This window comes from Chiloscyllium plagiosum, unplaced genomic scaffold, assembly GCF_037043375.1.
Source record: "Chiloscyllium plagiosum isolate Xiang-an unplaced genomic scaffold, Cpla_swu_hap1 HiC_scaffold_20, whole genome shotgun sequence".
NCBI lineage: Eukaryota > Metazoa > Chordata > Chondrichthyes > Orectolobiformes > Hemiscylliidae > Chiloscyllium > Chiloscyllium plagiosum.
The window spans coordinates 5185600-5326886 of record NW_028270158.1 but is presented as its reverse complement, the minus strand read 5'-3'; the positions used below and the strand labels follow the sequence as shown (position 1 = coordinate 5326886).

The following is a 141287-nucleotide window of genomic DNA, read 5'->3' as shown; positions in this document are numbered from 1 at the left end:
GGAGAGGAGAGAGGGGATGATGGGGGAGAGGAGAGAGGGGATGATGGGGGAGAGGAGAGAGGGGATGATGGGGGAGAGGAGAGAGGGGATGATGGGGGAGAGGAGAGAGGGGATGATGGGGGAGAGGAGAGAGGGGATGATGGGGGAGAGGAGAGAGGGGGATGATGGGGGAGAGGATAGAGGGAGGATGGGGGAGAGAGAGAGGGAATGATGGGAGGGGGGAGAGAGAGAGGGAATGATGGGAGGGGGGAGAGAGAGAGAGAATGATGGGTGTGAGGGAGAGAGAGAGGGAAGGATGGGTGTGGGAGAGAGAGAGAGGGAATGATGGGTGTGGGGGAGAGAGAGGGAATGATGGGTGTGGGAGAGAGAGGGGGATGATGGGTGTGGGAAGAGAGAGGGAATGATGGGTGTGGGAGAGAGAGGGGGAATGATGGGTGTGGGAGAGAGAGGGGGAATGATGGGAGGGGCGAGAGAGAGGGAATGATGGGAGGGGGGAGAGAGGGAATGATGGGTGTGGGAGAGAGAGAGAGGGAATGATGGGTGTGGGGGAGAGAGAGGGAATGATGGGTGTGGGAGAGAGAGAGGGGATGATGGGTGTGAGAGAGGGGATGACGGGGGGTGAGAGAGGGGATGACGGGGGGTGAGAGAGGGGATGACGGGATGTGAGAGTGAGGGGATGACGGGTGAGAGAGGGGATGACAGGTGAGAGAGGGGATGACGGGTGAGAGAGGGGATGACGGGGGGGAGAGAGAGGGCATGACGGTGGGGAGAGGGGGATGACGGGGGAGAGAGAGGGGATGATGGAGAGAGGGGGATGAGGTGGGGGAGAGAGATAGAAGGGAGGACGGGGGGTAGAGGGAGGATGATGGGGGGAAGAGAGGATGACGGGGGGGGGGAGGGAATGATGGGTGTGGGAGAGAGAGAGGGAATGATGGGAGGGGGAGAGAGAGAGGGAATGATGGGAGGGGGGAGAGAGAGGGGTTGACGGGGGAGAGAGAGGGGATGACGGGGGGGGAGAGAGGGGATGACGGGGGGGGGGAGAGAGGGGATGACGGGGGGTGAGGGGGGATGACGGGGGGGTGAGAGAGGGGATGACGGGGGGGTGAGAGAGGGGATGGGGGAGAGAGAGAGGGGATGACGGGGGAGAGAGAGCGAAGGGTGGACGTGGGGGGGGGGAGGGAGGATGATGGGGGGGAAGAGAGGATGATGGGGGGGGAGAGGGAATGATGGGTGTGGGAGAGAGAGAGCGAATGATGGGAGGGAGGAGAGAGAGGGGATGACGGGTGTGGAGAGAGAGGGGATGATCGATGGGGGGGGAGGGGAGAGAGGGGATGAGGGGGTCGGGAGAGGGGATGATAGGGGGGGAGAGAGGAGATGACGGTGGGGAGAGAGAGGGGATGATGGGAGGGGAAGAGAGAGGGGATGATGGGAGGGGAAGAGAGAGGGGATGATGGGAGGGGAAGAGAGAGGGGATGATGGGAGGGGAAGAGAGATGGGATGATGGGGGGTGAAGAGAGAGGGGAGGATGGGGGGGAGAGAGGGGATGATGGGGGGATGAGAGGGGATGATGGGGTGAGAGGGGATGATGGGGGGGGGAGAGAGGGGATGATGGGGGGAGAGAGAGGGGATGATGGTGGGGGAGAGAGGGGATGATGGTGGGGGAGAGAGGGGATGATGGTGGGGGAGAGAGGGGATGATGGTGGGGGAGAGAGGGGATGATGGGGGAGAGAGGGGATGATGGTGGGGGAGAGAGGGGATGATGGTGGGGGAGAGAGGGGATGATGGGGAGAGAGAGGGGATTATGGGGGGGGAGATAGGGGATGATGGGGGAGAGGAGAGAGGGGATGATGGGGGAGAGGAGAGAGGGGATGATGGGGGAGAGGAGAGAGGGGATGATGGGGGAGAGGAGAGAGGGGATGATGGGGGAGAGGAGAGAGGGGATGATGGGGGAGAGGAGAGAGGGGATGATGGGGGAGAGGAGAGAGGGGATGATGGGGGAGAGGAGAGAAGGGATGATGGAGAGGAGAGAGGGGATGATGGGGGAGAGGAGAGAGGGGATGATGGGGGAGAGGAGAGAGGGGATGATGGGGGAGAGGAGAGAGGGGATGATGGGGGAGAGGAGAGAGGGGATGATGGGGGAGAGGAGAGAGGGGATGATGGGGGAGAGAGAGAGGGAGGATGGGGGGTGAGAGAGGGAGGATGGGGGGGTGAGAGAGGGAGGATGGGGGGAGAGAGACGGAGGATGGGGAGAGAGAAGGAGGATGGGGGGGAGAGAGAAGGAGGATGGGGTGGAGAGAGAGGTAGGATGGGGGGAGAGAGAGGCTAGGGTGGAGGGATAGAGAGAGGATGGGTGGAGGGGGATGGAGGATAGGGGAGAGTGGGAGGGAGGGGAGAGAGAATGGGTGTAGGGGGGAGAGAATGGGTGGGAGGGAGAGAGAGGATTGGGAGAGAGAGATTGGGGGGAGGGAGACGGGGGATGGGGGCAAGAGAGAGGGGAAGGGAGAGAGGGCGGATGGGGGGAGAGAGCGCGGGGATGGGGGGAGAGAGAGAGGGGATGGGGAGAGAGAGAGAGGGGATGGGGATAGGTGGAGGGAGATGGGAGTGAGAGAGGGAGGATGGGAGGAGAGTGGGAGGAGAAAGGGAGGATGGGAGGAGAGAGGGAGGATGGGGGGGAGAGAGAAGGAGGATGGGGAGGAGAGAAAAGAAGGATGGGGTGGAGGGAGAGGTAGGATGGGGGGAGAGAGAGGATGGGTGGAGGGGGATGGAGGATAGGGGGGAGTGGGAGGGAGGGGAGAGAGGAGGGGGAGAAGGGGGAGAGAGCATGGGTGTAGGGGGAGAGAATGGGTGGGAGTGAGAGAGAGGATTGGGAGAGAGAGATTGGGGGGAGGGAGACGGGGGATGGGGGCAAGAGAGAGGATGGAGGGAGAGAGAGAGGGGGGAAGGGAGAGAGAGCGGAAGGGGGAGAGAGTGGGGGGATGGGGGGAGAGAGCGCGGGGATGGGGAGAGAGGGGATGGGGAGGGAGATGGGAGTGGGAGGGGATGGGGAGAGAGAGGGAGGATGGGAGGAGAGAGGGAGGATGGGAGGAGAGAGGGAGGATGGGAGGAGAGAGGGAGGATGGGGGGGAGAGAGAAGGAGGATGGGGGGAGAGAGAAGGAGGATGGGGGGGAGAGAGAAGGAGGATGGGGGGGAGAGAGAAGGAGGATGGGGGTAGAGAGAAGGGGGATGGGGGTGAGAGAGGGGGGATGGGGGAGAGAGAGGGGATGGGGGAGAGAGAGGGGAAGGGGGAGAGAGAGAGGGGATGGGGGAGAGAGAGGGGATGGGGGAGAGAGAGAGGGGATGGGGGAGAGAGAGGGGGGATGGGGGAGAGAGAGGGGATGGGGGAGAGAGAGGGGGGATGGGGGAGAGGGGGGATGGGGGAGAGAGAGGGGGGATGGGGAGAGAGAGAGGGGGAAGGAGAGAGAGAGGGGGAAGGGGGGAGAGAGGGGGAAGGGGGGAGAGAGAGGGGGAAGGGGGGAGAGAGAGGGGGGATGGGGGGAGAGAGAGGGGGGATGGGGGGAGAGAGAGGGGGGATGGGGGGAGAGAGAGGGGGGATGGGGGGTGAAGAGAGAGGGGGGATGGGGGGTGAAGAGAGAGGGGGGATGGGGGGTGAAGAGAGAGGGGAGGATGGGGGGGAGAGAGGGGATGATGGGGTGAGAGGGGATGATGGGGGGGGAGAGAGGGGATGATGGGGGAGAGGAGAGAGGGGATGATGGGGAGAGAGAGAGGGAGGATGGGGGGTGAGAGAGGGAGGATGGGGGGTGAGAGAGGGAGGATGGGGGGGTGAGAGAGGGAGGATGGGGGGTGAGAGAGGGAGGATGGGGGGAGAGAGACGGAGGATGGGGAGAGAGAAGGAGGATGGGGGGGAGAGAGAAGGAGGATGGGGTGGAGAGAGAGGTAGGATGGGGGGAGAGAGAGGCTAGGGTGGAGGGATAGAGAGGATGGGCTGGAGGGAGAGAGAGGATGGGTGGAGGGGGATGGAGGATAGGGGAGAGTGGGAGGGAGGGGAGAGAGAATGGGTGTAGGGGGGAGAGAATGGGTGGGAGGGAGAGAGAGGATTGGGGGGAGGGAGACGGGGGATGGGGGCAAGAGAGAGGATGGAGGGAGAGAGAGAGAGGGGAAGGGAGAGAGGGCGGATGGGGGAGAGAGCGCGGGGATGGGGAGAGAGAGAGAGAGGGTATGGGGATAGGTGGAGGGAGATGGGAGTGAGAGAGGGAGGATGGGAGGAGAGTGGGAGGAGAAAGGGAGGATGGGAGGAGAAAGGGAGGATGGGAGGAGAGAGGGAGGATGGGGGGGAGAGAGAAGGAGGATGGGGAGGAGAGAAAAGAAGGATGGGGTGGAGGGAGAGGTAGGATGGGGGGAGAGAGAGGATGGGTGGAGGGGGATGGAGGATAGGGGGGAGTGGGAGGGAGGGGAGAGAGGTGGGGGAGAAGGGGGAGAGAGGATGGGTGTAGGGGGAGAGAATGGGTGGGAGTGAGAGAGAGGATTGGGAGAGAGAGATTGGGGGGAGGGAGACGGGGGATGGGGGCAAGAGAGAGGATGGAGGGAGAGAGAGAGGGGAAGGGAGAGAGAGCGGAAGGGGGAGAGAGCGGGGGGATGGGGGGAGAGAGCGCGGGGATGGGGAGAGAGGGGATGGGGATAGGGGGAGGGAGATGGGAGTGAGAGGGGATGGGGAGAGAGAGGGAGGATGGGAGGAGAGAGGGAGGATGGGAGGAGAGAGGGAGGATGGGGGGGAGAGAGAGGGAGGATGGGGGGGAGAGAGAAGGAGGATGGGGGGGAGAGAGAAGGAGGATGGGGGGGAGAGAGAAGGAGGATGGGGGGGAGAGAGAAGGAGGATGGGGGTAGAGAGAAGGGGGATGGGGTAGAGAGAAGGGGGATGGGGGTGAGAGAGGGGGGATGGGGGAGAGAGGGGGGATGGGGGAGAGAGAGGGGAAGGGGGAGAGAGAGGGGGGATGGGGGAGAGAGAGTGGGGATGGGGGAGAGAGAGGGGGGATGGGGGAGAGTGGGGATGGGGGAGAGAGAGGGGGGATGGGGGAGAGTGGGGATGGGGGAGAGAGAGGGGGGATGGGGGAGAGAGAGGGGGGATGGGGGAGAGAGAGGGGGGATGGGGGGGAGAGAGGGGGGATGGGGAGAGAGAGAGGGGGATGGGGAGAGAGAGGGGGGAAGGGGGGAGAGAGAGGGGGGATGGGGGGAGAGAGAGGGGGGATGGGGGGAGAGAGAGGGGGGATGGGGGGAGAGAGAGGGGGGATGGGGGGAGAGAGAGGGGGGATGGGGGGAGAGAGAGGGGGGATGGGGGAGAGAGAGGGGATGGGGGGAGAGAGAGGGGATGGGGGGAGAGAGAGGGGGGATGGGGGGAGAGAGAGGGGGGATGGGGGGAGAGAGAGGGGATGGGGGGAGAGAGAGGGGGGATGGGGGAGAGGGGAGAGGGGGGATGGGGGAGAGAGAGGGGGGATGGGGGAGAGGGGAGAGGGGGGATGGGGGAGAGAGAGGGGGGATGGGGGAGAGGGGGGATGGGGGAGAGAGATGGGGGAGAGGGGGGATGGGGGAGAGAGAGGGGGGATGGGGGAAAGGGGGGATGGGGGAGAGAGAGGGGGGATGGGGGAGAGAGAGGGGGGATGGGGGAGAGAGAGGGGGGATGGGGAGAGAGAGGGGGGATGGGGGAGAGAGAGGGGGGATGGGGAGAGAGAGGGGATGGGGGAGAGAGAGGGGGGATGGGGAGAGAGAGGGGGGATGGGGAGAGAGAGGGGGGGATGGGGAGAGAGAGGGGGGGATGGGGAGAGAGAGGGGGGGAAGGGGGGAGAGAGAGAGGGGGACGGGGGGAGAGAGAGGGGGAAGGGGGGAGAGAGAGGGGGAAGGGGGGAGAGAGAGGGGGGATGGGGGGAGAGAGAGGGGGGATGGGGGGGAGAGGGGGGGGGATGGGGGGAGAGAGGGGATGAGGGGAGAGAGGGGGAATGGGGAAAGAGAGAAAGAGGTGATGGGGAGAGAGAGGGGATGAGAGAAGGGATGGGGAGAGAGGGAGGGGATGGGGGGAGGGAGAGGGGAGATGGGAGTGAGAGAGGAGATGGGGGAGTGAGAGAGGAGATGGGGGAGTGAGAGAGGAGATGGGGGAGAGAGAGAGGAGATGGGGGAGAGAGAGTGGGGATGGGGGGAGAGAGAGTGGGGATGGGGGGAGAGAGAGGGGGGATGGGGGAGAGAGAGGGGGGATGGGGGAGAGAGAGGGGGGATGGGGGAGAGAGAGGGGGGATGGGGGAGAGAGAGGGGGGATGGGGGAGAGAGAGGGGGGATGGGGGGAGAGGGGGGATGGGGGAGAGAGATGGGGGAGAGAGAGGGGGGATGGGGAGAGAGAGGGGGGGAAGGGGGGAGAGAGAGAGGGGGACGGGGGGAGAGAGAGGGGGGAAGGGGGAGAGAGAGGGGGGAAGGGGGAGAGAGAGGGGGGAAGGGGGGAGAGAGAGGGGGGAAGGGGGGAGAGAGAGGGGGGAAGGGGGGAGAGAGAGGGGGGATGGGGGGAGAGAGAGGGGGGATGGGGGGAGAGAGAGGGGGGATGGGGGGAGAGAGGGGGGATGGGGGTGGAGAGAGGGGATGAGGGGAGAGAGGGGGAATGGGGAAAGAGAGAAAGGGGTGATGGGGAGAGAGAGGGGATGAGAGAAGGGATGGGGAGAGAGGGAGGGGATGGGGGGAGGGAGAGGGGAGATGGGAGTGAGAGAGGAGATGGGGGAGTGAGAGAGGAGATGGGGGAGTGAGAGAGGAGATGGGGGAGAGAGAGAGGAGATGGGGGAGAGAGAGAGGAGATGGGGGAGAGAGAGAGGGGATGGGGGAGAGAGAGGAGATGGGGGGAGAGAGAGGGGGGATGGGGGGAGAGAGGGGGGATGGGGGGAGAGAGAGGGGGGATGGGGGGAGAGAGAGGGGGGATGGGGGGAGAGAGAGGGGGGATGGGGGGAGAGAGAGGGGGGATGGGGGGAGAGAGAGGGGGGATGGGGGAAGAGAGGGGGGATGGGGGGAGAGAGAGGGGGGATAGGGAGAGGGGATGGGGATAGGGGGAGGGAGATGGGAGTGAGAGGGGATGGGAGAGAGAGGGAGGATGGGGGGAGAGAGAGGGAGGATGGGGGGAGAGAGAAGGAGGATGGGGGGAGAGAGAAGGAGGATGGGGGCGAGAGAGGGGGAATGGGGGCGAGAGAGGGGAAGGGGGAGAGGGGGGATGGGGGAGAGAGAGGGGGGATGGGGGGAGAGAGAGGGGGGATGGGGGGAGAGAGAGGGGGGATGGGGGGGAGAGAGGGGGGATGGGGGGGGGAGAGAGGGGGGATGGGGGGGAGAGAGAGGGGGGATGGGGGGGAGAGAGAGGGGGGATGGGGGGGAGAGAGAGGGGGGATGGGGGGGAGAGAGAGGGGGGATGGGGGGGAGAGAGAGGGGGGATGGAAGAGAGAGGGGAGATGGAGAGAGAGAGGGGGAATGGGGAAAGAGAGAGAGGGGTGATGGGGAGAGAGAGGGGATGAGAGAAGGGATGGGGAGTGAGAGAGGGGATGGGGGACAGAGAGGGTGGGGGGAGAGGGAGGGGGAATGGGGGGAGAGGGAGGGGGAATGGGGGGAGAGGGAGGGGGAATGGGGGGAGAGAGAGGGGGAATGGGGGGAGAGAGAGGGGGAATGGGGGAGAGAGAGAGGGGGAATGGGGAAAGAGAGAGGGGTGATGGGGAGAGATGTGGGAGGGGGAGAGAGGATGGAGAGGAGGGGGAGAGGATGGAGAGGATGGGGGAGGAGGGGGAGAGAGGATGGGGGAGGGAGAGAGGATGGGTGGGAGGGAGAGAGGATTGGGAGAGAGAGAATGGGGGAGGGAGAGAGGATGGGGGAGAGAGAGGATGGGGGAGAGAGAGAGGAGGAGGGAGAGGATGGGGAGAGAGAGAGGAGGGGGGAGAGGATGGGGGGTGAGAGAGAGAGAGGAGGGGGGAGAGGATGGGGGGTGAGAGAGAGAGGAGGGGGGAGAGGATGGGGGGTGAGAGAGAGAGGATGGGGGGTGAGAGAGAGAGGATGGGGGGTGAGAGAGAGAGGATGGGGGGTGAGAGAGAGAGGATGGGGGGTGAGAGAGAGAGGATGGGGGGTGAGAGAGAGAGGATGGGGGGTGAGAGAGAGAGGATGGGGGGTGAGAGAGAGAGAGGATGGGGGGTGAGAGAGAGAGAGGATGGGGGGAGAGAGAGAGAGGATGGGGGAGAGAGAGAGAGGATGGGGGAGAGAGAGAGAGGATGGGGGGAGAGAGAGAGAGGGTGGGGGGAGAGAGAGAGAGAGGATGGGGGAGAGAGAGGATGGGGGGAGAGAGAGCGAGAGGATGGGGGGAGAGAGAGAGGATGGGGGGAGAGAGAGAGGATGGGGGGAGAGAGAGAGGATGGGGGGAGAGAGAGAGGATGGGGGGAGAGAGAGAGGATGGGGGGAGAGAGAGAGGATGGGGGAGGGAGAGAGGTTGGGGGGGAGGAGGGAGAGAGGATGGGGAGGAGGGAGAGAGGATGGGGGGAGAGAGAGAGAGAGAGGATGGGGGGGAGAGAGAGGATGGGGAGGAGAGAGAGGATGGGGAGGAGAGAGGATGGGGAAAGGAGAGAGAGGGAATGGGGAGAGAGAGAGGATGGGGGAAGGGGAGAGAGAGAGGATGGGGGAAGGGGGAGAGAGAGAGGAGGGGGGTGAGAGAGGTTGAGGGGAGAGAGAGGATGGGAAGAGAGAGGATGGGGGAGAGAGGATGGGGGGAGGGGGAGAGAGGATGGGGGGAGGGGGAGAGAGGATGGGGGGGAGGGGGAGAGAGGATGGGGGGGGGGGAGGGGGAGAGAGGATGGGGGGGAGGGGGAGAGAGGATGGGGGGGAGGGGGAGAGAATATGAGGGGGAAAGAGAGGGAGGATGGGGGGAGGGGGAGAGAGAGGGGAATGGGGGAGGGGGGGAGAGTGGGGAATGGAGGAGGGAGGGGAATGGGGGAGGGGGAGAGAGAGAGGGGAATGGGGGAGGGGGAGAGAGAGGGGGGAATGGGGGAGGGGGAGAGAGAGGGGGGAATGGGGGAGGGGGAGAGAGAGGGGGGAATGGGGGAGGGGGAGAGAGGGGGGAATGGGGGAGGGGGAGAGAGAGGGGGGAATGGGGGAGGGGGAGAGAGAGGGGGGAATGGGGGAGGGGGAGAGAGATGGGGGAGGGGGAGAGAGAGGGGTGAATGGGGCAGGGGGAGAGAGAGGGGGGAATGGGGCAGGGGGAGAGAGAGGGGGGAATGGGGCAGGGGGAGAGAGAGGGGGAATGGGGCAGGGGGAGAGAGAGGGGGGAATGGGGCAGGGGGAGAGAGAGGGGGGAATGGGGGAGGGGGAGAGAGAGGGGGGAATGGGGGAGGGGGAGAGAGAGGGGGGAATGGGGGAGGGGGAGAGAGAGGGGGGAATGGGGGAGGGGGAGAGAGAGGGGGGAATGGGGGAGGGGGAGAGAGAGGGGGGAATGGGGGAGGGGGAGAGAGAGGGGGGAATGGGGGAGGGGGAGAGAGAGGGGGGAATGGGGGAGGGGGAGAGAGAGGGGGGAATGGGGGAGGGGGAGAGAGAGGGGGGAATGGGGGAGGGGGAGACGGAGAGAGAATGGTGGGAGAGAGAGGATGGTGGGAGAGAGAGAGGATGGTGGAGAGAGAGAGGATGGTGGGAGAGAGAGAGGATGGGGGTAGAGAGAGAAATGATGGAGAGAGGGGATGGGGAGAGAGAGGGGATGGGGAGAGAGGGGATGGGGATGGAGAGAGAGGATGAGGGGAGGGAGAGGGGTTGGGGGGAGAGAGAGGATGGGGCGTACAGAGAGTGGATGGGGAGAGGGTGAGAAATGATGGAGAGAGAGAAATGGGGAGGGGGAGTGAGAGAGAATGATGGGGAGGGGGAGAGAGGATGGGGGGAGGGGGAAAGAGGATGAGGAGGAGGATGGGGGGAGGGGGCGAGAGTGGGGGAGGGGGAGAGAGAGGGGGAATGGGGGAGGGGGAGAGAGAGGGGAATGGGGGAGGGGAGAAAGAGAGGAATGGGGAGGGAGAGACGGAGAGAGAGGATGGTGGGAGAGAGAGAGGATGGTGGGAGAGAGAGAGGATGGTGGGAGAGGGAGGGGATGGTGGGAGAGAGAGGATGGTGGGAGAGAGAGAGAGGATGGGGGAGGGAGAGAAATGATGGAGAGGGGGATGGGGAGAGAGAGGGGATGGGGAGAGAGGGGATGGGGATGGGAAGAGAGAGGGGATGGGGATGGGGAGAGAGAGGGGATGGGGATGGGGAGAGAGAGGGGATGGGGATGGGGAGAGAGTGGGGATGGGGAGAGAGAGGGGATGGGGAGAGAGGGGATGGGGATGGAGAGAGTGGATGGGGGAGAGAGGGAGGGGATGTGGAGAGAGAGAGGATGGAGAGAGAGGATGAGGGGATGGAGAGAGGGGATTGGGGAAGAGAGAGGGGTTGGGGGGAGAGAGAGGATGGGGGGAGAGAAGATGGGGAGAGGATGAGAAATGATGGAGAGAGAGAAATGGGTAGGGGGAGTGAGAGAGAAATGATGGGGAGGGCGAGAGAAATGATGGGAAGGGCGAGAGAAATGATGGGGAGGGGGAGAGAAATGATGGGGAGGGGGAGAGAGAGAAATGATGGGGAGGGGGAGAGAGAAATGGTGGGGAGGGGGAGAGAGAAATGATGGGGGGGAGAGAGAGAAATGGGGAGGGGGAGAGAGAAATGATGGGGAGGGGGAGAGAGAAATGATGGGGAGGGGAGAGAGAAATGATGGGGAGGGAGAGAGAAATGATGGGGAGGGGGAGAAAGAGAGAAATGGATGGGGGGGGAGAGAGAAATGGATGGGGAGGGGAAGAGAGAGAAATGATGGGGACAGAGAGAGAGAAATGATGGGGAGGGGAGAGAGAGAGAAATGTTGGGGGGGAGAGAGAAATGAGGGGGAGAGAGAGAAATGATGGGGAGGGGGAGAGAGAGAAATGATGGGGAGGGGGAGAGAGAGAAATGATGGGGAGGAAGAGAGCGAGAAATGATGAGGAGGGGGAGAGAAAGAGAGGCTGGGGAGGGGAGGGGGAGAGAGAGAGAGAGTCAGCATTGTTGGGGGATGTGTGTGGGTTGTCATCCTTAGGTCAGCATGGGGTTGGGTGTCCTGGGGTCTGTGTACTGGTTGCAGAGGGGAGTGGTGAGTAGAGGTTCCAGATGTAGCGCATTTGGGGAATCAAGTCCTGAGGTCACTGCTGAGGGAAAAGAGATGTCTGGCTGGTGGATAGGGGAGCCTGGTGCTGGTGGTTTGGAGGAGGGGGGAGTGGTTGTGGTCAGTGGGGATATCTGCAGGTTGGGTAGTTTGGAGTTGTGTGTCGGGCAGTAAGTCTGAAGGTCACTGAGATTGGAGGGACTGGAGGAAAGATCGGCTGGACTGTGGAAGTAATGCTGCACCCAGAATTGCTCGCATCCAATGGTAGTATCCAGGAGGCAGCAGGAGTGGGTCTGGAGTTCAGGGGTGAGTGTAAAGGGAAGATGGAGACCAGGTTCGATGAGTCTGTGAAGAACCAGCCTTGGCATTTGTTTAGTCACTAACTGAGTAGGAGCTGTGTTCAGGGAATTAGTTATTTAGTGAGTGGCTCTGTGCCTTGTGATTAGGACAATGACTGAATTATCCTGATACAATTCCTACTTTCTCCTTTTCAGAGGTTGTTAGTACATGGAAAGATTATTAAATTTGTCATTTTCTTTCATTCCCACCCGCTCTGTAGCTGTTGAGTGGCATCTGTAACTTTGACATTTGCAACTCTGTAAAACTTACACTTAAGCAGTTTATCATTTTGTAATTTTAAGACTTGAACTGATATGAAAAGTAAGATTGTAAACAAATGTGTCATTTCAATCATCCTTAAGCAATATGAGTTGGATTGATATTATCAGAGAATAACTTGCTGTGCCAGAGTAAGTTTGTATGTTTAACTTTTTAAGGAGTAACTTAGGAAGTTATGATATCATTTAAATACAGTACATTTCCTATAACATTTTGCGCTACTGCTTAATTGTAACGCAGAATTTATAGCAAAAATTTACAGTGTGATGTAACTGAAATTATACATTGAAAAATTGATTGCCTGTTAAGCCTTTCATCTGTTAGAATATAGTGATAGTTTCACTTCTTTCATGTGTAAATCACAAAACTTTTTTTTTTAAAGTTGCATTCTTGGGTTAGCTGTTAACAGTTGGTGATAGCTAGACAATATGTTGAAGGTGTTGGCCCCCTGTGTTCTCTGTCTATGCCATGATGCTTAGATTGATTCTAATCTAAAAAGTGAGGTAACGGAGTTTTACATAAATTAATGCAGTTTTTGAGCTCAGCGTTCTACATGAATGTGTGCAGTTTTTGAGCAAAATATAATGTAACCCTGTGTTACGATTGAGCCCTGCACTATCACCTGATGAAGGAGCATCGCTCCGAAAGCTAGTGTGCTTCCGATTAAACCTGTTGGACTATAACCTGGTGTTGTGTGATTTTTAACTTTGTACACCCCAGTCCAACGCCGGAATCTCCAAATCATTACTGATATTTCAAGGCATTGTCCTGAGAAAAGAACCAGAAAACCGACAAACACTGACCGAATACTTAACTACACCAGCAAACATCCTAACACACACAAACGAAGCTGCATTAGAACACTATTCCAACGAGCCACCACACACTACACCACTGACGAACTTCGGAAAACAGAGAACTACCTGTACAACATATTCAAGAAGAACGGATACTCAAAAAATACAGTCCACAGGTTCCTCAAGAACAAACTACGACAAGCAGACCAAACACAGCCAGAAACCCTTTCCACCTTACCATACAACAAAGAAGTTTTAGAAATGACAGCCAGACTACTAAGACCCCTCAGAATCGTAGTAGCACACAAACCCATCAACACTCTCAAACAAAAACTAACAAAAGACCCAGTACAACCAATGGACAAAATCAACGGCATCTACAAAATTCCATGCAAGGACTGCCACAAATACTATGTAGGACAAGCAGGAAGAAAGTTAGCCACCAGGATTCAAGAACACCAGCTAGCCACAAAAAGACACGACCCTCTCTCCCTCGTAGCCCTATACACGGATGAAAAAACCACCATTTCGACTGGGACAACACATCTATCCTGGAACAGGCTAAGCAAAGATATGCCAGAGAATTCCTAGAGGCCTGGAACTCCAACCACAACATCATAAACAAACACATAGATCTGGATACCATCTATAAACCCCTCAGAAAATGAACAGGAAATGACATTACACAAACGCCAGGAACCCCACCCAGGACAAGCATATAAATAGAAAGCAGGAGACAACAGCTTCGCTTCACTTGGAGGTCACCACTGATGATGTTACCTAGCCAGGTAATGAAATGTTTGGATATCAAACCTATAGCTCAGCGAGCAAACCTACACCTTAAACCAGCAAATGCTGTCACTTGTTGTATTGCATTTGAAAAAGGTGCTCTGTACATGTTATTTTTGTCTGAAAACAGTAAGGCTGTGTGAAATAATATATGTAGCCTTCAGGACATGTCAATCTCGTGCTGCAAGCTTGACTAACTATTGAGATTATTGAGAAGATTTGTAGCTCAGGTTGAGGTTCATGAGAGCTCATGCCACTCCATCCACTCCACCCAAGAATTCCTGAACATCATCAAAGGCACCAAGACAGAAAAAGATGAAGTCATTGTCTCCTTCAACGTAATGGCCCTATTCCCATACATTAACATCAGCTTGCCCAAAGAAACACTACCCGCACTACAAGATGAACCAAGGACACAAATACCAGACAGCATCAACTCCATTAGCAAGGACAGCATCCTCTAGCTAGTAGACCTATGTCTCACTGCCCACTTCACCTTCAATGACAAAACCTACAAACAAATCAATGGGACATCTATGGGATCACCAATATCAGGATTCTTAGCAGAAACGGTGATGCAGAGGCTAGAACGAACAGCTCTCCCCAGAATCCAACCCAAACTTTGGGTCCGCTATGTGAATGACGCCCTTGTCATCATGAAATGGAACAAATAAGAGGAAACCTACAATATCATTAACAACATCCTTACTAGAATAAACTTCACCAAAGAGGAAGAGAGCAATAACAGACTCCCCTTCTTAGATGTCACAGTGGAACAAACAGTCAATGGAGAACTGCAGAGCAGCATCTATAGCAAAGCAACACACAGAGACCAGATACTTAACTACAGGAGCAATCATCCCAACACCCACAAATAGAGCTGCATCAGGGCATTACTTATACAGTGCAGCACCCAGGAACTACAAGCAGCAGAAGAAAAATACCTATACAGCATATTCAAGAACAATGGTTGCCTGATAAACATAGTCTGCCAATTCTTAAACAACAAACCCAAACAAGAAGGCACAACACGCCCAGAGACTCTAGCCACACTACCATACATCAGAGACATCTCAGAGATGACTACCAGACCACTCTGACCCCTTGGTATCATGGTAGCCCACAAACCTACCAACACACTGAATCAGCTACTGATGAACCTAAAGGACCCTGTACCAACAACGAGCAAAACGAATGCCATTTACAAAATATCCTGCAAGGACTGTAACAAACGCTACATTAGATGGACAGGCAGGAAACTAGCCAGGATACATAAACACCAACTAGCCACCAAAAGACATGACCCACTATCACTAGTATCCTGACACGCAGGCGAAGAAGGACACCACTTCCACTGAGACAGCACATCCATCCGAGGCTAAACAGACACACAGGAATTCCTAGAGGCCTGGCATTCAAACTGGAACTGCATCAATAAACACGTTGATTTGGACTCCATTTACAACCTCTGAGAAAAAGAACTGGAAATGATATCACTCACCTTAACAGACCACGACACACGAATAGAAAGTGGGATAGAACACCAGTGCTTCAAAAGTGGCTCAGTGATGATGTTAACTAACACGGTGACAAAACATCTGAGAACAAACCTAACAGCTCAGCGAGCAAACTTAGAACTTGACAAACAGTCTTAAATTGGTTCTCAGCATAATTGTTTGCATGGTTAAGAGTATATGGTAAATATTGTCCAGAGGCAATGTTAGACACTTACGAGCTTTGCAAGTGTAAGCATTTTGAACATGGTCTATACATTGCATTTTGTGAACAGCCAAAGGAACGCACTGTTTGAGACAATCTGCCAGTCTTTGGGATGTATGGCATTACATACCTAGCATCACATCAACACTGAAACTTCCATACCACCTACTAATTTCTGCAACAGAGACAAGTCTTTTTGGCTTGTCTGCTCTATTCTGTTAGTGGTGAGCACCATGCACAGACATGATGGGCCAAAGAGCCTGTTTCTGTACTGTTCTATGTTGTTGCTACTTAGTAGCAGTGTGTAACAGCCAGTTTCACCTGCTGCTCAAATGTTTGAGAGAACTTAGTCTTTCAAGGTTATCTGAGGTAGACTAGATGTTTATATAATGAAGATTTTAATTCCACATTGAGGCTCAATTCAGAGCTTTTCCATGTAATACTATTGTCATCAACAAATTCATTATGTTAACTCGTGTTTTGTTTCTCCTGCTGTGAACTGGATTTTTCATTGCAAGAGTGAAATAGATGATGTAGTGACTTTCAAAGAATGGGCTTGATTTATGCAAGATTACTTAAATGGGTCTAGCCATGCTTTGCGTACAACTCTCACATCAAAAACATACACATGACATTGTGTGGTATCTTTCCTCATGGCAACTTATTAATATAAAAGCTTTTCCACCTTTAGCGGAGAATGAATACACATGAGAGATGAAACGCAGTTTAAAGTGCAGCATGTTGTAATGAACTGAAGAAAAATGATGCCGAATCTTTGCTGTTTGTACAGTTGAACTCCAGTTGTACACCTCTCCATTTGTGTTAAATTTATTTTCTAGATCTTTAAAGTTGATAAAAGTGACTCAAATGTTAAACTTTCAAATTTGCTACTAACATGATATCATCTCCTGGTAGAGAATGAGCTTTTATTTACTGATGCATCTTTTCCTAATTTTTTTAACATTGTGCCAAAATGAATATTTTAATATACACTATTCTCTTGCATGGTGAAGGGAACTTAGGATCTGAATTAAATCCCACTAGACTCTATAAAAACAAGGAGATTGGTGTGAACTCCATTTGCATTTGAATTTGTTATTTTTGCTGATCAATTGATTCCTTTGTAAAATGAGCCTATTATAACTGGGTGGTGAGAAAGGAGTTGTTTGCAGAAGACGCTGAAACATTTCTTTGCCTGAATCCAGTAACAATTTCTCACGGACACAGTGGGGCTCTGAGAGAGCTGAGCACACATTAAAGGAAAACTTGCTGTAATTTAAGAAATGTAGACGTTTATGCTGACTAGCTCAAACCAAGAGAAAGAATGTGACTCTTGTGAACCAGTATAATAAAGATTAATTCAGGCTTGCAGAAACTTGAAAGTGAACACTATTTGAATGTTCAAACATTTTTTAATGTAACTCTTCCCTACGATTAATTTAAAAATAACATTCAAATGTTTCACATCTTGGTAAACTTCCAAATTCAAAGTGTATTCAGGGCCCATAGACATATTTAAAAATCTGCTTGTTTATTAATTTTCTTGTTCCAGATTACAGCTAATTGCAAGAACATTGCAATCGGAAATCTTTGTGTATGTAAATCTTTATAATGTGACAGAACTGATTTGATTGGTATATTAGAAATAACAATGAAAGTCGAAATTCCTCTGATAGGAGGGCAATTTTTCAGTTTTGCTTTCTGGACAGTAGTGTGCTAGGTAGATTTGTTGCCCATTACACTTATCCAGTTTTCATCTTTCAGTGGGACAAGTTTGAGAATGAGCAAGCAGTCTATTTCACCACATTACTTCCTCTGTGGCAAAGTAGCAAACCACTCTGATACCTTCTAATGTGACTAGAAATACAATATATTAAAAATGTAAATGAAATAAAATTAATGTATTTATATTGCAGTATAATGTTTTTGATTCGTGTGTTATCCTAACCTGGAGTGGACCTCCTTTGACTCTTTAAATGTTTGCCTCTTTGAACCATATATACTGAGATGATTCCAGGTAGGATTTTTAATTTGGGTTATATGTAAGCCAGTTTCCACAAAATATGCAACACTTCAGTTTCCTTAGTGCAACATTTATGTGACTGATCCATCTGAGGTCTTGCTCAAGGGGACTCGCAAGATGTTGATGTGGAATTTGGGAATACTATTGAATATTAGGGAGTTGGTTTAGCTTTCTCTTCTTGAAGATTGTCAATGATGCCACTTGTATGAATTAAATGTTATTTGCCGATTATTAGCCTAAGTCTAGATGTTGTTGAGGTCTTGCTGCACATAGACATGAACTGCTTCATTGTCTGAGAAATTATGAATACAACGGAACCATCCCACACCTGACCTTTTGCATGAAGGGAGTGTCATTGATAAAATTGCTGAAGATAATTGGTCCAAGACACTTTGACATTTTCACAGTAATGTCCTGGGACTGTTCACAATCTCTATAAATTATTTGGCTCTGGATTGAAGAAAATTGATTTTGCACCAAGTAAGTTAGAGGCCTCCAATCTTTGTAAGCAGAGCATTTTTTAAATTCAAAGTGTAACACAGGATTTTTCCTATCGAGAATATAGAATAAAAATTTTATTGTTAATATTATATAAAATTCTAAAACCAAGTGTATATATTTTTTCATTTAGTTCTTTACTTACCAAGTCTCAGTGTGGCACCTGTGATGAACATGATCTGCACTGAGGTCTGGATTTTAGTTTGAGTCTGTTAGTTGTGTACCATCCAGTGCCTATCTGTGAGGCAGGTATCATACTCTGATTTGATTGTGTTCATTTGGGAAAACGCTGTCTCAGAAGTACATGGAGTTAATGTTAGCTTTCACTTTAAAACCACAGGATGATAGAAGCGGGATTTTTTCTCTGTTTACGGGTCTCCAAAAATCACTCCACCTTGATCTGACGTTCACCTCAATATCACTTTTCATAATTATCTTCATATCAACACTGCTGCTTTGTAAGTTAAACAGCTGATGGATTTGTTTTTGGGTGGAACTGATTTTCTTTGTCATAGAATTATATAGCAAGGTAACAGACCCTTCAGCCTAAAAACATCTGGTCCCATTTGTCAGCATTTTGTAAAGGCCAGATGCCTTTTAAATTTTGTAATTGTACCCATCTTCACCTGTGGCAGCTCTTTCCATACGTGCACTACCCTCTGCATGAAAAGGTTGACCCTCACATCCCTTTTATATGTTTTCCCTCTTAGATTCTTAATGAAGGGCTTATGCTTAAAATGTCAACTCTCCTGCTCCTCAGATGCTACTTTTCAAGCACCACATTTTTTTATTCTAATCCCCAGCATCTTCAGTCCTCACTTTCTCCCTCTCACCCTAAACCTATGCCCTCTAGTTTTGGAATCCCCTCCCCTTTGAAAAGGACCATGGCTATTTACTCTATCCATGTTCCTCACCGTTTTATAAACCTTTATAAAGTAAACCCTCAGCCTCTGACACTGCAGGGGAAAAAAAATTCCTCGTATTTCTTTGAGAAGTGTTGCAGTGTTTTATTGGGAGGATCATAGATCCAGTTTCAATCTAAATGGATTGACAGCACTTATCATATGTCTTTCACTGCAGTTTACAGTTCAGATCATTTAGATTTGACATGAATGTCTGTAAGGAACCAAATATCGAGCAACCGTGTAGTGTTTGATAGCTCACTACACACGTCATTCCTTGATTTTAAAAAAGTGACAATTTCAGGCATCCGACCGAAAAATCATTGCAGGACCTTCCCTCAACGTAACCACTTCACATCAGCATAGATTAGTTCACCATAGGTAGCATGAAGTTCATTGAGTAAGAAAGTAAACAATTGATGCTGATTGGCTTTTGCTGAAGTTGAATTTACCATCTTAACAATGACTTTCACTATATGAGAAAAATCCATAACTTTATTTGCTGGTGGACTTGATAGTGGTAATTAACAAAAGAGGTGACATCAGGATTATTTCAGCAAAAAGCAACTAAACCCATGTTTGTGCTAAGCATGGTTGATGATCCATCACTTGTGGTGAAAATCAGTTTATTGTTTGGAATAATTCTCTCAAGCATGCTCTTTTTGACCTCATAGATATCCTCTCCTTTAGTGTCCAAAGAGTGAGAAGATGCTTTTTTAAGTGTCATGTCCTTAAAAATCATGTGCAAATAAACAGTTGCGCTGTGTTGGTCATGTTGATGGATTCGTTATTTATTTCTTTGCATCGTCACCACAAAATTTAATTTACCCTGCAAAGACAGTACATCTGATCACAATGCAACAAGCTGGCAAAGTGTGTTAAGAGCTTCCACTTTTCTCCAACGGCACCGCTTCCACGTATTGAACAATGGCACGATGATTGGTATGTGCAGTGTGAGATCAATTGTCAGCAACTCTAATGAACCAGTCAATTGTGACGTATGTCCTTGAGACCATGGCACTAGATTATGAAGAAGGACTATTTTTATCTCATAATATTACAAATGTGTGCACATCTGCTCCTGAAATCATACCTTTGCCATCTCCAGACCTATCTATTCCAATACTCTTCCAAATTGTCTCAGATTCCCCACTTAGCTAAAACATCTCTCCATTCTAAACTTTGCAGCCCTTTGCATATCCTCTAACACACCCTGCTTTTCTGTTCCCTCCTGTTCTAATTCACATCCTGGCTCTCCCAGTGGAAAACATTTAAAATGTTAATTCTTATTTAAATCTTTTCATGGTCTCATTCCTCCTTATCCATGTGCTTTCCTCCAGCAATACAGCTCTATGGTTGTCTGCCTGACCTCTTGGGTTTCCTCCTTGTCTTCAACCCAGTTTTGGCAGTTATGCTGTAAAATGTCTGAAGTCCTATGCTCTAGAATTCCATGCCTGACTCCCTCTGTCAGTCCAGCTTGCTCCTCCTTATAGCGTATCTCTTAGAATAAGCTTTTAGTCTCTTTCCAAATATGTCTGTCTTTGGTGCAGTATTTATTTTTGTCTGATTATTGCTGATCTGTTTCATATATTTTAGATTAGATTAGATTCCCTGCAGTGTGGAAACAGGCCCTTCGCCCCAACAAGTCCACACCGACTCTCCGAAGAGCAACACACCCAGACCCATTCCCCTACATTTACCCCTGACTAATACACCTAACACTACGGGCAATTTAGCATGGCCAATTCACCTAACCTGCACATCTTTGGAACGTGGGAGGAAACTGGAGCACCCAGAGGAAACCCACGCAGACACTGGGAGAATGTGCAAATTTCACACAGACAGTTGCCTGAGATGGGAATTGAACCCATGTCCCTCATGCTGTGAAGCATCAGAGCTAACCACTGAGCTACCGTGCTTGTTAAAAATAGACATATGGGAGCGTCCCTGGGTGGGCCCGAACCACCAACCTTTCGGTTAACAGCCAATGATTGGGTAAAGTAGCTAGTGGTGTTTTCCTACATTAAAAATGATAATTGAATGCAATTTTTTATTGTATTCTTCCATATCTATTGTATTAAATTGGTATTTGTAGGCCTCCCCAGTACACTGGTTAATTGCAATTTCTTATCTCTATTAGTGGTTCATATGCAATTCATCTGTGTCTTCAACACAGGATTTTTCATGTACATCTCTGACGTAGAAACTATTTGTGTAAAGAATGTTACATCGTTGTACTTTAACCAAGGAAACTGCATCAATAATAGTAACACACCCATCAATTCACAAATGTGAATGGGAGTCAGCCATGCCAGACATATGCTACAATAACAGCTAAACCCCATGCACATTGTCAAACGATACCCAATTATTTCAAGTGCCCATTGCATTGAGGTGAAAAACCCAAAAATCTCTAATTTTCCTATCATGGTCTTTTGTTATCAGCTCAGAAAAGCAATGGTTCTTCTGAATGTATCATGTTCACCTGCAGAATTAGCACAAATAGCAGAACACAAAACATCAGAATTTTCATGAAATTTTAAAATTTTATTCTGTTATGATGATCTCTTTTGATTATATTGTTAACATGAGCCATTAGTATGGCTTCTTTTGGTCTGGTATTCTTTAATGTAAATTATATAATTTTTTTAAACAAAGTGAACAACAATGAAATAAATACTTGTGCTAATTACTTAAGGTACCAGTGGGAATGATTATTAACTTACAAAGTGTGTTTCCCAGAGGATTGAATGCACTGAGTAATTCAAGTGGAGATAAACTTATTTGCAATATGATATTCAAACTGGGTGGCGATGTACTGAAGGGAAAATTTGAAGCTTGCGTCTAATTTGATCACAACATGGGCCACAGGTTCAAAGTAGTGAAAAGCAAATTTTGGACTAATTTCTGCTTGAAGTAGAACTTTATAATGGCTGAGGAAACAGTTGGATGCTGTGATAGTAGGGTCACAGGGCATTGTGGATGGATGAGTTAAATTGAACTGAATGGCCTTCTTCATCCCTATCTCTCTTGCTACTCACAGAAAGGTATCTTGAGTAGGTGACCTTGAATTGCATGAAAACACTAGGTGGCATTAACTGCATAGTATAGAAATGAATGGAGGAAACACTGAAAGGCTCTGAATGCACTGTATAGAAAATGCATTCAGAACCTTTAAGTAGCATTGCAGTGACTGGAAAAACACTGCCATGCTTTGATCAAATGAGATTGGCAGCAATACACGGAAATCGATTGACATGTTATGATCAAGTGGCACTGTGAAAATAATGTAAGCATTGTGTAGCGAACCATTAAGATACTGTGGATGAGGAGGAGACTTTGTGAATTTATAGCATTAATTGAAATGCTTGCAGGTGCAGCACTCTGAGGTAAGAAAAAGAAACAACTTTTCTTCAGAATAAAGTATTATTAGAAATACATTGCCTCTGAAAATTTTAAAAAGTCAATATTTCAGGATTGTTCATCAAATATTTCACAACACAAATCTCTCTCACTGTTTTTTCCTGAAATAAATTTTATTCATAAAATTTTAAAAGTGTAATATATGTAAGAACATTTGAAGCTCACTTCTGTCTGGAAGGACAACAGCAGCAGATACACGGGAATACTACCCCCTGCACGTTCCCCTCCAAGCCACTGACTATCCTGACTTGGAAATATAGTGCCATTCCTTCAGCATCACTGGGTCAAAATCCTGGAATTCCCTCCCCAAGAGCATCATGGGTCTTCCTACAGCACATGTACTGCAGTGATTCAAGAAGGCAGTTGACTGCCATTTTCTCAAGGGCAACTAGGGATATGCAATAAATGCTGGTCCAGTCAGCCACACCCATATCCAATGAGTAAATCGTTGGTAGTTGACATTACACTAGGTGCAAAACTAAATTAGTATCATCAAATGCAGTACCTTATTCATTATATTCACAAATACAATATTGGGAGTTGAGAAAAACACTTGCTTCAGTTAGAGTCATCCCCTTGCACAAAGGAAGACAGATGTTGAAGGTCAATCATCTTAATTCTAGAACATTTCTGCAGGAGTTCCTCAGGATAGTGCCCACACCCAAGCATCCTCAGCTGCGTCATCAGAGCATTCCCTCTGTCATACGGTCAGAGATGGGGATGTTTGTTGATGACTGCACAATGTTCAGCATAAAATGTAACTCCTCGGTTACTGAAGCAGTCTTTGTCTGTATACATGAAGACCTGGACAACAAGCTTGCACAAATATGTGGCAAGGGATATTTGCACCACACAAGTCCAGCCAATCATTTCAACAACACAGAATCTAAGCCATCACCTTTCCAATGGTAGTACCATCACTCGATCCCCCATTATCAACATCCTGGGGGTTACCATTAAGCAGAATGTAAACTGGACCAGCTATGTAAATACAATGGCTACAAGAACAGGTCAGAGCTATGAATTCTGTGGTGAGTTACTCACTTCCTGACTCCAGATGCCAGTCCACCAGGCACGAGTCAGGAATATGATGGAATATTGTCTACTTTCTTGAAATTGTGCTCTCCTGATTTCCCTCTTAAGAATACTCCTACTTCCTTGATACTCTTCTAAGGATTCACTCGATCTATACCTGACATATGCTTCCTTCTTTTTCTTAACCAAACCCTCAACTTCTTTAGTCATCCAGCATTCCCTATACCTACCAGCCTTCCCTTTCACCCTGACAGGAATATACTTTCTCTGGATTCTCGTTATCTCATTTCTGAAGGCTTCCCATTTCCCAGCTGTCCCATTACCTGCGAACATCTGCCTCCAATCAGCTTTCTAAAGTTCTTGCCTAATATTGTCAAAATTGGCCTTTCTCCAATTTAGAACTCAACTTTTAGATCTGGTCTATCCTTTTCCATCACTATTTTAAAATTAATAGAATTATGGTCGCTAGCCCCAAAGTGCTCCCCCACTGACACCTCAGTCACCTGCCCTGCCTTATTTCCTAAGAGTAGGTCAAGTTTTGCACTTTCTCTAATAGGTACATCCACATACTGAATCAGAAAATTGTCTTGTACACACTAAAGAAACTCCTCTCCATCTAAACCTTTAACACTATGGCAGTCCCAGTCGATGTTTGGAAAGTTAAAATCGCCATCGATCATATACTGTTGCTGTTGCAAATTCCTCATTGCTTCTATCTGTCTCTCCAACCGATCCACAACATCTGATAAGATTCGCATCCACCAGCATTTATGGCAGATATAATCCGCAATAACCCTTAAACTCTCTTTAAACTCCCACATCTGACAAGAAGTATATATCACTGCAAAGGCCATTTTTGCTCCTTCACAATCTACAGACCCAGAAAATATTTGGGTGTACTTTGGGATATTTTTGGTTTTTTTTTTAAGGAGAAATTGAGGATGATAAGGTAGGTAGGGGTGATCAGGAGTATCTCATGGTATATGAGAGGTACTTTTTGGGAGTATGTTTTTGAGGGTTTGGGGTATATTTGGGTTTTTTGAGGAGATAATGTGTGTATTTAAAGGAATACTTGGAGTAGATTGGGGTTATTTAAGGATATAAAGAGTAAATTTATTTCTGGGGATAATCAAAGGTATATTTGCAGGGTGTATATTCATGGGGTATATTCAGGTATTTTCTGTGGGTAAATTTATTTCTGAGGAATATATTTATTTTTGGGAGCATTTAAGGGTAGATTGGAGTATATTTATTTATGGGGATATATAGGTATATGTTTGGGGGTATATTGGAGGTATTTATTTTGAGGGCATTTAAGGGCATAATGGGGAGAATATTATGGATGTATATATTTCTGGGGGTATGTGGATATATATTTTTAAAGGATATATTGGGATATTTTACAAGGTGACCAAATAGGTGGATGATGGTAAAGCTGTTGAGGTGGTGTATATGGATTTCAGTAAAGTTCCCCAAAGTAGGCTATTGCAAAAAATATGGATGTTCCTTCTAGCAGATTTAGCAGTTTGAATCAGGAATTGGCTAGCTGAAAGAAGACAGAGAGTGGTGGTTGATGGGAAATGTTCATCCTGGAGTTCAGTTCCTAGTGATGTGCCACAAGGATCTTTTTTGGGTCCACTGCTGTTTGTCATTTTTATAAATGACCTAGGTAGGGCCTAGAAGGATGGGTTTATAAATCTGTGGATGACACGAAGGTCAGTGGAGTTGTGAATAGTGCCGAAAGATGTTGCAGGTTACAGAGGGACATAGATAAGCTGCAGAGCTGGGCTGAGACATGGCAAATGGAGTTTAATGTGGAAAATTGTGAAGTGATTCACTTTGGAAGGACTAACAGGAATCAAGAGTACTGGGCTAATAGTAAGATTCTTGGTAGTGTGGATGAGCAGAGAGATCTCGGTGTTCATGTACATAGATTCCTGATAGTTGCCACCCAGGTTTAATAGAATTGTTAAGAAGGCATATGGTGTGTTAGGTTTTATTGGTAAAGGGATTGAGTTTTGGAGCCATGAGGCCATGTTGCAGCTGTACAAAACTCTGATGCGGCTGCACTTGGAGTATTGCGTATGGTTCTGGTCACCGCATTATAGGAAGGATGTGGAAGCTTTGGAAAGGGTTCAGAGGAGATTTACCAGGATGTTGCTTGGTATTGAGGGAAGGTCTTATGAGGAAAGGCTGAGAGACTTGAGGTTGTTTTTTGTTAGAAAGAAGAAGATTGAGAAGTTATTTAATAGACATACAAGATGATCAGAGGATTGGATTGGGTGGACAGTGAGAGTCCTTTTCCTTGGATGGTGATGGCTAGCAGGAGGGCTCATAACTTTAAATTGAGGGGTGATAGACATAGGACAGTGGTCAGAGGTAGTTTCTTTACACTGAGAGTCATACGGTGTGGAAGGCCCTGCGAAAATAGTAGACTCGCCAGCTTTAAGGGCATTTAAATGGTCATTGAATAAACACATGGATGATAATGGAATAGTGTAGGATAGATGGGCTTCAGATTGCTTTCACAGGATGGCGCAACATCGAGGGCCGAAGGGCCTGTACTGCACTGTAATGTTCTATTTTTTTTACCAGATATTTATTTATTTTTATGGTATATTAAAGGATAAGTCTTTTCCCAGAGGTTATTTAAGGGTATGTTAAGGGATAATTTATTTCCGGGGGCTATTTATTTATTTTTAGAAGGAACAAAGAACAAAGAAAATTTACAGCCCAGGAACAGGCGCTTTGACCTTCCAAGCCTGAGCCGATCTAAATCCACTGTCTAAACCTGTTGCCCAATTCCTAAGCATCTGTATCCCTCTGCTCCCCATCTATTCATGCAACTGTCCAAACGCATCTTAAATGAATCTAATGTGCCTGCCTCTACTACGTCTGCTGGCAACGCATTCCAGGCACCTACCACCCTCTGTGTAAAGTACTTGCTGTGTGTATCCCTCTTAAACATTTCACCTCTCACCTTGAAAGTTTGACCTCTCATTATTGAATCCTTCACCCTATGAAAAAGCTTGTCTCTATCCACCCTGTCTATACCCTTCATGATTTTGTAAACTACAATCAGGTCCCCCCCCAATCTCCTTTTTTCTAATGAAAACAATCCTAACCTATTCAACCTCTCTTCATAGCTAGCATCTTCCATACCAGGCAACAACCTTGTAAACCTCTCCAAAACATCCACATCCTTTTGGTAATGTGGCGACCAGAACCGTACACAGTATTCTAAATGCGGTGAACCAATGTCTTGTACAATTTTAACATGACCTGCCAGCTCTTATACTCAATACCCCGTCCTATGAAGGCAAGCATACCATATGCCTTCTTGACCACTCTATCCATCTGTGCAGCAACCTTCATGGTACAATGGATCTGCACTCCCAGATCTCTCTGCTCATCAACTTTTCCCAAGGCTCTTCCAATTAGTGTATAATTCACTCTAGAATTAAACTTCCCAAAATACATCTCCTCATATTTGCCTGGATTGAACTCCATCTGCCACTTCTCAACTCTCCAGTCTATCTATATTCTCCTGTATTCTCTGACAGTCCCTTATGCTTTCTGCTACTCCACCAATCTTTGTGTCATCTGCAAACTTGTTGATCATACCCACAGTGGCCTCTTCCAGATCATTTATGTATATCACAAACAACAGTGGCCCCAACACTGACCCCTGTGGAACACTACTGGTCACCTTTCTCCATTTCGAGAAACTCTCTTCAACTACTACTCTCTGTCTCCTGTTGCTCAACCAGTTCTTTACCCACCTAGCTAGAACACCTTGCACACTATGTGACTTCACTTTCTCCAATAGTTTTCTATGGGGAACCTTATCAAACACTTTACTAAAGTCCATGCATATGACATCTACAGCCCTTCCTTCATCTATCAACTTGGTCACTTCCTCAAAGAACTCCATTAAGTTGGTAAGGCACGATCTCTCCCGCACAAAACCATGTTGCCTATCACTGATAAGCCCATTCTTTTCCAAATATAAATAGATTTTATCCCTCAGTACCTTCTCCAGCAACTTTCCCACCACTGACGTCAGGCTCACTGGTCTGTACTTACCCGAAATATCCCTACTACCCTTCTTGTACAGGGGGACAACATGAGTAACTCTCCAGCCCTCCGACACCTCACCTGTATTTAAGTATGCGACAAAGATATCTGTCAGGGCCCCAGCTATTTCCACTCTCACCTCCCTCAGCAACCTGGGATAGATCCCATCCTGGGGATGTGTCCACCTTAATAACCTCTAGCCTACCAACACATCTTCCCTACTTATGTCAACATGATCCAGAGTTATCAAACTTCTATCTCTAATCTCAACATTCATTGTGTCCCTCTCCTCAGTGAACACTGATGCAAAGTAATCATTCAGAATCTCACCCATTCTCTCAGGTTCGACACACAACCTTCCTTCCTTAACCTTTAGTGGACTAATCCTTTCTCTAGTTACCCACTTGCTTCTTATATAAGAATTCTGGATTAGTGGTGCTGGAAAAGCACAGCAGTTCAGGCAGCATCAGAGGAGCAGTAAAATCGACATTTCGGGCAAAAGCCCTTGACCTCTTCATTTCTAACTGCCGCCGGGACATTAACCACCTCAACCTGTCTACCCATCCCCCACTCCAACCTGTCACCCTCACAACGTGCTGCCCTCCCCTCCCTCTGCTCCAATCCCAACCTCACCATCAAACCAGCAGATAAAGGGGGCGCAGTGGTAGTCTGGCACACTGACCTCTACACCGCTGAAGCCAGATGCCAACTCGAGGACACCTCCTCCTACCAACCCCTTGACCATGACCCCACCCCCCATCACCAAACCATCATCTCCCAGACCATACAGAACTTCATCACCTCAGGAGATCTCCCACCCACAGCTTCCAACCTCATAGTCCGGGAACCCCGCACTGCCCGGTTCTACCTCCTTCCCAAGATCCACAAGCCTGATCACCCTGGCCGACCCATTGTCCTGCATGCTCCTGCCCCACTGAACCCATTTCTACCTACCTCGACTCTGTCCTATCCCCCCTAGTCCAGGAACTCCCCACATACGTTAGAGACACCACCCATGCCCTCCACCTCCTCCAAGACTTCCGTTTCCCCGGCCCCCAACGCCTGATCTTCACCATGGATATCCAGTCCCTCTACATTTCCATCCGCCATGACCAGGGCCTCCAAGCCCTCTGTTTTTTTTTAGATTAGATTAGATTACATTCAGTGTGGAAACAGGCCCTTCGGCCCAACAAGTCCACACCGACCCGCCGAAGCGAACCCACCCATACCCCTACCCCTACATTTACCCCTTACCTAACACTACGGGCAATTTAGCATGGCCAATTCACCTGGCCCTGCACATCTTTGGACTGTGGGAGGAAACCGGAGCACCCGGAAGAAACCCACGCAGACACGGGGAGAACGTGCAAACTCCACACAGTCAGTCGCCTGAGGCGGGAATTGAACCCGGGTCTCTGGCGCTGCGAGGCAACAGTGCTAACCACCGTGCCGCCCACTTCCTCTCCCGACATCCCCAACACTACCCTGCCACTGACACTCTCATTCGTTTGGCCGAACTGGTCCTCACCCTTAACAATTTCTCCTTTGAATCCTCCCACTTCCTCCAGACCAAAAGGGTAGCCATGGGCACACGTATGGGCCCCAGCTATGCCTGTCTCTTTGTTGGCTACATAGAACAATCCATCTTCCGTAATTACACCGGCACCACTCCCCACGTCTTCCTCCGCTACGTTGATGACTGCATTGGCGCCACCTCATGCTCCCCCGAGGAGGTTGCGCAATTCATCAATTTCACCAACACATTCCACCCTGACCTTAAATTTATCTGGACCATCTCTGACACCTCCCTCCCCTTCCTGGACCTCTCCATCTCCATTAATGACGACCGACTTGACATCAATATTTTTTACAAACCCACCTCTTCCCACACTACCTCCTGAAAAAATGCCATCCCATATTCCCAATTCCTCCACCTCCGCCATATCTGCTCCCAGGAGGACCAGTTCCACCACAGAACACACCAGATGGCCTCCTTCTTTAGAGACCGCAATTTCCCTTCCCACATGGTTAAAGATGCCCTCCAACATATCTTGTCCACATCCCGCACCTCCGCCCTCAGACCCCACCCCTCCAACCGTAACAAGGACAGAACACCCCTGGTGCTCACCTTCCACCCTACCAACCTTCGCACAAACCAAATCGTCCGCCAACATTTCCGCCACCTCCAAACGGACCCCACCACCAGGGATATATTTCCCTCCCCACCTCTTTCCGCCTTCCGCAAAGACCGTTCCCTCCGTGACTACCTGGTCAGGTCCACACCCCCCTACAACCCACCCTCCCATCCTGGCACCTTCCCCTGCCACTGCAGGAATTGTAAAACCTGTGCCCACACCTCCATGCAAGGCCCTAAAGGAGCCTTCCACATCCATCAAAGATTTACCTGCACATCCACCAATATCATTTATTGTATCTGTTGCTCCCGATGCGGTCTCTACATTGGGAAGACTCCTAGCAGAGCGCTTTAGGGAACATCTCTGGGACACCTGCACCAATCAACCACACCACCCTGTAGCCCAACATTTCAACTCCCCCTCCCATTCTGCCGAGGACATGGAGGTCCTGGGCCTCCTTCACTGCTGCTCCCTCACCACCTGACGCCTGGAGGAAGAACACCTCATCTTCTGCCTCGGAACACTTCAAACCCAGGGCATCAATGTGGACTTTACCAGTTTCCTCATTTCCCCTTCCCCTACCTCACCCCAGTTCCAAACTTCCAGCTCAGCACTGTCGCCATGACCTGTCCTACCTGCCTACCTTCTTTTCCACCTATCCACTCCACCCTCCTCTCTGACCTATCACCTTCATCCCACCCCCATCCACCCATTGTACTCTTTGTTACCTTCTCTCACCCTCCTCCCTGACCTATCACCTTCATCCCCACCCCCACTCACCCATTGTACTCTATGCTACTTTCTCCCCACCCCCACCCTCCTCTCATTTATCTCTCCACCCTTCAGGCTCTCTGCCTGTATTCCTGATGAAGGGATTTTGCCTGAAACGTCGATTTTACTGCTCCTCGTACGCTGCCTTAACTGCTGTGCTTTTCCAGCACCACTAATCCAGAATCTGGTTTCCAGCATCTGCAGTCATTGTTTTTACCTTCTTATATAAGAATAAAAGGCTTTGGGATTCTCCTTAATTCTGCTCGTTAAAGCTATTTCATGACCCCTTCTAGCCCACTTGATTCCTTGTAGGCTGGTCCTACTTTCCCAATATTCCTCCAGGGCCCGTTCTGTTCTTAGCTGCCTGGACCTTATGTACGCTTCCCTTTTCCTCTTGGCTGGTCGTACGATTTCTCCTGTCATCCACGGTTCACAAATCTTGCCTTTCCTATCTTTTGCTTTCAGCTGGACATGCCTATCCTGCACTATCTTTAACCTTTCTTTGAAAGCCTCCTACATATCAAATGTGGACTTCCCTTCAAATAGTGTGTCCAATCCACATTTCCCAGCTCCTGCCTAATTTTGATATAATTGGCTTTGGCTCAGTTTACTACTCTTCCTTTTGTGGGTATATTAGGGGCATATTTATTTCTGGGGTGTATATTGGTGTATATTTATTTATACATTTATGGGGTATTTTGGGGGCAATATGCTCCACAGGAATAATTATATCCCAAATAAATATACTCCCAGAAATAATTATACCTAATAAATATAGCCCCCAAAAATAAATATACCCCAAATAAAAATACCCTCAGGGTAAACATAATCCCCAGGAATAAGTATATATTTATTTCTGATGGTAGATTGAGGCATATGTATTCATGTGGTTATTTATGGCTATATTTCGGCAAATTTATTTATGAGTTTTTTTTACTCATTTGTGGGATGTGGGCATTGCTGGCAGAGCCAGCATTTATTGCTTGTCCCTAGTTGCCCTTGAGAAGGTGGGGGTGAGCTGCCTTTTGGAATTGTTGCAGTCCATGTGCTCAAAGTAGACCCACACTGCCCTTTGGGAATGAATTCTAAGATTTTGACTCACAGACACTGAAGGAATGATGATGTATTTCCAAGTCAGGATGGTGAGTGGCTTTGAGGGGAACTTGTAGAGGGTGGTGTTCCCATGTATCTGCTGCTTTTTTCCTTCTAGATGGAAGTGGTTGTGGGTTTGGAAGGTGCTGTCTAAAGATTTTTGGTGAATTTCTGCAGTGCATCTTGTATATGGTACACATTGCTGCTACTGAATGTCAGTGGTGGAGGGAGTGGATGCTTGTGGATGTGGTGTCAATCAAGCAGGCTTCTTGGTTTTGGATGGTGTCATGTTCTTGAGTGTTGTTGGAACTGCACTCATCCAGGCAAGTATTCCATCACACTCCTCACTTGTGCCTTGTAGATGGTCAAAAAGCTTTAGGGATTTAGGAGGTGAGTTATTCATTGCATATTTCGAATCTCAGACTTGCCTTTGTAGCCATTGTGCTTATGTGGCAAGTTCAGTTGAGTTTCTGGTCAATGGTAACCCCCAGGATGTTGACAGTAGTGAAATTCAGTAACGATATCACCATTGAATGTCAAGGAGTAGTGAAGGATTTTTTTTTATTAGAGATGGCCATTACCTAAAATTTGTGTGGTATAAATGTTACTTGCCACTATTTCTGGGGGCTGTATATATACTGAGGGTATACTTGGGGTATATTTATGTCTGGGGTATATTTATTTGGGTATATTTATTTCTGGGGTATATTTATGTCTGGGGTATATTTATTTGGGTATATATATTTCTGGGTTATATTTATTTCTGGGTTATATTTATTTGTGTATATTTATTTCTGGGGTATATTTATTTCTGGGTTATATTTATTTGGGTATTTTTATTTCTGGGGTATATTTATTTCTGGGTTATATTTATTTGGGTATTTTTATTTCTGGGTTATATTTATTTCTGGGTTATATTTATTTGGGTATTTTTATTTCAGGGGTATATTTATTTGGGTATTTTTATTTCTGGGGTATATTTATTTCTGGGTTATATTTATTTGGGTATTTTTATTTCTGGGGTATATTTATTTCTGGGGTATTTTTATTTGGGTATTTTTATTTCTGGGTTATATTTATTTCGGGGTTATATTTATTTGGGTATTTTTATTTCTGGGTTATATTTATTTCGGGGTTATATTTATTTGGGTATTTTTATTTCTGGGTTATATTTATTTGGGTATTTTTATTTCTGGGGTATATTTATTTCTGGGGTATATTTATTTGGGTATATTTATTTCTGAGTTATATTTATTTGGGTATTTTTATTTCTGGGTTATATTTATTTCTGGGTTATATTTATTTGGGTATTTTTATTTCTGGGGTATATTTATTTCTGGGGTATATTTATTTCTGGGTTATATTTATTTCTGGGGTATATTTATTTGGGTATTTTATTTCTGGGTTATATTTATTTCTGGGTTATATTTATTTGGGTATTTTTATTTCTGGGGTATTTTTATTTCTGGTGTATATTTATTTCTGGGGTATATTTATTTCTGGTGTATATTTATTTGGGTATTTTTATTTCTGGGGTATATTTATTTCTAGTGTATTTTTATTTCTGGGTTATATTTATTTGGGTATTTTTATTTCTGGGGTATATTTATTTCTGGTGTATTTTTATTTCTGGTGTATATTTATTTGGGTATTTTTATTTCTGGGGTATATTTATTTCTAGTGTATTTTTATTTCAGGGTTATATTTATTTGGGTATTTTTATTTCTGGGGTATATTTATTTCTAGTGTATTTTTATTTCTGGGTTATATTTATTTGGGTATTTTTATTTCTGGGGTATATTTATTTCTAGTGTATTTTATTTCTGGGGTATATTTATTTCTGGTGTATTTTTATTTCTCGGGTATATTTATTTGGGTATTTTTATTTCTGGGGTATATTTATTTCTGGGGTATATTTATTTGGGTATTTTTATTTCTGGGGTATATTTATTTCTAGTGTATTTTATTTCTGGGGTATATTTATTTCTGGTGTATTTTTATTTCTGGGTTATATTTATTTGGGTATTTTTATTTCTGGGGTATATTTATTTCTAGTGTATTTTATTTCTGGGGTATATTTATTTCTGGTGTATTTTTATTTCTCGGGTATATTTATTTGGGTATTTTTATTTCTGGGGTATATTTATTTCTGGGGTATATTTATTTCTGGTGTATTTTTATTTCTCGGGTATATTTATTTGGGTATTTTTATTTCTGGGGTATATTTATTTGGGTATTTTTATTTCTGGGGTATATTTATTTGGGCGATTCTCCAACAGCAGCTCGAGTCACTGAGACAAAGCCCGGCGCTCTAAGGCACTGTGATTGGCTGCAGTGTAGCCAATCCGCTGAGCCGCCCGTGAGGCGCTGACCAATAGCAGTATAGAATCTCCAGGTTGTGATGGTTTGGATTTAAAGAGCCGCCCGAGAGCGAGGCTTATTAACATATACCCACCCAGAGAGAGAGCCAGACCCAGGGAGACACACACCCACACCCAGAGAGACACACACTCACACCCAGAGAGAGAGCCAGACCCAGAGAGACACACCCACACCCAGAGAGAGAGCCAGACCCAGAGAGACACACACCCACACCCAGAGAGAGAGCCAGACCCAGGGAGACACACACACACACACACCCAGAGAGAGAGCCAGACCCAGAGAGACACACACCCACACCCAGAGAGAGAGCCAGACCCAGAGAGACACACACCCACACCCAGAGAGAGAGCCAGACCCAGAGAGACACACACCCACACCCAGAGAGAGAGCCAGACCCAGGGAGACACACACCCACACCCAGAGAGACACACACCCACACCCAGAGAGACACACACCCACACCCAGAGAGAGAGCCAGACCCAGAGAGACACACACCCACACCCAGAGAGAGAGAGAGAGCGCCAGCCAGCCAGCTAACCAACCAACCAGACCCAGACCGAGAGACACACATACACACATCCACACCCAGAGAGAGAGCCAGACCCAGAGAGACACACACACACACACACACACACACACAGAGCCAGACCCACACACACCTAGAGAGAGAGACAACACACACACACACACACACCCAGACCCAGAGAAAGAGAGACACATACACACACACACTCAGACCCAGACCCAGGGAAAGTGACATATACACACACACCCTGATCCAGACAGAGAGACACACACATACACATCCAGACTCTGATTGAGACCCAGAAAGAAAGAGTCACACATACACACACATTCAGACGCATACCCAGAGAAAGAGAGAGAGAGACAGACAGACACACACACACACACAGACTCAGAGAGAGACACACACACTCACACCCAGACCCAGAGAGAGAGAGACACACACACACACCCAGACTCAGAGAGAGAGAGAGACAAACATACACACACCCAGACCGAGAGAGAGAGACACGCACAGACCCAGGGAGACAGACACACACACTCACAGACACCGACTGAGACGCACACCCAGAGACAGAGAGACTCAGATTCACTCATTCAGAGAGAAACTCAGACACAGAGACTGACGGTCACACACAGAATAAGAGTGAGACACAGAGTGTGTAAGAAGGTCAGACCGAGGAAAGAAGCTCAGAGAGGGTAGAAAGAGGGATAAGTGATAGAGAGAGAGAGACTGAGGGAGGCTCAGAGAGTAGCAGGGTGTGTACACAGGCAGGGACTGACAGGCACTTGGTACAGGGATAGACAGAGAGAGAGAGAGGGCGGTCTGGGGGAGGAGGGAGTGAGCGGACCGGGAGCAGAGAAACGGCGGTTTCCTGGGACAGACAGAGAGGGGTGTCCCGGAGCAGGGGAACAGAGAGTGGTGTCTCTGTGTGAGGGTGTGTGTACACGGACAGCCCCCTCCCGGAGAGAGGGGCCTGAGGCCTGGGCACCGACTGTCTCCCCACCCCCCGCCGCGGGGACCAGGAGCTGACTGACTGAGCGGAGCGGAGCGGGCCGAGGGCACGGGCCGACGGAAGGTAAGGAGCAGGAGCCGCCGCCTGGAGCCTGGGCCGCGGGGTCGAGAGGGAGCGGGAGTCCCGGGGACAGAGCACACCCGCAAACACCCCCCCCCCCCCCCCCACACACACCCACCCGCAAACACTCCGCCCCCCCCCCACACACACACACACACACACACACACACCCGCAAACACCCCCCACACACACACACACACACACACACACACACACCCGCAAACACCCCCCCCACACACACACACACACACACACCCGCAAACACTCCCCCCCCACACACACACCCGCAAACACCCCCCCCCACACACACCCACCCGCAAACACTCCGCCCCCCCCCCCACACACACACACACACACACACACACCCGCAAACACTCCCCCCCCACACACACACACCCGCAAACACCCCCCCCACACACACACACACACACACCCGCAAACACTCCCCCCCCCACACACACACCCGCAAACACCCCCCCCCACACACACACACCCCCGTAAACACTCCCCCCCCACACACACACCCGCAAACACCCCCCCACACACACACACCCCCGCAAACACTCCCCCCCCACACACACACACCCGCAAACACCCCACCACACACACACACACACCCCCGCAAACACTCCCCCCCCCACACACACACCCGCAAACACTCCCCCCACACACACACACCCGCAAACACTCCCCCCACACACACACACCCGCAAACCCCCCCCCACACACACACACCCGCAAACACCCCCCCACACACACACACCCGCAAACACCCCCCCCACACACACACACACACCCGCAAACACCCCCCCCACACACACACACCCGCAAACACCCCCCCACACACACACACACCCGCAAACACCCCCCCCACACACACACACACACCCGCAAACATCCCCCCCCACACACACACACCCGCAAACACCCCCACCACACACACCCGCAAACACTCCCCCCGCACACGCACACACACCCGCAAACACCCCCCCCACACACACACACACCCGCAAACACCCCCACCACACACACCCGCAAACACTCCCCCCACACACGCACACACACCCGCAAACACCCCCTCCACACACACCCGCAAACCCCCCCCACACAAACACACCCGCAAACACCCCCCCCCCACACACACACACCCGCAAACAGCCCCCCCACTCACACACATCCGCAAACACCCCCCCCGCAAACACCCCCCCCACACCCCCCCCCGCAAACACCCCCCCCACACACACCCCCCCCGCAAACACCCACCCCACAAACACACACGCCCGCAAACACCCCCCCCACTCTCACACATCCGCAAACACCCCCCACACCCCCCCCGCAAACACCCCCCCCCACACACACACCCCCGCAAACACTTCCCCCACACACACACACACACCCGCAAACACCACCCCCCCACACACACATCCGCAAACACCCCCCACACACACACCCGCAAACACCACCCCCCCACACACACCCGCAAACACCACCCCCACACACACACACCTGCAAACACCACCCCCACACACACACATCCGCAAACACCACCCCCCCACACACACCCGCAAACACCCCCCCCACACACACACACCCGCAAACACCCCCCCCACACACACACCCGCAAACACCCCCCCACACACACACCCGCAAACACCCCCCCACACACACCCGCAAACACCACCCCCCCACACACACACCCGCAAACACCACTCCCACGCACACACATCCTCAAATACCACACCCACACACACACATCCGCAAACACCCCCCCACACACACACCCGCAAACACCACCCCCACACACACATCCGCAAACACCCCCCCCCACACACACACATCCGCAAACACCCCCCCCCACACACACCCGCAAGCACCCCCCACACACACACCCGCAAACACCACCCCCACACACACCCGCAAACACCCCCCCCACACACACACACCCGCAAGCACCCCCCCCACACACACCCGCAAGCACCCCCCCACACACACCCGCAAGCACCCCCCCCACACACACCCGCAAGCACCACCCCCCCCGACACACCCGCAAACACCACCCCGCCCACACACACACCGGCCAACACCCCCCCACACACACACCCGCAAACATCCCCCCCCCACACACACACATCCGCAAACACCCCCCCCACACACACACCCCCGCAAACACCCCCCCCCACACACACCCCCGCAAACACCCCCCCCACACACACCCCCGCAAACACTCCCCCCCACACACACACACCCGCAAACACTCCCCCCACACACACACACACCCGCAAACACCCCCCCCCACACACACATCCGCAAACACTCCCCCCACACACACACACCCGCAAACACCCCCACCACACACACACACCCGCAAACACTCCCCCCCCCCCCCACACACACACCCGCAAACCCCCCCCCACACACACACACCCGCAAACCCCCCCCACACACACACATCCGCAAACACCCCCCCCACACCCCCCCCGCAAACACCCCCCCCCCCACACCCCCCTCCCGCAAACACCCCCCCCGCAAACACTCCCCCCACACACACACACCCGCAAACACTCCCCCCACACACACACACCCGCAAACACTCCCCCCACACACACACACCCGCAAACCCCCCCCCACACACACACACCCGCAAACACCCCCCCACACACACACACCCGCAAACACCCCCCCCACACACACACACACACCCGCAAACACCCCCCCACACACACACACACACCCGCAAACATCCCCCCCCACACACACACACCCGCAAACACCCCCACCACACACACCCGCAAACATTCCCCCCGCACACGCACCCACACCCGCAAACACCCCCCCCACACACACACACCCGCAAACACCCCCACCACACACACCCGCAAACACTCCCCCCACACACGCACACACACCCGCAAACCCCCCCCACACAAACACACCCGCAAACACCCCCCCCCACACACACACACCCGCAAACAGCCCCCCCACTCACACACATCCGCAAACACCCCCCCCGCAAACACCCCCCCCACACCCCCCCCCGCAAACACCCCCCCCACACACACCCCCCCCGCAAACACCCACCCCACAAACACACACGCCCGCAAACACCCCCCCCACTCTCACACATCCGCAAACACCCCCCACACCCCCCCCGCAAACACCCCCCCCACACACACACCCCCGCAAACACTTCCCCCACACACACACACACACCCGCAAACACCACCCCCCCACACACACATCCGCAAACACCCCCCACACACACACCCGCAAACACCACCCCCCCACACACACCCGCAAACACCACCCCCACACACACACACCTGCAAACACCACCCCCACACACACACATCCGCAAACACCACCCCCCCACACACACCCGCAAACACCCCCCCCACACACACACACCCGCAAACACCCCCCCCACACACACACCCGCAAACACCCCCCCACACACACACCCGCAAACACCCCCCCACACACACCCGCAAACACCACCCCCCCACACACACACCCGCAAACACCACTCCCACGCACACACATCCTCAAATACCACCCCCACACACACACATCCGCAAACACCCCCCACACACACACCCGCAAACACCACCCCCACACACACATCCGCAAACACCCCCCCCCACACACACACATCCGCAAACACCCCCCCCACACACACACCCGCAAGCACCCCCCACACACACACCCGCAAGCACCCCCCACACACATACCCGCAAACACCACCCCCACACACACCCGCAAACACCCCCCCCACACACACACACGCAAACACCACCCCCACACACACCCGCAAACACCCCCCCCACACACACACACCCGCAAGCACCCCCCCCACACACACCCGCAAGCACCCCCCCACACACACCCGCAAGCACCCCCCCCACACACACCCGCAAGCACCCCCCCCCACACACACACCCGCAAGCACCACCCCCCCCGACACACCCGCAAACACCACCCCGCCCACACACACACACCCGCAAGCACCCCCCACACACACACCCGCAAGCACCCCCCACACACACACCCGCAAACACCACCCCCACACACACCCGCAAACACCCCCCCCACACACACACACCCGCAAGCACCCCCCCCACACACACCCGCAAGCACCCCCCCCCCACACACACACCCGCAAGCACCACCCCCCCCGACACACCCGCAAACACCACCCCCCCCACACACACACACCCGCAAGCACCCCCCACACACACACCCGCAAGCACCCCCCACACACACACCCGCAAACACCACCCCCACACACACCCGCAAACACCCCCCCCACACACACACACCCGCAAGCACCCCCCCCACACACACCCGCAAGCACCCCCCCACACACACCCGCAAGCACCCCCCCCACACACACCCGCAAGCACCCCCCCCCCACACACACACCCGCAAGCACCACCCCCCCCGACACACCCGCAAACACCACCCCGCCCACACACACACCGGCCAACACCCCCCCCACACACACACCCGCAAACATCCCCCCCCCACACACACACATCCGCAAACACCCCCCCCACACACACACCCCCGCAAACACCCCCCCCCACACACACCCCCGCAAACACCCCCCCCCACACACACCCCCGCAAACACTCCCCCCCACACACACACACCCGCAAACACTCCCCCCACACACACACACACCCGCAAACACCCCCCCCCCACACACACATCCGCAAACACTCCCCCCACACACACACACCCGCAAACACCCCCACCACACACACACACCCGCAAACACTCCCCCCCCCACACACACACCCGCAAACCCCCCCCACACACACACACCCGCAAACCCCCCCCACACACACACATCCGCAAACACCCCCCCCACACCCCCCCCGCAAACACCCCCCCCCACACCCCCCTCCCGCAAACACCCCCCCCGCAAACACCCCCCCCACACACACACCCCACCGCAAACACCCCCCCCACACACACACCCCCCCGCAAACACCCACCCCACAAACACACACACCCGCAAACACCCCCCCCACTCTCACACATCCGCAAACAGCCCCCCACACACACCCCCCCACAAACACCCCCCCCCACACACACACCCCCGCAAACACCCCCCCCACACAAACACACACACGCAAACACCCCCCCCACACACACACATCCGCAAACAACCCCTCCACACACACACACCCGCAAACACCCCCCCCACACACACACACATCCGCAAACAATCCCCCCACACCCACACACCCACAAACACCCCCCCCCCACACACACACATCTGCAAACACCCCCCACACACACACACCCGCAAACACCCCACACACCCGCAAACACCCCACACACACCCCCCACACACACATCCGCAAACACCCCCCCCACACACACACATCCGCAAACACCCCCCCCACACACATCTGCAAACACCCCCCCACACACACACACACACACCCGCAAACACCCCCCACACACACGCACCCGCAAACACCCCCACACACAACCCCCACACCCACAAACACACCCCACACCCCCCACACCCACACCCCCCACACCCACACCCCCCACACCCACACCCCCCACACCCACACCCCCCACACACACACCCCCCACACACACACCCCCCACACACACCCCCCCACACACACCCCCCCCACACCCCCCCCCCACACACACCCCCCCCCCCACACACACACCCCCCCCACACACACACCCCCCCCACACACCCCCCCCCACACCCCCCCCCACACCCCCCCCCACACCCCCCCCCACACCCCCCCCCACACCACCCCCCCCACACACCCCCCCCACACACCCCCCCCCCACACCCCCCCCCACACCCCCCCCCCACACACCCCCCCCCACACACCCCCCCCCACACACACCCCCCCCCCCACACACACCCCCCCCACACACACCCCCCCCACACACACCCCCCCCACACACACCCCCCCCACACACACCCCCCCCACACACACCCCCCCCACACACACCCCCCCACACACCCCCCCCCCACACACCCCCCCCCACACACCCCCCCCCCACACACCCCCCCCACACACACCCCCCCACACACCCCCCCCACACACACCCCCCCCACACACACCCCCCCCACACACACACCCCCCCGCAAACACCCACCCCACAAACACACACACCCGCAAACACCCCCCCCACTCTCACACATCCGCAAACAGCCCCCCACACACACCCCCCCACAAACACCCCCCCCCACACACACACCCCCGCAAACACCCCCCCCACACAAACACACACACGCAAACACCCCCCCCACACACACACATCCGCAAACAACCCCTCCACACACACACACCCGCAAACACCCCCCCCACACACACACACATCCGCAAACAATCCCCCCACACCCACACACCCACAAACACCCCCCCCCACACACACACATCTGCAAACACCCCCCACACACACACACCCGCAAACACCCCACACACCCGCAAACACCCCACACACACCCCCCACACACACATCCGCAAACACCCCCCCCACACACACACATCCGCAAACACCCCCCCCACACACATCTGCAAACACCCCCCCACACACACACACACACACCCGCAAACACCCCCCACACACACGCACCCGCAAACACCCCCACACACAACCCCCACACCCACAAACACACCCCACACCCCCCACACCCACACCCCCCACACCCACACCCCCCACACCCACACCCCCCACACCCACACCCCCCACACCCACACCCCCCACACCCACACCCCCCACACCCACACCCCCCACACACACACCCCCCACACACACCCCCCCACACACACCCCCCCCACACCCCCCCCCCACACACACCCCCCCCCACACACACACCCCCCCCACACACACACCCCCCCCACACACCCCCCCCCCCACACCCCCCCCCACACCCCCCCCACACCACCCCCCCCACACACCCCCCCCACACACCCCCCCCACACACCCCCCCCCACACCCCCCCCCACACACCCCCCCCACACACACCCCCCCCCACACACACCCCCCCCCACACACACCCCCCCCCACACACACCCCCCCCACACACACCCCCCCCACACACACCCCCCCCACACACACCCCCCCCACACACACCCCCCCCACACACACCCCCCCCACACACACCCCCCCCACACACCCCCCCCCACACACCCCCCCCCACACACCCCCCCCACACACACCCCCCCACACACACCCCCCCCACACACACCCCCCCCACACACACCCCCCCCACACACACCCCCCCCACACACACCCCCCCCACACACACACCCCCCACACACACACCCCCCACACACACCCCCCCACACACACCCCCCCACACACCCCCCCCACACACACCCCCCCACACACACCCCCCCCACACACCCCCCCCACACACCCCCCCCACACCCCCCCCACACACCCCCCCCACACACCCCCCCCACACACCCCCCCCCACACACCCCCCCCACACACCCCCCCCACACACCCCCCCACACACACCCCCCCACACACCCCCCCCACACACCCCCCCCCCACACACCCCCCCCCACACACCCCCCCCACACACACCCCCCCCACACACCCCCCCCACACCCCCCCCACACCCCCCCCCACACACCCCCCCCACACACACCCCCCCCCACACACACCCCCCCCCACACACACCCCCCCCACACACCCCCCCCCCACACACACCCCCCCCACACACACCCCCCCCACACACACCCCCCCCACACACACCCCCCCCACACACACCCCCCCCACACACACCCCCCCCACACACACCCCCCCCACACACACCCCCCCCACACACACCCCCCCCCACACACACCCCCCCCACACACACCCCCCCCACACACACCCCCCCCACACACACCCCCCCCACACACACCCCCCCCACACACACCCCCCCCACACACCCCCCCCACACACCCCCCCCCACACACCCCCCCCCACACACACCCCCCCACACACACCCCCCCCACACACACCCCCCCCACACACACCCCCCCCACACACCCCCCCCCCCACACACCCCCCCCCACACACCCCCCCCCACACACCCCCCCCCACACACCCCCCCCCACACACCCCCCCCCCCACACACACCCCCCCCCACACACACCCCCCCCACACACACCCCCCCCACACACACCCCCCCCCACACACACCCCCCCCACACACACCCCCCCCACACACACCCCCCCACACACACCCCCCCCACACACACCCCCCCCACACACACCCCCCCCACACACACCCCCCCCACACACACCCCCCCCACACACACCCCCCCCACACACACCCCCCCCACACACACCCCCCCCACACACACCCCCCCCACACACACCCCCCCCACACACACCCCCCCCACACACACCCCCCCCACACACACCCCCCCCACACACACCCCCCCCACACACACCCCCCCCACACACACCCCCCCCACACACACCCCCCCCACACACACCCCCCCCACACACACCCCCCCCACACACACCCCCCCCACACACACCCCCCCCACACACACACCCCCCACACACACCCCCCCCACACACACACCCCCCACACACACACCCCCCACACACACACCCCCCACACACACCCCCCCCACACACACCCCCCCCACACACACCCCCCCCACACACACCCCCCCCACACACACCCCCCCCACACACACCCCCCCACACACACCCCCCCACACACACCCCCCCACACACACCCCCCCACACACACCCCCCCCACACACACCCCCCCCACACACACCCCCCCCACACACACCCCCCCCCACACACCCCCCCCCACACACCCCCCCACACACACCCCCCCCACACACACCCCCCCCACACACACCCCCCCCACACACACCCCCCCCACACACACCCCCACACACACCCCCCCCACACACACCCCCCCACACACACCCCCCCCACACACACCCCCCCCACACACACCCCCCCCACACACACCCCCCCCACACACACCCCCCCACACACACCCCCCCCACACACACCCCCCCCACACACACCCCCCCACACACACCCCCCACACACCCCCCCCCAACACACCCCCCCCCAACACACCCCCCCCCCACACACCCCCCCCCACACACCCCCCCCCACACACCCCCCCCCACACACACCCCCCCCACACACACCCCCCCCCACACACACCCCCCCCCACACACACCCCCCCCCACACACACCCCCCCCACACACACCCCCCCCACACACACCCCCCCCACACACACCCCCCACACACACACCCCCCCCACACACACCCCCCACACACACACCCCCCACACACACACCCCCCACACACACACCCCCCACACACACACCCCCCACACACACACCCCCCACACACACACCCCCCACACACACACCCCCCACACACACACCCCCCACACACACACCCCCCCACACACACACCCCCCACACACACACCCCCCACACACACACCCCCCACACACACACCCCCCACACACACACCCCCCACACACACACCCCCCACACACACACCCCCCACACACACACCCCCCACACACACACCCCCCACACACACACCCCCCACACACACACCCCCCACACACACACCCCCCACACACACACCCCCCACACACACACCCCCCACACACACACCCCCCACACACACACCCCCCACACACACACCCCCCACACACACACCCCCCACACACACACCCCCCACACACACACCCCCCACACACACACCCCCCACACACACACCCCCCACCCCACACCCCCCACCACACGCACACAAACACCCCACCCACAAATGCCCCGGGAATCTCTGTGCCTGTCCTCGTCCTCCCCCCCCCCAGGCTGGGAGTCTGTCTCCCCAGGTTCCTGGATCTCTCAGGAAACACCGTCCGACAATGTGCCACGTGTAAGCTCTGATTTCCAGCCTGTCTCTGTGCTGTGTCCGCACACTACAGCAGCAGCAGCAACAATCTCATAATAGGCAGCTTCCATCTGAAAAATGGACATGGAAATGAATGAATCACTCCAGTCCTTACTGCCAAACACACACACACACTGTCAGGGCTAGAATGCTGATGGGAAAGCCTAGAGCTGGAGGGTGGATAGGAAGCAACTTTACCCCTTGGTTGATGGGTTTAAAGGGGATTTGAGGTAAACCTTCTTCACCCAGAGGTCTGCATGCACGGCCTGGGAGAGTAGTTGAGATGGTAACCTCACAAATTTGAGAAAGCATTTGGATGAGCACTTGAAATGCCATAACATTCAACCCTGTCAGTCTAGAGCTGGAAAATGGCACCAATGTAGATTTAGAGTAGCTTAGTTGATGCTGACTCAATGCGTTATAAGGCCTCTTCTGTACTGTGAGATGTTATGTTTAAGACCCAAGAAAAACATCCCCCTCTTAGCTAGTGGTTAGTGTTTGGAATTCTCTTTTAGAGAGAGCCACCATGGCTGGATCTTCAATGTATTAAAGGCTGGGTTGATAGATATTTGATCGTTGAGGCAGTCAAAGGTTATTGGGGCAAGGGGTAGGGTGAAAAGTGGGGTTGGTCAGCAATGACCTTTAGTGAATGACAGAGCAAGGTTGGTGGGGGCGGGTGGGTTGATGTGAATGGTCTTGTTGAAATTCGAGGGTGTGGGTGTTGCTAACTAGGCCACAATTTATTGTCTGTCCCTAATTGCCCTTGAACAGGCAGCAGTGGACAACTGCCATCCTTGGGTGTAGGTAATCCAGGTAGGAAGGTTGCGAGATCGTGACCCTGTGACAATGAAGGAATGCTGACATGGTGTGGAACTTTGAAGGGAACTTGCAAGTGTTGGTGTTGCCAAGATCATCTGGCATGGGCGTTCACTGGCTTTGAAGATGCTGTTAAAGGCAGCTTGGCAATTTACAGCAGTGTATCTTGTACATGATGCTCACTGTTATTACTGCGTTATTGATGGAGGGAGTGAATGCTGAAGGGTGCCAGTTCATGGGCTTGATGGTGTTGAGCTTTTCCAATCCAGGCTGTTTGGAGAGTTTTCCATCGACCTCTTGACATGTGCCTTACAGATGGTGGACAGGCTTTTGGGAGTCAGGAAGTGAGTTACTTGGTACAGAGTTCCCAGGCCCTGAGCTGCTGTTGCAGTTGCAGTATTTATATGACTGGTCTTGTTCAGTTTCAAGTCAATGGTAATCCCCCGGGTGTTGATGAGGGAATCTAAAGCTGGTAATGCCACTGAATGTGAGGGGGAAATGTTTGGATTCTAGTTCACTGGAGAAACTTATCACAGGCCTGGGTGATGTCTAGGTCTTGCTGCATGTGGAAATGGTCTGCTTCAGTACCTGATTTTGATTTATTATTGTCATGAGATACAGTGAAAAGTATTGTTTTGTGTGCTTTCCAGACAAATTATACCTTATGTGAATACATAAGAGTAGTAGAACAGAATGCAGAATGTAGTGTTAAAGCTACAAAGAAAATGCAGAAAAAGATCAACTGTATAACAGACTTCTAAGTGGATCTCTGATAACAGCAGGGAAGAAGCAAACAGTGCTGAATGTTGCACAATTATTTGAAATACGTCTGATCTTATAATGGAGGAAAGGTCATTGAAGTGGCTGAAGTTAGTTCACTGGCTGGATGTGCTGCTCTGTAGACCTCTGATCTGATCGCATAGTTGTGCTTTTGGGTTGACAGCTCATTTTCAGGTGTGTTTGGGTCTACAACTCACATGCCTGTCTTCATTAAATTGAGCTCTGTCCCCTGGCTTGACATAGTAATAGAGTGAGGGTTATAGAATCATGGAGATGTACTGGACCAGGAGGTTGCAGGAGTGCAATTCTTCTGGTGCTGCTGGCCCACAGTGCCTCTTGGGTACCCAGTTGGAGTTGCTTGATCTGTTTGAAGTCTACATCATTTAGCATGGTGTTAGTGCCACACAACACCATGGTGGGCATCCTCTGCGAAGATGGCACTTTGTCTACATGAGAGCTATCTGGTGGTATCTCATACCAGTATTGTCAGGGACTGGCATTTGTGATGGGTAGATTGGTGAGGAGGGCATCAAGTATTTTTTCCCCCTCTTGTTGGGACCCCATTCCCTGCTGCATGTCCAGACTAGGAAATGTGTCCTTTAGGAATTGGCCAGCTCATCACATAGTGATGCCACTGAGGCAAACTTGGGAATGGATATTGAAGGACCCTCCCCTGCAGTCAACTACCACCCCACCCTCCCTAAAAGACAGAAGGTACGTTGTACAACCTTGTCACTCTCAGTCCTTTCTTCAAGTGGTGTTCGACATGGAGGAGCACTGATTCATCAGCGAAGGTGGCTGAGGTGAGTGGAGTTAGTGGGATGTTTGACCTGATGCTGTGAAATTTCATGAGGACCAAAATCAAAGGTGGAGTCGTCCCAGGGCAGCCCCCTTCCCATGTATGTGACTGTGCAGTCACCACTGGGTTGGTCTGATTAATGATTGCAGAGGAGATCCTCATGGTGTCTCGAACGTTGCCTATAATGTCAAGTGTAAGACTGAGTCTGGCTGTTAGACTAGCCTGTGGAAGCACTCCCCCAATCTTGGAACAAGCCTCCAGTTGTTAGTAAAGAGGATTTTGCCAGATTGTCAGGGCTGCGTTTGTCATTGTTATTTCTGTTGACTAGGTTGCTGGGTGGTATGTCCTAGTTCAGTCCTTTCTTTAGACTTTGTAGCACTCTGTTGTATCACACAGGTAAAACAACCATTTCAGTCAACAGTTTGGAGTCAACTGTTTTGTTGGTTGGTCTGGACTTCCATGGAGGCCAGATTGGGTAAGGGCAGTAAATTTCCTTCCCTCAGCCATCAGTGAGCCAGGTGGATTTTTGCAGCAATAGTTTGATGGTCACCACTAGTTTAGCTTTCACATTCTGTTTCATTTTTTTAAAATTAAAATCCAGCCATCTGTTGTGGGAGAGTTTGAATCCACATTCCCCAAAACCTGAATTACTTTGTCCAGTGACATTACCACCACACCACAATCTCCTGTTACTTATGGACCTTTCTCTTTATAATATTATCGATGGATTGAACTGTTCAATGGAATGGAATTTGTCCATATTGTGAGACCCTTAGAAATGCCTTAAAATATGAAGCTTTTTAAATTTCTTTTGAAAGAGCACATTGTCACAATAATAAACATGGTACAATGTTGTTTCATATGGTTTGTTGTTTATCAGCAACTGTAGCTTGCAATGCAAGCTTCATTTTGGCATTTACTGGCTTGATTATGTGGAATGAATAAATGTACTTATAATGTTACTCAGACTTTCCAATCTGATCCAGTAATTGGGACAAATTGCTGCACGTCTTTGGTGTGAAATAAAGTTGTGCCAAAGGATCAAACTTGTCCTGAAGAAGGGACTATTCTAGAAGTTGGCCAATGAGAGATGCAGGGCCCCACAAACAGTTATAAAAGATCCTAGGTATGAGGATAAACAGGCTGCCTATGAGCTGACAGGTTTTGTTTCAGATGCTAAGTGGGAAAAGAACATGTGTTCCTCATGTTTTTGAGTGGATTCTGCTCTACCTCCCTGGTTGGGTTAACTGAAGTTGATTCAGGATCATTTGAGTTACGCTTTCTAGATATTAGTATGGACATAAAGATGGCATGGATGTGCAGTTCGGAAATTGGGTTGACTCAGTTAATGGTCTTGTGACTTGGACAGGCTAGGTAAGTGGACGGATGCATGGCAGATGCAGTTTAATGTGGATAAATGTGTGGTTGTCCACTTTGGTGGCAAGAATAGGAAGGCAGATTACTATTTAAATGGAGTCAAGTTAGGTAAATGTGAAGTACAACGAGATCTAGGTGTTCTTGTACATCAGTCAATGAAAGCAAGCATGCAGTTACAGCAGGCAATGAAGAAAGCTAATAGCATGCTGGCCTTCATAACAAGAGGAATTGAGTATAGAAACAAAGAGGTCCTTCTGTAGTTGTACAGGGCCCTGGTGAGACCGCACCTGGAGTATTGTGTGCAGATTTGGTCTCCAAATTTGAGGAAGGATATTCTGGCTATTGAGGGAGTGCAGCGTAGGTTCACGTGATCAATTCCCGGAATGGTGGGACTATCATATCTTGAAAGATTGGAGCGACTGGGCTTGTATACACTTGAGTTTAGAAGGATAAGAGGGGATCTGATTGAGATTATTAAAGGATTGGACACTCTGGAGGCAGGAAGCATGTTTCTGCTGATAGGTGAGAACAGTATCAGAGGACACAGTTTAAAATTAAGGGGTAGGCCATTTAGAACAGAGTTGAGGAGAAACGTCTTCACCTAGAGAGTGGTGGATATATGGAATGCTCTGCCCCAGAAGGCTGTGGAAGCCAAGTTTCTGGATACTTTTAAGAAAGAGATGGACAGAACTCTTAAAGATAGTGGAATCAAGGCTTATGGGGATAAGGCAGGAGCAGGATACTGATTGTGGATGATCAGCCATGATCATAATGAATGGTGGTGCTAGTTCGAAGGGCCAAATGGCCTACTCCTGCACCTATTGTCTATTGTAATATTTTGTGTAATTTGTTTCAATGTTCTGTTTTGGCATTACCACCTCAAATGCAACAGAGGCAAGGTATTTCCTGCACTCAATCATCTCTCACACACAGGCCTAACTCAATCGAAATTCACCATCCACTTGGCCAAATTGTATTTCTCAACTCTTTCACAAGTTCATCCAAACTCTTAGTCGCATCTCTGACTGCATTCATCTATTTTGGCACTTTCAGCTTTGACAGTATTGAACTGCTTCACCCCCAAGCTGTTGAATGAATAACAGAGACAGGAGGGGATGTTACTGCCCCCACATTAATGTAGCTGGTGCACCTTGGCAATTGTTTCTCACCTTGCCCCCCTGCCCCAAGATCAGTCATTGGACCTTCCTCTCCCGCATCTATGCAAGGGTGCAACTTCCATGTGTGTGATGATAATCTCCAAGTGGATCTTGTAAACAACACCGCATTTAACAGCAAGCGATGAATGTGACACCTCTTTGGCTAAATGTTGGGAAAATGTAATTTGATGGAGCAGGTTAAAAATAAACTCTGCTCCCTTTTTATTAATGGCATTGCTTTCCCCACTCACTTGTTCAAACTGAAGCAAACCGCAAAATCCTGGTTAGACTGAGATAAGTGCACCTTAACCTAGATTATTTGTACTCCTATAACACTGTACATGGTTCCTGAAATCCTTATCCACCTTGACTCTCACTTCTACCAATATCCTCCAATCTTTGTGCGTGTCAATTTGCTCAAGACTCAGTTGCTCGTGTTTTGTGCCTCTTGCCTGTTGCTGCTTTTTAAAATTCTCTCCTTCCTTCTCTTTGATACAGCCAGCCTTGTTTCCTGTATCCTATGTTCCATTTTTATATTATTCATCTACATCCCAAGCTTTGCCAAGAATCCTTGGCTGCCTAAACTCTTTAACCAGATTTCAGTCATATCTTGGGACTATTACATCATGAGTCATATGTTCCTATATTCCCTTTGTCTGCCTTTTAATTTGTTTTCTTCTTTATTGTCCCTCTTTTCCTCTCTGTTTCTCCTCCCTGCTGATGGAATAGAAATCTGATGGAAGCTTTCTGTAGCTCAGGTAATGTATGAATGTTTGAATTTTTTCATATTTGAGACTTTTCAGATAAAAGTTTGCCCCATCAGCTTCTCTTCATGTTTTTGAAAAATTTCGAGAGATTCTCCACCCCCATTGCAGCATTTAAAAATAGCTTTATCTCCCTTTCATTTTGACATCATCCTCAGCCTGACCTCGTGGTGAGTCGGTCTTGAGTTTAGTCAGCTGTTTAGTCAGCATCCAGTTTTCTAAATTCTGGGAACATTCGACAAAACTGCAGTTTTTTTTGAAGTGTGCAAATTTCTTCAGGTCTTTTATGTATTCATGCCTGAGAGTCTCATTTCAAAGTTTTTTTTATTAATGTGTATTCTCAAGGTTTGTACAGTTAGAATAGTGATGGTATAATGCAGAGCTTAAAGGACATAATGTGCTAGATTAAATTCCTGGTCTCTGATGTGTTCTTGCTGAGCTGCTTTGACCTAAGTGCTGCCTGGCTAAAGCTGTTGCTCGTGATTGCTAATGTAAGATCTTGCTGGGAAGTCTGGATAAATTGGACTGAGCTTGACTCTGATGCCCTGTCTGTTGAATAGTTGAATGGTGCTTACTGTCTGGTTTCCGCATTCTTTCACCCGTTCGGCTGTGGTATATTTAGAAACTTACTAGAATAAAAACGGAAAGCAAACAAAACTTATTAATAGGGGACAGCATCATGTGAAATATTGTTTACTTGAGGACAAGAAAGGTTTTTTTACTTTGGAATATTCAAGGAGAGCAATTAATGTAGCAGTACATTAGTGTCCCACAAAGTGGGTTACTTATTCATGTTTAAAGCGATGAGTGTTTTATAGTGTCATAGATTCATACAGCATAGAAACAGACCCTTTTGTCCAACCGATGATAATCTCAAACTAAACAACCTGCCTTCTCTTGGCCCATATCACTCCAAACCCTTTTCTATTCATGTACTTATCCAAATGTCTTTTAAGTGTTGTAACTTCACCCACGTCCATCACTTCCTCAGGAAGTTCACTCCACACACAAACCATGTGAACAAAGTTGCCCCTCATGTCTTTTTTCAATCTTTCTCCTCTCACCTTAAAAATATGTTCCCAGTCTTGAAATTCCCCCACCCGAGGGAAAGGACGCCTGCTGTTCACCTTATCTATACCCCTCATGCTTTTATAAACCTCTATAAGGTCACCTGTCAACATCCTATACTTCAGTGAAAAAAGTCCCAGCTTATCCAGCCTCTCCTTATAACTCAAACCCTTCATTTCCAGCAACATCCTGGTAAATCTGTTTTGAACCCTCTCCAGCATAATAACATCCTTCCTATAACTGGGTGACTAGAACTGGACACAGTATTCCAGAAGAGGCCTCACCAATGTCCTGTACGACCTTAACATAACATCCCAACACCTATACTCAACGATCGGAGCAATGATGGAAGCATGCCAAACACCATCTTAGCACCAATCTATATGTGATGCAAATTGATTTTTGAGTTCCTCAGAAAGGTAGAATTGCATTTGGAGGGTGATTCTTGTTCCTCCTTTAGAAAGTTGTGCATTAAAATCTTAAACCTAAATATCGACTCAATCCTGCCAATTGTCCAAAGGCCCCACCCACAAAGTTAGTACTTTTGAGGAATGATGCCCTGCAGGTTATCATGACTGGGTCAGTTCAATCTTTCCATTAGCTTTGTACCATTTGCAACCTTTTTAAGGTAAGGTTCAGAATTGATAGATTACCCCAAAAGAGTGATCAAAACCTTGAGTGATTTAAAGATGGTTAATTAATGAACAACAGCGTAGATAGAATGCAAAGGCTAAATAGATAGAAGCATATAACCTGTACCATGTGGGTGTGGCTTACTGATCCTGGAGGGCCGATAGATGGATGGTGCAGAGTTTTGTTTACCTGTAGCTGTGACAGGACCATTAGACGAAGTAGCTAAAGTATTAGGAAACTCTTTGCTGATCTTTCTGATTATCTGAAGAAGGCAGTGGCCTAATGAGAACTCTTTCCCCCGGTCCAAGTGAGCATTAATATATTTTTATTTCTTGGAGCTGGTTGTTTGCTTTATATTAATTACTTATTTGAGCAGCTCTGGCCAATGAGGTGGGAGAGTTACCCTTCCCTTGCTCATTACTTTAGCTCGAGATCACATTTAGTTTACCTTGTCCTGTGCATCATTATTCGCCTTTCCTCGATGTGTAAAAAATAAGGCCCAAGATGCCATCCTTTGAATGTGAACAAGGAAGCCTACACCAGAAGACGTTGATGTTTCTATGGACTGAGTGTGAGAGTCAAAGTGATTTCTCTGCTGAGATGGCTCGTGCTCTGCCTATCAATTGCATAAGAATTCTGTACCTATTCTGAAAAGTATCAATTATTAAAGGACCCTTTTTTACTCTTGTATCGGCTAAAGTGATGAATTTATCAGTGCACCACTGCCACAGGCTCTGTCAGAAAGATTTACTTCCATTGTGCATTAATCGTACTAAAAGTGATCCAGTAGAATAGCTAGAAACGTTCTTTATTTCAAAGCAAATAAAACATTTTTTAAATGAAGAAAATGCCAGAGTGTGATTATGAAAATGATTTTATACGTTACTTAAGCCACACCAGCATAGCTGTCACCTGATCCTTCAATGCATTATGCCTTTGTTTGCAACAAGAGTGTGACAAAAGAGGGTTTTATTTTTGGGAGCTTGCTAGTGATCAAATTACTGAAGTTGTGTTCATAGTCTTCAATCTTCAAGTTTAAAAGAAAAGGTAACACGCTACAGCATGTTTAGAGCTGTTTGAGATTGCCCCTGGTGTTTAATGCCAGCTACATAATAGCTGTACACCACATGATGTTTGAAGGACTGACTCTGCTAAGCTGGCCTGAGAACGTGAAAATATATTGGCTTTTCACATGACTGCTTGTATCTTTTTAGGCAAATGTTTTTACTGAGTTCTAATAGTGAATGATATATATTACTTTCTGTTTGAATGTAGACAGCAAATTTGCAATTGTTGCAATGGATGATTTGGAAACAATGGCTTTCAAGTCTGTTGAGGACGAAACTGCGTATTGGAAAGATCTTGCTCTAAAATACCAACACTGGTAAGTACCAAACAAGGATATACTGATTAGAACCATGTGTGGCTCAGATCAGTAGCATTTACTGTGAATATTTGCTAATGGAACATTTTGAATATGTAAAGCTATAAGCTGGTGTGTCTCTGTGCAAATTCTGATCACTTTAGCACAAATGTAATGCCCTTCCATATTTGCTTCCTATAACGAATCGTCACTTTAATTTATTTCATAAATGGTTAAGGTACTGACTTTGCAATTGAAATTATTTAACGTAATTTATCAGAGTGTGAAGAGGCCATTCAACTTAAATAGTGTGTGCTGGTGCTTATACTCCAGATTAACCTTCTGCACCACACTTCTTCATCCAACCCCGTCTTCTTTCCATTCTGTTCTCCTCTCTCACTCTCACTTTCTTTCTCTCTCACTCTCTGTCAGTCTCTCTTCCATATTGATTCTTTTGAAAAGGAGATCTCTGTAATTTATCTCCATTTCTCCCTGTGGTTCACATTACACTCTCTGGGTATTACAGTTTCTCCTGATTTCTTTATTGGAATATTAGTGGCTACCTGGTATTTTTAGACCCTAGTTTTGAATTTTCCCCACGTGGTGGCATCATGAACCAAATTTTAAAAATTCAAGACAGTATGCTAGATAATATTTTGTTGACCCCATCATTAGTGCACAGACGACTCGGGAAGAGCTAATTGAGTTCCAGGAAGGGAGCCGTGAACTCGAAGCGGAATTGGAGACTCAGCTTGAGCACGCTGAAAGCAGAAATCGAGACTTGCTGTCAGACAACAATCGTCTCCGCGTGGAACTGGATTTATTTAAGGTACATCAGTGGGAAATGGACACTGCAATGTGTTGTTGAAGTAGCTGCATTATTTACTCTGTGGCAGTACTTATTCCAACAGGAAGGGAGGCTTCTCTGTTTTGATGAATGGAGCATCTTGGAGGCTTGGTGCCCATGTTATAGACAATAGGTGCAAGAGTAGGCCATTCTGCCCTTCGAGCCTGCGCCACCATTCGACATGATCATGGCTGATCATCCTTAATTAGTATCCTGTTCCTGCCTTATCTCCATAACCCTTGATTCCACTATCCTTGAGAGCTCTATCCAACTCTTTCTTAAAAGAATCCAGAGACTGGGCCTCCACTGCACTCTGGGGCAGAGCATTCCACACAGCCACCACACTCTGGGTGAAGAAGTTTCTCCTCATCTCTGTCCTAAATGGTCTACCCTGTATTTTTAAGCTATGTCCTCTGGTTCGGCACTCACCCATCAGCAGAAACATGTTTCCTGCCTCCAGAGTGTCCAATCCTTCAATAATCTTATGTCTCAATCAGATCCCCTCTGTCTTCTAAACTCAAGGATATACAAGCCCAATCGCTCCAGTCTTTCAGCATAAGGTAGTCCCGCCATTCCAGGAATTGACCTCGTGAACCTACGCTGCACTCCCTCAATAGCCAGAATGTCTTTCCTCAAATTTGGAGACCAGAACTGCACACAATACTCCAGGTGTGGTCTCACCCGGGCCCTGTACAGCTGCAGAAGAACCTCTTTGCTTCTATACTCAATCCCTCTTGTTATGAAGGCCAGCATGCTATTAGCCTTCTTCACTACCTGCTGTACCTGCATACTTGCCTTCATTGACTGGTGTACAAGAACACCCAGATCTCTCTGTACTGCCCCTTTACCTAAATTGATTCCATTTAGGTTGTAATCTGCCTTCCTGTTCTTGCCACCAAAGTGGATAACCATACATTTATCCACATTAAACTGCATCTGCCATGCATCTGACCACTCACCTAACTTGTCCAGGTCACCCTGTAATCTCCTAACATCCTCATCACTTTTCACCCTGCCACCCAGCTTAGTATCATCAGCAAATTTGCTAATGTTATTACTAATACCATCTTCTGTATCATTAACATATATTGTAAAAAGCTGCAGTCCCAGCACTGATCCCTGCGGTACTCCGCTGGTCACTGCCTGCCATTCCAAAATGGAGCCGTTTATCAATACTCTTTGTTTCCTATCAGCCAACCAACTTTCAATCCAAGTTATTACTTTGCCCCCAATACCATGCGCCCTAATTTTACTCACTAACCTCCTATGTGGGACTTTACCAAAAGCTTTCTGAAAGTCCAGGTACACTGCATCTACTGGATCTCCCTCGTCCATCTTCAGAGTTACATCCTCAAAAGATTCCAGAAGATTAGTCAAGCATGATTTCCCCTTCATAAATCCATGCTGACTCTGTCCTATCCTATTACTACTATCCAGATGTGTCGTGATTTCATCCTTTATAATAGACTCCAGCATCTTTTCCACCACTGAGGTCAGACTAACTGGTCTATAATTTCCTGCTTTCTCTCTCCCACCTTTCTTAAAAAGTGTTGTTCTTGGTTCTTTAATGGATTATGATGCCTGAGGCGAAGTTAGCATGTGCCCATTCCCAATTGCCCTTGAACTGATGACTAGCTGGACCAGTCAGTGAGCCACATTATTGTAGATCTGGAGTCACATGTAGAGCAACTAGGTGAAAGTGAGGACAGCAGATGCTGGAGATTAGAGTGGAGTGTGTGGTGCTGGAAAAGCGCAGCAGGTCAGGCAGCATCTGAGGAGCAGGAGACGAAGGGCTTTTGCCAAAAATGTCGATTCTCCTGTTCCTTGGATGCTGCCTGGCCTGCTGTGCTTTTCCAGCACCATACTCTTGACTCGCATGTAGGTCAGATCAGTTAAGAGGGGCAGATTTCTTTTTCCTAAAGGATGTAGTTTGATAGGTAGCTATACGTTTGTGAGTAAGGCTTTATATTTCATCTTTTGTTAATTACATTTAAATTCCATGAGCTTGTGGGGTTTGAGACTGTTTCTGTGGGACAGCAGCCTGGCTGTGTAGATTACTATTCCAGGGATATTACGACAATGACAATGCCACTGCCTTAGTTGGATGTAGCTCGGCCCAGTGTTTCACTCAAAATGTCCAAGTATTTTACACTTGATCGTGCAAGTAGTGGATGATGAGTTGCCATGCCTACACTAATGGGCAATGTATCTCTACTGCTAGAGTGTGCCTAAGTCATTACAAACTGGAACCACATTGGAATGGTGATTTTGTCTGTTTACTTCATAACTGTTTATAAACTGCTGATGGGGAGAACCCTTATTATTTGCTTCTGAAAGGTTTAGTGACCCCCTGTGCCAAAATTCTGTTTGGTACTGGGGCAGTTACCAGGCAGTGGGCCCTTTTTTATGTTTGCAGAAAATTTGCGCACAATTGAAGATGTTAAATGCTTAGATTTTTTTTCCTCCCTCCTCATCCTTCAGTTTTATCTTCTAAACACTGCATAGTGGTAGCATTGTCTGGCCAGGGAAAGAGATCATAGCAACTGTAATGCATTCAATTTAGCTTGGTGGGATTGTACCCAGTTTATACGGGCTAGCTGCCCATTCACACTGGCATAACATCCACCTCTGCAGTGGGTTTATTTTGTGGCAATGCTGTTTTGGCACAAGTTCAGGTTTTAATGATATTTTGAATTATTTTGTTACTGTCGATGGGTTGAAGTGTATCCAATCACTTATAAATTAGAATATTAAATTATAATATGAATATAATTTCTGATTTCACTGTTCTAAGTGTTAACTTGGAATGTTAAATGTACCTATTTGAATGGTGAGCCTGCTTAGTTTCTTGTTTTAATTTGTAGACCCTTTCTGAGGTATGCTTTATCTCAAATCCTATCTCTGCTGAAAGACACTTTGTGGTAACCTTGCAAACTTTTGCTAAATTAATTAATCAGCTTAAAAGAGTATCCTTTTCTAAAGCAGGCCATGTAGGCTTGCTTTCTTTATGAAGACTGAGTGCAAACAAGTGTCTGAGGAAACAGGCAATCCATTGTTTGAATCTGCTGCTGAGCTGTCAGCTGGGAGCATGTTTGTGCTCTTCAGGGACACTCAATTTCCAAGTCAGAGTGATTGGGACCAATTTTTTTTTTGTTGGAATTAAACAAATTCTCCGTGAGAACGGCAAAAAGTCTAAATTGCATTTGACATCTGGAAGCTGTATACTGTAACTAACTGTATTGCAAGTAGGCTATCTGATACTTTCATTTGTTTAATTGAACTGTGAGAAACATTCCATTACTACAGTATAATGCCTCTCTGGCTAATATCTGGGGGTTGGGGGGGTTACTTTGAACAGTATTTATCTCTATGATGCATTACAAGTAGTAATTTGTGTGATAGTAGTGGAGCAGTGAGAGTTGATACAATTTGAGAAAATTTCTGCGTGGTGTGTTGCATAATACTTGTTTTCTTCCTGTTGCATTTTGGCGATGTGTTACATATGCTTTGTGGTGGCATGACCATTTGAATGAAGGGATTCGGGTGTCTGTATGTGTTGAACCAGCATAAGAGAGGAAATAGACTATGATGGTGCAGCTTTCTGATTATAGTCTACCATACTTGATGGAAAATTAGTTTTTAAAAATTTTCTTTTAGCCAATGCCGTACTGATTCCCTGATCTTTTAAATCTCTGTCTAATTTAAACATCGCTTGCTACAGTGGACATGTTTGGGAAATGCATTCGTGGAAATGTGCATCCTCTGATGTGGCAAACCAAGTTTAAAAATATTCTTCGCTGAGTTTGATTATTTTAGCCATTTAATGGGGAAAATAGGAATGACCCAGAGTAGGTAGATTTGAGATTGTGTTTTTTTAAAAATGGAATTTATGCTTTGGATTCCATGTCTGTTGTGACACGTAAACAGCAGCAAATCCCACACCCACCCACTTACCACCCCTCAAAAAGTTTAAAATTCCAGGCTTATTTTTTGAAATGCTTCTCTGCTGGTTACTTGCAGTCCCAGCATAGACATTGCCTTGTTTGTATTGTATGGTGATCTTATAGCTGACATAATGACCATAAAACAATGGTGCATTGCGATTTGTAACCATTTACCTTTGTGCTACTAAATTTCAACTGCCTGGGAAAATCCCATATGAGCCAGCTGTATTAAAATGAGTTTGTTTCTGTGAAGGTCGTCAGGAACATTTCAGTTTCTCAGCATGCCAATATTTGACTTTGGTGTGCTGTGTGGTGTTTACTTCAGAGGCACTGCTACTGTGAGATGGGCTTGAAAGCCACCTGTCCTAATATCCCTTTCCTGTGAACTTAGAAAATTTAATCTATCAAAGTGCAAGTTGGTGTTCTGTCTTTCCTAACCAGCCACCACCTCACCCTGCCCACCTGAAAAAGCAAGATCCTCAATAAATGGAATGCTATCCTTAAAATTGGATGTCAATAAAAAACTAAGATGCGTTATAATTGTGTAGATATTGGGTGAATTGCAGTCTTGATATTTTGTTAACTATTGGAGTCTGTATTTTGCGTTGATAGATTTGTGGCTTTGGTGTGCTAAGAAGGTTAGAGCTAAAGGAAGGGGGTGAGGTTGCAGTAATGAGCTCCTCGTGTGTAAAACCTCTCTTCAGTTTCGCAACCTTGAAGCACATCCTTGTGCCAGTATACAATATCCGTCAGTCTACCTTCTTATAACAATCCTGCACAGATCATTTACTTTCTGGATGGGATGGGGAAAGAGAATGTGGAAGATGCCAACTAATTTGTCTTTGATGTTTCACGTAGTGGAATAACATTTGTGAGCACCACTGTTGAAATCAGAATGTTTGTAGTTAAACCTGCAAGTGGGATGGTAAGTGAGGTGTTTGATGATTGAGCTGAAAGTGCTGTGGTTGAAGGGAAGAGGAGCTGTCTCCAGTGTTACACTATATATCTGTCTCAGCCAGTGGAATATAAAAGAAAGATTTATAATACCAAAATAGTAATGGTTTGGAAACAGAATTTTGGAAGGTGTAAAGGGACCAATGAACGAACCTTGTACAAGGCAAGGCTGCGATTTATGGTGGTGCATTACAGTCCGTTAGTGCTAAAGGGTAACGAAGCTCTGAAACTGCCCTAATTCCAGTCTGTAATAACCCCACTGCCTTCGAGGAAATGATGAATCAGTGAATATTTCAGCAATCGAGCAGGGAAGCATTGTTAATGCCATTATTTAGAGTCCCAACTCACTGTGGGATTAATACTGAAGGGAACAAGGATAGTTTGAGGCATTGAATATAGAAATTACAGGAAAAGGTCAGCACGTCTGGCAGTATCTATGGAGAGAAATCAGTTAACATTTCAGGTCGAATAACCCTTCCTCAGACCTGAAAAGTTAATTGATTTCTCTCCACAGATGCTGCCAGACCTGCTGAGTTTTTCCCAACAATTTCTATTTTTGTCTCTGATTTACAGCATCTGCAGTTTTTCTGGTTTTGAGTTTGAGGCCTCAGTTGGACCATCTGTTTGCAGCCAATTGAAGATTAAACTGTGTGTTTCCCTTCAGAGGGTGCTATCAAGAGAATTGATTGAGATGGGACACAATGGCCATTTTGTGATGGAAATTGAGTCAGGTTGTGACAGAATGTTCTGGACTTCTGGCAGTTGTCATTAGGCAAGTCGGACTCTGGAATTGTCCTGATTGGGGTACATGTCTACTCTACCTGTCTGGTTCATAGTAATTATCTGCCTGAGTTAATGTAATGACAAACAAGTTATTGTGATATAATAAACTGAGTATTGTTATCTAAGACAGGAGCCTCTTCTGCTGAGACTTGCTTGTGGTCTGCCTTCCACTGTAATCACCCTTCGGCATTTGGTACAATTACCCAGTTAACCGTAGGTGATTATTGGAGGGCTGGTTCACCCTAACATCAAGTCACCAGTGGCTGGTTCTCATGCATCTTGTTGAGAAAGCATCTGGAACATATCTGGTAGGTGGTGGGACACTCCTGTGATTAACTGACATTGGAAATATTGGGAAGTGGGCAAGTGGAAAAGAAATCCAAAAGTACATCCCTGTCAGGATTATAGTAATTTTAACATGAACATTCTTTCAGTAAGTACAGCATATCATTACTTCTATTCCTACCTCAGTGTATTCACCTCAGAACGTTTGAACACCTCTCAAAATTTCAAAGTAACCATGAGCAATCCCATGACTGACCTAATATTTCATGAGTTATCTAATGTAATTTGTAAGATTACTGGGTACAAGGTATCTTATTTCTGGAAGTGTAGAAAGCGGGTTCAATATCTTTTATTCTTTCACCAGAAGTGAAAGACCATGTGTTGTCCATCCTGTAATTGTTCCACAAGGTGGTGGTGAGCTGCCTTCATGAGCCAGAGTGGTCCATGTCCCATGGATTGACCCACAATGCACTGAGGGAAGGAATTCCAGGATTCTGACCCAGTGACAGTGAAGGAATTGTAATATATTTCCAAGAAGGATGGTGAGTGGCTTTGAGGGGGACTTGCAGGGTATGGTTTTCCCATGCAGCTGCTGTCTTCTGCATCCCTCAATTTTTCTGGAAAGGCTGTCATCAAATGTCTGACCAGGTGAACCCTCCTTCAGTGCCCATATTCACTAGGATCTTACCTTGAGTGTTTTGAAATAAATGCATCCAACAGTGGTTGTTGAAAATGTAACTACACTTTTTTTGAACCTCTCTACGGTTCTGTGTTTGAGCTCAGCTGCAGCATTAAGAGGAAGCCACAAAATTACACTGTGGTAGCTGTAACCTTGACCTGGTTTTCTGTATGCTATTTCGGAACCAGTTACAGAAGAGCATCCGGAAGATCTGCACTGGTGGGAATGGGGCTGGTGGCAGGATGGGATGTGGAATTGGAAGCTTTTGAGAAAGGGAGGCTTGGACGTGACAATATTTGAAATATTTGCATAAGTTAAGAGTCTTTTTCTGGGCAGATGATGTACTGTTTAACAGCTAGTTTGAGACTAACTGCTTTCAGTAACTGCTCTCACTAAGTTCTGTTTTGTTATCAGCTTTAGGGTGCTTTAAGAAAACATATTCTTCAAAAAATCTATTCTAAGTGTAATCAACTGAGTATTGTAAAATCCTCTTGCCCTGACCATACTGTGCTAATTGGTATCTGCTGGGTGAAGGCTTGGGGAACTTGGCCATGGTTCCCTGTCTGTCTGCAGGGAATTCTCATTCCCAGCAGGAACAGAGGGGGAGGGGAGTGCTGTTGTGGATAAGGAATTTAATTAATTGAAGCATAACTTTCAGCAATAAGTGTTGAACAGCAATGAGCTGAAACTCAATGTAAATGAGTATTATGCAGTTTACCTTCCCTCATCAGGCAAGTGGAGAGTATTCTATCAGACTCTTGAATTAACCTCCTGAGGAGATGGTGGTCTAGTGGTATTATCACTGGACTGTTAATCCAGAAATTCACAATTCTGGCTTTGATACCGTCATTAAAAATGGTAGAATAAAAGAAATCTGGATTTAAAGGTCTAATGATGACCATGAATTCATTGTTGATTGTTGGAAAAACCCATCTGGTTCACTAATGTCCTTTAGGGAAAGAAACTGCCATCCTTATCTTGTCTGGCCCACATGTGACTCCAGACCCACGGCAATGGGGTTGACTCTTAACTGCTCCCTGGGATGGTGAAAAAAATGCTGGCCTAGCCAGCGACACCTTCATCCTGAGAATGAAAAATAAAGAATGGCTGTGACTTGTAGATGGTGGATAGGCTTTGACAAGAAGTGACTTGCTGTAGAACTCCCAGCCTCTGATCTGCTGATCAGTGTCTGCACAGTGCACCTTCTGTGATGTTGCCAGTGGGTATTCATTGATGACAATACCATTGAATGTTATGAGGGGATGGTTAGATTCTCTTGTTGGAGAAGGTCATTGCCTGGCACTTTTGTGGTATAATATTTCCCACTTGTCAGCCTGAGCCTGGGTGTAGTCCAGAATTTGTTGCATTTGGACTGGGGTTGCTTCAGTATTTAAGGAGCTGTAAATGAACATCAGCGAATATCCCACTTCTAACCTGGTGACAGAAGGAGAATCATTGAAGCATCTGAAGGTGGTTGGGCCAAGGACACTACCCTGAGGAATTCCCATTGTGATGTCCTTGGATTGAGAGGAATGGCTTCCAACAAACAGACTCCGCTTCCTTTTGTATGACACAATGCTTGGAGAGATCCCTCCTGATTTCCATTGATCCTGGATATCTGTTATCTGCTGCCTTGATGTTCGAAACTGTCGCTCTCTACTCCCCTCTCGAGTTCAGTTTAGGAAGAGCTAATCAGTCTAATCTCACTTTCTAACACTTAGTCTGTATCCCTGGAGGCTACAGGCTGCTGACACCTTTTCAGATAGATGATCAGTTGAGGCTTTCTCTATTTAGCCTTTTTTTTTAATTTCAGGCAATGTTTTTCACTATCCTTCGGTTAAAATATGTCCCCTTCAATCATTTTACCAATACTCTCTCTTAGTTACTGACCCCTCTGATAATGAAAATAAACCCTCCCCAATCCATTGTCTCCAGGCCCTCACAATCTTGTGAACCTGAATCAAATCTCCCCCCTGTTTCCTCAGTTCTCAATAGGACAGCCCTGACTACCTAATCTTCCCTTTTGGCAAGCTGCAATTTTCCAGTGCTGCCAATGTCCTCAGAAATGGTTTTTGTACTGTTTTGGGTGCCTTTTTACCCTTCCTGAATTGGAATGACCAGAGTTGCAAACGATACTTGTGTTGTGGCCTAACATAGAAGAATACAGCGCAGTACAGGCCCTTTGGCCCTCGATGTTGCGCCGATCCAAGCCCACCTAACCTACACTAGCCCACTATCCTCCATATGCCTATCCAATGCCCGCTTAAATGCCCATAAAGAGGGAGAGTCCACCACTGCTACTGGCAGGGCATTCCATGAACTCACAACTCGCTGAGTAAAGAACCTACCCCTAACATCTGTTCTATACCTACCACCCCTTAATTTAAAGCTATGCCCCCTCGTAATAGCTGACTCCATATGTGGAAAAAGGTTCTCACGGTCAACCCTATCTAAACCCCTAATCATCTTGTACACCTCTATCAAGTCACCCCTAAACCTTCTTTTCTCCAATGAAAACAACCCCAAACCTACTCTGTTAACAGTTTGACTAACTTTCCTGCTCTTTTACATTCAATACCTGTTAATCACGGAATATGTTCAATTTGTCTTAACAACCCAAGTCCCTCACTTCCTCTCTCTATCCTCTGGATCCTCTCAATTATTGTGTATGCCTTTGACTTGTTGGGTCTTCCCAAATGCATCTTATGCTTCTCCGGGTTGGATTCCGTTTACCACTTTCTTGTCCACCTGACCGATGCAAATTGTTTACATTTGTTGTTCACAGCAGTTGGCCAAGATTGTTCCTATTTAAACAGCTTTAGGGAAGGTAAACTGCACAATACGCAATGTAAATGAGGAATTTTTGCTTGCCTTTTGGATGTCCTGGGGATTGATGGTTGAAGGATTTAGCTTTCAGAATTATTGGTGAGCATTGTTTGCTGTGATTCCAATGGTTTGAACTCTCTTCACTTCAGTGCATATTAGTCTTCTATATACTGCCTAAAACAACAATGTTAAAATGTCATAGTCACAGAGCACATACAGACTCTTCAGCCCACATTATCCAAGCCAACCAGCTGTCCTAAACTGAGCAAGTCTGTTTGCCTGTGCTTGGCTCATATCCCTTTAGTTTTGCCTACCCATTTACCTGTCCAAATGTCTTTTAAATGTTGTAACTGTGCATGCCTTTACTATTTCCTCTGGCAGCTCATTCTACATGTGGACCATTCTCTACGTGAAAAAGGTGCCCCTCGAGTGCCTTTAAAATCTTTTCCCTCACCTTAAAACTATACCATCTAGTTTTGAACTCCCCTATCCGAGGGAAAATACCTTTGCTATTTACCTTATCAATGCCTCATGATTTTATAAAAGTATAAGGTCACCGCCTTAACCTCCTGTACTCCAGGGGAAAAAAATCCCAGCCTCTCCTTATAACTCAAACCCCCCAGTCACAGAAACATCCTCGTAAATCTTTTCTGCACCCTTTCCAACAATTGTAATAGAGTCATCGAGATGCACAGCACGGAAACAGACCCTTCGGTCCAACTCATCCATGCTGACCAGATATCCTAAATTAATCTAGTCTCATTTGCTAGCACTTGGCCCATATCCCTCTAAACCCTTCCTACTCATATACCCATTCAGATGCCTTTTAAATGTAATTGTACCAGCCTCCATCATTTGGGTTAAATACCAAAGAGAAGTTTTGCAAACCAGGTTGAAGTTAATTCACTCTTCATCATTGAAGGAAGAAGTTGATTCTGAGGTTCATTCTCTGTCCTTAATGAACTGCTTGGTAAATCATGAGGTTTGAAGCAAAATCATCCGCCTGTTCCAGCCAGGGGGTAGGCTTGATCAAGCAACTGCTTTTTTGTTTAAAAGTGTGGCGCTGGAAAAAGCACAGCAGGTCAGGCAACATCTGAGGAGCAGGAGAGTCATCAGGACCCTGCCCAATACGTTGACTCTCCTGCTCCTCGGATGCTGTCTGACTTGATGCGCTTTTGCCAGTGCCACACTTTGTCAACTGCAGTCCTCACTATCTCCTCGTAATTGCTCTTTCTTTTTGCCAGTTATATCAATTTAATTTTAATTAGTTTGTTAGGGATGTTATGATCTCTGTCTGGACCAGGTGGAACTTGAACCCAAGGTAGGGGTGCCACCATTATGTCACAAATGTGCCCGTGTAAATATTGTAAGTTTGTAAAATGTACAACTCTCGCTCCAATCCAGTGGATTTATGGCACTGAGTATTGTTACTCTGTGTTGCTGCATCACTTAATTTGCATTTCTTTCTTACAAGAAGAGATTGTGGGTGTGATCCTATGGTAGCAGTTATCTGAACCTTGATCCAAATGATTACCTTTTGGTTGGGTGGTGAATATTGGCGACGTTTTCCTGCAGCATCCTTGCTATCTCTGCAAAAGGGAAGATGGTGGAAATTGTATGTTTGGGCTGGAAGTGGATCTGCTCTCTGCCTATACTGTGAAACCCATCTTCAGTTCAACTCCTAATTCAATCTGATTGTGACATTGACTTTTCAGGAGAAGTTAGAGGAGCACCATTCCGAGAATTATAAACGGATTACTATGCTGCAGGATGAGCTTGCTGAGACCACAGCGATTAAAGACCAGCTGCAGAAATATATCAGAGAACTAGAACAAGCAAATGATGACTTGGAACGTGCTAAAAGGTATAGTATTACTTAGAAATTTCAATAGTACAGTACAACGCAGTGAGCAAAAGCAAGCAGCTGAGAGAGGAATGCAGCAGGTCAACCAGCCCCATGAGCCCTCTTCTGCTAGATCATAAGATCATGACTGATCTCTTAAACTGATCCAGCATCCCATACTAACCCTGTAAAGCATGTAAGGTCAGAAGTTACATGACCCCAGGTTCTAGTCCAACAGATTTATTTGAAATCACAAGCCTTTGGAGCACTGCTCCTTTGTCAGGTGACAGTTTTGTTTTATTAGTTCATTGTATAAAATGTTTATGTACAATGCCCATTCCATGTACCCAATAAGTAGTACATACAGAAATGCACACACAGGCAGTGAATGAATTGAGGCATCAGCTTTGCTTCAAAGCTGCTGTGTAACCAGAAGAGACTTGGTCTCCTGTTAGGCAAGATTGGGAGCTAAACATTCCAAGCCACATCACTTCATAGAGGACTATGAAAGGGATGGATAACTGTTGATATGATATACAGCTGGAGGAATGACAAGAATGCTTAGACACTGGAAACATTGTGAGTCGAGCTAAGGAACAGGAAGGGATACAAGACTGTGTGGCTGGAGTTCTTTTGCTGGTCTCTTGACAGTAGTGATGTAATTGTGTGGGGGCTGGTGAGTTTAAGGAAGTTTGTAACATAACCCAGCTACGTTGGGTGATTTTCACGGATGCAAAAAAGCTCAAGTAGTAAAGCCATGATTTTTCTACTTGATTCAGGACAACTTCCTGGAATTGTCTGTTTTAAAACTGGCAAGGGAGCAGACCGTACTTGTTATAGTGCTGGTGAATGAGAAAAGGATTAGAATTGATTAACGTTCTGATCATGATGAAATATTTTGCAAACCGTGACCTCAATATGATTGAGAAGAGAGAGTAAGCAATCAAAATTTTAAATTTAATGGAGTAAACTTTTGAAGGAGATTTGGACTTTATGGGTAATTGATAAACATAAATTTGGGCTTTTTTGTATGAAGCAGTTTGGACCATGGTTGTTTAGAATGTTTGGCTGAATGGCCTACTGTTCCAATGCTCCTAAAAGCAAAGGTTATGTCATTACACAACATAAATGTTATGAACAAACTGGGTCAAACATACCTACTGTTGGTGTGACATTTCATATTGAGTCAGAGTTGCTGTGACATACATGTAGCCTGGAACTATGGATAGTGCTAGTAGAGGATCCAACTTCCTTCCCACTCTCTGTCTGCTGGTGGTGTATGTTGGAAGGATATAGACTTGATGGTTGTGGCTGAGTCATCACATCCTGCTAAGCAGGGATAAAACTATTTGTATATACAGAGGAACCTCGATTATCCAAACAACACAGGCAAGGGAGTATTTTGTTTGGATAATCGAATTTCTGGATAACACAGTTTAGCCAAGTATTTGGACTGTGTGATCTTGTTCGGGTAATCCGAAATTCGGATAATTGACAATCAGATAATTGAGGTTCCTCTGTACTGTTTTCTATCCATGTTCCTGTTACCCCTACATCATGAACTCCTACAGAATAAACACCAGTATTAATATTTGCTGTAAAATAAAGATCTGGCAACTGACTCGCTTGGTTTTGAAAGTTGCGACGAAGAGCCAAAAATCTTTGCTTAATACTTTTGAATCATGGAATGTGTGACTCAGTTGGTTTCTGGTTCTGATCTTGGCTGGTTAAGATCCACACTTAAGCACTTAAGTCATGCTTTTAAGCACTGAGCAATGGTGGTCTGTTGCAAACTGGCTATATTTCGGTCATGAAATATTGACTGCTACTTTCATGAAAGTGAGGATTGTTTTCAAATTTTCAACATGCAGTTCAATTTTAAATTGGTTTACATTTAGTGATGAAGAGTGGCATTGGGTTAGACAGTATTGGCCACAGCCACACATGCATACAATACTTGGCAACTTTTAGAAGTTTAATTTTATAATCCACACCTTTTGAAATATGAATTTGGCAATTGACATTTTCAAAGCATTTTTGAAAAAAATAAATCCAGGGCATTTTGGTGAAGGACAGCTTCAGCTTGGGAAATTTATAACAAAACAGCGTTTCTTCTTTAGAATGTTGTAGTAAAAATCTATGCTTGCAGTGATGTGTATCTTACTCCCCTTTTGATTCTACTCTGCGATTTTGGTTTCTTGCACAGAGCAACTATTATGTCCCTGGAGGATTTTGAGCAGCGACTGAACCAGGCAATTGAAAGGAATGCCTTCTTAGAGAGTGAACTTGATGAGAAAGAAAATCTTTTGGTGTCTGTACAGAGACTGAAAGATGAAGCAAGAGGTTAGCATTGCTTTTTTTTGAGAAAAGCTGCTGTGGATGTACAGTTAAATGTTTGCAAAAGTTTACTTTTTTTAATCATTAATGCCAAAAAAAATTGACGTTTGCTTTCAGATCTGAGACAAGAGTTGGCCGTACAGCAAAAGCCAGATTCAATCAGGAAACCCACAAGCAATTCTTCAGATTCTGAAAATGCAACAGCTCCAACATCCACGCCAATGCCTTTGACCCCATTGATCTGTAAAGGACCCAGCAGTGGGTTCTCCACACCTGCCATGTTTGCCAAAGGTAAGGCGCCATGTTATCAAACAGTGTCTACAATTATATTTTAAAGTGTTTTGGAGTTTTCCGATATTGTCTGCCTTTGTGGAAACTTCATGCAAAATCAGTCTACAGAAACATGACTGACCCTAGAAATGGGAATAAATTCATTTGAGGGATGCAAATCTGATCACTCGAAGATTGATTTAGTGGGTTGGGGGCAGCTGAACTGGATTGCACAGAAGGCAGATACTGGCTTTTCAAACCTGAATTCCAATCCCACAGGGTTTTACAGAATCCCTACAGAGCAGGCAGAGCCTATTCAGGCCCATCAAGTCTATAATGATCCTCTGAAGGGCATTGCACCTTTGATAGGAATGAGTCTGTATGAAAGAACTTTTTAATAAACCTGTTAGTCATGTTATTACACAACTCTGGAGCAGATGGGACTTGAGCCTAGGCCTCCTGGCTCAGAGATAGAGACATTACCTCTATGCCACAAGAGCTGTTGGGCTTATATTATACTTATTTTTCAAATCAACCTGTTCAGAGATATTATTGCACACCTTTAGAGCAGGTGGGACTTTAACCTAGGCCTCTCAGTCCAGGGGTAGGGGCATTATCATTGTAGGCAAGAGAGCCCCTCTTTTGTTTTGAAAAGACGTCTGGGATTTGGTCCCAGGACCTCTTGCATGTTTACAACATATAAGATCCTGAGCGAGAATCACACACCTAGACCAACGAGCCATTACCACGGACCCGAATTATAAAGTGCCACTAATTTGGCACCAATTTGCAATCGTTCAGAGGAGCACAAGCTGAGTGTAGTTGGGCTGTGGGTTGGTGCAGTGGAAGGAGCAATGAGAGGGAGATGGGCAAGTGCTTGGCAGCTTGGGGATAAGGCACAGTGGGCTAAGCAGAATCATCTTTAAACCAAAGCTGTCTGTGCTTAATACTGCACCCAGGTACCTACATTGGGAAGTGTTTCATTTCTCAGTGTGAAAATCCCTCACATTCAGAACAGAACTGGCCTTGATTAACAAGCAGAAAGACAAACCTTTTGAAGGGTATTTGCTCATGAGAAAGACCAGTTTGTATATACAATTACTGTAGCACTGAGTGACCCTGATCAACCCAATAGTGAGTAATAATTTGAACTGAGGCAATGGAATTAGCGATTGTGCACAGGGGAAAAAACAGCTTTTTGATTCTGTTAAACATGCTGCACAGTTGGAAGCTGAAAACCCATAATATACAGTGTTGGGATCTTTCGTGACCAAGAATGTTTAGGGCAATCAGTAACAGTTATGACCAGGATTAAGTGAGCTTTCAGCTCTGTTTTCCTCGGCAGAGCGACTTAAGGCAGATTTTAAAATGATTAAGTTAGGATTTAAAAAAATGGACCTGACTATTTTTTAAAAGTAAGCAATTCAGGGAAGAACATAATTTGCGAAAAGTAGGATAAGAATCCATGTTTTTTTTTAACTTCTTGCCTAGTTTCTGATTGCAATTGTTGTTGGGTCTGTCAGCACCAAGAAAAATCAAGCTGTTCAGAGATATTATTGCACATCCTTTGAGCAGGTGGGACTTGAGCCCAGATCTCCTGGCACAAAGGAAGGGGCACTACCACTGCACCACAAGAACTACTCGTGAAGAAGATATACAAACATCTCTCCCCACTGTCACCTGACCTGATTCTGACTAAGGTGTGATTTCTCAGTGCTGGAGATCACTGCTTTAATGGGGAAATGTGGGGTATGATGGAAGGATGTGCTTTATTGGTCAAATGGCCTACTTCATCAATGTGAACATATTGACCTGTTTCCAAGCACATTGCGTTGCTCTGTGACTGATTTTTTTCACTCCAATGTTTTGTTTTACTTGGATGCAAATATTAGCTGGTCTTGAGTGGAATTCATTATTTTTGAATTTTGTTTTTGTTTCCAGATGGTTACACTGGCAGCCCTCTGACTCCATCAGCCAGGATATCTGCACTTAACATAGTGGGAGACTTGCTTAGGAAAGTTGGGGTAAGGATTGCAGCATTTTTGAGTGCAGTGTTCTGTGAGTTTCTAAGCCCCCTCATGCTCATTCCTGGCCTCAACAAGTTTTATCGTTGAATTGCACAGAAAAGCTCTTTCAGAGAATTCTACACTGAATAAAATCAGACTCCCACTACTGTTTGAATTATTCCTGAAATCTGAAGCACTGAGGCATGTTTGCAAGTTGTTTTATATTCACTTGGGAACTGACCAGAGGAAAGCACCTTTTTTTTAACCCTAAAAAAAATTATCAAGTGCCTGCTAGTTTCACATCACAATCTTATAACCAGAATTCAGCATTTTCTTGCAGTGCTTTTATTGCTGTAAGGTCCATTTCTTGCTTATCACTTATTTCTCCCTTTTTTATAATGTGGTAAATGATAAGGAAAGCTTACCTCAATCTAGCTGGATTAGCCAGGAACCTTTGAGAGAATTGGCTGACCCAATTCAGTAAACTTGGTACTTACAAAGAGGTTGATGCTTTAACTTTGTTTTTAATGTGTTTGATTCATGTGAAATTCAGGAGGCATTTCTTATTTGCCAGGCACTGACTGAAGTCAATGTCAAGTTGTTTGTGGGTTATTTAGTGTCAGGGTTTGGTAAACAATTGAGGTCAGGACTATTGTTGAGTTGTTCTTTGGGGCACTTTTTTTTAAACTGGAGACAAAAAATGTGTGTACATACTTCCACTTATTTTGTTTTTCCTGTTGTCACTCTACTCCATGCAATTTGTTTCAAGTGAAGATTTTTCAACCACTCTTATGGGGCAACTGTGTGAATGGACGAAGGTTGAGTGACCTAAGTTGCACAGCTGCCTCAGTGGGTCTTACCCTATAGTTTCCTGCAGATACCAATTGGGCTGTTTGTATTATTTGCAATGCTTTTTTTTTTCCTGAAGAATGCAGTTTCTGTTTTCCCCCCTAGTATAATGTCCACACATGTTGTTTGGCCTTTCTATTGACCGAACACTCTTTGTCACGGCAAAGCACATCGTCACTTTGTATTATCCCATGAAAAAATGTCCACTTGTTTTGTTTTTTTTATCCCTCTTCTTGGCACTGCAATTTCAAAGGGGACAATTATGTTCTCAAAGTAAGTGGATAATCACTGGAACTGATTAGTTCAGACTGGAGGATCTCGCTTTACCTGAGTGTAGACTCTTGAAAAATTGCTGTGTATACTAATCTAGATTTATTTCACCTCCTGATCCAAATTCTAAGTACTGATTGATTTATTAAGATGAGAATATCCCATTAAACAGTTATGGTTTTGATAATCAAATATGATATCTTGATAAATTGCAATATCCTTGCTTGAAGTTTTGATATTTTATGAAGTCTGAAAAGGACTTGCTTTATCCTTCTATAAACACTTACCTGAAATTCAAATGATATTTGATGTTTATCTTGAAGCAAAGTAGTAACCACACAATGGCTCAAAGGTTTCACTCTGCATTTTGTGATAGGCTGGATTTGTATCTTGTCACAAGTACAATGTTTATATTCAGCTTTGAGTCATTGCTTTTCTGATTATGGTTTTCTTTTTGTGGGTATTTTGTAAATTATGAAAATATTTTTTGGGTAAGTTGTAAATTTATAGAACTTGTGTACAGTATTTTTAAAATTTAATAAATTGTTATCATGTAACAATTTGTATGCCAATGTTCTGTGACAACTTGCTAATATTGTTTTTCTGCGAATATTCTGCTACTTGACAAAGACTTATTGATCTTGCTTCTATTAATTGGCTTATTTCACTGCTCCAGTCATCACTGGTTGCTGGATATTTTCTAATCAACCTGTTTGGAAATGTTATTAGACACTGTCTGAGCAGGTGAGGCTTGAACCCAAGTCTTCTGTTCCAGACGTAGGCACACTACCACTGTGCCACAAGAGTCTTGTCACTCGCTGTTTCTTTCTTAAGTAACCGTACCCTAATGGCCCATAAATTAGCGTCAATAAACCACAAGAATGCAAGAGATCAGTGAGCAAGACTGAGCATCCTTCCTCATTGGCCCAGTTTGTACGTGGAAAGATGTGCTGTGGGATCTCTTCACTTCGCAGCCGCATACACCAACTGCCTGGGACGCTTAAACTTCTCATTGATAATTATGCTACGCATGGAAATTTTCAAGGAAATACCCACCTCTGTGTCAGAGTTTAAATTTTCCTCGGGGTCTGATCAATTTGCCTGAATAGGTATCCAAGAAAAGTTGGAGCAGATTTTTATCCTTCTTGTTTCTGGCCAGTTAACTAACTACAGGAATAATCTCCTTCCCCCCCCCCCCCCCCCCCCCCCCCCACCCACGCCCAAAATAAAACCCATGTGCTCCTACTACCTCAACTGTTTTCCTGTCCCACTTGCCATCTTTCCATAGCCTTCGGGAGTTTTCATCTCCACAACATTGCACCTACTGTTTCAACATGAGGTACCAGTAACATTGGTCTATTTTGGAATTCAGGCAGTGAGACCATAAACCCAGGCAACTTAATGTGCAACTGTTTCTCTTTTTTTTGTTAGTTTGTTCTTTGAAAGTAGCTTAACCATAAAGCTTCCATTATTTTAGTGTTCTGACATTGCTCAGAGCAGAATTAAGTCTTTGACTTGTTGCTTTGTGTTGTCACTAATGTGATTGAAATTAAGGTCTTTGTACGCAAATTAATTGTTTCCTCCTCCAGTAACGTGCCTGGATGACAGTAAATATTCATATTTGAAGATTGGTTTTTGTTTTGAGTAGACAATATGTGCCCTGTGTTTTAGACCAGCTTTTATAATGAGAGTTTACATGATTCCAGCAGCTCTGTTCTGATTTAATTTCAGTACAAATCTGATTTTCCCCCTCTGGGACTGTGGTGACTTTACCTCTTTAATGATTCTGTGAATTTCATTATCACTGCCCTTTCCAATCAAATAGGATTCAATTATACTAACTAGTTTAATGTGATATGTTTTATTAAGTACCTTTCTAAGTCTATATGTGCATCAAATGCCCTCCATTATTCCATTGTAAAGAACTCGGTCAAACAAGATTTCCCTTGTAATAAATGTGTTGTCATTTATTTACTAATGGTATTTTCAGGTGCTAATTACTTTTGTCTGAGATTAATTTCTAGTTTTCCCAGCACTGAGCAGTTGACAGATTTATCTCTCTCATTTTCTTCAGTTCTCAAGTCCCTCGATGGTGTGGGTGGGGTTGGGGGAGGAGGAAGGGGGTGAGGGTGGTCAACTCAGATACATCCCAACTTGACTGGATGATCGCTTTTCCACTTTGAATCTGCAGACTCTTTATTGTTTTACCCTATCATTCTATTTACTACCTCCTCCCTCTAAAACAACAGCTTCTAACATTGTGAAAGCAAATGCTAACTACTCATTTTGTACCTCAGCTCTTGCTTTTTCCTTGTATTATTTTCTTCTTCTGTGCTTTAGTATTCAGTTTTCTTCTGTACAGAGTTATTAATCAACATTATCAACAGCCTTTTTAATATTATTATAATCTGATACTTTTTAGTCATCGGGAACTGAAGTTTTGCCTTTACCTTTTGTTTTGAGAATGTGTTAAGTCTATTCCTGAACTATTTCCTCTCTTCCTGTTGGTTTCCTGAACACAATTGCTCTTCCAAAATCAATCAACTCTCATCCAGTAGAGTGTTTGGCACTTGATTATTCCTTACATTTTATTTCACTCCAGATCTGATGATGTGATCCCTTTATTTCTCACGTGCACTCCATGCTGAAAAAAAGTGTAGAACACTCTCACTTCACTAACCAGAAGCTGAAATTATACTGATTTTAAGAATGTTCCCTCTCCCTATTGCCCCCGTCCCACTCCTGTTTGATGTGGTTATTTCTAGCCTTACTAATATTTGGTCTTTGATATTCACTGAGATGTAATTGATCTCTTAATTTCAACCACACAGCTCCTGCCCTCAACCCTAAAGTAATCGTTCCTCTCTCTTTCTGTTCGGTACGGCCCTGCCCTCATATTTCCTGAAGACAACGTGTAGTGGGGGATGTTAAATTCTCAACTTAATTATTGCCATTCCATTATAACCCCTTGTGACAGTGTCGCTGTGCTTTCTGTATATTGGAGCACATGCACTGCTTGTGTTGTATTTTTGGCCATTTCTGGGTGATTTAGGATTTCAGTGTGGTTTGTTTCTCTATTCCTCCTAATTATTGAGCACTCCTCTAGTTGCTAAATTAACTTAAAACCTCCCCTTAAGGACATTGATACCAGCTGCTAAGGTGTAGCTGTACATCTTGTCCCAGTCCGTCCTGCCTCCAACATTTAGAATCCTTCTTCATCCTTCCTTCAGGTTTCCCACAGTCACATGATGACACCAGCAATGTTAAGTCAGGTTCCTCACTAGTGCCTGATTTCTGGATTCCTTTCAGTACCTTCAAGGTCCAGCTCTCGAACTTTATCAAGTTCTTGAAACTCTGACTGCAGACCCTTGATGCTTTTCCTGCTTCAAAGCATATGTAGGGTAATCCTTTTGGCTGTCCCAGGGACATTAGCTACATCAAGCCATAATACATTTATCAAGCGAAAGACAAATGCTCAGTTTGCAAGTGTTAGCACTTTCATGACTTTCCGGCATGGACAGAATGCAGCAGAGTGTTAATATGTAGATAAGTTTAACTTGCATCTTTTTCCAGCACTCAAATTATCTAATGCATTTCAGCGTAGCTTTTCATTTTGCTGTCATCAGGATCATTTGTAAAAGTACTAATTTAAAGGGGAAAAACAACATTGTTTTGAGTAGTGTGCTGATTAGTTAGCAAGTTGGTAGAGGCATTGGCATGGATAATGCAGTAGTTAAAAGATGATTGACAGTTAACTGCCAGGGTTGAAATTTTTAATCCAAGAGATCAGTTCTGCTCAGGGCATTGTTCTGAAGCATGAGCCAGCAGATTGTGGAATTAAAACAGATACAGTTCATGTACATTTTCTTTCTATCTGCAAAGAATTAGGACCTGTGTATGAAAGTATAAAGCTTCCAGTGCTCGCAAGTACACTGCACTGCAAGCTCAGCTGACCATGATAAATTGATTTTTGGAGTAATTTGTCACCCACACAGCATTATCCAGCAGTTGTTGTCCAGTTATGAAATCGCAACAACTTTTGCACACTGGTATGAGCCTTGTGAGTGTACGCAGCTTGGGTGTGGTCATATCATGCATGTACCAACACCCCAAAGGATCTGCTGTACGCTAAGCAAAGACTGGCAGAACAATGTGTGGCCTCTATACCTGCCATTACCCCAGCACTGAAATTCAGACCTTTTGTGATGGGCACATGCCTTTTCGGCTTGATTGCAGCAATCTGTTTGTGGTGTATGCCACTTGTGTTGCTCCTGCATAGTCGCAGTGAGAGACGGTAACTTCATACTTTGTTCAAACCTTTGGAAGACTGTCTGAAGTAGAATGGTCATTGGAATCCAAAGGGGCTGCCTTAAGATGTTCATGGGTTTGTGTGATATAGCAAGACATGCTGTCATTGGGGTTGCTGTTATCCTACTTTAATGTACCCGATTTTTGTGTTAAATTTGCCCAGCACCCAAATGGCTCAGGCTGTAATTGAAATTGCTGATATGGCCAGTCTTACAGTGTGACATTGTGGCAGGTATGCCAGTGTGTACATTGACCAGTGAAGGTAGGTTTGCCATAAACAGAATAGTTTTGTTTCTTTTCTTGCACTCAATAGAACAATTTGCAAGATTTGGCAAGAATACCATATGTGAACCAAGCACTGGTTGGTTGGCAAGGTGGACTCTGGAGGCTTTGTTACAGTGAAAGCAGCAGTTAACAATGACTGGCTGGTAACTGCCACGTTTTATGTTTGAAACCAGGCAGGTTGACTGATTGGTCAAGGCATCGCCCTGGCAAATGAATGGAGAATGGCAATCACAATTGTGTTCAGTTTAAGCAGATACAGTATGATTACTGTCTGATGTTCTTGGAGCTCTGCACTCAGGGTCTCCTTGGATCTGGATCTGTTGGCGATAGATTTTCAGAGACTGGTGTAAGTGGTCACCTTTCTGGAAGCCACCAGATTTCTGGTAGCGATCTCACCAGATGGACAGTGATCATTCCTGTTTCTGAGCGATTTGCTATTGTTTTAGTGTATCCTCCAGCCAGTGCTCCGAATGAAATGAGACTGAATTTCACTCAGTTCTCTATAAGAACTGGACCTCCTCAGTCCTTTTTAGCTTATGTTTGAACCTGAGCTGAAGTGAAGAATTTCTCTAAATACTCCTATATATTTTCTCCATATTTTAGTGGTCGTTGTGGTTGAAGTTTGGATGGAATTTCTTCTTATTTTAGGCACATTGTTTAACTGACCCATCTGAATGTATTCATTACACATCTCTTGTTGCTTTGAAAGTGCTGATGGGCCATATCATTTGGTTGAAATTATTTTAATCCTCAGTATTGCAATCACTTCAATTTGAAATAAAATACTTTTCATTTTGTTCTCCATGTAACACTTTTGATGTCGGATGTTACTTATTTAATTTTTATTGCTATGTATTTATGGATGGGTAGTGATGTACTTGGCTGTTACACTTAACTGGGCTTGGCTATTCTCACTCATTTTCAGATGTGCTTATCAGATTGAGCTTTGATGTCCAGAGATACTTGTAACTAAACAGAGCAGGCAATCAGCTGCTGCTCTTTGTTTGTTTACCTCCCTTGTGGTACCTGCTTTCCCTCTTGTTTTAAAGTGCTGTTGTTTTGGTAGGAGGTATGGGTGGCGAGTTAGCAGATGATGCCAAAATTGGAGATGTAGTGGACAGCGAAGGTGTTATCTCCGCATACAAGGGTACGCTGATCAGATGGGCCTATAGGCCGAAGAGTGGCAGATGGAGTTTGATTTAAATAAATGAGGTGCTGCATTTTTAAAAGGCAAATCAGGGCAGCACTTACACACTTAATGATAAAGTCCTAGGGAGTGTTGCTGAACAATGAGGCCTTGGAGTGCAGGTTCATAACTCCCTGAAAATGGAGTTGCAGGTAGATAGGATAGTGAAGAAGGTGTTTGTTATGCTTTCCTTTATTGGTCAGTGCATTGAGTACAGGAGTTGTGACATCATGTTGAGGCTGCAGAGGGTATTGGTTAGATCTCTTTTGGAATAATGCATTCAATTCTGGTCTCAGTCCCATAGGAAAAAAATTATTAAACTTGAGAGATTCAGAAAGGATTACAAGGATGTTGCCGGGGTTGGAGGACTTGAACTATGGGGAGAGACTAAAGAGGCTGGGGTTGTTTTCCTTGGAGCGTTGGAGGCTATGGGGTGACCTTACAGAGGTTTATGAAATCATGAAGGGCATGGATAGGGTAAATAGACAAGGTCATTTCCCCTGGATGGGGGAGTCTAAAACTAGAGGGTGTAGGTTTAAGGTGAGAGGGCAAAGATTCAAAAACGATCTGAGTGACAACATTTTCATGCAGAGGGTGGTGTTGTTTGGTATGAGCTGCCAGGGGAAGTGGTGGAGACTGGTACAATAACAACGTTTAAAAGGCATTTGGATGGGTACATGAATAGGAAGCGTTTAGAGGTATATGGGCCTAATGCCAGCAAATGGGGCTAGATTAATTTAGGATATCTGGTCGGCCTCGACAAGTTGGACTGAAGAGTCTGTTTCTGTGCTGTCTGACTCTGTGCTAATGTACAGTGGCTATCATGACCAATTAAGCTTTTACTGACCCCATATTAGGCTGTAACCTCTGCAGAAAAAAAACAACAAAATGACAGAAAGCCACAGTTTAAATTCAGACACGTTTGCAGTGATACGACTCAGGAACTGAGTATTTTTTTTAAAATTCGATAATGTGAACCTTGGAAAAACTCTCTCTTTTCCCAGTATTGGACAACCTGTGGTATTATTTGAGAAGATGACTTGTCACGAGTCATTATTACGTCTGACTCTGTGGCTCAGATTGTGATGAGTGACGAAGGAGCAGTGCTGTCTCATTGTGGTGTTTACAGCTAGCCAGAGACAGCGCAGTCTGTTTATTCAGCAGGTCCTTGTTGCGGTTGATGTCAGATCCAGCACTGCTCCCTCTGCAGAGAAACTGCAGCACACGTGCAATAGCATGGCTCTTCAACCAGTCAGATCCAAGAATCTGTTACCAAGAGTATAAATTTAGATTTAAATCATGCGCACAAAGTAAATTTGAGGGGAAAAGAAAGATGTGATAGAGACTCATCGTTTTTTAATAATACATATCCACACTAACTTCTTAAGAAACAAGATTGCACCTTCAGTCTTGTTCTCTCTGAGCTTGTTTGGTAGGAATAATGACTGGTACTATTTTTAAAAAAATCACTCCCTCTTCAATGCAGTGATATTTTTTTTCTCTGCTGTTCAGTGGGTGAGTACAGAGCTTCATGCTGTAGAATGAATTCCAATGTTGAGTCTGAAGCATGCTTGGATGTCCTATTCAGTAGGTTGTAGCAGAGCATTTTAGAAAGTCTTGATGCAGTTAGGAAGAGTCAACATGGTGTGTGAAAGGGAAATTGTGTTTGACTAGAGTTCATGGATAAAGGGCATCCTGTAGACATAATGTACTTGGATTTTGAGAAGGCATTTGGCAAGGTGCCTTATCAAGGATTATAACATGAATTAACTCATGAAGTGGCGTAGGGAAAACACAAGGAGAAATAGATGATTTTCAGAGTGGTAACCTTTAACCAATGAGATGTCTCTATTCATACTGGGGCCTCAACTATTCATCATCTATATAAATGCCTTGAATGAAGGAACCAAATTTTCTAATTGCTAAATTTGGCACAGCAAAACAGAAAGTAGAAAAGTGAAGAGGACAAAGAGGCTACAAAGGATATAGATGAAGTGAGTGGGCAAAACATTGGCAGCTGGAGTACAACCGAGAAAAATGTGAACATGGCAGAAAGAACAGGGAAGCTATATGTTATTCAGATAGGGAGAGATTGCAAAACTGAGGCATACTGTTAGTGTTGTTGGGCTAGTAAACCAGAGCCTGAGGCTGTTGTTCTGGGGCCTGGGTTCAAATCCTACCAATGGTAGATGGTGAAATTTTGAATTCAATAAAATCTGGAAGAAGAAAAGCTACAGATTTTAATAAAATAACCCCTCTGGTTCATTGCTGTCCTTCAGGAAAGGAAACTGCCATCCCGGCCTGGTCTGGCCTACATGTGACTCCAGACCCACAGCAATGGGTTTGACTCTTAACCGCCCTCTGGGCAATTAGAGATCGGCAATAAATGCTGGCCTAGTCAGAGACACCCACATTCCAAGAATTAATTAAGGAATTAAGTTAGTATGTAGGTGCAGCAAGTGCTTAGGAGGGCAAGTGGAATGTTATCATTTATTACAAGGGGCTTGGAATATGAAAGTCAGAATGCTTTGCTACACTTGTACAGTTGAAAGGATATAACCAGTTCAGAAGGTTCACTTGACTATTATTGAGTGGAAATGATTTGTTGTGCAAGAGGTTTGGACCTGTGTCCATTGGAGTTTCGAGAAATGCAAGGTTTTCTTTTTAAAATCCCTAAAGGAAGTTGACAGTGTGGATGCTGAGGGATGTTTCCCTTTGAGGGAGAGACTGGAACTGTTTAAAAATCTGTTTCCCACTTCAGATAAAGTTGAGAATTATTTCCTTCGGATTTTTTTGGTCTGTGAGACATTGTCCTCATATGGAGGCGATGGGGTCACTAAATATTTTGAAGTGGGAGTTAGATTCTGGATTGACAAGAGGGAGAGTTTGTAGTGGTAGGCAGGAGGAGTATCAGATCAGCCATGAATTTGTCAAGTGGTGGAGCAGACGGTAGAGGCAGAATGAGCTGCTCCTAGTTAGAATCATAAACAAAGCCAATGCTTGATTTGTAGGATGTATATGTGGAACAGCAATGGCATGAGTCGAGTGCTTAGCTAGATGTTGCTTGTATCGTATTTGGAGTGCAGAACTGTTTTTGGGGTAAACGTTGATACTTTTGCACTTTGTATCTTTACAGGCTCTGGAGTCCAAGCTTGCATCTTGTAGAAATTTTGTTTGGGATCAATCTCCAAATCGTGCAACTTTGCCATCCACTCCGAATGGAAACTGTGCAATAAAAGACAGCAATGATAACAGGGTGTCCAATGCCAATCTACCCCAATATGACAAAGGGTTAGTAACATCATGATTAAACAGACTTGAAATATTTTGAAATGCAATTACCATAACTGAACTGCGTTTGTATCCTGTTAAAGTTGAGTATATTGATTTGTAGCTTGAATGAATTAGTGCTCCATCCCATGTTTAAAAGATATTTGTAAGATGCCCAATCCATCAAAAAAAACAAAAACAATTTGAATTCTGGATGTAGGCTTGCTTGTAGAGCTGGAAGGTTCATGTTCATACGTTACATCACTATACTAGGTAACATCTTCAGAGAGTCTCCGGACGAAGCATTGCTGATGATTACTGCTTTCTATTTATATGTTTGGGTTTCTTTGAGTTGGTAATGTCATTTCCTGTGGTGATGTCATTTCCTGTTCTTTTTCTCAGAGGGTGGTAAATTGGGTTCAAGTCCATATGTTGATAGAGTTCCAGTTGGAATGCCATGCTTCTTGGAATTCTCGTGCGTGTCTTTGTTTGGCTTGTCCTAGGATGGGCGTGTTGTCCTAGTCAAAGTGGTGTCCTTCCTCAAATGTATGTAAAGGTATTAGAGAGACAGGGTCATGTCGTTTGTGGGTACAGATGAGGAAGGACACCACCTCGACTGGGACAACACATCCATCCTAGGACAAGCCAAACAAAGACACACGAGAATTCCTAGAAGCATGGCATTCCAACCGGAACTCTATCAACAAGCATATTAACTTGGACCCCATTTACCACCCTCTGAGAAAAAGAACAGGAAATGACATCACCATAGAAAATGACATCACCACAGGAAATGACACCACCAACCCAAAGAAACCCAGACATAAATCGAAAGCAGGAAATATCAGCAGTACTTCGTCCGGAGGCTCACTGAAGATGTTAACTAGTATGGTGACGAAATGTCTGAACATGAACCTTCCAGCTCAGCGAGCAAACCTACACCCAGAACCTCAACCTGAGCTACAAATCTTCTTAAAACTCACTAACAATTTGAATTAATTACAGTGTCTTCAGAGGTACAAAGAAAAGATGGTTATCAAATAAGGAGTGTGCGAAAGGTTATTTGGGTCTAAGTTTCATGTCTGATATAAATCCAGAGATTGGGTCTTAGGTGCCTTTTACTATGTGGTATGTGCTCAGGATTGAGTCATCAAGGCTGAATAGCACAAGAGGAATTAGAAATGAAAGTGTGTGGAGGGATAAGGATGAATTTTTTTTTAAAAAAATGAAGTTCCACTCTGTGAAATATCCCAATAATACCATTCAATCGTGATGTTAAATTCTGGATGTGTTTTAAAGTGTTCACAACACAAATGCAGCATAGGAATTATTAGGCTGAAAAAAATCAAGAACTGTCCAGTTTTACCAAGGTGCGACAAGAATCGAGTTGTTGACTAATTATACTGATTAATTTCTCAATCAACAGATCCCAACATAAGGCGAGGAAATCTTCTCTGGCAGACAGTTTTGGGAACTGTAGGTCCAAGGTCGTCTGTTCACCTCAAGCATAAAATACGTGTAAGCGGTATATGCACTGTCTCAAATGACACACTATCTCTTCCAAATTTGTTTTAGATTTTTGTTGTATTTCCAGGTTAGCCAAAAGGCTGGAGTTTGGGACACTTGCCTCAAAGGTCTGTTCACAAGCAAGCGCATCACCACAGGGTGTAGTCAAAATCTTGCTTTGAGCCATGGTAATTTTTAAAAGAAATGTTTTTAAATGGATATTTTTTTAAACCAAGCTCTTTAACATTCAGTGGTCATGTTAGTGAAAAGTTTGATTTTTTTTTCTGTTTTTTTTTGCTAGTGCAAGTTGAAGATTAGTTTTTCTAATGAAAGCTAAAAGTAGATTTTTCTTTCATATTGAAGGTACTTGGCCCACATTGTAAACTATATTTAGAAGCACCATTCCGCTAGAGAAGTGGGATGGAGAGCTCATTAAGAGGGGGGACTTATAATCATTGGAAATTGGTAATTAACAATGGAACTTTTGGCCTCTGTTTTGCACATTTAGAGTTTTGAGCTGTGTTTCATAATTACAATTTTAGCAGAGTCACAGGGAAACTGGCTAATTGGGAAGAATAACCATTTTAAGAAAATGATTTTCTTGAAAATTGAACTTTGTCCAATTAGAGCTCACTTATTTGGCTTTTTATTAATTGGTCACGAGATTTGGCCTCTTGGTGTTTTGTTTTCTATTGAAATTATTGAGTTCATTAATTCATGTTTGATCCACCATTGTAGCCCCTACTGGGACATTGTAAAATGGTGGGGTAAAGCAGAGGTAGCTCCACATCAATTTGTAGCTACTGAAAGTTCTGTTGCGTTTTATTATTTAATCATTGTCAGCCTTGAATTGGTGACCTTGATAGTGTGTAACATTTAGCCAGTTTACTTTTCCCAAGCACCATATGACCAGAATTGTGTATCAAGAACCTTTGGATACAATAATGTACCTGTTCTGTCTTGTTTTGGGCCCTTTTTGGCTGAGGGTTCAAATTATGTTTATAATTTGAGAAGTTGCATGTTTCACATATGCTACTTTTTTACTTCTGTATATGTAGTATAGTCCACATGCCTTTCTATAACAATTTGAATTATTTTCTGCATGCTTTTGGAAGCATAATAGTCAATACTTCTGTTTTTACCTTTGTAAATATTTACTCTGTTATATGTTCATCCATTTTGTCACATCTTAAAGTCCAAGTTTGTTCCATTGCTTTAAATGCCTAACTGTTTCCAAAATTATTCCTGTGTTTAATGCTGCTTTATGTAAAAACCGCTCTTAGATGTACTCTTAAATGTTACAACATTTAAATGCAATCCTTTTACTATATAAGCCGAACAAGAGTACTTTTTTGTTTCGCAAAAGGACTTTGTGAACCAAACAAAAATCCCTTGGAATAGAAGGATAATGAAGTGATTGCTACATTACTAGGTCCAGCTTGCAGCTGAGATGCCATGATTGATGAACATTGCGCGAACACTTTCATAAGTGAGGTATAATGCAACTCTGCACTGATACTTATCAGTGCATTGTTCTGTTCCGGTACATCTGTTACTGCTTATAACTGGAGACATTGGTTCAAAAATTGAAAGTAGAATTCACTGAAGAATTTTCATGTGGATGCCAAGAGAAACTCATCTTGTTTTATGTTTTCTAAAAAGTAATGCATCAGAAAGTGCAGCAGATCAGTTGACTTCAGTCAGTTGGAGTAGGTAAGGTTTAGAACTGGTAAGAGCACTTTGAGTACCAGTTTAATTTGTCACATGGGATAGTTATGATAGTTATATTTGAGCTGAGAATGATTTTGTAGAAGTGTTAAGTAGATGAAGAAAAGAATGACTGAATAGTGCCTTAAAGATCATTAGTGCCTTTTGATTATGGCAGAGCCTGTTTGGATTCTGTGGTGGAACTAGGTGTGATCCCTGAGAAACTGGTTAATTTAAGAACTTAATCCTCAAGAAGAGAAATCAAACTAGCTGCTGATGGACATTAATTTGTCTGGTTTATTCTCTGGGTAATGAAAGAGCCATTCAGTGTAATCTTAGCACCGGTGAACAAGTAAATAGCTGGTGCACATTATCTCACAACACAATCGAGGGTGTGACCCGAGGAAGGTCTTTTTGCATCCATTACTGGGATAAAGACACTGCCTGATAGAAAGAGGCTTTTCTTTTTCTGGTCAGATAAGTTGATTAACCAAATAACAAGGGTGCATTTAGGATCACCATGTTATAATCTGGAATTGCATAAAAATTGGAGGAAATCCGCTAGGCAGTTCTCTTCCCCAAATAGTGCTATTTGTATATTTGCCCACTGCAAGCTGGCTTACCTAGGACCACCCATTCTGAAAGGGCCAGACACTGTCTCTTGTAGGGACTTGGAAGTTGGGCTGTGCTTCCTTTGAGCAAGTGACGAGATTGATGGTACCTCTGTTAATTTTATTTTGACTCCATGCAGAATGTACTAATATTTTGTCTCAGTTATGGATTCTGTTGTTTATTTACACTTTTTATTGATAAATCTCCATGTTGGAGAATGGAGCATTTCCAGTTCTTGTTTTGTGCCTAGTGCCTGTGTTTTGACGACTCCGCACTGCTGCATGGTGCCTTAATCCCAGCATCCATCGCTGCTAGGATGTTTCCATTTTCCAGGCCAGATCTTGTGATTGATGCTCCTCATTTGACACATACTAAAGCATCACAAGGTGACATGCTGCAGGGTAATTATAAGGGTTGTTTGGTGGCAAAGGAGTTTTTCTTTTGCAATAAACAAAGGTGTAGACATGCTTCAAATATACATATGATTTGACTTGGCAACAGGAAGCAGAAGTGAATATGGTTGCTGGGAGATAAAGAAGGGGAACTACAAATGTTTTCATGCCTTTTAATGACAGTCTGTGATTTACCCATCATACCCCTGCCTGGAGTATCACATTTCATACATTGTGAAATTGCAGGTAGGAATTAACTTACTGTATACTATTCCAGATTTGGGTCTCTGCTTCTACAAAATGTTGCCATATCCAGGAATATAATCTCTGTATTCTGTGTGTGTTTCTCTGAACTGAAATAAAATGATCATTCCCTGTTGACGTTTTGCATCATTCCAGTTCTGATACAATATTATTTGGGTTTCTTCAATAATTTACAGCTGTGATCTAATGTTCATATCTCAACATAACTTGGACATTTCAACTCTCTTGATCTTGTGTATGAAGACACTAAACCTAAAAGATTAAGTTTCAGGTTCAATTTCGGGTCTCAACCAGACTCTAATTTTTGACGACTTGGCTCTATGCGGGGGGCAGGTACAAATGAGTTTCATATCCTTAGTCTAAATTCACCAAGGCTCTGAAAGCAACACCTTTTAAACCCATGACCACTTCCATCTAGAAGGACAAGGGTAGCGGACACATGGGGAACACCACTCCCTGCAAGTTCCCCTCCAAACCACTCCCGATCAACTTGGAAATATATTCCTGTTCTTTCAGTATAGTGGATCAAAACCTGGGCCTGTGTTCCCAACGGCATTGAGAACTGTGGACTGCAGCAGTTCAAGAAGGCAGCTCACCACCACCTTGAGGGCAATTAGGGATGTGTACTCAGTGCTGGCCTAGCCAGCAGCACCCACATCCTGTTGGGGAATAAAAGATGTCATTTTCTGGAAGTGTTACGGTGGTTGGATAGGATCAGGCTGTACAGTAATTTTTGTCATGGTCACCTAATTTACCCCCTTTGATTTCAATCCAAAGAATGGCCATGTTTGATCCACATCAAACAAACATTTAATCAGTTTTTAAAAAGACAGTTAGGAGAATATTGCCAAGAAATGCTTATTCAGCCAGAGGGATATTATCACCTTGCAAGATTCAAATACAATAATTTTTATGTAGGTAAACAGGAAATTTGAGGAACAGACAACACTAACATTCAAAGATTTTCTATGTTTTAACATCAAACATTGTGCTTTGGATTGGTTTTACAGTGACTACACATAACGTAGCCATATTCTGTTATACTGAACTCTGTCCTTTGGGTTCAGAATGATCTCAGTGTTCAGAGATGAAGCAGGAAAAATGGTGCTTCACTGTTCCAAATGAAGACTGATTGAGTTGCACTGCTCAAGATGGAGTGAAGCTCTTGTGTAAGCGGGCTTTATTCATGTAGAGAGTTTTATACCAAACCTGATCCATTATTACCCAATGCTCAAAATTTGTGAGAAGATTTGTAGCTCGGGTGTTCGTTGTTGTGGTTCTGTTCACCGAGCTGGGAATTTGTGTTGCAGACGTTTTGTCCCCTGTCTAGGGGACATCCTCAGTGCTTGGGAGCCTCCTGTGAAGCGCTTCTGTGATCTTTCCTCCGGCATTTGTAGTGGTTTGTCTCTACCGCTTCCGGTTGTCAGTTCCAGCTGTCCGCTGCAGTGGCCGGTATATTGGGTCCAGGTTGACGTGTTTGTTGATAGAATCTGTGGATGAGTGCCATGCCTCTAGGAATTCCCTGGCTGTTTTCTGTTTGGCTTGTCCTATAATAGTGGTGTTGTCCCAGTCAAACTCATGTTGCTTGTCATCCGCGTGTGTGGCTACTAAGGATAGCTGGTCGTGTCATTTCGTGGCTAGTTGGTGTTCATGGATACAGATCATTACCTGTCTTCCTGTTTGTCCTATGTAGTCTATGTAGAAACAACATGACCAGCTATCCTTAATAGCCACACACGCAGATGACAAGCAACATGAGTTTGACTGGGACAACACTACTATTATAGGACAAGCCAAACATAGAACAGCCAGGGAATTCCTAGAGGCATGGCACTCATCCACAGATTCTATCAACAATCACATCGACCTGCACCCAATATACCGGCCACTGCGGCGGACAACTGGAACTGACAACCGGAAACGGCAGAGACAAACCACTACAATTGCCAGTAACTGACATTCCCACTCTACCACAGCCATTATTCATTCTGAATGTTTGTAACTGTCTCCCTGTAATTTGTAGCAGTTCTTGTCGTCTTACTGACTATATCACACTACTCCAGCATACCCCACACCATGCCACCACCACATTACCATCTACAAATATCAAAACCGGTTTTGATTTCATAGCTCCATATCACAACAAGATTAGATTAGATTAGATTACTTTCCATCGATTTGTATTGATTTTAAGATGTGCCCTGGAACTGGATCCTGGAGCTCATCTATAGTCCACTTCTAACTGAGGGGAAGAAAGAACACCCAAACTTTTTCTCCCTTCTCATGAATTATCCCAGCTTGCCACCCTTTTGATCTTCTATATAATGTATCACATGAGATTAGTAAAGAGCTTTCATAAAGCTTATGGGTGCTGTCCTTTTTTCTCATCTGTCAGTTCTGCTCTTCATTAGAGTTGAGAATCGTCACTCGTTCCTTTTGCAATCTGTACTGCCTGCTTCCAACTTGTTTAAAATCTGTTGTAATTTCATCCTTAAAACTTTGTACTGTGATTATCTTTTTTTTAAAATCTGACTGCCAAACTCTGAACCCTTCAGTCCTTTGGCCCCTACACAATCTGTCAACGAAATGTAGAATCTCTGCAGTCTCCATTTCCTCCATCACTACTTCAGGATTCTATGATGTATCCTCCCAGGAATTGGGAGGCTATAATTCCCCTCTTACGGATAAACTTATCTAATGTCATTAATCCTGTTGAGCTTTGACTTTTAAAAATTTATTCTTGTTTCCTGGCCCGTATTTTCTCATGAACTTCGTTATATTCTAGTCTACATCAATCCTCTTCGCATTTTTTACCCAGGGAAGGTTCCTATGTGAGCTGAGTTTATGATTGTTATTTTTCTCTCGTTACAGCCTAATTGGACTTTAAAATCTTTAATCCTCATCAGTTTGACAATTTGTTGGAATATTTACATTGTGAGCAAGCTTCAGCCTTGGATTGAGTTCAATATCTTCAATGCGGTCTGTGAAATGGCAGGAATCGGTATTGCAGCCCTTAAACCGGCTCTGTCGTTCAAAAAGATCATGCTTTTTGTCATTTATATCAACGAGTTGGATGTCAATAAAGGAGGTGTGGTTAGTAAATTTCCAGATGACTCAAATTAGTGAGCCAAGAGAATTATCTCTGTACAACGGGATGGGCCGTGGATAAAAGCATTTTCGGAGGGTAAATCAGGGCAGGACTTATACACTTAATGGTAAGGTCCTGGGGAGTGTTGCTGAACAAAGTGACCTTGGAGTGCAGGTTCATAGTTCCTTGAAAGTGGAGTCGCAGGTAAAACTCACACCACACCAGGTTATAGCTCAACAGGTTTAATTGGGAGCACTAGCTTTCAGAGCGCTGTTCCTTCATCAGGTGGTTGTGGAGTACACAATTGTAAGACACAGAATTTGTCGCAAAAGTTTACAATGTGATGTAACTGAAATTAGCATCGAAAATACCTTAAATTGTTTAAGTCTCATCTGTTAAAATAACCATGTTAGTTTCACTTCTTTCATATGTAAATCTCAACTTCTTTTAAAAGTTACACTCTCAGGTTAACTTTAACAATTGGTATCAGCCAAGATAATGTGTTGAAGGTGTTAGCCCCCTGTGTGTTGTTGTCTGTGCCATAATGTTTAGACTGATTCTAATCTAAAAAATGAATTAAGAGTCTTACATGGATTCATGCAGTTTTTGAGCAAAGTACAAGTTCACCCCACAAATGTTTGTGTACGCATGCATGTGGGTGTGTGTGTATCTGTAGGAGTGTGTGTGCACATGTGTCTGTGTATATGTGTGTGTGGGTGTGTAGTGCAATGGTGTCACCTGTAGTGTGACATGAAACAAGGTCCTGGTTGAGGCTCTCCTTATGGCTACCGAACTTACTATCAGTCTCTGCTCAGCCACTGTTTGCTACTGCCTGTCCCAGAGTCCTCCTTGGAGGATAGTCACCCGAAGGTCCGAGGTTGAATGTCCTGGATGCCCTGAGGCATAGTACATTGGTGAAACCAAGCAGAGGCTCCAGCAACGGATGAATGGGCACCACACAACAATCTACAGACATGAGGGTTCCCTCCTAGTTGGAGAACACTTCAGTCCAGGACATTCGACCTTGGACCTTTGGGTGACCATCCTCCAAGGTAGACTTCGGGACAGGCAGCAGCGAGAAGTGGCCGAGCTAAGTTAGCTAAGTTCCATACCCATTGGGAGGGCCTCAACCGGGACCTTGGGTTCATGTCACACTACAGGTGACCACCGTTGCACTATGCAAACACACGAACACTCCTACACACAGATGCACACTCACTCCCATGCACCCTCTCTCAGATCCCTTTACGCGCTCTCACACACATACATTCTCTCACACACACACACACACACACACACACTCTCTCACAGACACTCACAACACCCCCACTCCACCCCACACACACCCCCCCCACATGTATGTATACACATATGTTTGTGGGGTGATCTTGTAGTTTGCTCAAAAACTGCACGAATCCATCTAAGGTTCTGTTAATTCATTTTTTAGATTAGAATCAGTCTGAACATTATGGCACAGACAGCAGCACACCAGGAGCTAACACCTTCAACACATTATCTGAGCTGACACCAGTTGTTAAAATTAATCTGAGAATGTAACTTTTAAAAAATGTTTTGTGATTTACATATGGAAGAAGTGAAATGAACGTGGTCATTCTAACAGATGGGAGACTTAACAAACAATCAAGGTATTTTTCAATGTATAATTTCAGTTACATCACATTGTAAACTTTTACTACAAATTCTGTCTTACAATTGTGTACTCCACAACCACCTGATGAAGGAGCGGCGCTCCAAAAGCTAGTGCTTCCAATTAAATCTGTTGAGCTATAACCTATTGTTGCGTGATTTTCAACTTTGTACACCCCAGTCCAACACCGGCATCTCCAAATCATGAGTCTCTGGTAGATAGGATAGTGAAGAAGGCATTTGGTATGTTTGCCTTTACTGGTCAGTGCATTGAGTATAGGAGTTGGGAAGTCATGCTGCAGCTGTACAGGACATTGGTTAGACCGCTTTTGGAATACCGTGTGCAATTCTGGTCTCCCTGTCATCGGAAGGATGTTGTGAAACTTGGAAGGGTTCAGAAAAGATTTACAAGGATGTTGCCAGGTTGTGTAGGGTTAGAGCTATTGGGAGAGTTTGAATAGGCTGGGGATATTTTCCCTGGTGTGTCAGAGGCTGAACAGTGACCTTTGTAGAGATTTATAAAATCACGAGGGGGATAGATAGGGTAAAAAGCCAAGTCTTTTCCTCAGGATAGGAGAATCCTAAACTAAAGGGCATAGGTGTAAAGTGAGAGGGTAAAGATATAAAAGAAACCTCAGGGGCAACCTTTTCATGCAGAGGGTGGTGTGGGTGTATGGAATAAGCTACCACAGGAAGTGGTTGAGGTAGGTACAATTACAATATTTCTAAGGCACCTGAATGGGTATATGAACAGGAAGGGTTTAGAGGAATCTCGTGCGACTCCCCCTTGAATAAATTCCAGTGACCTGGTTTCCACTTCTTCGTGCGATAGTGTTACAAAGCTACTGAGGAGAATTTCCTCATTTTTAATCTGCAAAGGGAAGCTCCTGCATTTGAAATGGGGTCCTGTAGATATGGATATTCCCAATGGCGTTCTCTCACCATTGCTTCCTCTAACCCCCCTCCCCTGGCCTGCCCCATTCCCTTTCATTCTCTCCCTGAACCTAGTCTTCCTGGTTCCTTTCCTCTGTTCACATAAGCAAACACTTTGAAGATTTGGGGAGAGATCGTTGACTGTGACACCTAACCAATTCTTGTACTAGTGGGATATTGGGATATTAAATGTATTTTACTGCTGGTTGTGTTTGAGTGATCAATGAGCTGCTACAGAGTTGGTACAGAGAGGGGAATCTGAGCTTGGTCAGTTTTACTAGTAACCACCATCACACTTTTTGAGTTATGATCAGTTACAGATCACTTAGTTAGTTAGGGTTTATATTCTGCTATCTGCTGTTATACTCTAAGTATAAAGACCAAAGTCTTGCCTTTTCACACCTGCTCCTCCACTGCACTTGAGTGTACCTGACACAAAAGCTGCTCTTAATGCCAGTGATTTAAACAGTAGCGATCACACCCCCAGCAGCAGCACATTGGGTTTGGACGGTGTGGTTTACCATGTTCACAAGGTGAGCCACAACTGCCCAAGAAATATTATTGAGCAAGTTCCATACGGAGTTTCACAAGATGTTACTGATGAGAAATGTAGGTTTAAAGGGAAGGAGATGGAACATTTTGATGCCAAGGCATGCAAAGCTATGGGCCAAATTAAGGTTGGAATAGTTTGATGTTTTTTTTTTAATGGTCAGTGTGGACTCGATGGGTTGAAGGGTCTGTTGACCTTTCTGACTATGACCTGTACTGGTGGTTGAAGCTCTCGCTGTCTGTTGTGGAATAATTGGAACCAGGGGAATGTGAGAGGCAGGTGGGTTGATGGGTAGAGCAGACCATGGAGATGGCAAGAGGTGAGTCACAGACGTAGGGGCACGAGGATCAAATTCCGGTTACAGGCTGTTCCAAGCTCTTATTTGGTGGACATGTAAAGTTTGGAAGAGTTAGCTCGGGCAGGAGTAAGGCATTGGCTGATTGTTCCCATTTAAATAATGTGCAGACTTGCAGGAAAAAGACAGGAGATTAACATTGTTAAATTGCTCAGTTAGCCAGTTTCAGATGTGTTGGACTGAATGGCCTGACTGTCTACTGCATTAATTCTGAGACTCTGTGATACAGAGAGGTTTGGATGAGCTGAAATTGGTGGAGGATGGTAAGCAGGACATTGGCCAGTTGGAGTTCCCTCCCTCAGGATGGCTGATCGTTTCTAGAAAGAAGATTGACAACCTGAAATGCTGCTCAGGCCCAGAGACGTCAACTTGATTCTCTACCCCCTCCCCCACCCCCCAAAATTCTTATTGGCCAAGTATCACTTTTGTCAAGTTTTATGGGAGGTTTCTCACAGCAAGATCTCTCACCGTGCCTGACCAAACTCACCTTATTAACTACCTACCCTGGCCCTCATTCAAGCTCTATCCAACTGCTCAATGTTCTTGCACGTCTTCCAAAAGGCCAGTGTCCTTCGTGTCTGCCTCATCTTTCAAAGGTCTCTGATCCAGCTGAATGTTGGCAATCTGCTGGTGGGGGGCAATGCCAGTGTGTTGGCACTGCAGCCATGAAGGTGCTCTGTCCATGGCACAGAACTATCATGGCCACTGTTTAACCACCAGGCCCCATGGTTTATCTGTCCATAGCTTCATCCCATCTAAAGCAAAATGCCACGCAGGCTGGAAATCTAAAATTAAAACAAATTGCCGGAGAAACTCAGTGGCCCTGGCAGTCTTTGTAGAAAGAGAAACAGAGTTAACGTTTCGAGTCTCCTTCAGAACGTTTTTCTCTCCTTTTTGAACATCTTCAGTAAGTCACTGTTACACTGTCCCCAGGGCCTGCTGGAGACCAGAATCCTGTCACTGTCCGGGTGGCGGGGGGAGACATCACCGAGAGGCAGGGAGTCTGACAATCCCAACACCACACAGGAAGGGAGCACATAGTAAGTGGGGGCTGTCGTTCAACATCTCCCCCACTCCCACCGTGAACACCATCGTTGCCAACAACCATTAACACTCTACAGTGATTTGCCTCATCCAGCTCTCCTCCACCTGAGGCAGATGGTGGTGCCTGACACAGCTCAGCTCTGGACAAGGAGAGTTCCCTTCTTCCTAGTGTCCTCACCCCATCCCTGGAAGACTGCCCCCCCCACCCACCCCCCTACTTCCTCAGCATCTGTCACCTTGCCTGCTCTGATGGTGTGGAGTAGGCAGGCAGGAGCCTGGGAGAATACAGCAAGCCAGGCAGCATGAGGAGGTGGAAAGTCAACACTTCGGGTATAACCGTTTTTTTAGGACTGGTGGGGGGTGTAGGGGGAGCTGCAGATAAAGGGGGTAGTGGGGTGGGGATAGGTGAAGACAGGCAGAGGTCAGCTCACCCAGATGCTGCTGGACCCCCTGCGCACGTCCGAAACAGGTTTTTGACTCGGATGGTATGTGCTGACTGGTGGTACCCCTACACGCAAGAGTGGGACCTGTTATTGGTTAGCATGGAGACCACCCTGTCAGGGGGTGGGTGCTGGGTGTAGTCTGGGAGAGATTGTCTGAGCTGCTGTGGTAACAGGTACTTTTCCCTTCATGTTATAGTCTGGAGCTATAACGATAGAGAGAGAGAGAGAGAGAGAGATGGTACAGGCTCCCTGAATCATAAGACTGAATAGGATATGGCTGCATTATGAACATACCTTCCTTGGTTGTCAAGTCCTGGAGTGGAGCTTAACTCAAAGCTTCTGGCTGAGAGGCAGGGACACTACCCACTGCACTACATGATCACAAGGAGTGTGTACTCAGTAAAGGACAAATCCCAACATGGTCTGCAGGATGTTCAATCGCTTCGAAGGAGCTGCAGAGGAATTTTCTATTTCTTTCTGATCCCTGACCAGCTTGGGACGTTTTTCATTGTTTTCCCATCTTCCAGGAGATGGCGCAAATCTGGATTGGTACAAAATGCTTGTCTTACAATTCATTCAGAGCCGTGACTATGTCAGATAGCTAGGTGGACTAACTTTGTCTTTTCCCATCTGACAATTAATTCTCTTTGGACTTCCACAAAGTTGGTTTTGGAGCTGAATCAGTTTCAGGGAGGAATTTGCATTCAGCCCACGGTCAGTGGGCACTGCCCGTCCCAGTAAATTTTGCCCACCATCCTCAGTTTTTCAGTCTCTAGCATTTTCCAGTTTTTTTTTAATGTAATCAGCTACTTTAGTTTTTCTGAACCGACTGGAGGCACATACATGATGTTCGATGAGTATGTTGATGTTTAGTGGGAAGGAAAGCAGAATATGCTTTGATGATAAGACAACAAAAGTTAAAAAGAACATTCCTCAACTGGGATGTGTAGACTTGGTAATTCCAGATTCACTATCCTGGGGATAACACTGGAAATGTTCTGAGAAGTGACCATATTTATAGAAGCTGTTTTGTTGATAATATCCAAGTGTAAGTTGTTTTTTGGTGAGATATTTTGTGGATTGTCATTTCGTTTTCCCTTCTTGTCTCTGTTCCTAATGGATGAGAACACCCTATTTCTTTTAGACAAATTCTAAACTGGTGGACTGGGAGTAGAGTGGATCTTGCAGCTGATCCTGTGATTCAGGCTCGTTTCAAGATTCTTACAATTATTACATTTCAGGAGTGTCAGTACATGAATATGAAATGTTTGGAGGGATATGGGCCAAGCGCAGGCAGGTGGGATTAGTTTAGTTTGGGATTGGGGTCAGCATGGACCGGTTGGATCGAAGGGTCTGTTTCCGTGCTGTATGACTCTGCACATTATGGAATTTTTTCTAGAGCAGAGAAGGCTGAGGGTGGGGGGGGGGACCTGATTGAGGTGTATTGAGGGACAGAGACAGGAAAAACTGTAAAGGGATCACTAACCCAGGAGGACACAGTTTGAAGGTAAGGAGCAGGGGTTTTAGAGGGAATTTAAGGAAGGATTTTTTCACCCAGAAGATTTAAGGTATCTGGACATTGCTGCTTGAAAGTGGAGTAGAGGTGGAAACTCTTAGACGTTTAAGAATTATTTAGATAAACGTGAAATGGCACTACATCGAAGGCTATGGGCCAAGTGCTGGTGGTTGGATGTTTGATAGCCACCTGGACACAGTGGGCTCTGAAATATTCAGACCGGGAGAACAGCAGGACATTTATCTTTTCTGTTCTTTTGCAATAGTCCGAGCAATAACGTTCCTAAGCTGACTGCAGAAATGTTACAAGTACAAGTTAACACAATTATATTCATGTAAAAGAAGTGAAATTGCCATCGTCCTACCAGACCATGGGGCTGCTCTCTCATTAGACAGAGACAGAGAGATGTTTGGTAGTGTGTTTAACCTGAAGGTCACCATACCGCGGGGGTCGGGGTGGGGGGATGGAGAGGTTGAGAAGGAGAGTCCTTCATGGTAACTCCAGCTGGTGCAGAAATTGAACCCACACTGTTAGCATCATTCTGCATTGTAAGCCATCTGGCCAACTGAGTTGTCCCTGTACATGTATTTTTTATATATCCATGTATAAATGTTTCAAAGCACCTACAATTATTGGTGCCTTGTAGCATTCTATCCAACTCTAAAACTGTGGAATTGGGATCTTGTGGTAGTATTCCTGCCTCTGGTCTAGAAGTACAAGTCCCACCTGCTTCCGAGGTGTACTGTGGTTGATTACATGTATTGCTGTGCAGCTCTTGTGGAGCAGTGGCAGTGTCCATGCCCCTGGGCTTAAAGGTCTAGGTTCAAGTCCCAGACATAATGCATCTGAGCAAGTTGTTTAAAAACATCTCTAGCTGTGAATAGCTGTCCCAGTCCTTATTCTGTACACTGTGAGGAAATCCAGAACGTCCAGCTTCCCATGCACCCTGGGACATCACTATGACATTTACACTGACTACATTGCTTGTGTTATGACCCACATGAGATTATCCAAGTTCCAATTTAGTATGAAATTTCTGGGCAGCTTTTTGCTCTCTCTGGGTAGCTGCAATTTACTGCAGATGCTGGAATGTGATACTGAAGACCAAAAGTGCTGGAAATCACGGTGGGTCTAGACTTGAAACATTAGCTTGCTCTCTTTTTCTGGATGGTGCCTGAACCGCTGTGACCTTCAGCACTTTTTGCCTTTAGCTGTCTACGTTCTGAGTGAGACTGGCTGGATTGGTAACTCGCAGTTGGCAGAAAGGGACAAACACTTGATTAGAGTCGAACTTGGCTGAGTCCAGGGTGTCATGCAGGCAATGTGCTTTCTTGTGTTGAGTTGAGATACCAAGTTTCTCTCAACTTCCATTCTGAATGATTACTCTGTGCAGGTGACAGCTCTTTGAAGAAGACCTGCAGATACAGATGTATGCTTGTAAACATAAAATCAAAAGCTTGAAATTGTGATACAAATTCCTTTATTTGTGATAGTGGGTCATAAACAATTTCAAAAACTCTTTGCGGATTAAGTTTAGCATGAATATATTACTGCAAATAATAGTTTATTTTCAAATCCAGTAGTTCAGGTGGCTGAATAAAGCAGTTTAATAGAATGATGTGACCTGTGTTGTGGTGGTCTGGTGTATTGTGATTGTGTTGTAAATGGTACAGAAATGTATTTGACTCTTCCTATGAAGACACAAAGTACACCATACACCTCTGATAACATGGTCCTACTGAATACGACCAAATCCTTTTGGGAAGGGAAGAGTGAACTTTTATACTTCTGGTGCTATTTCATTTATGGTTTAGCAACAAAATACCATTTTAAAATCCTAACCCATCCGGGCAGTGCACGTAAGGATTACATACTTTAACATTTCAATTTTACAGTAAGTTTTAAATGCTAGCATATTATTTGAAACTCTGATACATGTAAAATATTTAGCAAACTAAAATAGTTTTGTCTACATGCATGTGAAAGTTTTTTTTAAGTGTGAAGGAATAGTTTTATAAATGGAAATAAAAGTGCCCTGTTAATAACATAAGAGTGTGACTTTTTTAACAGTCTTTTGAATCTCTTCCCCCCCCCCCCCCTTCTTATACCGTAATTACTCTGTCGTTACTCATTTGATTTTGTACCATTGAAGTCCATATCTCGTCCCCCAGCATCTTCATCAGAGTTCTCCAGTGAAGTGTTATCAATTACTCCACGTCTGCCACCAGATCTCCGTGTTCCACTCAATACTGGCTCGTTTCCCCGTCTACATCAGGAGATGCAGCATGTTAGCAAGGGCAGCAAAAGTCAAACCCCTTCAAACAACTCTCTGTCAATGTTTAATGTAAAGAAATACACAATACATAAACACCCAATTCTACTCTAGATGGATGTACGCCTCCCACCATTTATTTGAGAACATCAACTATAAGGAAGCTGTCTTCTGGTTTAAATGACAGCAACAAAGACTGATCTCTGAGTATCTACCTTGCACAGCTAAAAAGGTGCCTGTGGACAACTTGAAAAACTTAGGCACACAGATCATGACATTTGTGTGAATTATGTTTAAAAGATACAACATTTCTTGTATTTAAAAAAAACACTTGTAATGAAGGATTATAGTTCTGGAAGTCAGGCCTTGACTGTAACAATGTCAATCTTCGTGATCCCTCCATGAAACCAGCTGCTAGTTTTGTGTTGCATGTCCAACACGCAGATGCTGGGTGACAGAGACATTCTGTTTTTGATTTAAGTCTCTAGCCTTTGGCGTCAGTGTGGGAACCTTGACCAGTCTGATTGTCAGCCAAAACAAGGGAGGATTGCAGTGATTACTCTACCCTGCGGAGAAAATGAGGTCTGCAGATGCTGGAGATCAGAGCTGAAAATGTGTTGCTGGAAAAGCGCAGCAGGTCAGGCAGCATTCAGGGAACAGGAGAATCGACGTTTCGGGCATAAGCCTGAAGAAGGGCTTATGCCCAAAACGTCAATTCTCCTGTTCCCTGGATGCTGCCTGACCTGCTGCGCTTTTCCAGCAACACATTTTACTCTACCCTGTGACAAATTACTATCGTGGCTTCAAAACATGCAAATGGATGTGCTTTCAGATGACACATGCATGGGATACCAATAGCTAGGTAGGGCCTTTCCTGTATATTTTTAAAATCTAACAAATGCATCACCTATAGGTCTGTTCAAGCAACTTACTTCTACAAAATAAGTGGAGTTAGATAAAACAGCATCAGTGAGTGCGCCTCGATTGTGCTCAGGTGTGAAAATAATCTGGGCAATAATTACTTCATGATGATTTGATGTGAACAGTTCATAGCTTAAAACGGGCATAAAACATACCAGTAATCTCAAAATTCTCTGTCATTTCAGTTTAAGCAAACTCCATAACTTTGTTTGCATCCACTGTGTAACCCTTAAATAACGATATCTTTTGTAAATATGCAGTCGCCATGCTTCCCATTACAGATCTGTTTTGTTAACCCTTTGAGGACTAAGTGATGAGAATAAGTAAAACGTCCATCTCGACCAACTTTTTAAGTTAATGTCTCATTTTTATTGAATGTATGCAGAATAAAAAAATATACTTTTTTTTAAAAAAAGTAGTTTGGTGGAAACTGCAACATTGATTATTTATGTTATCCTCAAAGGGCTTCAGAAAGTAAAACAGCTCCATAACATGGAATTAATAAAGCAGGCTGGGTCGACTCCTTAACTGCTGCAGAGTTTTGCTTTAAGAAATGCCTTTGTGACTGCTAATGTAGTAAAAGGTCATAGACTGTGCTTTACCAATGAAATGTATCTCCAACAATGATTTGTGGCTCAGTGTGCTATGGGATGGGTGGGAGATGGTGGCCAAGTTTCCCAAATCCTATATTTGATGAAATATAGGAGTCGAAATGGTCACTTCTGAAAACTGCCACTCTGCCTGCAGCTGGGCTTGCTCCCAGCTCTCCGTTACAGGTGAGCTGTGAACAAAATGCAGCTGAGGTCTGAGGAAGGAGTGGCAAGAGGAAACAGTCATAACCAAGGTACAGTTAGGCTCATAAATCATTTTGAGGATTCGGCAGCGTCAGGGTCTTGTCAAATGAAGCACAAGTTGTTAGTGACAGCCTTGAGTACATACAGCAATTGCACTTTCTGTGCACAGCAATATTAAGTGTTAAGCTCTTTATTCTGTATCTAATAGAACTTCTGTTCCATTTACTTATACCACATGTAATATCATTTCCGTAGAATATATTTCACAGAGTCAGAGAAAATATATTTAAGAGTGAACATGCCAGGCACAATTTGAAATTCAGTCCCGCCTGTCCAGGAATTGTTATAATTTGATTCCTGTTTTGTCTAACATGTGGTATAAAGGGAATGTAGGATGAAGAGCCATGAGATAAGATTTATATCACCCTGAGCCCTCACTATCTACTAAGTTGCATATAAATCACATCCTGTGGCTCTTCTGTCTTTACATCTCTTGTTTCTTTTGCTTTTAATTCTGACATTTATCTTCAGCCTTCAGAGTTTTCAGAAACTTTATGTCAGTATTTAAGGAGGAAAAGAGATGGAGGTTTGAGCAATACTAAAAGTTGCGTAGCTGAGGATTGGGAAGTACCTGAGCATTCATTGAGCAGGTTCATGTGCACTTCTGTAATAGAGACAAGATTCCTCTCACGGTTACAAATCATTCCTATGATAAATAACTCTCAACACAAAAAAGAATCACAGCGAGCATATATTGAGCAGACGTCTATGTACAGAACTCTCTGTGAATCTTACTAAGGGAAATCTTGCAGGTTTCAATCTATCAAAGAAAATGACTGGAAAATCTGTTCTATATTCGGGAACAGTTCTTTAGCTATCAATAATAGACACAAAGTGATGTTTAATGAGGTTGGTCTGAAATGTGACACAGTCATAGAGTCGCACCGCACGGAAACAGACCGTTTGGTCCAACTCGTCCATTCCAACCTGGTTTCCCAAACTAAATCAGTCCCATTTGCCTGTGTGGGGCCCATTTCCCGCTATACCTCTCCTACTCATGTCCCTGTCCAAAAGTGTTTTAAATGTTATAATGAGATCATGCAGAATTTATGCCTGTATTACTCTAGGCTTTAAGGTTATCTCCTGGCCAACAAGTTTTGAGTGTCTAAGGATGTGATGGTTCTGTAACTAGTGTGAAAGATCCAAAGAGTTCAAATCCAGGGTAGCTAGTTATGAAATCCAATACAACAAATCTATTGAGATTTGGAAATGGTGCAGTAAAAATAGTTCATGTAAAAGCCAACAAACAGGTCATTAAAGCCAATGAATTGTCATAACAACGTAACCAGGTCACCGATGTTCCTGGGAATGGGATTTACCCTTTTACTGGGTCTACATGTAATTAGTGTCTACACTGTCAGGTTGATCCTGATACCATCTGAAGTGTCCTCACAAGTTGCTCAATTGGGTCAGTAATAAGACTGACCATCACCCTACACAGGGGCAACTAGGGCTGGGCATTTACTGATGCCGTACTGATAGGTGGACACCTTAAGAACAATGTCATTTTTTTTCCTGCTGATCTGTCAATAGCCTAATCCTGGAATTTGCATCAGGGATCATGGGATAATATCGAGGACTGGGGCACCTGGGAAAATTGCTTTCTGTTTCTCTGTCCCTGCCAAAAGCAACCAGAGAGAAACACAGCAATGGGATTGATCTTAAGTGACCCTGGAAATAGCCCATACCAAGCCACTCAGTTCCAGGGAGGTTAGGGATGACCCACAAGCCCTGCCCCAGCCAGTAACGCCCACATCCCATCAAAGATAATGTCTCGGCGACACGGGGAAATTCCCGCGCTGTGGAGCAGGTGGTAAACTGGATTCCCACATCAGGAAAGGGGCCGGGGCCATTGCATTTACCTGAGTTTGTTCTTCAGCGTGTTACATTCACGGGTCATGGCTTCGTTCATCTCCGTGGTCTCTTCCAGTTCCCGCTGGAGTTTGCGGCGGGCTGCATTAATCCGCTGAGATTCCTCCTCGGACTCTTCCAGCTGCCGCTTCAGTTGCTTCATCCGTGTGTTAGTCTTCTCGGCCTTTGGGTCAAAGAACAACGTATGTGTTAAGATATTCTGAATATTGCCACAGTAACCTTGTGAAAGCCTATCTTTCTCACACAATGACACACTTGGGAAAACATAATTCAAAGGAGAGTCATAGCATTTTACAGCATGGCAAGAGGCTCTTTGGCCCATCGTATTTGTGCTGGTCATCAAGAACCCATCTATTCGAATCGTCATTTTCCAGCACTTGGTCTTTATATCTGGCACTTCAAGTGATCATTGAAATATTTCTTTAAAATGTTGGTTAGATTAGACTACTTACAGTGTGGAAACAGGCCCTTCGGCCCAACAAGTCCACACCGACCCGCCAAAGTGCAACCCACCCATTCCCCTACATTTACCTAACACTACAGGCAATTTAGCATGGCCAATTCACCTGACCTGCACATCTTTGGACTGTGGGAGGAAACCGGAGCACCCGGAAGAAACCCACGCAGACACGGGGAGAATGTGCAAACTCCACACAGTCAGTCGCCTGAGGCAGGAATTGAACCCGGGTCTCTGGTGCTGTGAGGCAGCAGTGCTAACCACTGTGCCACCGTGCCGCTCACTGTGTCGGTCCCTTTCAGGATGGATGGGTAACTTAAAGCAGGCAAAGGGTGGTCTCTTTGTCAGAGATATGTATGGGTCAGATTTGACTCCGTGAGGCAAGTGAACAGTTACACTTGCATGATTTCCCCACCGACTGATCGTGGGAGTGCTGCATTCTGATTTGGAAAGCAAAAATGACGCCTCATCCTCCACAGGAGATCTCCACTGGGTGAAGTAACTGCTGATGCTGGAGATCAGAATCAAAAAGCACAGTGGTTTGGAAAAGCACAGCTGGTCAGGCAGCATCCGAGCAGCAGGAGAGTTGATGTTTCGAGCATAACCTCTTCATCAGGAATCTCTTTAACCAATCAGAATTATTAATGAGCAGCAGAGAGTCTGAACCAGGAAGTGTAGGTTGGAATATTGAACCTTATCTGAATTCAAGGGATGTTACCAGGACTGTATGGTTTGAGTTATGGGGAGAGGCTAGATAGGCTAGGACCTTTATCACTGGAGCAAAGGGGGTTGAGATGTGACCTTACCAAGGTTTATAAAATCATATGGTGATTAGCAAAGGACTTTTCCCTGGGGTGGGGGAGTTCCAAACTTGAGGACGTATTTTTTAAGGTGAGAGGAGAAAGATTTAAAAAAGGAATGAAGGACAACTTTGTCTACACAAGAGAGTGGTTCATGTGTGAAATGAATTTCCAGAGGAAGTGGTGGATGTGGGTACAGTTACAACATTTAAAAGACATTGACATCAGTACCTGAATAGGAAAGGTTTAGAAGGATATGGACCAAGCGCAGGCAGGTGGGATTAGTTTGGGAACATGGCATGTACTGGTTGGACTGGAAGTCTGTTTCTGTGCTGTATGACTCTATGTCTCTATGAGTACAGAAAGGGCAGTAAAGGCAAGGAAAGATGGGATTAAGAGAAAAATAAAGGACAAAAAGATTAAGTAAGGAAAAGTATAATTTGAGATTTAAAACAAAAATTCAATAATAATTAAAACCTCAAGGAATGAGACATTTTTATGGGTTCATTTTCAGTTCCAGAGAGGCTTTTTGGCAGTAATTAAGACTTGTCCTATCATTAAGAATGTACCTGTAGTAGATTGGACAAGTGTAGATTAGTTTAGTGTGTATGTATCATACAAACACAGGACCCTGAGCAGGACAGAACAGAGAGGCTAAAGGTCCTCTCATGTACTGTGGGATCTTATGAACTTCATGTGTTCTGTGTGTGTAAGATCTGTGTTGCTCAGTGAGGTACAACCCAGCCAGCAACGTCGTGATCCTCACATTTACACCTTGCTAGTGTTCAGGTGTGAGAGCTTGCTGTGTTGTTCACACTTTAACGCTGAGGAGTGCTGTTAGTCTCAATGGCATTTCCCCAACAAGATCCTGGCCAGTTTGTGGCTGAGACAGAGTTGAGGGTTGGAGATCCAGTTATGTGAGGTCTCGGAGTACCATAATCCTTTCCTGAGGAAGTAGCTATTCAACAAAGAATAGGTCATCCTAGCAGCACAAGCAGAGGTGACGTCCAGATGATACAAAGACACAACTCCACCAACTTTTGGAAAAAGAGATTTCCAAAGACTCTTGACAGAAACAATTTGTCCCCATCTCTGCTTTAAATGGGAAAACCGTTATTTTTAAACAGTGATGCCCCAATTCTAGATACTTCCACAAGAGGAAACATCCTCTCCACTCCGTGAAACAAGTATTTATTCAAAAGGCACATTGATAATGTGAGGGGCTGCTGTGGACCAGTCCTTGGGTCATGATGGTCGAGCTAACAAAATATGAATCATCCCCTGTAAAAGTGACTGCCTCAAAACAGAAATTGCTGAAGAAACTCATCAGGTCTGGAAGTATCTGTGAAGAGAAAGTTGAATGTGCGGGATACCACCTTTACCCAGGCACCACTCATTGTGATGAAGGGTCACTGTGCTCCAAACATTGACTGTGCTTTCTTCCCACGGATGTTGCCAGACCTGCTGAGTTTCTCCGTCAGTCTCTGGTTCTGTTTCAGATTTCCAGCCTCTGCAGTTGTTGGTTGTATTTAAGGCTAACTGCCTGTTAAACTTCCCCATGTTATTAAACCTAAGAAGCCACCATACCTGAGATTGTAGTAGGAGCCAGAGAAAAGTCTGTTTCTGTGCTGTATGACTCTATGTCATAGCTACCAATATAAGAAAGGAGACAGAGTTAAGATGAGACACTGAGATCTCTACTTACGGTGCCAATTTGACCCGGTTTCGGATAGAGCAGCTGCCTGATGATGAGCAGCTCTTGTTACAACATCTTTGAGAACCTACCCATGCTCTGTGTGGGGGTCCTGGCCTTTCGATCAGTAGGATCGGAGCTCTGCCTCTCAATACCTCCACTACGTTGCAATATTAGCCCATAGTATTCAGAGGAGAAAGTGAGGACTGCAGATGCTGGAGATCAGAGCTGAAAATGTGTTGCTGGAAAAGTGCAGCAGGTCAGGCAGCATCCAAGGAGCAGGAGAAGGGCTTATGCCCGAAATGTCGATTCTCCTGTTCCTTGGTTGCTGCCTGACCTGCTGCGCTTTTCCAGCAACACATTTCAAGAATGGTATTCACAGAGTATTGCACAGGTACACAAAGTTCTGACTATAACATCATAAGAATAGGAGTAGGCAATTCGGCCCCTTGAGCCTGCTCTGCCATTCGATAGGATGATGGCTGATCCGACATTCCTCATGTCCACTTTCCTGCCCTTTTCCTGTAACCCTTGATTCCCCGATTAATCAAGAATCTATCTCAGCTTTAAATATAGTCAAGGACTCTGCTCCCACAGCTCTCTGTGGTAAGGGGCTCCAAAAACTCACAACCCTCTGAGAGACAATGTTCCTCCCCATCTCAGTCTGAAATTGTTGTCCCTTTACTCGGAGACTGTGCCCTCTGGTCCTAGGCACTCTGAGGGGAAACATCCTCTTAGCATTGACCCTGTCAAGCCCCTTAAGAATCCTAAATAAAAACCGAAAGAATTGCCAGATGCTGGAAATCAGACAGATAAACAGAAGTTGCTGGAAAAGCTCAGCAGGTCTGGCAGCATCTGTGGAGAGGAATCAGAGTTAACATTTTGGGTCCAGTGACCCTTCTTCAGAACTGATGGTAGTGAGGAAAAGGTTGGTTTTTATGCAGAAGTTTGGGGTGGGGGAGGTAAGGAGCAAATGATGGGTGTTCTGCCAGACCTGCTGAGCCTTTTCAGTAATTTCTGTTTTTTGTCCCTTAAGAATCTGATACGGTACAGTATCAGAAACTCAGGGAGAACAACCCCAATCAGTTTAACCTTTGCTCATAATCCTTCCATACCAAGGATCATCCCAGTGAACCTTCTCTATCAGAATGTTCTAAGCACTGACTCAATGGCTGGTTATAAATGATATTGTTAAGTATTGTCCAAGAAAGGTCAGGAAATATAGTTAATAAAATTGATCACTGTAATAGTGTTATAGAGTCATAGAGATGTACAGCATGGAAACAGACCCTTCAGTCCAACCCGTCCATGCTGACCAGATATCCCAACCCAATCTAGTCCCACCTGCCAGCACCCGGCCCATATCCCTCCAAACCCTTCCTATTCATGTACCCATCCAAATGCCTCTTAAATGTTGCAATTGTACCAGCCTGCACCACATCCTCTGGCAGCTCATTCCATACACGTACCACCCTCTGTATGGAAAAGTTGCTCCTCAGGTCTCTTTTATATCTTGCTCCTCTCACCCTAAACCTATGGCCTCTAGTTCTGGACTCCCCGACCCCAGGGAAAAGACTTTGTCTATTTACCCTATCCATGCTTTCTGTTTTTGGAAATGTTCTTAACTTCAATACAAATGAAGCTCGTTTCAGGATTTGTAAATTCGGTAATCCAGTTCTGATATCAGTCTTTAGTTCCCTCACAAGAAAGACAATGTTCTCCCTGTGTCAGGGGTGTACAAAGGCCAGGGTTTGGGTGGTATATCTGTGAGTCTGCTCTCTCTGTCTCTCTCTCGGAGAGTTTGAAGGTCTACCTGTTCTTTATATTGCTCTCCATGTCTTCTCTCATCTTCCACCTGCAACAGGGTCTCCTTCAGTTTCTTCTCTGTCCGCCGAGCTGCCTTGGTGGTTGCTTGTTTCTCCCTAAAAAGTAACGCGTGAAGACAATCACTCAGACATTATCCTAGCCAAAAGTTTCGCTGAGACTAAATCCCAAACCAGTTTCAGTGGATCAGTCTGTCTGGCCTTTGACAGACCAGTATCTACATTAATTCCATCAGGATTCCCAAACATAACCTGCTACTTAGTTTTAATACCAACTGAGTATCTTATTAAAAGCAGGCTATTCATGTGGACAATCTGTAGAGATAGAGAGCTGTAGAAAAATAAACCAGTGTGTACACAGGGAGGTAGACGACTTAATCCCAGACTGGCTTAAACACACAAACCATAAAACCGGAGCCAAAATAGTTTGTAAACATGCTCACAGTTGCCAAAGCGGAGTCAGTCAGTGAACTCTTCCTGTATTTGATATTTATAGTCCACCTGTAATACGGAGTTGAATTTGTAATCCTTCTTTGCAGGTAAGAGAGAGCTATGCAGCTATGTGAAACGGTGCCTCATAACAGTCTTTTCTTCATTCACAGGATGAGGACATCACTGGTTGGGCCAGCATTTATTGTCCATCCCTAATTACCCAGAGGGCAGTTAAGAGTCAACCACATTGCTCTGGGTCTGGAGTCACTTGTGGGCCAGACCAGGTAAGGATGGCAGTTTCCTTCCCCTAAAGGACATTAGTGAACCAGATGGGGTTTTCTGACAATGGTTTTATGGTTATCTTTTTTTAAATTGAATTCAAGTTTACCATCTGCCATGGCAGGATCTGAACCCAGGTCCCCAGGGCATTATCTCAGTCTCTGGGTTGATAGTCCAGTAACAATGTCACTGGGCCACCATCTCCCCAAGTGACAGCTATCATGGTAACTAATGTACCCAAATGTGGCTATTTTCTAATCAACCTGGCCAGAGGCGTTTTTACATTCTTCTGGGAGAAGTGGGACCTGAACCCTGGCCTCTTTGACCCAGAGATTAGGACATTACCACTACCCCAGAGATTGCAAGGCTACCACAGTCCCAGGGGAGCATTCTCATTGAGAAAGAAGAAACCCAGTAATTGAATGAGCTGGGGTGGGTAACTGTCCTGATGATAATCATTGTGAAAGCTCTAATGCTTGTCTTAACAAATTGAAGGGTAATCTGGGATACCTGAAAACTAAAATGCTGCATCATTTTAGATTGATCATTTCTGATCATTGCTACAACGTACACGAAAGGCAGTTTAGCGCCTGCAAGTAAAGGCAATTGGACGAGGGAAATGATCATCGTTCTTACTTTACTTCAGCCTCCAGTTGTTCTTCTAACTGGGCAATCTTTGACTCCAGGGCAGTGATGGTTGATTTGAACTTGGACTTGACTGTCCCTTCCATTTCTTGCAGCTTGGCCTTAAGCTCCTTGTTCTGCCTCTCGAGTTGCTGACGGGAACTCTCGTTCTTCTGGCTGGCGCTGCGCTCAGCGGCCAGCTCGTTTGATAGCTGCTCCGACTAACAACCAGAAAGAAACATCGTCAGAATTCACAGCCAACAGGAGGATCATCCTGATCTGATCAGAGCTCTTCCAACTTTCTCAAACTTCGTTTACACCTGCCTCAGAAACTTGCTGATGTTTGTTTAACTCTCCCAGCTTCAGCCAGCATGTGGAATTGCAGTGTGGGTTTTGCACATCTTTCCCCAGGGGTGCAGGTGTTTATCTTAAAGGAGAACTTAGCAGACAATGTGCTGAGGTTGTACACCCAAAATTTAATTGGTAAGGCATTAGCTCTGGGAATCCAATTGAAAAGAATGGTCTCAGCACAAGACAGTGAGGAATGTGTCTTGCAATTTTTAAAAAAATTCATTCATGGGATGCAGGTGTCAGTGGTTCGATCCATTTATTGCCCATCCCTAATTACCCAGAGGTCATTTAAGAGTCAACCATATTGCTGTGAGTCTGGAGTCACATACAGGTCAGACAGGGTAAGGATGGCAGATTTCCTTCTCTAAAGGACATCAGTGGGATTTTCCCCAACAATCAATAATGGTTATCATTAGACTCTTAATTACTGATTTTTAATGAATTCAAATTCCATCATCTGCCATGGCAGGATTCAAACACAGGTCCCCGGGGTCTCTGGGTCAATGGCCCAGTGATAATAACACAAGGTTGTCACCTCCCCCAAAGTATACCAGAATGTTTGAATGAACTAAATGGTGGAAAAGATTCAATCTTCACCCAATCTTTCATTTCCAGTTTATTTCAGGAGATTATGAACCTACCTCCAGCCTCTTTCATCCAGGGGAAACTCTCTGCCTTGTGAGTTATGAATAGAACATAGAACATTACAGCACAGTACAGGCCCTTCGGCCCTTCGGCCCTTGATGTTGTGCCAGCCTTTTATCCTCTTCTAAGATCAGACAATCTACATGCCCTACATTGTACTATCTACTATGTGCTTATCCAAGAGGCACTTAAATGAATAGGATTGTTATAGGTGAGCAGGAAGGACTCTCCTTGTCAGCTTGTCCCCTCACCTGGGGCATGGATACTCTCAGGTTAATGCCCCACCAATCATCTCTCTGTGATGAAAGATGGTCCCCTGCGGCTATGATGGCCTTACCTTACTGTACCTGCGTGTTGCAGTAAACAGTGGAAGAAAGGTGATTTTATTTGTCAGTACATATTATTGCTGGCTGGAAGTTGGGAAGATTGTGTCGTTATGTAAATGCAGCTCTACATTCAATGGTCAGGCAGCTGCTTTCTGCTTCTAGCCTGTGCTAGTGTGCCATCTGGTGGCCACTGTCAGAAGTCTCTAGCTGCTGCTGTTGAGAGTGAACATCCTCTGGGGTTGGAAGCCACTGACACTCGAACCTGATAGTTTTCTGAGGGATGAAGGGGATGTGGTGACCTAGTGGTACTGTCATGGGACTGTTAATCTAGCAAACCAGATAATGCTCTGGGCACCCAGGTTTGAATTCCGCCACAACAGATGGTGAAGTTTTAAATGCAATTTTTTAAAAAATCAGGAATTAAAAGTCTAATAATAGCCACAAAATTGTTGTCAATTGTCAGAAAAACTGTCTCACAATATCCTTTCACGAAGGGATCTGCCATCCTTATCTGGTCTACATGTGACTTGAGACTCACAGCAAGTTGGTTGGTTTTTAACTGCCCTCTGGGCAATTAGGGATGGGCAATAAATACTGGCCTGGATGCATTCTGCACTCAGAATGAGAAATCTGAACAATTAAACTGCTTTACCCAAAGAGTGCAGCATTACAGATTCATGGGCAAGCTAAGCACAGGAACAATACACTGCATTACAACCAGCTGTCCTTATAAAAGGGTGATCTGTCTGAATTACTGTGAGTTGTTGTTTTGAATAGAAGTACAGTTTGTAATAATGTGCCATTTGCCCTGTGCTAGTCACGTCACTAGAGGTAGCCACCTTAAAACGAGACAGTACAGACTGGACTGTAGACTTGTGATCACAGATCAATCATAACAGTATGTTTTACCATTTACCAGCACCACTACTCTGATAGGGACACTGTCATTTTAATTTCGATCTAACTTGTTACTGGATATTTCTGTGTGATGTTTGTAGCATTTAGTTCATGAGCAGCTAGCTACATTGTGCATATTAAGTTTAGATGCAGATCCTGAAACCTTTCTCATTGCCCAGCTTACAAGCAGCACAATGTAACTGCTTTAAGGGATCATTGCCAGCCGCTGTAAGGCTCAGTGTGGTGAAAGTGGGTTTGAGTTTCTTACCTGCTGTATAACCTTCCTGAGACGATCATTCAGCGTTTCCATGTTACCCTGCTCCTCTTCCAGGTCTTCCTCCATCTGTGATATTCTAGTCTCCAGGCGCCGTTTCTCATCCAGAAGTGCGGACCTGTAATGTTTTAGCAATTCGTGTCGGATTAATACTTCCCTGATCATACAGGGTCACAAACTGCACTTACAGAAAGCACACTGCGAACTCTACAACCCTCCTCAGGGCACACAGGAGAAACCGTTTACTTTATGGTTTGGATATTGACATTGTTCTCACCCAAACTTGCACTGCAGAAAGCCCTTCTGACTTGATGCATCAGAAAAATGTATCAGGAACAATAACTATATTTGTAGATGATACAGAGATTGGCTAGGTGGTTGACAGCGAGGAGGAAGGTATTAGGTTACAGGAGGATATAGATGGATTGATCAGATGTGTACTGAAATAATTGCAGAGAGGTTGGTAACCCATTACCAGGTCCCCCATCAATTACACATGGAGTGTCCCTGACACTGATCCAGCCCCCTCAGAGTCAGCTCTCAGAGTGGACAGAACCCCTGACACTCCTGTTTATTTTTTCTTTTTTATTTCTTTTTTTTCTCATTCCCCCACACTATTGCCCAACTGCGATAGTGCTTATTTTCCCCCAGCACCCATGCAGGTGTGAGACGCAGTGAAAGACACAAGGTGCACCAATCTTTATTCAGTTTCCACCACCAAGAAGAAAGGAAACACCCAAGTAGCCAATGACAAGCAGTGCCCTTCACACCAAAGGGCAATGCTTGACACTCCTGTTTATATCTGTCAACCAGGGCTCCCTGATGGGATCAGGTTAACAACCCCAACCAAGGAACTCAGATTCTATGAGGTCCCCCTGGCTGACCCAATTACAATCACTAGAGGCAGATCAGTACGAAATGGAATTTAATCCTGATCTATGTAAGATGATGTTCTTTGGAAGATGGAACAAGGGAGCACTCAATGATGGCAGGGCACTAGGAAGCTCAGAGGAACACAGGGATCTTTGGGTATTGTCCACAGATCCCTGAAGGTGCAGGACAGGTTAATAGGGTGGTTAAGGTGGCTTAAGGGGCATTTGCCTTTCTTAGTTTTGGCGCAGATTCTAAGAGGAGGGAGGTCATGTTGGAGCTGTACAGGACTTTGACTGGGCCACAGCTGGAGCACTGGGTGCAGTTCTGGTTCCCACACTATAGGAAGGATGTGATTGCACTGAAGGGGGTGCAGAGGGAGATTCACCAGGATTTTGCCTGGGATGGAGCAGCTTAGTGATAGAGACTGGATAAATTCGGGCTGTTTTTTTTGGAGTAGAGAAGGCTGAGGGGGACTAATAAAGGTGTATACAATTCTGAGAGGCATAAATAGAGTGGATGGGAAACAGCTGTCCCCCTTTCGTGAAGGGTCAAGAACAAGGTGACATCAATTTCAGGTGAAGGACAGGAGGTTCAGAGGGGATTTGAGGAATTTGTTTTCACCCAGAGGGTGGTGGGATGGGGGAGCCTGGAATGCCCTTGGAAACTTCCCAACCTCTAAAAAGTACTTGGATGAGCAGTTGAAATGTCCCAACATTCGAGGCAATGGGCCGAGGATGGGAAAGTGGGACTGGTGTAGAGTTAGAGTTGCTTGGTCAGTGCAGAAACGATGGACTGAAGGGCCTCTTCGGTGATGTACGGTTCTGTGATTCTAAAAATGCTTGGAGTCTGTTTGAAGTTTCCACACAGCCTCAGGTTTTCTTTATTAATTCATAGGATGAGGGTGTCACCAGCATACATTGCCCAGAGGGCAGTTAAGAGTCAACCCCATTGCTGGGGTCTGGAGTCACATGGAGGCCAGACCAGGTAAGCATGGCAGTTTCCTTCTCACAAGGGCATTAGTGAACAAGATGAGATTTTCCTGATAATCGATAATCAAGACATTTTTATTGAATTCCAATTTCATTTCTACCATCTGATGTGACAGGATGTGACCCCAGCCTCCAGAACATTCTATGGGCTGACAGTCCAGCAATAATCCCACTAAGCCATCACCTCCCTTGGGAAGAGCTGGGGGTTGTAAACCAATCTAGAACATGACATTGGGTGGGGCCAGCCGCGTGATCAGGCAGACTCTGTTTCAGTGTGGAAGAGTTTACCACTCATCACTGTGTTGAGAAAACGTCACATTTGCAAGAATAGAAAGAGTGAGGATCTTCCCATTACATACTTTCCAGAAACATTCCCTGCCAATTCCTCAGCGAGCTCCTCTTTCTCCTGCTCAGCATGACGGCGAGCACGCTCTGCTGCTGCCAAATCCTTCAAGGGGGGGAGAGAGAGAGAGAGAAAAGCAAATTTAAACAAAATGTGCATCCTGTGTTGGAGCCATTTCAGGGGGATCCCACATTTGACATGAACCCAAAGATGCTGTTTGGACCAAAGCAGCACCTACTTCACTGGCATCAAGCCTGCCTGAGGCTAGGAATGTGGTGTCTGGTTCCCTTTGGTTTTAATAACACATCGGAGAGTATCATTAACATCAAAGCAGGGCCTGTGCACCACTTAATGAAAGCGGAAAGTGCTGGAGAAGCTCAGCAGGTCTGGCACCATCTGTGGAGAGAGAAAGCAGAGTTAACAATTCGAGTCTGAAATTGATTTTCTTCCAAACTCCAAACAAGTCATATCCGACTTGAAACGTTAACTCTGCGTTCTCTCACCACAGACGCTACCAAACCCATTGAGCATCTCCAACCTTCTCAGGGTTTGTTTCAGATTCCCAGCATCTGCTGCATTTTACTTTGATTTCTACACAGCTTAACGATGTTCTGAAATCGAATGAATGCAGTTTATACATTGACTATTCTTTAAAGGGGAGAGGATAGGGTGGGGTGTGGGGAGGGGGTTGGAATTTACTGAACGGAGTGATTGAAGAGGAACTACCCCAGCCCCATGCACTGGAAGAGTGCACAGCCAGTTGGAGATGGTATATCGATCTTCATTGCAAGAGGATGGAGGTTCAGAATGGGGACTACCTAATTGCAGTGATACAGGGCCTTGGTGAGACCACACCTGGAATTTTCTGGAGAGTTTTGGTCTCCCTACCTAGGGAAAGATATCACCAAACTCACTAGGCTGATACCAGGGAAGGTAGGATTGCTGTATGAGGAGGGAGAGAGGACTGGGCCTGCATTCACGAGAGTTTCTAATAACCAGAACACGTCTAATTGGAACATCTGAAGTTCCTACAGGGCTGGACAGACTACAGGCAGGGAGAATGTTTCTCCCTCTGGGTGGGGAGTTTAGAATCATGGCACACGGTCTCAGGATGGCAGGGTCTTTAGGAAGAGCTGTAGTGGTGCAGGGGTACCTCCCTCACCTCTCAAAAGGAGGCCCCTGTTCACTTGCCAACTCTTCCTGAGGTGTGGCGTAAAATCCCCGAACAGATTCGTTAGAAAATATCAACAGCAGCTTGGCCTGAGATGAGGAAACAATGCTTCACTCAGAGGGTGTGGTGGCCAAGGCACTGAATATATTCAAGGAGGAGAGTTTAAAGACATCATGGGGCACAGGGAGAAAGTGGGCATTTGGCGTTGAGCCGGAGAATCAGCTGTGACCATATTAAATGGTGGAGCAGGCTCAAAGGGCCGAATGGCCTACTCCTGCTCCTAGTTTCTGTTTTTCAATGTTGGAAGCCCAGTGACAGCGATGACATAGTGAAGGGGGAGGAGCATAGATGCTAATTGCACTCCGTGTGGAATATTCCCCCATCCCTGGGAGATGGGGCCACCCTCACTGCTGAGTGGGAGTGTGGTGGCCTAGTCAAACTCCTTTCAATCACATGGCCCTCCCACCCAAAACCCAGCCCTTGGGAGCACGTAATAACCAGCTTAGATTTCAGCCATTAGGATAAGGTTCTTAAATTTGATAAAAGGACGTGAAGTTTCTAGACATTTGTCATTACAGTACAGCTCACTATCATGTCCGCACACCAAAACTGGGATAAACAGGCCTCCCTCTCGCTTGCTCTGAGAACTTCTCCTTACTCTGGGATATAGCTGTCCCAATGTACACAATGCTGGTGACAGGTGGGAGAGTGAATCCCTATGTCAGCTCCCTGCTTCCCAATGGTTTACCTCCTGGACTTGCAACAGGTCAGCCTCCAGGTTCTTGGCTTTTTTCTCGTTCTCTTTAGCCTGGGCCAGGACCTCTTCCCGGGAATTCCGAGCATCTTCGAGTTCCCGCTGATAATCCTTCATCTGAGCCTAGATGAGACAGAAATTCATGAATGAATCCTGAACCCCATTAATCTGCCCCTTCCCTTCAAACAGACAAACATGGACAATTCCCCTTTAGGATCTGAATAATATCGGAATATTTTCGCCAGTGTTTAATCGTGGGGAGGGTGGACAATGTTGTTTGACACATTTTGATGAGTGACGATTTCACTGCTTGTGATTGTAGAACCCCTACAGTGTGGAAAAAGGCCATTCGGCCCAACAAGTCCACACCAACCCTGCAAAAACTAACCCACCCAAACCCATTCCCCTATTACTCTATATTTACCCCTGAATAATACACCTAACCTACACATCCCTGACACGATGGGCAATTTAGCTTGGCCAATTCTCCTAACCTTATATCTTGGCCTTAATTGTACCGCTCTATTTTGCACCGATGAGACTAACCCACCTGGAGTTTCTTCAGTTGTTTGATGGCATCCTCACGGCCTTTGATGGCCACTTCGACTTGGCCCTCAAGGTCACTGAGATCAATCTCCAGCTTCTTCTTAGCTGCTGCTGCTACTGTGCGCTGTTTACGTTCATCTTCCAGTTCACTCTCAAGCTCATGGACCTATGAGTAAACGAAGCTCAATGTGGTGACTTCAACACTTCTCATCGCTTACTGCCGTCAGAGCTAACCCTCCGATCGGAGGCATTTGAAAAAAAACTGAGGGGAAAGTGAGGGCTGCAGACGCTGGAGAGGCAGTGTCGAAAAGTGTGGTGCTGGAAAAACACAGCAGGTCAGGCAGCATCAGGAATGATGAAGGGCTTATGCGGAAATGTCAATTCTTCTGCTCCTTGAATGCTGCCTGACCTGCTGTGCTTTTCCAGCAACACACTTTTCAACACTAAAAAACACTTAAGCATTGTTCTAATCAGCCTGCTCATTACACACCTTGGGAGCAGGCCAGGAAAGGTAACTGCTATAACATCATTGAGCTGAAGTGGTCTAGTTCAAGGAGCACTGCTCCTTCATCAGTTAGCTACAGAGCTAGTGCTTCCAAATAAACCTGTTTCACTATAACCTGGTGTGATTTTTTTAACTTTGTTCACCCCAGTCCAACACCAGCAGCTCCACATCATAGTTCAAGGAGTGCACCTATCTCTATTTATTGCGACTTTTTAGAAAAATTATAGAATCCTCACAGTGCAGAAAGAGAACATTCAGTCCATCGATACGAGAACATCCCACCCAATACCAGGATTTCCCATGGCTAATCCACCTAGCCTGCACATCCCTGCACACTATGGAGCTATTTTGACTTGATTTATTACTGTCACATGTACCAGGGTGCAGTGGAAACTGCTGTCTGACATGCTTTACAGGCAGACCACACTCTCAAAGTGCATCAGGGTAACAGTACAGAGTGCAGGACACAGTGTTACAGCTGCCAAGGAGGTGCAGAGAGAGATCAACAATCAACATTAAATTTCCCACAGCCAATTCACTTAAACTGCACATCTTTGGATTGTGGGAGGAAACCCACACAGACACAGGGAGAATGTACAAACTTCACACAGAGGGTGGGATCGAACTCAGCTCCACAGCGCTGTGAGGCAGCAGTGCTAACCACTGAGCCACCCGGTATTCTTTCGCAGGATGTCAAAGTCACAGGCAAGGTCTGCATTTACGGCCCATCATTAATTGCACTCTAGGTCCTTTCAGAGGACAACTGAGAGTTACCACAGTATAATGTGTCTGGAGTCACTTAGATCATAGGCCAGATGATCTCCCCCTGCCATCCGATATTGGTGAATCCGATGGGTTTTTAAACTCTGTCAATGCACAGGGACCAGTATTTTAGCAGCAGGTACAGAATGTTTTTGACTGGTTGCATTTACTTTTATTCAACCTCTTACAGAGATGATATGACACACCTCTGGAGCAGGTAGAACATGAACCCAGGCCTCCTGGCTCAGAGGAAGGGAGACTACCACTGTGCCACAGCAGCCGATGGACAGGGACTTTTATTAATTCAAATCCCACCATGTTCCTCGACAACGCCATTAGGAGCAATGGCCAGTGCCAGTACTGCAGGTTGGTGGGAGTGGTGGTTTGGGGGGCGTGGTGTGTGAGCTAAAGGATGAAGATTTTTTCTGAAGCCCCTCCCCACCAACGTGGATGTGTGGAGAAGCAATCGGTGGGTCCAGAGATCATTTCACCCCCAACCAAGGAGTCCTTCCCCCCCCTCCCCGCCCACCCCGGGAGGGGGTTGGAGGGGGGGTGGCGGTGATTGTAAAAGGTGAGGGCAGGGGTGGCAATTATCCCCTCTCCCACCAGGCAGTTTACCAACAGCTCTGCCCATTGCTGGCTACATATAAACAATGGTGGAATGAAGCCTTCAATTGGTCACTTATTGGACTCAATTGGTTAGTCAGCTGGCCCCTGGGCTGGAAAGATGTCCTTACCCCTCTCACCCTGCCCTTATTTGGGAGAAGTCAAGATGGCGATGGGTTCTCTGCTCCTTAATGCCCCTTTATGGGGCTGTTATTTCCAGTTTCCTCTCCTCATGATTCCTTTTATCTCTGTTTGGTTTCATTTGTTTTTTTTCCTCAGTTTGCTGCCGGGTCAAAGTGCCACCTAACATCTGCTTTCCCCCTCTCAGCACTGGTGCTACACATGAGTTTTATTTCATTTGATCTTACAACAGCCGCTAACAACAATGCTCAGCATTTTTCACAGCGATGGCTCGTGTTGTAATCAGTGTCCCTGAAATGATCAGACACTGTTTTACCAGCGGAGTGAGGTGGCTGAAAAAACTCTGTTGGACTCTGTTTTCCTGACTCCACTGACTGTAGCCGTGCCCATACATTAAGCTGTATTGCTCTGGATTATCAGAACGGAATTAAATATCAGTGTTGAATGTGTGGGTTCTCATGGAACCGATTGGTTATTGTGAAACAAAAACAGAAATAATTGGAGAAACTCATCAGGTCTGGCAGCATCTGTGGAGAGAGAAGCAGAGTTAATGTTTAGGGTAGATTGACCCTTCCTTGAAGCTGATGAGTGTACCTGTTTGACCAGCTGCCTCCTCTTTTCCTCATTTTGCTCATCTCTGGCCTGTAGTTCACGTTCAAACTGTGTTTTTAGGGCCTGCAGATTCACTTCCAGCCGCAACTTGGCATCCTCTGTCGCCTGGAGCTCATCTTCAAGTTCTTCCAACTGGGTCTTCATCTCCTCCACTTGCTGATCCAAGGCACGTTTCGATTTCTCCAGGTCGTGGACCTTCAGTTCACAAGGTGCAGCAAAAACAATTCATGGAATGAACAGCATGAAGACAAAGGAAGGTAACATTCTGAACGACCCCTCCGTCTCTCATATAAGGTTCTAAGAAAACGGCACCATGCTGCTTTGAACTATTTCAAATCACAATCTCTCACACACCTCTTTTCTGCTAACCCTTATTTTTAACCCCATGATGTGCTCAGAAATGGGGAAAACATGTGCATGCTTTTGTAAGATGGATTTTGGATTGAAATTCCAGCCTCTTTCTTGACCCTTAACCCTTGTGTTGCCATGGAGAGATTTGGAGCATGAACACCTTTTGTGATGGGTCAAGGTCAGGCAGGGGACAGGAACCGCCAACCCTGTCCATCTGAGTCTTTCTGAGAACAGACAGATACTGTTAGGGCAGGAGGATGCAATGTCTGTCAACACAGGGACTGAGTGGTAGCACTGGGTGCAAACATCAAAGATCCATTTGGTTATTCCCTCCCAGTGAAACAGAAGCTGAACTTTGAGTAATGGAATCAGCAACTGATCAATACTCTAAACATCCCAATTTTTCTAAGTGGTTAGCTTTTTAGAAAGTGTCTCTATTTGGATGTTCTCCCTCTTCCCCATTGTCCTCAGCCCATATTGAATTCCACATCGCACTTGTGTGTCTGTTTACTTACATTCTTTCCAACATCATCCTTTGAGCTCATGATATCTTCCATCTCAGCCCGTAGCTGCTTGTTGACTCTCTCCAGGTCCTCTTTGCATTGTAAAGCCTCATCCAAGGCTCGGGTCAAAGCCAGGGCCTTTGTCTCCTTTTCCCGAGCATCAGCCTCTGCCCTGTCCCTTTCGTCTGCGTACCGAGCAGAAATATTCTTTTCTTCCGCTAGCATCTGACAAAGTGAGGATAGCACATTGTCAGAACTGGGCTTGATGAAAATCCTACCTTACCAACAGCTGTTGGGTAATCCAGTGTTAGAGCATTCTACACAGATGCCATGAATTTTAACCTCATTGTGAGCAGTTGTGGGCCGCACATGATAGGAAAGATGAGGATCCATTGGAGAGAGAGCAGAAAGTGATCTACAAGAATGGTTCCAGGAATGAGAGGCTTCAACAATGAGGAGAGATTGGAAAGGTTGGGGCTGCTATCCTCAGAGAAAAGAAACTGAGAGGAGATTTTCAAAATTATGAGTGGGGCTGGACAGAATAGAAAGGGAGCAGTTCATAAAAGAAACAGAAATGAGAGGGTCTGGCTACAAAGTGATGTGCAAATGAGGCAAGAGTGATGTGAGAGAAACCTTTTCACCCAGTGAGTAGTTAGGGCGTGGAAAGGTGGGGGAGGCAGGTTCCTTTGAGACTGTCAAGAGAGGCATTGGATGGCTATTTGGATAGAAATGGTGTGTTGGGATATGGGAGAAGGACAGAGGATTGGCTCGATGGGATAGAACTAATGCAGGCATGATGGGTCAAGCTCCCTTCTTCTGCTCCATAACAGGTCTGTGATTTAATCAAACTTAACGTTGACAAAGATCAATGGTAAGCTATAGGTATTTTGCAATTATTAGAATCACAAGGTAGCTTGGTTGGCTACCCAGCCTCACTCCATTTATATTTTACTGTGTTTTATTACAGGCTGGCATATTGGAAATGTTCACCAAGTTAAAGCAAGATTTCTCCTTATCTGGAAGGTGGCAAAGAAAAAGTGGCTTGTTCTGCAGAAATCGCTCACCTGATCAAACTTCTTCTGCTTCTTCTCTAAGTTGGAAACGAGTTGCCGCTGATTGTCCAGGTCCACCAAGAGGTCATCAAGTTCCTGCTGCAGCCTGTTCTTGGTCTTCTCCAGTTTGTCATATGCTGCTGCCTTTTCCTCAAAGTTCTGGGTAATCGCTTCGATTTCCCGCTGAAGTTTCTTCTTCCCTTCTTCAAGCCCATCCAGGGCAGACGCATCTTCGTTCAACTTCTTCTTAGCGTCTGACAGCTGTGTGAGGAAATCAATGTTGAAGCAATAAAGGGCACGTTGGCATTTACATAACGCCGGCTAAGATACTTGGCAAGTTCCAAAGTGCTTCCGTACCAATGAATTATTTCTGCTGCCAGTAAGCAAACAGATATGGTCGCCACTTCATGCACAGGAAGATCCCACTCACAGCAGCTAAACGGTTAACCTGCTTTAGCAAGTGTTATCCCTGGACTGAACATTTCTTTCTTTATTCTTATGTGGGATCTGAGCGTCACAGGTAAAGCCAGAGTTTATTGCCCACTTAGAATTACCCCTTGAATTCTGTGGTTGTTCAGAGGGCAGTTAAGAGTCAACTTAAAATCAAGGAGGAGTTAGGTAAATTTCTTATGATTAAAGTGATCTACTGGTATGGGGGTGGACGCAGGATGATCAGCCATGATCCTATTGAATGGTGGGACAGGCTCGAAGGACCAACTCCCATTTTCAATAGGTCTGGAATCACATGGAGATTTCCTTTCCTAAAGGGTAATAAGTGACCCAGTGGGACTTTTCTGAACAGCTTCATGAGCTGACCTTTAATTCCAGGCTTTCATTAAGTTATGTTGCACCATAATGGGATTTGAACTCAGTTCCCCCATCCAGTGACATCACCACTATGCCACTGTCATTGCAGATTACAAAGCTAGGAGGTAGAACATAGAACATACAACATAGAAAAGTACAGCACAGAACAGGCCCTTTGGCCCACGATGTTCTGCCGAGGATTATTCCTAACCTAAAATAAAATAACCTAACCTATACACCCCTCAATTCACTGCTATCCATGTGCACATCCAGCAGTCGCTTAAATGACTCTGCTTCCCCCACCACAGCTGGCAACGCACTCCATGCATTCACAACTCTCTGCGTAAAGAACCTAGCTCTGACATCCCCTCTATACCTTCCTCTTGTCAATCCGTCCCCTATTGAGTCCCCTACCACTAGCGCTTTTCTATTCTCCCTCATTCCCTTCTAAGCCACAGTACCAGGCTCAGTGCCAGAGACCTGACAACTATGGCTTTCCCCGGTAGGCCGTCCCCACCAGCAGTATCCAAAATGGTCTACATATTGCTGAGGGGAACGGCCACAGGGGATCCCTGCCCTATCTGTTGGTTCCCTTTCCTCCCCCTAACTGTAACCCAGCTGTCCTTATCCTGTGTCTGAGGAGTGACCACCTCCCTGTACATCCTCTCAATTTCTCCCTCAGCCTCATGGATGATCCACAGTTCATCCAGCTCCAGCTTCAGTTCCCTAACTTGGTTTTCGAGGAGCTGGAATTGGGTGCATATGTGGTCGGCAGAGACATGTGAAGTGTCTCTCACCTGCCACATTCTGCAGGAGGACCATGCAACTGTCCTATCAGCCATACCCCGCTAATCTGAAAGCCCACACAGGACTAAACAAGGAAGAGAAAAAAAAAGAGAAAACCTGAAAACTTACCAAGTTTACAGACTTTTAGTAAAGTTAGAGGAGGTGGGTGGCCCTACGGTGTAGGGTCTTGGGTTTAGATCTCACCCATTCGGAATAGTTCAGTTTTATCTCAAACAGTAATATCTCCTATTTTGGGACATCTACTGAAAGTGTCATTGCATTATTATATCAATTAAATGTATTATTTTAATCAAAGCAATCAAAGAAACAGTTTAGGTCCAGAAGTCTATAAAGAAACTAAGTAGCGTTCTGCAATTGGGTAATTTGGATTTCAGATCATGTATAGAGTTGTCTGGGTTGAAAGTTGAATTAACCGGGCTCTGTTAGTACAGGTTGTTCTGCTATAACGTGCGTTTCATTAAATAGTGATTGACAAATTGGGGGACACTATTTCTATAGTGCAAGCGTTTAAAGCGTGTATTGGTTATAACACAATTCTGGCCCCATTGGTTTAAATGGTGCTGCTGTGTTGTGATTGTCTACAACATGGGGTTGCACGAGAACGGAACTGCCGTGTTGTAGCAGAAGCGACCGTCGCTGTGTCTACCTGACCAGTCAGAGTGGATATCTGACGCTCCAGATTCCTCTTGGCTTCACTCTCTTCATCCAACTGTTCCTGGAGATTATTCTTGTCGTCCTCTAACTGGCGCAGCCGGGTGGACAAGTTCAATTTTTGACGAGTCTCTTCCTGGAGTAGTTCCTGCAGAAAAAAAAAACAGGAATGCCAGTTGTTTTTTTTTTTGACAAATTGTCGGTGTAAACTGACCAGAGAATAAAGTCAATTCGACCTTTACATGAAGACATCAACTGCACGTGCTCAGTAAATGTCCAAAAACTTTCAGAAGAAACTTTCTTTTGAGCTTAAAAACGTGAAATAAAACAGTCAAATGAGGCTGAGAATTGTTTGTAATGATTGAAGCATTTATATAGTGAGAATGAAGAAATAATTTGATAATTGTTATAACCATGATGATAAGGCCTGGGTACCAACCACTTATGGTTGGAGGGGGCTGTGTCACTATTACTCAGAGCGGGTCCACAGGAGGTTCTCAAGAATGGTCCCAGGAATGCAAAGCTTAACATATGAGGACGTTTGAGAACTCTGGGTCTATACTCGATGGAGTTTAGAAGGATGAGGGGGGAGTCTAATTGAAACTTACAGAATACTGTATTGCCTGGGTTGGGAAGATGTTTCCATTGGTCGAGTAAAGGGAAGGCCTTTTATGACGGAGATAAGGAGACACTTGTTCAGCTAGAGAGTGGGGAATTTGTGGAATGACCTGGAGACCAGGTCATTTCACAAATTCCCCACTCTCTAGCTGGAGACCAGGTCATTGGGTATATTTAAGACTGAGATAGATAGGTTCTTAAGTATCAAGGGGATCAAGGGTTATGGGGAGAAAGTGGGAGAATGGGGTCAAGACACGTATCAGCCATGATTGAATGGTGGAGCAGACTCAATAGGCTGAATGGCCTAATTTCTGCCCCTTGCCTTATGGTTTTAGTCTTTCATTTTATGCCACTTTGGGGGCTTTCCAGTCACTGGTGGTGAGGGTTGAACCTTGAACGGGTCTCAGCAGAAGAGGCTGTTATCTTGGGTAACAAGATATGGTTTGTTGCATCTTAGTATGGGCGCTTTAGGACCCTGGAGCAACATTGCAATGATGTCACAGAGCTGCTCCTCACTGGACATAAATAGCACAATATGGGCGGAGTTAAAGGGAACACATGGAGAGCCAGGCAAGTCAAGCCATGTGAATGTGAATGTGCAGACAAATGTGGAGTAGACCAGTTAGCTTAAGACAGAGTCTGTCAATAATGTAGCAGTAAGATTAGAGTCTGGCCTATCCCTGAATACTCTGTATTGCTTTATTTTGTCTTAGAGGAGAAAGTGAGGACTGCAGATGCTGGAGATCAGAGCTGAAAAAGTGTTGCTGGAAAAGCGCAGCAGGTCAGGCAGCATCCAAGGAGCAGGAGAATCAACGTTTTGGGCATGAGCCCTTCTTCAGGAATGAGGAAAGTGTGTCCAGCAGGCTACGATAAAAGGTAGGGAGGAGGGACTTGGGGGAGGGGTGTTGGAAATGCGATAGGTGGAAGGAGGTCAAGGTGAGGGTGATAGGCCGGAGTGGGGTGGGGGCGGAGAGGTCAGGAAGAAGATTGCAGGTTAGGAAGGCAGTGCTGAGTTCGAGAGATTTGACTGAGACAAGGTGGGGGGAGGGGAAATTAGGAAACTGGAGAAATCTGAGTTCATCCTTTGTGGTTGGAGGGTTCCTAGGCGGAAGATGAGGCGCTCTTCCTCCGACCGTCGTGTTGCTATGGTCTGGCGATGGAGGAGTCCAAGGACCTGCATGTCCTTGGTGGAGTGGGAGGGGGAGTTGAAGTGTTGAGCCACGGGGTGGTTAGGTTGGTTGGTCCGGGTGGCCCAGAGGTGTTCTCTGAAACGCTCCGCAAGTAGGCGGCCTGTCTCCCCAATATAGAGGAGGCCACATTGGGTGCAGCGGATGCAATAGATGATGTGTGTGGAGGTGCAGGTGAATTTGTGGCGGATATGGAAATATCCCTTGGGGCCTTGGAGGGAAGTAAGGGGGGAGGTGTGGGCGCAAGTTTTGCATTTCTTGCGGTTGCAGGGGAAGGTGCCGGGAGTGGAGGTTGGGTTGGTGGGGGGTGTGGACCTGACGAGGGAGTCACGGAGGGAGTGGTCTTTTCGGAACGCTGATAGGGGAGGGGGGGAAATATATCCCTGGTGGTGAGGTCCGTTTGGAGGTGGCGGAAATGATGGCGGATGATACGCTGTACATGGAGGTTGGTCGGGTGGTAGGTGAGGACCAGTGGGGTTCTGTCCTGGTGGCGGTTGGAGGGGCGGGGCTCAAGGGCGGAGGAGCGGGAAGTGGAAGAGATGCAGTGGAGGGCATCGTCAATCACGTCTGGGGAGAAATTGCGGTCCTTGAAGAAGGAGGCCATCTGGGTTGTGCGGTTTGGGAACTGGGGGCAGATGCGGCGGAGACGAAGGAATTGGGAATATGGGATGGCGTTTTTACAGGGGGCAGGGTGGGAGGAGGTGTAATCTAGGTAGCTGTGGGAGTCGGTCGGTTTATAGTAAACGTCCGTGTTGATTCGGTCGCCCGAGATAGAAATAGAAAGGTCTAGGAAGGGGAGGGAGGAGTCTGAGACGGTCCAGGTGAATTTGAGGTCGGGGTGGAAGGTGTTGGTAAAGTGGATGAACTGTTCAACCTCCTCGTGGGAGCACGAGGCAGCGCCGATACAGTCATCGATGTAGTGGAGGAAAAGGTGGGGGATGGTGCCAGTGTAGCTGCGGAAGATGGACTGTTCCACATATCCTACGAAGAGGCAGGCATAGCTGGGGCCCATGCGTGTGCCCATGGCTACTCCTTTGGTTTGGAGGAAGTGGGAGGATTGGAAAGAGAAGTTGTTCAGGGTGAGGACCAGTTCAGTCAGTCGAAGGAGGGTGTCAGTGGAAGGGTACTGGTTGGTGAGAAGGGTGGAGAAGTTGAGGCGGTTAATATCGCGGCGGCAGTTGGCTATGAAGAGATCGAGGGCGGGTAAGAGGCCAGAATGGGGTGTCCAGGTGGATGGGGTGTGTTGGAGGCGGGAGAAGGGGTCGTCAGAGGGTGGGCGAGAATCTTGGTTGAAGAAGTAGGCGCGGAGGCGAAGGTGGCGGAAGAATTGTTTGATGTCACGCCGCGAGTTGAACTCGTTAATCCGAGAGCATAGGGGAATGAAGGCCTCACCGCAAGAAATACAAAACTTGCGCCCACACCTCCCCCCTTACTTCCCTCCAAGGCCCCAAGGGATACTTCCATATCCGCCACAAATTCACCTGCACCTCCACACACATCATCTATTGCATCCGCTGCACCCGATGTAGCTTCCTCTATATTGGGGAGACAGGCTGCCTACTTGCGGAGCGTTTCAGAGAACACCTCTGGGCCACCCGGACCAACCCAACCCAACCACCCCGTGGCTCAACACTTCAACTCCCCCTCCCACTTCACCAAGGACATGCAGTTCCTTGGACTCCTCCATCGCCAGACCATAGCAACACGACGGTTGGAGGAAGAGCTCCTCATCTTCCACCTAGGAACCTCTAACCACAAGGGATGAACTTAGATTTCTCCAGTTTCCTAATTTCCCCTCCCCCCACCTTGTCTCAGTCAAATCCCTCGAACTCAGCACCGCCTTCCTAACCTGCAATCTTCTTCCTGACCTCTCCGCCCCCACCCCACTCCGGCCTATCACCCTCACCTTGACCTCCTTCCACCTATCGCATTTCCAACGCCCCTCCCCCAAGTCCCTCCTCCCTACCTTTTATCTTAGCCTGCTGGACACACTTTACTCATTCCTGAAGAAGGGCTTATGTCCGAAACGTCGATTCTCCTGTTCCTTCAATGCTGCCTGACCTGCTGCGCTTTTCCAGCAACACATTTTTCAGCTCTATATTTTGTCTTACCGTGTTATAAGCCCTAAGCCTGAAGACAGCTCTTAAATATGTCTTTTCCTTGACCAATCTGTCCTAAACCCAAACTCATGGAGCGCGAGCAGATATAGGAACCCTGGACAGGTTACAACTACTAGTGGTAACAGGCAGAGTCAGGGAGATGACTGTCTCCAACTACATGAGGAACTCCCTGAAATAGGCTGGGACCCTAACTGGTGGGTGAGTGTGTGTGTGAGTAAGTGTGTGTGGGTGAGTGTGAAAGAGTTTGTGTGCGTGAGTGTCTGCATAAGTGTATGTGCATTCATGTGTGTGCGAGCGTGTGTGAGTGAGACAGAGTGCGTGTGTGTGTATATGTGAGTGCATGCATACATGTGCGTGTGTGAGAGAAAGAAAGAGAGAGTGTGCGTGCGTGTGTATGTAGACCCAGTTTAACCCTTTCATATCCATTGCCTTATGCAACAATAACCATAAAACCATAATACATAGGAGTGGAAGTAAGTCAAGCCCATCAATTCCACTCCACCATTCAATCATGGCTGATGGGCATTTCAACGCCACTTACCCGCACTCTCCTCGTATCCCATAATTCCTTGCGAGATCAAGAATTTATCAATCTCTGCCTTGAAGACATTTAACGTCCCAGCCTCCACAGCACTGCGTGGTAATGAACTCCACAGGCCCACCACTCTCTAGCTGAAGAAATGTCTCCTCATTTCCATTCTAAATTGACGCCCTCTAATTCTAAGGCTATGCCCACGGGTCCTACTCTCCCCACCTAATGGAAACAAATTCCCAGCATCCACACTTTCTAAGCTGAAAATGTGTTGCTGGAAAAGCGCAGCAGGTCAGGCAGCATCCAAGGAACAGGAGAATCGACGTTTTGGGCATAAGCCCTTCTTCAGCCCTCCTGAAGAAGGGCATATGCCCGAAACGTCGATTCTCCTGTTCCTTGGATGCTGCCTGACCTGCTGCGCTTTTCCAGCAACACATTTTCAGCTCTGATCTCCAGCATCTGCAGTCCTCACTTTCTCCTCCACCCTTTCTAAGCCATGCATTATCTTGTAAGTTTCTATTAGATTTCCCCTCAACTCCAATGAATACAATCCCAGGATCCTCAGCCGTTCATCGTATGTGAGGCCTACCATTCCAGGGATCATCTGTGTGAATCTCCGCTGGACATGCTCCAGTGCCAGTATGTCCTTCCTGAGGTGTGGGGCCCAAAATTGGACACAGTATTCTAAATGGGGCCTAACCAGAGCTTTATAAAGTCTCAGTAGCACATCACTGCTTTTACATTCCAACCCCCTTGAGATAAATGACAACATTACATTTGCTTTCTTAATCTTTACAGAATCCTGGACTAGCACTCCCAGATCCCTTTGTACTTTGGCTTTAGGAATTTTCTCACCGTTTAGAAAACAGTCCGTCCCTGTATTCTTTTTTCCGAAGTGCAAGACCTCGCATTTGCTCACATTGAATTTCATCAGCCATTTCCTGGACCACTCACCTAAACTGTCTAAATCTTTCTGCAGCCTCCCCACCTCCTCAGTACTACCTGCCTGTCCACCTAACTTCGTATAATTGGCAAACTTCAGCAGAATGCCCCCAGTCCCTTCATCTAGATCATTAATATCTAAAGTGAACAGCTGCGGTCCCAACATCCTCCCCCACTGAACCCTGGGACACCATTTGTCACTAGCAGCCATTCCGAAAAAGAACCATTTGTCCCAACTCGCTGCCTTCTGTCAGACTGCCAATCCTCAACCCATGCCAGTAGCTCACCTCAAACACCATGGGCCCTGACCTTACTCAGCAGCCACCCGAGAGGCACCTTATCAAAGGCCTTTTGGAAATCTAGATAGATAACATCCACTGGGTTTCCCTGCTCTAACCTACTTGTTACCTCTTCAAAGAATTCTAACAGGTTTGTCAGGCTCTTTATCATATTCAGTTGCAAGTTTTACAGGGAGAATGGAAACACATTACATTTCTTTAAACAATCATCTATCTAACCTGTGTGTCCTGAAGCTGGGAACCAAGACTCGACACATCCTTCGCAAGTTTAATTGACTTGCCCTCAGCATCGTTTAGGATGGTGGTAACATTGTCAAGCTCATTCTAAAGGAAAGGAATAAAGCCAGAAAAAAATCATTAGTGGTGTGATTTATTTTTAATTTTTATTCAGATTTTATTCTCACATTTCACAAAAGGAACTGATTCTTACCTGGCAGTGTGACTCAGGTATCCATTCAATATGTGAGACCGCTCCGGGTGGGGGAAGGGTTGTTGGGGAGCGAATCATGGTTAAAGGTTATCCTTGTGCTGTTTGGGAAATCCGGTTCCCTTCTGAGTCCCACTGCCAAAAAGCTACATCTTGTATTGTTCTCCAGGTGCCCGATGGGTACAGTTAGGCGATTTGAGGGGGTTATTTAATTCATCCCTGGGATGTGGGCATTGCTGGTTTGGTTGGTGTTTATTGTCCATCCTGAATTGATCAGAGGGCAGTGAGGGGTCAACCATTTTGCTACTGATCTGGACTCCAATCTCACCAGACCAGGAAAGGATGACAGATTGCTTTTCGTTAAAGGACATCGGTTTTACAATAAACAACAGATACATGGGAACACCACCCCCTGCAAGTTCCCCTCCAAGCCACTCACCATCCTGACTTGGAAATATATCACCGTTCCTTCACTGTCGCTGGGTCAGAATCCTGGAATTCCCTCCCTAAGGGCATTGTGGGTTGACCTACAGTACATGGACTGCACTGGTTCAAGAAGGCAGCTCACCCCCACCTTCTCAAGGGGCAACAAGCACTGGGCCCAGCCACAGATATTCATGTCCCAGGAATGAGTTTTTAAGAAGCATTACCATGGTTACCAATCCACTAACTTTTTAAATGTCACCATCTGTCATGGTGGCACCCAAGGACATTAAGCTGGGGTCCTGGATTACTAGGCTAGTGACATGACCGTTTCACCACCACCTTCCCTATAACTTTCCAGAAAAATATTCCGTTTAACATCATTAATAGTGGACATGAACACCCAGCCGATGTAAGGAAGCTGACACTGACCTGCAGCTTGTGCACTTTCTCGTTGAGTTCAGCCCGAGCACGTTCTCCATCTGCCACCTTCACCTGGAACTCCTGCACTTGGCTCTCTAACTTCTTCTTCTTGTGCTCGATTTCTGCTTTCGCTGTGGACAGAGACCGCACCTCATTTGAAAGCTCATTGTTCTCTTTTTCCAGAGCCTGCTTGTTTTTCTCAAGGTTTGCCCTTGCCTGCAGAAGGTAAACCGTGTTCAGTTAAGACAAATTTATTCAACAAAGACTCTTGAAATTTAAGGCAACTCTCACCTTTACTTCTTTTTCTAGAAGGTCATAGCAGGGTGACATGGTGGCTCAGTGGTTAGCACTGCTGCCTCACAACGCCAGGGACCTGGGTTTGATTCCAGCCTTGGGTGACTGTCTGTGTGGAGTTTGCACATGCTCCCCGTGTCTGTGTGGGTTTCCTCTTACAGTTCAAAGATGTACAGGTTAAGTGGATTAGCTCGGGGAAGTACTGAGGTGAGTCTACTTGGGGTGCTCTCTGAAGGGTCAGTGTGACTTCACAGACTGCTTGTATGCTGTTCTATGATTCTATAATACTCTGCCATGTCTTTATTATTGATACTTAAGATACTATTAAACATAATAATTTATGAACTATTAGAAGGTAGTTTCCAAAGTTATGCATATTTATTTGTACACACAATGAGGTCAAATATAACATTTACTGCCCCTCCTAATTGCTGAGTACCCTGCAGGGGCCAGGTAAGAGTCTATCGTGTTGCTGTGGATCTGGGATTACAGGTAAGAATGGCGGATTTCCCCTCCCTGAAGGATATTAGTGAACCAGATGGGTTCTTGATGGTAATTTCACCATCACTCAGCCCAGCGTTGACTTTTTTCCTCCAAATTAATTAAAATTAATCTCCACCAGCTGCGAAGGTGGGATTCAAATCCAAATTTTTTTTAAAACTTAATTTACAAGGATGTTGCCAGGGTTGGAAGGTTTGAGCTACAGAGAGAGGCTGAATAGACTGGGGCTGTTTTCCCTGGAGCTTCGGAGGCTGAGGGGTGACCTTATAGAGGTTTATAAAATCATGATGGGCATGGATAGGGTAAATAGACAGGGTCTTTTCCCTGGGGTGGGGGAGTCCAGAACTAGAGGGCATAAGTTTAGGGTGAGAGGGGAAAGATATAAAAGAGACCTAAGGGCCAACTTTTCACGCAGAGGGTGGGACGTGTATGGAATGAGCTGCCAGAAGAAGTGGTGGAGTCTGGTACAATTGCAACATTTAAGAGGCATTTGGATGGGTATATGAATAGGAAGGGTTTGGAGGGATATGGGCCGGGTGCTGGCAGGTGGGAACAGATTGTGTTGGGATATCTGGTCGGCATGGACGGGTTGGACCGAAGGGTCTGTTTGCGTGCTGTACATCTCTATGACTCTAAGGGATGTGGGTGTTGCTGGCTGGACCAGTATTTATTACTCATTCCCAGTTGACCAGAGGACAGTTAAGAGCCTTTGGTCCATTGCCTGGGTCTCTTGATTACTGTTCCATTAACATTAAATTAGATTGGACTGTGTTAAAGCTCAGTGCGGCTGGCTTTCTGCCTTCATTCCTCAAGTACCCGTTTTGCTTGTTCCAGATGCTCTGTTACTTCCTCTATCGCTTGACCATGTTTCTGTCGCATTTCATGAATCTGAGCCTCATGTGATCGTGTCTCTTCCTCTAGAGCACGTTTCATTTCCGAAACCTCATGTTCTCTCTTGGCTCTGCCCCAGAGAAATAGGAAAGAATCTATTTTACCCCCAGTACGTGATCCTGAATAAATGAATTAGCTTTATTGTCACATGCGCTCAAATAAGTACAGTGAAAAATTTACAAGTCGCCACGTACCACGTCATCTTAGATACAAGGTATATCAGTACAGATTCTTCAATACAAATTCTTAGGAACCTCATAAGATTGCATTGATGTTGCATTGCAAACAGACCTGACCTCTCTGCTGCCCTGAATCATGCAGCAATGTATTTTATCACAACCCTATTCTTCCATGAAACTTATAAAATCTTTGCGTCTAAGCGTTTACAGGTTTTAAGGACTAGAGATTGTTTTGTGGAATGCTTTCCCATTAACAGAAATTAAACTTATCATTCTGTTGATTTAAAAGTGTTCACATTTATTAATATTTTGCATTTCATTTATGAATAAAATATGCAATACCTTAACTCTTGCTGTGTTGCAGTGCTGTCCAAAGTATCTTCAAGCTCTGTCTTCAGGGCTTCCAGCTCTTCTCCCAGATCCCTTTTCTGTTTCTCTGCTTTGTTCCGAGCTGACTTCTCCGAGTCCAGATCTTCCTGAAGGTCTGAAATAAAGGCTTCCAACTCTCGGATTTTCTTCAGAGCATTATTCTTTAGTGCGATTTCCTCATCCAGCCTACATGAAAGCAGAGCTTTATCAATTATTTTTTCTGACGGAACAATGGACTTTGGAAAGTTGCTGTGAAGCTTATACATTTTCACCACAACTGAAGTGATGTAAAGGCTGCGTTTAGTGACCAGCAAAGTTTGTATTTGCACTGTCAGGAATTAGGGCTCATATGGCATAGTAGTAGTGTCCCTACCTCTAGGCCTAGGTGACCTGGGTTCAAGCCCCATCTGCTCCAGAGGGATGTCATAACATCCCTGAAAATATCTTGCATTGCCAAGAATTGTCTATGACTCCCTGGAATCCTTGGTCAGCACAACTAAGTGGAACTGTATAAACTCTCTGGCTCTTCTCATACAATCCTGCTAGTCACAAACCCATGCTTACCTACACTCAGGAGAGAAGCTGAGGAACTCCTATACACTTTGATGCTCAGTTCCACTCTGGTACAATTAATGCAGTCAGCTCGTGGACTGCCAATGTCGTACTGAAGTCCGCTGCTTGAGCTCTCTGTAGAGACAGAGGTTGAGTTCCCTACCCCCCACCCAGGTTAATCTTGATTAGCGGAACAAAGCTATTATATATGCATGTACACCATCAGCCTGACACTGAGGTCAATAATGTTCACTTCATCATTTAAATAATTAATTATACTTTTAAAATAAAATAAGCACTGTGGATCTATCGTGTATGAATTTCCAAAAGCCATCTGATAAAGTACTACTTAAATGACTTGCTGGCAAGGTTAAATTAAACCCTATAGAATAAGGGTTAAAAATGAATGGCAGACACAAGCAGAGAGTGGGTGGAAGAGTAAGTTAACTCACCATTTGGCTCGTGTAGATCTTGTTGAAACTTTTCATCTTACATTCATCAGGACAATTTGCAAGAATACCAAATAAAGGGGAAACAACATGTATACTGCATGAGAAGAGAGGGTCGACCAATTAGTACTCTCCTCTCAAGCAGTCTGAAAATGTTGCTTTCCCCTATGTTTTGGTAATCTTGCTGATTGTCCTGATGGTGCAAGGCAGAAAGCTTCAACACAATGTTTCTTTTTTTAATCAGAAACACTCAAATTAATTGTTACAGTTTCATATTGAGGTGGGTTCCCCAGGGATCAACATTGAGATTTATGGTGGAGAGAGATAATAGAGTTTTAATGGATACTGAACATAAAAATAAGGAGGGTCACACGATATGTCCAAGGGATTGGCTTGGCCTCAGATTAATTATTGATTAATTATTGAGCAATGTTTCAGCCACGTTGGTACCAGGGACATGGAAAAGTTACAGGGAGATCCCCCAGCCTTTGGAAGGGCTAAGTGCAGATGCACAGTCACACCAGCCTCAAAACATTAACTCTGCTTCTCCCCCCACAGATGCTGCGTCCCGTTATGGTCTCCCTGTTTGAGGAAGGATATTTTTAAGATAGAGAGGGTTCAGAAGAGATTTGCCAGGATGTTGCCGTGAATGAAAGGTATGAGTTATAAGAAGAGGCTGGATAGGCTGGGACTTTTTTCACAGGAGTATAGGAGATTGAGAGATGACCTTACAGAGGTTTTATAAAATCATGAGGGATATAGATAAGGTGAATGGTTGGTGCCTTTTCCCTAGGGTGGGGGATTTCAGGTGAGTGGAGAAGGATTTTAAAAAAGAAGTGAGGGGCAATTTGTTTACGCAGAGAGTGGTTCATGTGTGGAATGAATTTCCAGAGAAAATGGTGGATGTGGGTACAGTTACCATGTTTAAAAAACATTGAAATAAGTACATGTCTAGGAAAGGGATATGGACGAGAGGTAGGCAAGTGGGATAAGTTTAATTTGGGATTATGTTCAGCATGGACTGGTTGGTCCAAAGGACCTGTTTCTGCTCTGTATAACTCAATAACTCTATGCTACCTGACCTGAGTCAAAAGAACTACAAGTCACACACTGAAACAAACAGACAAGTGGCTGAATTGGTTCATCCTGGCACTACCTGCTCATAGCTGCCTGTAACTCTTCCTCTTTCTTGGCAAGTTGCATCTTAAGTTCAGCGATTTGCTGTTGAAGTTCTGCGAGTTGGTCGTGGAGATCTGCACCCTCTCCCTCTAACTTCCTCTTCAGTTTCTCCAGCTCTTGTCTGGTCTTCTCTTCCTTCTTGAGCCGTACTGCAATACACAGGGGATCTCATTACAATCTCACCAGTAGTTAAACCCTCTTTATTCAAAAGCATGCTGTTGCTGATGGTTTCGTCACAAGTCAAACCTTAAGAATTCTAGTAATGTCCAATCCAAAAGGACATTAGGATGGAGAGGATTCTCAAACATCTGGATGATAAGTGCCAACAAGCAAGTCTGAAGTCACATGACGGTAAAAACAATGTCTGCAGATGCTGGAAACCAGATTCTGGATCAATGGTGCTGGAAGAGCACAGCAGTTCAGGCAGCATCGAGGAGCTTCAGCAAAATCGACGTTTCGGGCAAAAGCCCTTCATCAGGAATAAAGGCAGAGAGTATCTCTCCATGCTTCAGGCTCTCTGCCTTTATTTCTGATGAAGGGCTTTTGCCCGAAACGTCGATTTTGCTGAAGCTCCTCGGATGCTGCCCGAACTGCTGTGCTCTTCCAGCACCATTGATCCAGAATGAAGTCACATGACACCAGGCTAGCACTCCGATAGCTTGAGATTTCAAATAAACCTGTTGGATTATAACCTGTTGTCATGTGACTTCTGAGTTTGTCTACCCCAGTCCAACACTGGTACCTCCACATCTTAAGAAGCAGGGACTAATATTTAAGGCTATGGACCTTGTGCGGGAAAATGGGACTAGTGTCAATTTACTGAAGCTTTGGTCATACAGATTTGATGGGCCAAAGGGCCTGTGTACCTTACAGTTCTATGACTCATTGTAATCCTGAACTGCGTCATCATGAACAAGACTGAATTGATACTAGACTGAAAATGTCAATCTTTTGTCACATAGGAATGTGAACAAATTGTGTTTTGTAAATCCACAATCAGCTAAGATCAATAGAGCCCACGTTAAAAGGGGCCCTTGTGACACAGTGGTGCTCATATCTCTGAGCCAGGAGGCCTAAGTTCAAGTTCCACCCATTCCAGAGGTTGTTAATAGCTTCTCTGAACAGACTTGAAAACATCTACAGCAATATCAAATCAACCACTAGGAGGCACTGACGGTAAAGCTTGGTGTAACCAGGTTGTTGAGAGAGTAAAGTCCATTTGTGAAATGGGGTTTGTGTACCCTGATGACTAGCTACACCCTAATGGCTCAAAGAGGGTCCCCTGCACTTTGACTATGGTCCAATTTAAAACGTTATACTTGTCAAACTGGCGAGCACTCCATGATATACCAAGTGGTGTTCCCCTGGGATCAAAATTGAGATTTATGGTGGAGAGAGATAAGTACATTTTGAAATTTTATACTCAGTGGATACTGAATACAGAACAAGGAGGGCCACATTGAGTCATAGAGTAATACAGCATGGAAACAGGCCCTTCATCCCAAACTGGTCCATGCTGACCATGGTTCCCACTCAGCTAGTTCCAGTTGCCCACATTTGGTCCATATCCCTCCAAACCCTCCCCATCCATGTACCTGTCCCAATGATTTTTAAATGTTGGTGTTGTACCTGCCTCAAGCACTTTTACTGGCAACCCATTCCATATACACACCACTGTCTGTGTGAAGATGTTGCCCCTCAGCTCCTTCTGAAATCCTTCCCCTCTCACCTGAAACATGTGCCCTCTAGTCTTCAATTCCCTTCCCTGGGAAAAAGGCTATATGCATTCAGCTTATCTATGCCCCTCATGATTTTATACACCTGACCTTGGGCATGAATATGTCAAAGAGATTTGCTTGGCCTCAGGTTAATTATTGTGTGGTCATGAACTAGCAAGAGTTCAACTCAATATGGCTAAAAGATTCAGCCAGTTGCAACACTTGTACGCCGAAAGACTGATCTTAAAACTGCTACTTTCTCAAAGCAGCCCATTTCAGTAATTTATTTGTGCAATTCCACAGTACCAAAAAAAATCATAGAATGGATTTGGTAAGGTGGACCCAGAGAGGCTGGCGTAATCTTAAAATGATCACGAGACCATTGAGGAGCAACACTATAACACACAGGATAGTGGAACTTTGGAATTCTCTCTCTCAGGTGGTTTTGGATACTTGATATTGAGATGGATGGATTTTTATTTCTACACCTATCCGTGGACCTGGAGTAAAGGGGGAATAGGGGGAGGAGAAGGCAGATCTTGCATAAATGAATGAAACAGTGCTCCAGACCCCAGGAGCACAATGTCCTCCTCCTGTCTGTGTATGAAAGCAGCATTTCACCTCAATGAATGGTTCATAATATTTCAGTAAAATTACCCATGATGGTAAGTAAACAAACATCATTTACCTTCCAGTTCTGAAATCATAGATTCATGTTTATTCTTCAGTTTTGTCAGGTTCTTTGCCTTTTCTTCCTCCTCTGCAAGATTGGTCGTAAAGTCAGCTATTCTCTCTTCTAGAATTTTCTTCTCCTGTTACAGGCATAGAATTGTGATAGCATTAAATCTACAGTGACACAAATGTTTTTCTCCCAGTCTGTGCACATGGTAGTGTTCAATAAAGAGTCTAACTGCAGGCTGTTCACATGCCCTGGGATGGGTGATTGGCTGATCAACTCAGCACAAGCCTTCTGAGCAAACAATCACTTTTGTTAAATCCCACTCTCCTGACATCCCCTCTCACCCTTTAAGGGTTCCCTATCCTAACTGAAAACGCAGAATACATGGTGACTCTGATTGAGAATGGAAGAGCTCCGTAATTTGTTGCTGTCATCATTGACAAAGTATTTTCCCTGAGTGGGAGAGTCCAGAACTAGACGGCATAGGTTTAGGGTGAGAGGGGAAAGATTTAAAAGGGACCTAAGGGGCAGCCTTTTCATGCAGAGGGTGGTGCGTGTATGGAATGAGCTGCTAGAGGAAGTGGTGGAGGCTGGTACAAATACAACATTTAAAAGGCATCTGGATGGGTATTCAAATAGGAGGGTTTGGAGGGATATGGGCCGGGTGCTGACAAATGGGCCTAGACTGGTTTAGGATATCTAGTCAGCATGGACCAGTTGGACCGAAGGGTCTGTTTGTGTGCTGTACATCTCCATGACTCTGTACAAGACCTCATTCAGATCCAGTTAAATAAGGTTTATAACGTAACTCATCAGGAGGGAAACCAATGAGATTGAGTAGAATATTGGCTTTACACTTGGTCCAATTTTGCTGGTTGTTGATTTTAGTGAAGGTTAAAACCAGACCAGGTGTAAAATGAGTGTTTCACCCAATTCCATTAGATTTCTGGTGGTTGGACTTTGGGGGATGATATAAAGGTTCTGCAGAAATGCTCTGGTGAGACACTTGTAGTGATTGTACTGGGGTTAGCCAGGTGGTTCTCAATAGAATCTGAGTTCCCTGATTGGGGCGGTTAACCTGGTCCAATCAGGGAGCCCTGTCTGACAGATAGAAATAGGAGTGTCAGAGGTTCTGTTCTCTCTGGAGTTGACTCTGAGGGAGCTGGATCAGTGTCAAGGCCTCTCCGAGTATAAATAACAGGGGTCTTGGTGTCGGGATCTCGGCCTCTGTGGAGTTAGTTCAAACTGACCTTTGCGAATTTGATGTTCTGGTCCTCCAGGATAATGATATCGTCATCCATCTTCTTCAGCTTGGCTTCCAGGGTCACTTTCTCCAGCTGCAGCTTCTGCCGGGCAGCTTCCTCCTCATCCAGCTGTTCCTCCAGATCCTTGAAGGAAAAGCACACTCAGTGAAAGGTCTTTGCATAAGAATAATTGCTAGTGGGGCTAAGGTGCAAAGTGTACTGCAATGTCAAGAGATGTTCATTAGTAATCTACAGGATCAGCTGCTTTCAATACTGGATCACTTTGATCAGGCCTTGTTATGTCTAGAGGTGGAGCTCTAGGGTAATTGTACCGGAATTAGCAAATTGTTCTTTGGTCAAAGTGAACACATCAATGACCAATGACACCGACTTCAGTTGTTGACCAAACAGCTACAAAACCAACAATGACTGGGAGGTTCCCATGAAGGAGCAGAGGACAATGGCAGGCTTCCTTTTCTTCATTCACAGGACGAGGACGTCACTGGCTAGGCCGGCATGTATTGCCCATCCCTAATTGCCCAGAGGGCAGCTAAGAGTCAATCACATTGCTGTGGGTCACGAGTCACATGTCGGCCAGACCAGGTAAGGTCCTTTCCTAAAGGCCATTAGTGAACCAGGTGGGTTTTTCTAACAATCAACTCATTAGACTCTGATTTCCAGATTTTCTTTTATTCAATTCCAATTCCACCATTGGCCATGGCGGGATTTGAGCCCAGCTCCCTAAAGCATTACCTGGGTCTCTGGATTAACAGTGCAGCGATAATACCGCCAGGCCATTGCCTCCCCCCTTTTACAGGGCTCCACACTGGCAGCAGCATGTTATTTGATGTCATAACTTTGGAGAACAGAAACAGAGAAAATAGGAGGAGTAGTAGGCCATTCGGCCCTTCGAGTCTGCTCCGCCATTCAATCTGATCATGGCTGATCATCCAACTCAGTCCCCTGTTCCTGCTTTCTCTCCATACCCTTTGATCCCTTCAGCCCCAAGATCCCCAGTACGGAGGGATTATCTTACGAGCAAAGGCGAAGCAGGTTGGGACTCTACTCACTAGAGTTTAAAAGGATGGGAGGTGATCCCATTGAAACATTTCGGATTCTTTAGGAGCTTGTTAGGGTCAATGCTGGGAGGATGTTTCCCGTCATGGAGAGAGTCTAAGACTAGAGGGCACAGTCTCCGAATAAAGGGAAGCAAATTTAAGACGGAGATAAAAAGGAATTTCTTCTCTCCGAGGATTGTGGGTCTTTGGTACTCTGCCACTGAGAATAGGTTTAGGGTGAGAGGGGAAAGATATAAAAGAGACCTGAGGGGCACCATTTTCACACAGAGGATAGTGTGTGTATGGAATGAGCTGCCAGAGGAAGTGGTCGAGGCTCGTACAATTACAACATTTAAAATGCATTTGGATGGGTATATGAATAGGAAAGGTTTAGAGGGATATGGGCCAAGTGCTGGCAAACGGGACGAGATTAGGTTGGGATATCTGTTCGGCATGGACGAGTTGGACGAAGGGTCTGTTTCCATGTTGTACATCTCTATGACTCTAATTGTAGGTGCAGAGTCCTTGTGTATATTTAAGGCTGAGATTGATAGACTGTTGATCAGTCGGGGAATCAAGGGTTACAGGGAAAGGGCAGGTAGGAGGAATATCTGATCAGCCTGAATGGTAGGGCAGGCCCGAGGGGCTGAATCGTCCTTATGGTCTTATGGTCATTGCATTTGGGGGACATTCAAAGTGGGAAACAGATCACAAAATGTGATGTGAACAGTGAACTATCCCAGGGGAGGGAAGCCATTCCAATTGAAGTTCTCCTCTCCACAGTTACTGATTTACCAGGATCTGGGTTTGCATTTTCTTTTTTTCCATTAGCATTTGCTGATTCCGGTCTTCCTCCTCTTCAATCCTCGCCTCCATCTCGTGGAGAATCTCCTCCAGCTCTTGCTTTTTGGATTCCAAGCGGACCCTCATCTCCTCAGCCTCAGCATAGAGCTCTGTCTCGGCTTGCAGTTGCTCCTGAAGAGTGGTCTTCTCCTCCATTATCTAAAGGCACAAAGTTGGGGGGGCGGGGGGGGGGGAGGGGGGGATGGTGAACATTGTGAAAATGTAACTCCAGACCGTCTGATAGCCTAAAACCTGGAATTGTCTCACAGTGAAGTTCAACATGACAGCGTCACCCCTAGCCCATTTGCATTCCACAACGTGGCAAAATCTATCAGTTTCATCCATCGTAATGACAAAATGAAGTGTTCCATAAAATAAGATGAACAGAAGACACATCCAATAGCAGTCAAAGAAAAATCTCTGCTTATTCCATTCAACAAAAAGGGAAAACAGCACAAAACATAAACAGAAAATGCTGGAGAAACTCAGCAGGTCTCTCAGTATCTGTGGACAAAGTCAGAAGCCACACAACACCAGGTTGTAGTCCAACAGGTTTATGTGAAATCACAAGCTTTCGGAGCGCTGCCCGTTCATCAGGTGAAGCTTCAGAAACTTGTGATTTCAAATCAACCTGTTGGACTATAACCTGGCGTCGTATGATTTCTGACTTTGTCCATCCCAGTCCATCACCGGCATCTCCACATCGTCAGTATCCATGGAGACAGGAACAGAGTTAATGCTTCGAATCCAACATGCCACTTTTTAGGATCAGTTCGGTAGAAGAGTCACTGGACTTGAACCATTAACCCTGTCTCTGCACAGCACAGACCCCCTGAGTCTCTGCAGCACTTTCTGCATGTATTTTAGATTCTCAACTTCTGCATGATTATAGTTTTATAAAGAAAAATCTCTTCACTTGAAGGCCTCTCTCACTTGTTCAGAATCATTAAGCTAGCCAGCATGTTTCTTTATTCACAATATTGTTTAATGTTACTGGATGGATGTTTCTGAAATGGGCTGTGAAGGAGGGACTGGATCCGTGTTATGACGTGATTTTACCTGAGCGTGTTTCTTTTCAAGTTCTGACAGACTGATCTCGGTCTTGTGCTGTTTTTCTTTGGTTCTCTGCAGTTCATCTTCTTTCAGTTGCATCTCCTCCTCCTGGCGAGTGACCTGGAGAAGTGGTTTAACCTGCAGCCAGGGAGTGAAGACCAGAGCATCATTAACCAATCAGCTTACTCTCCAGAGAGGTCCTCACTATTTACCCATGTCCCCGGCACCTTCAACCAACCGCTCAGAGAGATCATTGAGCAAGGACGAGAGTTGACCTCAAGCATACACTTTGTTTCGCGAATGAACTGTGAAACAAACAGATCAGAAGCAAGAGGAGGCCACTCGGCCCACTAAGCCTGCTCTGCTGTCCAATGAGATTGTGGCTGATCTTATTATTCCACATTCCCAACTTCCCCTGATAAACTTGCACCCCCTTTGCTTATCTATCTCTGCCATTAGAATGTTCAAAGTCTCTGCCTCCACCGCATTGTGAGGAACAGACTTCCAAAGACCCATGACCCTTTGTGAGGGGAAATCTCTCCTCATCCCTCTCTCTCTTATTGAGGGGACCCCTGGTTCTAAACCTTCTTCACATGGACCAGGTCACGACCCCTTAGGATTTGAAACGTTTCAATCCATTCACCTCCTATTTTTCCAAACTCCAGTGGATACAAGCTTAGATTATCCACCTTTCCTCATAAGATAACCTGCCCATTCCAGGCAATTTTCTAATGAATCTTCTCTGAGCTGCGTCTATTGCATTTCCTTAAATAAAGTGGCCAGTACAGAGGACAGTACTCTAGAAGTGGTCTCACATGTATAATTGAAACATTGCCTCCATGCTTTTGCATTAAATACCCTCACAATAAATGATACATGCTGTTAGCTTCCCTAATTACTTGCTGTACCTGCATCTGCAAACTATGCACTGGGGCACCAAGTTCCCTCTGAATCTCAGAGTTCTGCAATATCTCGCTCATTATATAAATGAGATGCTTTTTACTGACTCATCCTGCTGACCCAGACAATTTCACAATTCCCCACATTACAATCCATTTGCCTGATCTTTGCCCGCTCGCTTAAACAAATCTAAATCCATCGGTAGTCTTCTTATGTTCTCTTCACAGCTTTGTTTCCTATCTATCTTTGTGTGCAAAGTGCTTGAGAAGATTTGTAGCTCAGGTTGTAGATGAGGCTGTTGACTTGCTTGCTGAGCTGGTAAGCTCATTTCCAGACATTTCCAAACGTACAAGGTCAGTGAGCAAGTCAGCAAACCCAATTTTTGTATTATCAGTTAGTTTAACCACCATACTCTTCACCCTCATCATTTATGTAAATTGTAGAGTAACTGAGAACTCAGCAGTGATCCCTGTGGCACACCACCCATTACATCTCATTACGGGCTGGATACAGATCATCTGTGTCCTGTTAGCTTGCCAATCTTCTATTCATGCTAGAATCGTGCACTCTACTCCTTGAGCTTCTTTTTCCCCACAATATCCTTTCATGTGCCACCTTGTCAAATGTCTTCTGGAAATCTAAGTACAGCACATCTCCTGGTTTCTCTTTATTCACAGCCCGTGTTACTTCAATTAATTCCAATATCTTGATCAAATTTGATTTCTCTTTCACAAAAGCATGTTGACTCTGCCTGAGTATCTTGAACTTCTCTCACTGTTATAATAGTCTTTAACAATAGCCTGCAACTCCTTCCCACTGACAGACATTAAACTAACCAACTTGTAGCTTCCTGCTTTCTGTCTCCCTCTCTTTTTAAAAATGATTTTCTAATGGAACATTCCCCAAACTGAGGAAGTTTTAGAAAATTAACCCCTGCATCAACCATCTCATGGACCACATATTTTAAGATGAAATCCATGAGGACCCGGGGATTGGTTATGTTCTGTTCCAGTGATAAAATTTACACACAAAGTTTATACAGTGAATTCTAGCTCAAATTTAGCTTAAATGTATTTATGTGAAGAACCATTAAAAATAAATATCACACAACGGAAACAGCCATTGTCCTGGAAACTTTCAAACTGAGATAAAACAGGTGTTTTTTTTTGTAAAAAAGTTTTTTTATGGTCAATATGTTTGTGCAGATCAAAAGGAATGGCCAAAAACGCAGAAATTTTGTTATAGTTTTTCACGGATAAGCAGATATTCTCTTCTTCTTTGTTATCATGTACAGGTATGTCGTAATCTCACATATAGATTAAAAGAACACGGCATATTTATTTTTAAAAATTACTATTAGAGGGTCATATCTTCCTCTGGCTGCTAATGTTTGAAATGAGGTCAATGCTGGTCCTCATTGAGTTTCCCCCCTTTTCAGCTGGAAGAGTTGAATGGCCTATTCCGATTCACATGTCCACTCAGGATCACCTCCGGTCTAACACTGGAAAATGCACAGATCCTTGAAGGAATGAAGTAGCAGATGGAAGTTATTTTGAGCTAACCTTTGTGAATAGTCTCCACCATTGCCAGTTCCGTAGTTTAAGGTAAGCCGCACAGTTTCTCTGAATGACTTTCATCGCATTGAGCTGCTGCTGTCGTTTAGCAAAGGCCCTGTA

General features: G+C 46.3%; 2 protein-coding genes across 8 annotated transcripts in view; one reads left to right on the top strand and one right to left on the bottom strand.

Annotated features, from left to right (window-relative positions):
• The first annotated feature begins 34780 nt into the window (after positions 1 to 34780).
• nde1 (nudE neurodevelopment protein 1) lies at positions 34781 to 85277 on the top strand. 3 transcript variants are annotated; one of them, XM_087997603.1, is made up of 10 exons: positions 34781 to 35054; positions 50641 to 50669; positions 53652 to 53760; positions 54415 to 54568; positions 65773 to 65921; positions 68107 to 68243; positions 68355 to 68528; positions 70449 to 70531; positions 80548 to 80702; positions 82108 to 85277. In XM_087997603.1, exons 2-10 carry the CDS (start codon positions 50648 to 50650, stop codon positions 82190 to 82192), a joined length of 1068 nt encoding a protein of 355 aa, XP_087853729.1. In that variant the 5' UTR covers positions 34781 to 35054; positions 50641 to 50647; the 3' UTR covers positions 82193 to 85277. The 3 variants fall into 3 exon arrangements, with proteins under 3 accessions (XP_087853729.1, XP_087853730.1, XP_087853731.1); XM_087997604.1 differs by lacking the exon at positions 50641 to 50669; XM_087997605.1 differs by lacking the exons at positions 34781 to 35054; positions 50641 to 50669 and adding an exon at positions 53403 to 53423.
• Positions 85278 to 96201: 10924 nt separating this feature from the next.
• LOC122560464 (myosin-11-like) overlaps positions 96202 to 141287 on the bottom strand; it is a 185884-nt gene continuing 140798 nt past the window's right edge. For 4 of the 5 annotated variants that reach the window (XM_087997598.1, XM_087997601.1, XM_087997599.1 and 1 more), the window contains 22 exons: positions 141174 to 141282; positions 138718 to 138849; positions 137611 to 137817; positions 135764 to 135901; positions 134523 to 134646; positions 132094 to 132265; positions 129910 to 130122; positions 129314 to 129458; positions 127712 to 127918; positions 126649 to 126753; positions 120727 to 120879; positions 118479 to 118727; positions 117427 to 117639; positions 116543 to 116755; positions 113939 to 114100; positions 113383 to 113511; positions 111480 to 111568; positions 109253 to 109376; positions 106778 to 106986; positions 105421 to 105529; positions 100648 to 100820; positions 96202 to 97004 (listed from right to left, as the gene is read on the bottom strand). In XM_087997598.1, the coding sequence (XP_087853724.1) occupies positions 96863 to 97004; positions 100648 to 100820; positions 105421 to 105529; positions 106778 to 106986; positions 109253 to 109376; positions 111480 to 111568; positions 113383 to 113511; positions 113939 to 114100; positions 116543 to 116755; positions 117427 to 117639; positions 118479 to 118727; positions 120727 to 120879; positions 126649 to 126753; positions 127712 to 127918; positions 129314 to 129458; positions 129910 to 130122; positions 132094 to 132265; positions 134523 to 134646; positions 135764 to 135901; positions 137611 to 137817; positions 138718 to 138849; positions 141174 to 141282 (3517 nt within the window). In that variant the 3' untranslated portion in view covers positions 96202 to 96862. Of the gene's footprint in view, positions 97005 to 99356; positions 99390 to 100647; positions 100821 to 105420; positions 105530 to 106777; positions 106987 to 109252; positions 109377 to 111479; positions 111569 to 113382; positions 113512 to 113938; positions 114101 to 116542; positions 116756 to 117426; positions 117640 to 118478; positions 118728 to 120726; positions 120880 to 126648; positions 126754 to 127711; positions 127919 to 129313; positions 129459 to 129909; positions 130123 to 132093; positions 132266 to 134522; positions 134647 to 135763; positions 135902 to 137610; positions 137818 to 138717; positions 138850 to 141173; positions 141283 to 141287 lie in introns of all 5 variants that reach the window. The other variant, XM_087997602.1, reaches the window with a different exon arrangement.

What these genes read in the sequence shown, in the direction of transcription:
- nde1 (XM_087997603.1), top strand. Translation starts at nt 50,648, where the DNA reads ATGGAAGCTTTCTGTAGCTCAG. An exon ending in GACTTGGAACGTGCTAAAAG is followed by an intron (nt 65,922 to 68,106) that starts GTATAGTATTAC and finishes TTTCTTGCACAG; the next exon opens with AGCAACTATTATGTCCCTGG. An exon ending in CTACCCCAATATGACAAAGG is followed by an intron (nt 80,703 to 82,107) that starts GTTAGTAACATC and finishes CTCAATCAACAG; the next exon opens with ATCCCAACATAAGGCGAGGA.